Source organism: Leuciscus leuciscus (genome assembly GCF_965113295.1).
Source record: "Leuciscus leuciscus genome assembly, chromosome: 3".
NCBI classification, from domain to species: domain Eukaryota; kingdom Metazoa; phylum Chordata; class Actinopteri; order Cypriniformes; family Leuciscidae; genus Leuciscus; species Leuciscus leuciscus.
In genome coordinates, this window is record NC_138727.1 from 7,997,230 (window position 1) to 8,141,408 (window position 144,179).

The window sequence follows — 144,179 nt, forward strand, 5'->3', positions numbered from 1 at the left end:
AGTAAAGTGATCAGTTATGACCAAGACATCCACGCTGCGACCACTAGAATTCTCCGCAGACCAAAAATCTATGCAGACCAATTCCAGGGGACTCGATGTTTTGATGCTTTCCAGAGGAGCTCTCCCTTCAGGTTCTGGAGTTTTGCTAACCACACAGCGTTTGCAACATTTAATGTGTTCACGCACATCCCGTTCCAAACTGACCCAAAAGAACCTCTGTCTCGCAAGGGATAAAGTCCTACCCTGACCTTGATGCCCAGCTTCATCATGAATGCCCTCAAGAACCTGCTTCACCAGCGAACTCGGAACAACAAACTGCAGTCTCCTTTTTCGCGTCAGTACATCCTTGGACACTCTGTAGAGTATTCCATCAAGCATTTTGAACTTCTCCCACTGTTTAAGTGTTTTGATTACCTTGTGAGTTTCTCCAGTTCTCTCACGTCTAGATGGTTTCCATCCTCTGCACACATAGAACAAGACCCTTGACAGCGTTGAGTCATCCTGCTGCTTCTCCTGTAACTCCCTCAATGAGAAAACAGGCAGAGGACTAAGACCTGGAGACGACAACTGGTTGGTATCCTGAGTGAGCCACTGGACCGCTCGATCTCTTGTGCCTACTTCCCACTCTGTGTGAACATCAAGGATTGCCGACACCTCAACACTGGTAAGTGAACATGATTCCGAGACTGCAGAGGGATAATGTTCAACATTACAGGTGTGTGCACTCAACCTGAAAACTTCTTGTATTGTGTTTTCACGGACTTGCTCCGCCTCTTCAAACAGTGCACCATACGGTTCTGACATTAGCCTCTGACTGACACAGCCACGGATGAAGGGTCGCCTACTCAAAGCATCTGCGACCACATTTCTACTGCCGGGTATGTATTGAATGCTAAAACTATAGGGGGCCAGCTTAGACACCCACCTCTGCTCGCATGCATCAAGCTTTGGCTTTGTCATGATGTATGTCAAGGGATTGTTGTCCGTCCAGACAGTGAAGTCATGTCCCTTCAGCCAGTGACTGAACTTGTCGCAGACGGACCACTTCAGAGCCAAAAACTCAAGGCGATGAGCAGGGTACTTAGCTTGCGCACGAGTGAGAGCTTTACTGGCAAAGGCGATAGGACGCGCCTTAATTTCTCCTTCTGGGACTTGTGACAGTACAGCTCCTAATCCATCCATAGACGCATCAGTACATAGAATGAATGGTCGGCTGAAATCAGGGTGAGCTAGCACAACAGATTCTAACAGAGCCATCTTTAGCTTTTGGAACGCGACACTGTGCTCATGTTTCCAATCACTGGGATTCAGTCTCCTAAATGACGCAGCGCCTCTCACAGTGGTCTTTTTTCCTCTGGGTGCAGCTGTCAAGGTGAACAAAGGCTTCGCTATACTGGAGCAGTTTTGAATGAAGTTTTGATAGTATAACACCATTCCTAAAAATGACTTTATCTTTTTCTGCGAAGGTGTTACTCCATCTGGCATCATCAGATCAGATTCGGATATGGCAGAAATGGCACTAACTTTGTCTGGATCTGTTGCCACTCCAGTTTCGTCAATGACATGCCCCAGAAATTTCACACTTCTCCTCAGAAAATGACACTTCTTCGGGGCTAACTTCAATCCGTGTGCTCTCAGCCTAGTAAACACCAGCTCAAGCCGCTCAATGGCTGCTTCTTCATTTGGAGCGTACACAAGAAGATCGTCGAGATAGCATAACAACGTGAGGAAATTCTGATCCCCGAAGATGTTGGTCATGAGTCTCATAAAGCTGGCTGGACTGTTACAGAGCCCTTGCGGCAGACGGTTGAATTCATACAGACCCATAGGAGTCGTGAAGGCAGTGAACTTCTTGTCCTCTTCAGACATTATGATGTTATAAAAACCAGAGGTTAAGTCCATTGCACTAAAGAAGACATTCCCTCCCAAAGCTGCTAAACAGTCTGCCTGATGAGGCAAGGGGTGGGCGTCCTTAACAGTTCGAGCGTTCAGCCAGCGGTAGTCCACACACACTCTAAGGTCTCCATTCTTCTTCCATACCAACACAAGTGGAGAGGCCCACTCACTATTGGACTTACGTATGATTTCCTGCTCCTCCATGTCAGAGAGAACACTCCTCAGCTTCTGGTACTGTGCAGATGGAACACGGCGGTATGGAAGTCTGAAGGGACGATCGTCTGATAAACGAATATGGTGGACAAACCCATTGGCCTTTCCGCAATCCAGTTTGTGTTTGGAAAATACGTCCTCATGCCTCCTAATGAGCTGTACTAGCTGACTCTTCCAATAGTGGGATACTTCACATGACTCGATATCTAAATCACCAAGACCAAGTTTCTGCAGGCTTTCACTTAGCCCGAAGTCAGGGCAACCTCCCTCATCAATGTCTCCGATGCCCTGGCTCTGCACACTCACCATCTCAATACTGTTGCGATCAGGATGCACACTGAGGTCCTCAACAGCCACAAAAGGGAAGACATCAGCTATTTTTGAGTTTCTTCTCAGTGTAATAGCCTTATCAAAGGGATTCATGATCCTGACTGGGACCCACCCATCACCAGACATAGAGGCTATGACTCTTCCCACCATGATGCCTTTCTTGTGGGTCTGCGCTTTGGGTGGCTCAATCACAATAGTACTTCCTATGGAAATAGGCGTGTTTGACGGGAGTTTACCCCACACGAGGTGTTCTTGCCGGGGCAACAAAGTGACGGCCTGAGCCAGTTTTGCAGTGCCCACAATATCAGGGATTACACTACCCCTCCACCTGTTAATGCCTGACAACATGTTTAGAAACTGCTCAACTTCAGGTTCTCCAGATGACTCAGGACGATTCATGACGTTCCAATAGCCAGAGGTTTGCTTGAGTTGGGTGAGGACGAATTTAATGACATTAGTTCCCAGAATTAACTGATCCCTCTGTCCCGGGACAACAAACGTAGGCACACTCACTAATGTTCCACACACATCCATCTTCAGCTGATAGGCTCCCTTCGGTCTGACCCTAACACCTCCACAACCAACAAGAAGAACGTCCATGTGCAACTGGTCAACCTGTGCAGACATCCCCGTACCCAACAGTTCATGCTCTGTTTCCTCATTGATTGTACACGCCATAGATCCACTATCTAATAGCGCTTGAACTGTGACTTTGTTGTTCAATAGCACTGGAGTATAGAACAGACTGTCTGCCTTTCCCAACTTCGTGACATTCTGGAACAAGACGATACTGTTACTGGAGACAGACTTGCAACATTCATCATAAACAAATAATACTCATACTCAAGACACGCTCCAAAGTGCCTGCTTCCGAAGTTGCGGGATCAGCAGCCTTCAAAGAATTTACAGGGACATTAATGGGTGCATCTGATTTCAAACTCTCTCCCTTGGTAACAGCATGAGGGTAGGTTGACAATTCAGCTGCAGCGACTTGGACCGCGCTAACATTATGTGCGACAGCAGACAGTTTTTTAGACTGGACTTCCCTCTGGTGCTCGTCAATGGCCTCTTGGATTTCTGTGACTGACCATTTACTGATAGGTTTACACCGAAACATACTAGAGAGGTTTGGCTCCGAACAGTTTCTGATGAACATCATCGCAATTTCAGAACTCATGTTTTTCATCTTTTCGCCTTGTTTCTGCAGATGACTGTCTGCTAACTCAGCAGCTGCGTTCAATCTTACCCAGTAATCAACAGGGCACTCATTTACTTTGGGTTGTGTCGCGTAAAAGTCAGCTAGTGGTTGACATGATCCAGGACTTTCACTGAAGTAACGCCTTAACACATCATAGATGGTTACAGGGGAGATGGTTTCGTCAGGGCTGCTTTTGAGTCTGACCTTGACAATGCTCTTAGCCCTGCCTAGCAGGTGGCTCAATATCTCGTCTACCTGATCTGTGTCAGAGCAATCTGCTTTGTGGAGATACAATTCCATCAACTCAATCCATTCCTGAACCGTGTATTTGTCTGTTCCATCTCCTCTAAACATTGGGGGTTCTTTGACATCCGGCTTGACTATCAGGCTGACATTAGTGAGATTTCGGCCTGCGATAGAGGGTTCTGGCGCAACAGCACCGAATGGGACTGAATTGGAGGGGGTGACTGGGCTTTGGCTAGCTAATAGCCGTGTGGCGATAGAATCCCCTATTTGACTGCCTAATTCACCGATAAGATCACGTACAGATGGTGGACAACCAGAATGCCTATTACCGCCGCGCCAGCTGCCGCGGCGAAATCACCGCGGCAAAAATAAACCAGCCGCATTTCAAAGTCGTTCCCAAAATGACCGCCAGGTGGCGCAAAGGGACATTGTGCAAAAGAGCGGCAATTGCCGTATTTTTAAATGTTAGTGGGTTAAATAGAAAACCCTAAGCCTAATAGGCATATTTTTCATATATATAAATAGGCCTATTAGGCTACAACAGAATAGAACCAAAGATAGAATCAATTTTAGAACTGAAAAAATAGAATCAAAAGTTAAAAATAGAGACGATATTAGGAGCAATGACGCTGAATATTTTTACTATTCTATTGAGGAATTAGATAAATGAAGAGCTCTCGTGAGCGATACAATTGCATAGTAATTTATAGTGATTTCAAAAGCAGTCCTTAAAAAAAAAAAATACATGGAGTAGTTAGGCATAATTTTTGAGAGATTACGCGGAACGCGTTTTAGTTAAGATCCTGGTTTCAATGCCCTTAATGTATATAGGCTATACTGCTTTAAAAAAAATGTCACAACGCGTTTTGAGATTGTTTTGAATTAAACATTGAAGTTTAAAATGTAGTGTTTTGGCACACCAGGCCGAGTGGCGTTACGCATTGTTCAAAAATAAGGTTTTATTCTGGCATGTTGAATTGGCGTTAGAATTTTGTTTTAGATTTATTAGATTTAGATTTTAGATTTCGTTAGATTTATTTTTCTCATAACAGCTAAAATAACTTAATATATGCCTTGTCTTAATATGACCTACTTAATATAGGCAATAGGCATATAATAGCCTATATAATAAATTAGCAAAACTTGGCCACTAAATATTTAATTTTCAATTATTTTAATTATCACAATTAAAGTTTTCATTTTATTCAATTGAACAAGCCGCAACAATCAGCATTTAATCAAATATTCTAAAAGATGTAGGCTATTATTAATAATAATGTTATTTCAACATAATATTTCGTTTTTTCGACAGAATATGTGTGCGTGCAACAAGCAAGATGTGTATTTGTAAATCCGGTGATGCGTGCAAAATTTTTATCAATAAACAAGTGTTTTCTGACAGTGTCGACTGCAAAGATGAAGTTGACGATCGCCATATTTGTAGTGAACGCACCTAGAGAGAAATGCACATAAAGACATAATCAGAGAGTAGCTTTTTTCTTTTCGTTTTGAATTATTTCGTTTGAAGACATTTCAAGCTTTGTGTATTTGATGTATTTATCATGTCTGTGTGAGGCATACGCTGAGTTTCGTTAAGTTAGGAGGATGAGATGCGCTCCAGCTGACGTGCAATGCAAGTGACCGCGCGGGCGCCTCCATGATTAGTGTCTGTTATATTTGCTTCTCTTACTTATTAAATCCAGCAATTGGTTGATGAAAAATGTATTAAAATTAAGATACAATTTATAGAAAACGAAATTCACTTTAAAGAAAGGTTTTCTACTAAACAAAACTTAATGAAGTGGTCAAAATCATGTCTGACCCACTCCATATCCATCTCTCGATATAATGCATCCTATCTTACTCGTGCTGTTCACTTTTCATATTCAACATAGATGGAAAAAAAAAACATTATAATATTTTAACAAATATGATACTAAATGAGATTATTTAATGGCTACAACAGTATAGTAGGCCTATAGACTCTATTTGTACAAATTGCTGCACATTAATTTAATTAAATGCAACCTTGTAACGAATTCACACTGTAGGGTAGACTGTGTACAGTTGAGACACCTTAAATAACTTGCGTTCGCAGCAAGCACAAGTTGTGATTTTTGCTGTGCACTTGCATATTAGTGTCAGCTGGGAAGGAAATATAGAGACCAGACCTCTTGGAACTTTAATTGAATACATAGCGTTGGTAAAGCATACTGAAATTACATCCCTACAAATTTATTAGGCCCTACTGAAAATAAATGTATCGAATTTAAGCAAAGTAGCCTAAATGTTAAGACTGTAAGCCCTTTGCTTTTTTACGTAGCCTATAAAGGATTCTTATAGCCAACTTTGTGTTAATATAATTTGTAGAGAATTTTTTTTAACTCAAACATTAACACTGAAATAAATGAAACTAAATTATTGTAAATTTTTTGGCACACCACGACGAGTGGCGCTATGCATTGTTCTAAAGCCAGGTTTTATTCTGGCATGTTGAATTAGTGTTCGACAAACGCGGCGGCGCGTTCATTTGAATGAAGAGCGCTTCTCGCTCGTGTGAGCGAACACACACTGGAACGTTAGGCCATGTCGCAACGAGTGAATCGTGGCCGAGTGGTTGAACTTACGTTACGATCATTTAGATGACACGGGTTCGAATCCCGAACTAACTTGGACTACTGATATTTTTATATTAGCCTATTAATGCATTTTATAGTCTATTGTTGATGCAGAGAGATTTGTCTAGTTCTAAAACATAGTTTTTTGCTTATAGCCAATTTACAAAATAAAATCACCATGCATTTCCATTTTACACTAAGGAACAAATATTATACAATGACTTTACTTCTGTAGCCTATAATAATTCCAATCGTAATTTCAAAAGCAGTTCTGTTAAAAAAAAATGTATATATAGGCCTATAATTATGTATATAATATATATATATATATATATATATATATATATATATATATATATATATATATATATGACGTTTAAACGACAAACAATAAAATCAGAACCAGTAGGCTATTCTGTTGCGTTCATGGTTCCAGTGGCAGTAATGCATCCACGGCTTTTCAAAATGTCACAAAGCGTTTTGAGATTGTTTTGAATGAAATATTGAAGTTAATAATTAAGTGTTTTGGCACACCACGACGAGTGGCAAACTCTTTGTTTTGTTTTGCAAACTCAGCTAGCCTGTTGGGGGTTTGGAGAAGGCAATAGTTGCTTTATCATGGGGGTGCAGGACAGAGGTGTTAATGTTCCGTCTTTCATATGGAGAGTGTCGGAGCCAGCCTGATGAGCAGGCAAAGGCAAAATTCTTTTAAGGATTAATCTCAAAATCTCAAAAAGTCCATATGTAGGCCCTATATCTTATTAAATTATAAATATTGTAGTTTTATTGATTGTATTTAAAGGTTTTCCACACACAATTTCAATTTAGCAGATACAGAGCTCTTTAATTCGCGACCCACCTCGTTTTATTGTAAGGTGAATTCAGCAAGGCATGCTTTATCTTTGAAGCAACACAGGCTATTTGTTACAGTTTTTTTCTTTCGTGATTTGTGTGGATGACACACAGCGGCATACAGTAGCCTATTATCAGCTGTATGGTGTTTTTTTACGCTGAAATGCTTAATTTCGAGAAAGACCCGCCGCGCGCAGTGAGGGAGACCAAACTTACTAAAAAAATATCCAGCGCGAGAGAGGCAAAGAAAAACGCCGGTTCTTAATTTATGTTGCTTTGAACTTTTTTCGTTTTGTACCGTTTTAATTTTTTAATTTAGCTGCAATTTCTTTGACAATAGAAATTTTAAATGTTGCAAGAATAAGATTCTGTGTTTCTTATTTTGCATCACAAAGGGAATAAACTCTATCGATGCAACCCTGTTTAAATAAATAAACTGTCCCGACACTTTATTCGTACCTTGAAATGTGCGATGGATTTTCAAACTTAATTAATTTTATTTTTCTTTTACATTTTCATTGTTTATTTTTTCATTGAAAGCAATACTGTATTGAAAGTATTTTTCTGATTTGTTCGATCTGTTTTGAAAAATGTCTTCCGTTGCTATGGCCGGGTATAACTGTCAGTCATCTCAATCTCGTGAATGATTCACACACACAACAAAAATAATTTAGCAGATTAAAGACGAGCTTCATCATCTTCATTTTCTGGTGCAATCGGCTGACAGTCTTCCTTCATCAGATCATATGTGTCGTCTTTGCAGCGGCTCAACTGGAATGTAGCAAATTTATGTTGTAATGTACAATTGATAATTAAACAAGATGATTGACTTTAATAAACAGATGCATATTTAAGCATCAAGAACGGAAAAACATAAACACTGTTAGCTACATTGAGATTCGATCTCAGATCGTTCGAAGCTCCGAGAGGCTATTGTTAATGCATTGACCATCGCCTGAATAGCCTAGGTCTACCATTTTCTCTGTTTTAAAAGTTTGTTATATTCTTTTCATTTTTTTAACATTGGCAATTTACTGTCTCGAAATTATGTGTCGAAAAAAAAAAGTGTTTTTACAAGACCTTGTGCTGTTTATTATTATTATTATTATTATTATGTAGATGTTAATTCAGCCATTCTGTTGGATAAAAATTGTCCCTAATGTAAAATGGAAATTAATGGTAATTTTATTTTATAAATATAAAATATTTAATATAGGCTATAGGAGAAAAAAAACTATATAGTGTAGCAATATTTTAGAACTATCAAATCTCTCTGCATTAATAATAAAAAAGTAGCCCATGTTTGTTCGGGATTTGAACCCCTTGTCATCTGAATTAATCGAAACGTAAGTTATAGCCTACCACTCGGCCACAAATTTGTTTTGTTTTATTTTGTTTGAAATGTATGTTTACATATTTTGCTTTCGTTAATGTTAACCAATTCTGTTGTAGCATAATAGGCCTATATTTTTTCCCTAAAAGTTTGTTTTATTCTCTGCTTTGTCTGTTTATATTTTTACATATTCAATCAGTCTCATTTTTGTTCAAATAATGAAAAAAGTTTTTTTTTTTTTTTTTTTAAATAAACAGATAGGAAACTTACTTGCGCTACCCGGTATAGTCATTTCGCGAACGACTTTGAAATTCGACTGGTTTATTTTTGCTGCGGCAGTAATAGGCATTGTGGTTGATTATTTATTAAAGAATTCAATTGATAATCATAACAACATGTAAGCCTATTTAATTCTGAATATAACAAAGTAAGTGAATATAAGACCTAGTAAGAACATCGGTTAGTAACTGCGAGTCCTGAAAATGTTTTAATTTTACGGTAAATTATTTTAATTTATTTCACTGTTATGTTTCAGTTAATAAATCTACAAACACATTAAAATAACACGAGGTAAATGACAAGTAACCTATTGACATAGCCTTTCTAAATTATAGAAAAACTGGGCACACAATGTTAACGTGTGTCTACTTTGTTTAAATTTAATGAATTTGAATTCGTTTAACCACAATATTTATCTTGAATTTATCTGTGACCTCAGCTCAGATTACTGCCGCGGAAGATTACGTCATAAAGAGAATAAACTGACACTTTTCAAAGTCTGTGATTACAGCGCCACTCAGCGGTAAAAGGCAGCAAATACACATCCCAATTTTGCCGCCGCGGGAACGGCGGCGGTAAAAGTCTCATTCTGGTTGTCCACCATCTGTAACTGCTGTGCAACGTTATCATTAATATCACTAGGAGTAGAGGCAGTCGGCCCAACAGGATGTTCTGGTACGGTATCAGATGATTGGGGACCGTAGACTAATACTCTAGGTTTACCAATGGCAGGTTCGTCCACCCCCAACAACCCTCTACCCCTCCCAAGATATGGAGTTATCATATCGGAGTCTTTTCTTACTCCAGCCATAGCATAAATTTACAACAATGACAGAATAAACAAAAGAAAACTGACCCCAGAGGATGTCCAATAAGTATGATGAGGAAAAACAACAGTTCAATAAGTCAGTCCACAAAAAAAAAAAGAAAAAAAAAAGAAAGTGGATTCTCTTATTCTTTTACAGTTACCAGTTCAATGGCGAAGTAGATTCCACAGCCTCCGCATGCAGCATCCAGACATCACAAATTCGTTGCACAACTCCGGCGATCGGCTGCGGCCAAACCAGTAGATCCAGTAAGTCACGGCACCATTTTTATGTAACAGTTTTACTCTGGTTGTGTTTGTTCTCTATACAGTGAAGACGACGCTGATGAAAGAGGTCTCAGGATCTTTATTCCCTTTCTGCAGAAATACAGAGCACAATTAATTGGGATACACGTCTCTCCCCTTCAGTCTGCTCATACAGCACAGAGAAAGCAGCACGCTCGTCAGATGAGCGAGAGAGAGCACATCCGACCTTGTCAGCAGCAAATGTGCTTCTCAAGATCTTAATTGAAGCAATTAACAGTTACAAAACATAGGGCAAATAATAAAATAAATTAAATAAAACATAGTAAGCCACAAAACACAGGTCACCCTTATGGCATACAAAATAATATACAAGGGAAAATATAATTTCTTCACCACTTTCTTGTATCAGTAAATACATTAGATGGGGGAAAAAAGTCAAAAGTTACAGGTTAATTGCAAATAAACTGTCACTTTCAATATGACATCACTTTTGCCAACAGACCTCATTCTTTTTTGTATGCATCAAACTCATATAAACTTGATATTAAACACATTTTAAACATTTCTCAACATGTAACACAAACAATTGAACATACCTGCAGAAATACAGAGCACAATTAATTGGGATAAACGTCTCTCCCCTTCAGTCTGCTCATACAGCACAGAGAAAGCTAGTAAGCAAAACCAGTCTCAATAAAACACTCAAAAAGCAATTAAATGCATTCAATTTCATGACATCAAAGCTTTTCATTTCACTTAACCATCGTTTATCTCATGAAATAAATCGATTACATTGTTTAATACACATCAAAACGTCCTTACCAGCACGCTCGTCAGATGAGCGAGAGAGAGCACATCCGACCTTGTCAGCAGCAAATGTGCTTCTAAAGATGGCGCTGTTCGCACATCGCACGAGGTATCATTTGCGTCACCAATATGTGCCCCATATACAACAATATTCTGCATGAATGGTTCCCACTAGAATTATGTACATTGTACTGGATTACAACTCAGCACACAAATATAAAAACTAAATTTTTAAAACTAAAACTAAAAAACTTAAAAAAATTATTAAGTTTTGATGAAGTTCACTAACAACCTTCATTACATTTTACAATTTTTTTTAAACCAGCTACACATAGATACACTAGATGTCAACTTAAAGACATTCGTTCCAATGAACTGCCGTAGACAAGGCGACATCTAGTGTGTATATATCTATGCACCAGTCTGCGTACACGTCAGATCAGATCACTCGGACATGTCTGTGTATAAGAGGTAAAAACTACGGTGGCCGAGAGAGCTCAACGCGCTGCAACTGAAGAAAACACATGCAAATAGAAAAACACCTGCAAATTAAGAAAACATCTTCATCAGTTTCACAACACATGTGTGCTCCAAATACTCACAACACAACCAAATACAGAAACGCGCTGCAAAAGTTAACAACACAAACAAATACAGAAACGCGCTGCAAATAGAACAGAACACAACGGAAATGTTTCCGGGGAACCCAATAAGTGACGGACCCGGCTAGGACGCGCTTACAGCTGTCTAATTTCTTTTTTTTTTTTTTTTTTTTTTTTGCAAAACATACAGAGATGTACGGAAGCCCTGAACCGCAACGTAAAAAAAAAAATATATCCGTTAAAAAAAAAAAAATTACAAAAAAAAAAAAAAAATTTATGTAAAAAAAAAAAAAATGCTATCATTTCGAGATTAAAGTCGAAATGTTTCGAGATTAAAGTCGAAATGTTTCGAGATTAAAGTCGAAATGTTTCGAGATTAAAGTCGAAATGTTTCGAGATTAAAGTCGAAATGTTTCGAGATTAAAGTCGAAATGTTTCGAGATTAAAGTCGAAATGTTTCGAGATTAAAGTCGAAATCTTTCGAGAATAAAGTCGAAATGTTTCGAGAATAAAGTCGAAATGTTTCGAGAATAAAGTCGAAACTTTTCGAGATTAAAGTCGAAACATTTCGAGATTAAAGTCGAAACATTTCGAGATTAAAGTCAAAATTACAAACGCAGCCTCGTTGACGTAACGTGAAACACACTACACAGTCCTGCGCCAGCCGCCAGTGTTGAACAGCTGGAGAGCCGAAAACTTTCACGATCCATCAGGTATGCTTACTATTCTATAACTTTTTTAATCAACCTTTACACATTTGTGTAAATGTAGTTTGATGGCGTTGCACAAGGTAGCCTACACGGTGGCGTTGCGGGTAAACTGTATTGCACTAACGTTAATGCTGCAATCGTGTGGCTACCTTGCCCTTTATGTACAGTAAAAATCACTAAACAAGAGATACAATTTAAATATAAAACGTAGTTATCAGATTATCTTAAAGTTAATGAAACAAAGGCCTACAGGAGTTTTCAAACTGCGGGCGCCTGTTAGTGATGGCTCAAGAAGAATGATTAGGCCTACGGAACTGCTTTGATTGTGAATATAATTAAATAAGCCCCTTTATCAATATTATCATATACATTAATACCTGCTCAGTTCTACCACTTTAGCAAAATCGAATTAAAAATCCCCGCACTTTTTTCGGATGTGTTCACATAAACATTTGGGGCAATGTGAAATAAGAGATTTAAATTAAAAAAGACCAGATAAACGTGACCTGACGGATTTGGATTATTCTTATCCAAAATGAGATGATCATGTGAGCCTTATGTAGCTCAAACACTCTCATACTACTAGTGTAACTTCAATAGTTGAAGCCGTAGGGCGCTCTCAAACAGAACGACAAAAACGGTCTCGTAGAGGTAATGATTTATGACGTTCCAGTAAATCCCTTAAATGGAAAAAATCACCCAGCTAAACTGAATAAAAAGCAGAAACCTTTTGACTGATGAAACATGAGGACAATGAACACATGATGTGATAATATATGGTTTATGTGTGTTTTTCAAGCCATCATGGGGTATTTCCATATTTATATGAATAATGCAGTGTTAATTGGCATATCCTTTATTACAGTATAGAAACCATTATTCTGTGATATTTTTTTTAATTGTATAAAATCCATGATGACTTAATGCACAAGGGTTTGCAGAACATAAGCCAATCATAACATTTTCATGGAGCTCTTTGCCTGTTCGCCTTTTTTCAACCTACACCACCGTGACACTATTAATCATATAGACTCTTTATTAGTTGCTGATGCAGTAATAATTCATTAATGGTTTAGTTCTTCATGAGTCATACATTAACTCATGATTATCTGTGCATTAGTTAAGTATGAATTAATGCATATTAGTGCACCCGTATTGTAAAGTGTTACCAATCAATGAAATAAAATTACATGTATTTATTCAGTTTATGAGGCTTTTTTGACATGCAACAGGTCAACATTTTTTAATACCTCTATTTTCCCTCTATTTTCCCCACTAGCCTTATCAATTATTTTCAATCTATCCTATTCTAAAACAACTCTTTTGTACTCTACTTTCCAGACCCATGATGGAGGAAAATACAGATGTTTTCAATTTCCTGAGAAATCGAGGCATTTCTGAGGAAGCAATTACAGTTATGGAACAGCAAAAGGTATGGTGTTTTGGGTGTTTGTATAAATCACTAGGCACACTGAATATGCTCTAACTAGCTAATAGAAAGGTTAACAAGGTTAACACAAAGCACTCACATCGCTTCATACAATTTCAAGTTTAAACCACTGGGGTCACATGGATTACTTTAATGATGTCTTTACTACCATTCTGGGGCTTAAAAGTGGTTGTTGCATAGCTGTCAATGGAGGGACACAACGATTTTTCTCAGATTTCATTAAAAACTATTTTCATTTTTGGGTGAACTAATTCTTTAATATAAAAAAAATAATAAGAACACAAATATTTATTAAAATGTATTTTATTTTTCGCATTATGTTAAAAGACCAGTCCATGTCAAGTAAATAATAACATAACATTCTGAATTTTTGTAATATCCATTTAAACATGCCCATTACTGTATCTAATATGAGTGACCAGATTTTACATTTGGTTCTCTTCTTTAATTACATGTCCTTTTAGCTGTTATGAATCAGTATGATTTTCTTGTGTCCAAAGCTAACATCCTTGTCCCTTTGCTTTCACAGATTGACAGAGAAGTCATCCTGCTTATGGAAGATGCGGAACTTGCAAAGTACCTTCCCTCATATGGTGACAGGATTGCCTTGATACATTTTTGCAGGCATCAGACACCATCTGTGAAGCGAAAGCAAGGTCTCTTAGAGAAATTAAGAGAGAAAATGAATCTTAGAAGGGAGGGAAATAAGGATGAGGAGGTACCACAAACCTCAAACAAAAAAGCAAGAAGCAAAGTAAAATCATGCATACGAAATATTGAAATTGGATGGCTTCACAAAGAAAATAAAGGGATAAAACAGGTCAGAGCAAGGCAAGGTGGGGGGACTAGAAAACTACAGATAAATGTTCAGGCAGGATATGATGACATACTAAAAGAGGGAAAGGCATTATTCTTTCACAATGGAGTTTCCACCAAAGGTCAAGAGTCTGATTTTGAATTCGAAGTTTGGGACTTCAAGCAAAATCTTCTCCCCAAGGATCTCTCAGTCGGAAGAATTTACAATACTGTCAAACTCCCAATATTGCGTTTCTATATAGCAACTCATCCAAAAATTAACCTGACTGAAGAGTCTAGTGAATCTAGTGATGAATCTGACCATGCTAGTGATATCTCCAATTCAGATCCGACAAAAGGTGATGACTTGTATACTCACGACTATGAGCAACTAGAGGTAAATGAGCCTCAAGACACCCTTCCTGATGTGTTCTTGGTTTCTGATGAAGAGACGAGCATACATTCCTCACAAGACCACCTTGCAAGCATTGCGCTCAATGTCAGCAGTGACCCCGAGATTACATTTGGTCCACAACACCATATTGATGGAGATTCTCTTAGTGACACAGTGATCCATGAGCCTTTTGACTCACCACAGAGTGCTCCTAATGCATTGCTCAACAGAAATGTAACCATACACTACTCAAATAGCTTCAGTGACATGATAGAGGCATTTTCTGACCACAAGATTGTCAACCAGTCCTTGACAGTGAGACGTATACTTCCTAACAACTCAGAGGAAGCAGGCAGTGGTCCGGGTGTCCTTCGCGATGTGTACAGTAGCTTCTGGTCTGATTTCTATGAACACTGCACTGTCGGGACATCTGTAAAAGTGCCTTTCCTCAGGCATGACTTCAGCTCTGACAAATGGAAAGCTGTGGGGCGAATCCTTCTTAAAGGGTTTAAAGATTGCAAATACCTGCCCATTAAGCTTGCTCCACCATTTCTTGAGGAAATGATGTTTGGGGCTGTATATACAGACCTAAAGGCAGCCTTCCTTCATTTTGTGAGCTGCCAGGAACGAGATGTTCTCAATCAAGCGCTCAATGACTTTTCCTCTGTTGACATGGATGACCTTCTGGACATCATGAACACTTATGAATGCAGGAGGAGGGTCACGGTTTCCTCTCTACCAGGAATTGTTGACGAAATTGCACACAAGGAACTCATACAGAAACCAATGTTCGTTATTGACTGTTGGAGGGAGGTCACAAAAGGCCAGATCTCTCTTAGTCAAGAAGAAATTCAACAGCTATACAAAGACCTGAAGCCTACACCAAAAAAGGTGACTGGGCTGTTGAAGTTCCCAGCACAAATGTCAGAAAATCAAGCAGAGGTTGCCAACCACCTGAAAAGGTACATCAGGGAAACTGACGAAGACAAACTCTGCAAATTTCTGAGATTCTGTACTGGTTCCGATTTGGTGGTTGCTGAGGCTATTCATGTACAGTTCACCGTCCAGACAGACTTCACCAGAAGGCCGATTGGACATACCTGTGGGATGGTCCTAGAACTCTCTGACTCATATGACAATTTCCCACAGTTCCGTGCTGAATTTAATTGTGTTCTGGATAGTAACATCTGGGTCATGGACATTGTATAGCTGGACATTTTATAAACTCAGAACATCAAAACTTCAATCCACACTCACAACCTCAATGCCCAAAAATGCAGAAAAAAGAAAGAAAAAAAAAGCATGCTCATACCTGAAAACATATCAAAGCGCAGAACACTCTTTTCACACTATTTGAGACTTTGCATGTGGTACCTGTGCAAATATCTATTGTTTACATTTTATGTTTACATTGTAGTTTTGTAACATTTTATGTTAACATTCCTAATTTATGTTGATTCAAATTAATGTACACATTGAATGTGGAATCCTGAAGAAAAATAGGTTCATACTCCAGTTGAGCAGTGTTAGAGCATGTTCTGCATAAAACTCTTGTGCTGTTGAGACTTTGCACGTTAACACTGTACATGTTGTTTACATAATGATTCATATTCGTATTGAATGTTGTAGAATGTTTAAGTAGTAACAGAGTTAAACAACATTTCAAAAAGGTACATCAAGATTTCTTGGAAGCTTTTTTAAATGCTTCCTGCAGTCACTGTGAGATTTGCATATGCTTACTGTCCATAAACTGTTAAAAAATAATTGTTATGAAATGTTAAATCTGAATTGGGCATGTAAAGTATTTTGCATGTATTGCCTCTACTAGTGCACTACTAGTTTATTTTGATAAATGTTGGTTACTGCTGTACTGTAATTTCCTGTTTGTTCAAGCATACATCACAACTGTTTTATGAAAAAAAAGTTTATTACATTTACAGCTCAAAAATAATACAATATATTAGCATAACAGTTTTTTTTTTATATATACAATCTGATTTGAGCTCAAATTTTATTATCGGATTCATTTCATTGTAAAACAAACATTAAAAGTTGTTCTTTCTACATATTCTCTAGTATCTCAATTCTTAACTGTTCTTAAATTAAATTCTTAAATGTGTGTACAGTTCATCTGCATGGTATGGGATGGGTCCAGATGAGCAGTTAATCCCTTTTCTTTCATAAGAAGTGCACAGAACACAAAAACAGGCTTGTCACAGGGATGTGTGTGTGTGTGTGTGTATTACATCAAATTTCTTATCTCCTGTCTAAGTATAATGTACAGGTTTCTGCCTTCCTCAGCATCCTCTGGAGGAAGAAGATGAAGCTCCTCCATCAACAGGCAACAAAGTTCAAACACTGTCTCATCACATGGGTACGTCAACATGTGACACTCCTCCTGGCAGTTCTGAACATCCAAAGAATTGCACTGGAAAAGATAGTCGTCTGATCCATAAAGATGAGGAGCCATATACATTATGGAGGGACGCCCATGAGGTGCCGTAATGTTCCGTTGCGCTCGGATTCTGTGTGCGTTCCACATCTGTACAAATCTGTCAAGTTCATCCTTAAATGACAAAAGCACATAAAATCCTCCATTAATATATATATATATATATATATATATATATATAGGCCTATTACAGTCTTGCTATTTTAGCAAATAAATATGTGGACAGACAGACAGACAGATAAATAGATAGATATATAGATAGACAGACAGACAGACAGACAGACAGATAGATAGATAGATAGATAGATAGATAGATAGATAGATAGATAGATAGATAGATAGATAGATAGATAGATAGATAATGTCTTACCTGTACAAGTGTTGTAAAGCAAAACTGCACGATTGATTTGTCAAGGAAATCCCCATTGAAATGGTCTTCTTCTTTTAAAGCCTGAAAAAAGTTCATCCAAAACTGAATATTCTCTTTCCGAAGTATGCTCCAAAAGCTTTCGATTCTTTGATTATGATTGCTTGAACCGTATAAGAAACTCAGGTGAAAAGCAAATTCATCAGTAGCATTTCTTCGAAGAAAGATCTGCATCTGCTCCATAGCAACGTTTTCAGTCCCCCGATCGGCACGGATTCTTCTAGGACAACCATCTCTATTCTTTACTGTCTCAATAAAATATGTTGCAATGACTTTCGGGTCATTATTGGTGAAATACACTTTCAACCACATCACATTACGTGAGAATCCATCAACACATCCATTAATGCAGAGGCCGTACGGTTTAAGCTTATCGTACGAGTCAACGTGCCACATAAAGTTTGGACCAGGATTGTGGTACCTCCTTCGGCGGAGTCTTCGTGCTCGTCTATACGCAACGCCATCTGGGTCGAGCACACTCAACAGTAACCGCACTGTTTCCCTCTTCACCGTAAATCCTTTCTGGATACATTTTAAGTGCATCATTCTGTATCCAATCATTTGGCCGGATCCCGTTATTTCCTCAGATATAAAGCTGGCTACCTCCATCCAGTCTGAAAAGTGTTTTCGCCTGTAAAGTCTATTCCGGCGCAGTATATTTTGTAACGTCCTAAGACAAATGGTAATACCATGTTGGTAGATTAGCACCTGTAGAATTTCTTTTTGCTGAAAACCCAGATAAAAGTAAAAAGCTACTATTATGTTTAGATCCATGTCAGAAGCAGTTCGACTTCACGAGCGCAGGTCTTTACTGAACAAAATATTACGACTTTATTCTCGTAATGTTTCGACTTTAATCTCGAAACATTTCGACTTTAATCTCGAAACATTTCGACTTTATTCTCGTAATGTTTCGACTTTAATCTCGAAACATTTCGACTTTAATCTCGAAACATTTCGACTTTAATCTCGAAACATTTCGACTTTAATCTCGAAATATTTCGACTTTAATCTCGAAATATTTCGACTTTAATCTCGAAACATTTCGACTTTAATCTCGAAACATTTCGACTTTAATCTCGAAACATTTCGACTTTAATCTCGAAATGATAGCATTTTTTTTTTTTTTTTTTTTTTTTTTTTTAAGTAATTTTTTTTTTTTTTTTAAGTAATTTTTTTTTTTTTTACGTTGCGGTTCAGGGCTTCCGTAGAGATGACACGTTTATGGCATACAACTTTGTATACAATATACAAAATGTATTTACAATATGTTCAATGTCATAAGAATACTAAAAAGAACAATGAGCTGAAGACTAAAATAAATAAATAAAGATAGAGAAAAAGAACGTGAGGGAAAGACATTAATCTATACATCAGTTACATTGTACACATTTTGTCATGTTATGTTAAAATAAGTTTCATAAGAAATGTTAGAATGCAGCTAGGGTCCAAATATGAGACGGCAAGTTTTAAAGTTGAGACACTCACACACAGATAAAAACTTTGTTGTATAAAATGTATATTTATTTGCAACAGTTATGTTAACAGCAATAATATTATATTTCTGGTAAGAACGGCTATTCAGCTGATGGACACGCGCTGCGTTGGCATGGGAACATCCCAGGTGAAAATAATGAGGAAATTACGTTGTCTTTCGTTGCTCCCTTCATCAACATAATGGCACACAAGTGCCCCGCTCCCTCCAAAGTGCCCAATTCAAGGGCTTTGCCGTCTGCCCTTTTAAGAGAGTAGGGCATAGGTAAAGCTCACGAGCAATAAGCACGTCCCAGCCGTCCGTCCGTCCGTCCGTCCGTCACTTATTGGGTTCCCCGGAAACATTTCCGTTGTGTTCTGTCCTATTTGCAGCGCGTTTCTGTATTTGGTTGTGTTGTGATCTTTTGCAGCGCGTTTCTGTATTTGGTTGTGTTGTGAGTATTTGGAGCACACATGTGTTGTGAAACTGATGAAGATGTTTTCTTAATTTGCGGGTGTTTTTTCTATTTGCATGTGTTTTCTTCAGTTGCAGCGCGTTGAGCTCTCTCGGCCACCATAAAAAACGATATAAATACTGTTCGTTTTCTCACACAAACCGCTCGTTTCGTGTCTTAGGCCATTGTACTTACGATGGGGAATTGTTTAATTTGGACGACGGGGAATTGTTTTAATTTGGACTCTGTGCATGCTCTTTGAGACAGTGACCATAGACCTGCATTATATGACTGACAGACAAGAACGGTTTGACCTAAAAATATCAAAATTGAAACTACTGCGGAAAAAAAGACACCTACATCTTGGATGCCCTTGAGGTAAGCTAAAACATACCAAAAATTAATTTCAAAGTGAACTATCCCTTTAATTTGGGAAGTAATTGCACATAAAAAATAAGTAGGCCTATTCTTTACACAAATTATATTGGTACTGTACACGGCTTTTGCATTATATTTGCTTACTGAATTTGGTGGCATTATAACAGTGTGAAGTTATTTAATTTTTGTTTTCTAAAAAGGGTGAAGTTATTGATTTTATTTCATAATAAATAATCATAAAAAGTATGCTTTTTTTTATTTTATCAAACTAAGTAATGTAGTATAACTAGCAGGAGAGCATGTGTGAACTGAATTTGGTGACAGTACAGTGGGTCACAGTGAAGCTATTGAATATGTTTAATAATATAAATTGTGCAGAAGGGTTTTGGGATTTGCACTTTGCAGACGGCCCCTTATTTGGCAGGTGGGAATTTTTTTGACTCAAAGTTGACCTGAGGGCAGGAACGTTTGTGATTGGTTCAATCTGACAACCAATCGCAAGAGAGGAGAGAATTGAAGAGGCGCGGCCACCATTTTGAAAATTCCCGCAAATATTCCCACCGGTGCGCAGCCAAAGCCAAGAGGAACTGATTATCATTTAACGGTGCGCAGCCAAGAGGAACTGCAACTGGAACTGGTTATCATTTCAAAGTAAGTTTGTAAAAACAAAAACGTAATTTTCTTGAAAATGGAGCATTGTATGTACAGCTATGCGTGAATTTCTTTCTACCCTCGAAATCATAGTATAATGGTGCAGCTTGTAGCTTAAGGGTAGGCTAGCCTACTGTTTCAGAAGCAAGCTAGTGTTGTAGCTTGCATTAAAATGTTGCAGTGGCTGTTGCCTGCGGTTCTTATCACAAAAATGTAGAAGAACAAAATAGTTCAGAAAAACGTCACCTTTTCAGTGTGTGCACATACATGTAAACCATAAGCGCTAGCTAGTCAAGCTAATCAGCTGAGCTAGAAAGCTTGTTTAAGTAAGTTACATTGCAATAAGCTTTACTGTACTCATATTCAAAAAACAAATGACTATTTAGGGCGTTGTAGTCTAATTTATAAATTTGGCTTTTCTTCATGACTGTTAGTATCATCTGGTCCCAGGGCAGAGACTATTGTTTCCCACAATTGTGTCCCAGGGCAGGTGAATCCCTCCTGGTCTCAGGGCAGAAGTCATATTTTTCTCTTCTCAGGGCAACAGTTGGACAAAAGGGAGTCAACTGTCTTCTCTGGTCTCAGGGCAGAAGTCATATTTTTTATGTATTATTTAGTATATTAGTAGTTTGTATAATTTGCAGCGCTGCCTGGAAGACTCTATTGAGGGCTCAAATTTCCATCAAGCGAAAAAGAAGTCAGGGGAGAGATAAATGCAGCCAAGACTTGTAAAATAGAAAAGCGCAAGATGAAAAGACATGTTCCTTTTCTTTTTATTATTATTAGACTATGTTAGTTAAATATTCAAAATATTTATCAGGACCGATCAGTTTGATGCTTAGCCTGTGTTTCTCCAAAAATCTATATGTTCAAGTATAGTGTTTTTTTTTCTAATTTCAGAATATGGCGACACATTGGGTGAATGGTGTTAAAAAATGGTTGAAGAAGCTACATGACTCCAGGGTCCACCAAGATGTTGTTATTATTAGGGGGGATGCCAAGGAGTTCATGGAGGGTTACATCAACGAAGTGCAGGAGAAGGAGCATTGTTACTTCAGACCCCCAGTCTGCCCCCGGCAGGACTTTTTTATTACTATGGCTGTGACCGTGGGAATCATGCTGCAGGCAAAAGTAATGGAGAAGCCACACAAACTCGGGCCAATTCTTGCAAGGCATACATCTCTTTCAAAGTCATCACGGATGCCGGAATATCAGGTGCCATAATCCAAAAGATGCTACAGCACACTGGCCATGACGAGGCTAATTCTAAAGAGAAAAACCGCATCCACCCAGACCTGCATTCCCTCATCGAAATATGGCTTCAACAGGGTGGTTCCACTTCTGAGATCTTAATAAAAAGCTATGATTGGGCTCAACAAAATGGGCATGTGGACAAAAAAGGCCGCCGGTTTTACTTGACCCCTAATGACATTCGGCTTTTAAAGAAAAACCTCAGAGGTGTGGGTGACAGTGATTCTGTCAGTGTGGACCATTTGGTTTCCATGGAACTCAGAGACAACATCTGTTTTTATCAGCCACTTCACAATGAACAACCATTCATTTTAGTTGTACAAACACCATTTCAAAAACAACTTTTGGAAGAGAACCCCCATCCAATGGTTTTCATGGATGCTTCATACAAAGGCATAACAGCCTACGGGTATGCATTTTATGCTCTGAAACTACTGCAACAGTAACCCAATTGAGTAACCCAAGCTTCTATCCAAGGTCAGTCAAATGTTAGCATAATTTATGTTATGCTGTATTTATTCTTTTCTTTGTAATTGGAACTACAGGAAATATGCATGTTTGACTCTGAAAATACTACTGCACTGAGCTACAGCTTTTGAATCTCACTAGGTTCTTAACTCTCTATTCTAAATTTTCTTGATACAATGTTTACACTGTATACAATACACTCTGTCTAATGTATGTTTTTGGGTGTGGTGCAACTTTTTCCTCTCTTTTCTTTTCTTTCTTTTTCAATGTTACAGGTCAGTGATGATGGACCCTGATGAGGAAATGCTTAATGCTATTAAAAGCGTTTTCCCAAATGCAAAGCTTCTCCTTTGTTGGTTCCATGTGCTTCAGGTAAGTCGATGAATATACAATGTACTGTATATTTAAGGGCAATCAACTAGTGGTCTGCAATGTAATTGCAGGTGGTTGTGACATAAATACTTACAGTTTACACAGTAGGGATGCACCAATGCATCGGCTAAACATCGGTAAAGGGCGATATTTGCCTCGTTATCTGCCATCGGCCATCGGGAAATAAAAATGACATTCGCCGATGTCACATGGGCGTTTGGTTTGAAATGTGCTGGGGACAGAGACGCATTCGGAAGTGCATTTTCAGAAGTGCTGGGTACAATGACGCATTATTTTTTTTTCTCTCTTTCGCGCAGGTTATGTTTTGAAAGATGATGTCCTGTAGCTCAGGCACGGCCCCACTTTTCAACAGGCCCACCCAAAACTTTCAAAAAAACAAACAAAAAAAAACAAACACTTTTACTATATTCTAATTTTGCCAATAATCATTAAAAAAATCGCCAATAAGCTCATAATTTGTGCTAAAATAGTGTAGTTTTAAAAAACTGGTTATATTTTGATGTTTCTGCGCAAGTTCAGCAGACAGTGAGGTTCGGGTTTGTTCCGATCAGAGCTCGTGAGCGGAGAGCGCATTTCTGAATATTCCGCTCCGCTCGTTCATTCCGCAGGGTCGCTCGCTCAACCCAGATGTCCTGTTGCCTGGTTCGAAAATATGTGGAATAAGGGCTGCTTCCGACTAAAAGTTTTTTTCTAGTCGACTAGTAGGCTAGTTGTTCATTTAAGTCATTCGTGGACAAATCGCCCCTTTATATTAATTTAATTACTTATATAGCCTACAGGATAATGAGCGTTTACGTAATATAGCCGCACTCAAGCGCACGACCACACGCATAAAGCTTGCCACAAAGAACCGGTAAAAGTAATGATTATGAATGCGTCTAAATGTGTCTAAATACGCTGTGAATGTGACTGTGCATTATACGCTGAGTTTCGGTTCATTTATGAGACGAACTCCAGTTCACTCGCCGCCGCCTCCATATCGTGATTCTGCTATATGTACTTCTTATTTATTAAATCCAGGCAATTGGTTCATGAAACATTAATTAAAATTAAGATATAATTAATTCAAAACGAAATTCAATTTAAAGAAAGGCAGCTGTTCTGTTTGAGGTCTCTGTGAAAGTTTTAAAGCAGTCTTTTAGTGCCGCTTTCAGAGCGCTCACGTCCGTAACAGAGAACTGGCACGTTGTTTTTTCCCTCATAAATGCGAACACGAAAAATGAAATGAATATTATAATGTTTTTTTGTTGGGTCAGACAATGATTACCAAATTTCTCTCTCATATTGCTCCTCATAACCACTGAAAAAGAACTTGTCATAAATAAGGTTATAACTAATGTCAACCAGAAAGTGACATTAAAGGTTGTTTTTGTTTCATAAATTGGTCTGATTGAATTTGTGCTCATTCTAGGATAGTGTGATCAAGAGCCGAAAGACTTGTATGTTTCCGTGGCACAAAAGAAGGAATAAATAACGAAAAGAAAAAACATCGGCATCGGCCATTGGCCAAGTTGTTATGTTAAACATTGGTATCGGTATCGGCCCAGAATTTCCCAATCGGTGCATCCCTAGTTTACAGTATATGCCTATTTAAAATCCTGAATTCTACTTACATGAAACATACCTGAGCTTTCTGGTGAAAATTTGGGATATATACAGAGTTACATTGCAGTACAATAACATAAACTCCCTTTTGGCCAAGCAATGGAAACTAACTGCCACGTGACGGTGAAATAACATACCCTAATGTGCATCTGAAGCAATTTATGCTGTTATAGGCTGTTAACCGGTGGCTTGTGAAGACAGATGGAGGTCACCTGACACCTGAACAAAGAAATGTGGTCATTCATGCCATGGCATCAATGAAAGCATGCCTGACGGTACTATATTTATATTTTTTAACATTCATAACCCCAGTGCAACTAAGTGGTCCTGACCAAATTATGCATTCTGTAGTCTACATAATAGTGAGTTTACAATTATTTATGCTTTTTCTTTTTAATGTTTGTATATAAGCATCTCAGATTAAATATGTTTTCCCCTAAGGAGGAAGAGTTTCTCAATGTATCTGCCAAGAAATGCAGTGAGATCAACACCTTTTTGGATAGTCCCCATGTAACAACTTATCTGAAGACAAATTGGTTTACTTATGCGGAGCTGTGGGTAAACTTTGGAAGAACGTTCTATCACTGTAGCAGTGAGACAAACAACAAGGCTGAAAGGTATTTTACTTACATTTGCCAATAATATTTCAAATAATTTATTTTCATATTGGGAGTCAGAGGATTTGCTTAAAACATCAAGGTGTTGCTTACATCATGTTCCTAAAATTATGCATGCATATACAGTTCCAGTCTCTAGCTGTTCTCAAAATGGCATGGGCCTACTAAATACCACATACTGAACACTGACTTACTATGCACTGAACGTTACGTCTTACCACAACGTCGGCTCACCTCGTGGCCTGACTATTGGGAGGCAAAGTTTACCACGAGCTGAAAAACCCATATTCCCCAAATCAGCAGTTAATGCAGCTCTTCAGGTTGAATGAGCGAGGTTTCACTAAAGTCAGACAAAACATGTAGGAATCAGTGTTTTACACTGATAGTTTATTTTTTATTGCTATTCAATTATTTTCTCCCAATTTAATTGGAAGCCGATGGTATGGTGGGTGTCAGATTTGTGAGTGTCAACCTTTTCACATTTTTCACGCCTTTCTGTCTTAAAGATTCTTCCTTATGTTGAAATACCAGTTTCTGCGAGGCCAGGCAAACTGAAGAGTCGACCAACTTCTGCTCTTGCTATGTGGAGATGTAGAAAAGTATTACAGGTTAGTAATCTCTCTAACAGGGAATGTGGATGTTGGCAAATGGCTATTCCAGCCTGTTATAGAATAAAATAAAATGTGAGACAGCTACTTTCATGAAGCTTGCCACTCTCTCACAGTCTTAACAGTGAATTTAATTTTTTTATGGAGCTGTTGCATTAAAAAACAATCACCATGGCAATGACTACACAATGAAACTTGCATTTAGCTCAAATCTATCTAACAATAAGGGCCAATATACAGTATGGTTATGAGTTTATGGTATTGCATGACAAGTTATTGGCCATCCAATCAGAATATGCAAAATGTGTGCTATTAAAAAGTTTATGATGGTGCCCTTACCTGTGTTGCAGCTAGCTAGGGCACACTCTCACACACTGGTGTCCTGTCGCTCCCCACTGTCCTATCTGAGGCAAAGGCTACAATTTTACTGTAATTCCAAATTTGTGTCCTGTTTTTCATTACTGCAGCTACATGGATGGCCTCAGCGAAGCAGGACGACTGACATTATCCAGCTCTGCTGCTCACCAGGCTGCTGTGCTGCTATTTAAAAATGGCGTGGGCAAAGATTTGGACATAGAAGCGGGGCAGTGCTCTGTGCCGTCACAATCAACCAACACAGCCTACAAAGTTAACTTGTTACACTTCACGTGTGAATGCACCAATTTCCGGATGGGAAACATATGCAAACATCTTCTCTTGGTGAAGATGGAGGTAGGCAGGAGAGGTATTGACATTGAAAAAATAATAAAGTGCTAGAAATCATCAGCCTCCGTCTCTATCAGCAGACTGAAGATGAAATAACCATCTTCAATAGTGATGGGACTATGAGTATTGTGAATAGGAAAACTCTGACTTTGTGCACATGCATTGCTAATAGTTTTGGAGAAAGATGTGTTTGCATACATGTCACACATGTCCTCAAGCCTCAAGACATTCTCACAGACCCCAAAGAAAATGCACAAGTGTCTGAAGCCTCCCATGGGAATCCTCCCATACCATCCATGTTATTAGACCTACTAGAGTGGAGCAAGTCCGAAGCATTTGAACATACCCGTGAACTGTACAATACCATCCAAAGAGCACACAAGCTGGCTTTTGGAAAATTCACTGCTGTGTCCAGAAAAAGGAAAATTACCCCTTTACATGGTTACCGTAAAAAAATTAAAAAAAGCTAGACTGCAGAGAGCAGTAGTTGAGAACTTTAAAAACAAAAGAAGAGCAAGAAGAACTTAATTTTGTTCTTCTGGAGGTGCCATTGTTTGCATGTGAAAGCGCCCGTCTTGATTGGTTGATGAATTTTCTTGGTAGTTGATAAGGTAAATAAAATACTGATAATTAAATCAAAGTTTCATGAAGTTTTGGGAAATATATAGACTACTTAAATTAATGGCACAAGCAATAGTAGTGTTTTACCAATATGAAATGTAAATTATACCAGCAGTGGTGAAGTACACAGGTCCCGTAATTCAGTAAAAGTATTGATCCCCAAGAAAAATGTACTCCCAATTACAAATAAAGAAAATTGCTTTATAACTTTGATGCTTTGATACATTCTTAGTCCAAAACCAAGGCTTTCCATACATTCTTATGGTTTAACTTAACATGTATTTGGCAAATTATGTTTTCACCCTTGTGTTGTCTTCCCGTCAATCTTTAAAAAAAAAAAAAAACTTTCTTCGACGTTTGACGCCATTTTTTCAGTTTGTTTTTGCTTTTTCCAACGTTTTAAATTGTTAATTTTTGCTTTTACACATTTTCAGCGCTTATTTCTACGTCCCATATTTTCTGATATAAAACAAAAATTGAAAACGGGTCACTTTTACCCGAAGTCAACACAAGGGTTAAATCACATCTATATTGTGCAAAGTGGTTTATTCAGTAAACAATCTAAGACTATTCCTTTGTCAAGGCTACCCATAAATGCTGATACCACTTTAAAATTTACATGCTTTATTTACTTCTGGAGGCAGTGGAGGTTCTCTGCCTCGACCAGGCACGCATCAATTAAAGAAAACGCACCCTTCAAAATTTCTGGCCCAAGGCCATGCGTAGCGAGGTTGTAATAGGACCAGTTGGCCTCCATCGCTGTCTTTATCCTTGTTAGTGTCTGCCTGCAAAAGTGTTGAAAACAGATGTTATTGACATAAAGAACAGTGGTAGAGGTATTGTAATACAATACTGCATATGTAGATCTAAGCCTTTTTAATCTTGCATACTGGCATTGGTAACAACAGATCAATGAACCTGCAGTGTTGGGCCTTGACGATGGCCTCAAGATGTTGGTCCTCCTCCAGGCAAGCCTGGCCAATTTTTTGAATTGGTAGGTATTTAAAACCCATGTAATTTACATCCTCTGCAAGGGCCAGACATTCTTCTACAAATACACAATGCAAGAGAATACATTTTTTTTTTTTTTTTTGTCAAATTAAGAATGGAGTATAGACTGTTAAGGACAGAAACGAGATTCAGTCATTCCAAAAAAGTTCTGATCAACATGTGAAAGTGCCTTGATGATGCCATTTGATGAGTCCGCCCAGTTGATAATATCTATGAAAATTTCATAATTACAGCCTAATGTTACTTGGAGAAGAGAAAAGTCCTGTTAATTCAAGACCTCTCAGTAAGACAAAGGCAAGGTGGATTCTTCCTGAGCCTACCCATCCCAGAATCTTCATCTTCATTTAAGTGGGCTAATATCTTACAGAGGCATAAGACACGATAACGAGATAGAATCTATAAACAAAAGATGTTTACCCAACCTCATATCTCACTGTTTTCTGCAACCAAAAACATAGATCAGAGTTAATAATCTATGTGCATCCGTGTTGGTGGCAAATTCTAAGTGAATAGGTCAATGATGCAATAATCACAATAAATAATAAAACTTGTAAAACAAGATTTGAAAATTTAAAATTATTTTTGCTATTTGTCTTATTCATTCTTATGATTTGACATCACAGTGAGGTTGCAATTTCACCCCGATTGCATGCCACACTGCTGTAAAGTGTAAGATGGTGGTATTGGAAAAGCCTAATATTTTCTGAGGTGGTACTCAAGGTAAAAAAAAAAAAAAAAATCACTGCCCAATGTCATGCAGAATAGTTATTTCTGGCAATGTGTTTGTATTGTGCGTAACAAGAACCAATTTCAATGCCTTCACATCCTGCCGCAATAGTGCAAAATTACCAAAATTTTAATGGTAACAAAGATTTCCGCCTAGCCAGACTATTTAGAAAAGATTCTTATATCAGCTGTGTGAAGTGATGGGTGGTTCACTGCCCTTCAACTCTCGCACATCATGTTCTTAACCTCTAGACCTCAGTTACCTTCACAGAACTTGCTGACACTTGTTGACAGCCTGATTCGTGGTCCTGGCTCCACCTGTGAGTCGTGCAACTTGGCCATGAGCGCCTCTTTTTGGCTCTTGCCTTTCCTTAAGTAGGCCACCAGAGCATTGGGTGAATAGCCCTCTGGTGGCCCACACCTTCTAACCAGTTCCTCCCTAGTCACTTTATATCTGCAATATCAGTGGAGATTTTAAGCAGGCATATAGAGTTAAAACAATCTTCTACCTTGTAGAAATGTTGGTAGGTAACACTTTAGGTACAGGAGAACACATAAATGACACCTTAAAAAGGGTTTTAAATAACTTATTTAACAGCTTCTTAAGACATGACTCAGTATTACTGACTTTGGCCCAGTATATCTAGGTGGAAGCTGGGGACTTTTAAAGATTTATTCCACAGCAAAGGTGCTGCAAGTAGGAATTTTGTGCCATGTTAGCATGATGAGCCATGTAAGAGGCTGTTATGAGCTTTTGTAAAGGCTTAGGAATATGATATGCACCTGTCCTTACAGCAAAAGTTTACCTAAATTTATGGAAAAATATGTCTTAAATCATAATTTGGGAAATCAGTAATTGTCTGTAGAGAAACAGATTTCTGCTTAAAAATTCCTTCTGTGTACTTCTGATAGCCTGGTTACCAGCCCCACCTACTTCATTTCATACAGTGAGTGTGACCCCGCGCAATCACAGTTCCGGACTTTGAAAACATACCGAGCCAATCGCGTTCCTCCCTTGTACACAGAAACATTTTTCGATTGTCTACGTCCGTTGGTACCTCCCAAGAAGGTAATTTCTCAGGGCCAGACATAACTGCAGAGCAAATTTAAATTTAAATATAATAGCGCGCAAGACCGAGGGTTATACCCAGTCTAATATAATCGTGCAATGTGTAGACCTGTGCACAGTTATTGTTTGGAACTATTAATTCCTTAGGAAGAATTATGTAAATGTATGAAATATTGATGGTAATGACATACAAAGTTACCTTTTGGCCTTGGTCCCGTCAGGTAACCGGAGAACACTCTCCACTTCGAATAATACTATAGAAAAAATATTGTTTTATTTTAATGTCAACTCATTTCATGCCCAAAACTATGCTGACCATAACTACAGTATCTTCCTACCTTGTTCACCATCTACTATATTTAAGACCAATCAGAGAACAGCATTCAGGGAACAAACTGTTTCAAAAGAAAGATCTCTGTACTTTCCTAACAGATATGTGCTGTTGGTGGCAGAGGAAAGGTGCGTATGTGCGTGTGTGTGTGTGTGTGTGTGTGTGTTCTCTATATTTTTTTACCTGCACATGGGTGCTCTCCAACAGGTTGATCTGTCCAAACATAAAAGAAAACAAATGCCTACATGAAAGATCTTCGGGTGGGCTGTGTGTTTGTACATTTCTTACCTAAAAAGCAGTGCTATGTGGATCAGTTAATACATCAAAGACACAATTGCTTACTGAAAAGATCCCTATATGTATGTTGTGAGTGAGTGACTCGAATGCTGATCACCATCTACTGTATTTAAGACTGTGTGTGTGTGTGTTGTGAGTGAGTGACTCGAATGCTGATCACCATCTACTGTATTTAAGACTGTGTGTGTGTGTGTGTGTGTGTGTGTGTGTGTGTGTGTGTGTGTGTGTGTGTGTGTGTGTGTGTGTGTGTGTGTGTGTGTGTGTGTGTGTGTGTGTGCGTGTGTGCGTGTGTGCGCGTGTGCGTGCCTAAGCTAATCAAGAGCAGAACCAGTCTTGGAACAACATTGGTACAAATTTACTTCCATTCCTCCCTCTGTATGTATGTAAACAATTATACTAGGTTTGGTTGTAGCTTGTCTACATACATCAGCCCTACTTACCAAACAGACTTGCCTAGAATCTCAATACACCTAAAATTAGTCCCAGTCTGTGGCTGTTCTTACCTGTATCTTTAGACTTGGCGATTTTTCCCTAGAAAAGAGAAAAAAACATTGAGTTAAGTATACAATGTGTTGAGAAACAGTATGTATATTTTGATCATTAACCCTTGCCTTTTTTCTTCTTAGAGTCTTCGTATCTAAAAGAAATGAACATGTTTCTTAATGTCATTTTAATGTTATTATAATGTTTCAAAAACCAAATAATAATCATGAAAATAATGATTCATTCTGCATGCTTATTTCAATGTGCGTAGAACCAAGACAGTGTATTCACCTCATCCTTCTAAGAAAGATCGTAAATAAATAGCATCTGATTTTGAACATAAACTTAATGTCGTATTTTATGCTTGAAATGATGTAGTAACAATGTACTCCAAAGTATGACATCCTCCGAATTTACAAGTTAAAGCTACCAATCCAAATCATCAGTAAGTTAAACTTAATGCAGGCAGCTACAGGTAGCCAGCAGAGCTCAATAAGGAGCACCCATACCGTACAAATGTCTACTACTTACTAAGGGAGTTAAACAACAAAGTCCCAAGTCTCTCCCACTCTTGAGCGATGGGGAGGCATTGGAGGTGCCCTTGTTGTCCCTGGAGGACCATTTCTGCAAACTAAAAGAGCAACAGAAAGTCTATTTTAATTAAATAATGTAACTTATAATAAATGTGAACAACAAATTGTGGTAAAAAAAAATTGGACTATATTACAAGAGAAGATTATGGTGCTTATTTAATAATTATACGATCATGACCCCTGTATCGTGTGCTGAAGGTAGTACTGTGTCCATGTCCAAAATCCATTATTATTTGATCTGAAACTTTCATTCAAAATTTCTCTAAAGTGAAAACTAAAAATATTTATATTTTCAAAAGAAACAGAAACATTATGCAGAAAACGACCAAACTGTACCATTATTGAGAACACCCCACATGACAAAGAGTCGTTTTGTAAGTCATGGTCCCTCTTTTCATCATCTTCCAGGGCCCTTGGCAGCTTCTGTTAGCAGCAAATAAGCTGAAAGATTAGAGAAAATAATTGTGAAGGAGATCTCTGCTGAATTTTCATTATCTCATTTTATAGAGCAATACAAAAACCTTGTACCTCCAATTTTCAATTATTTGGAAGCAATGCTGTGGTTGCTCCCCCAAGGAGTCAATATAGGTAATAGTTCCCTCTTTCAAGTTGCAATGCTATACAAAAGATGGGAAAACATATGAGAAAGGTTTGAAGGAGAATGTCAACCCATCTGGGTTGAAAATGATTGAAATTCTTTTAAAATGTGAAGCACTAACAGCTCAAACAACACAAATGAGAATGACACAACAGCAACAATAATGACTAGTGTGATGCTATTTAGCGAATAATAGTCTCTGCATAACCTAACAGCAACCTACAAAGAGGGTCCAGTGGCACTCTCCCAGCAAGTAGGGCCCGAAGACGGCACTGGCTCCTTTAAGAATGTTTTTCTGACAGGAAAAGAAGAAAACATTCATGAACAAACATAAATAAACTTGACACCTAATGTGTTCAGCAGCACTGAACAATAACCTTAAACATTTACATAACTCTTACTTTTAAGAAATAAGTACTCCTGGCCCTGGAGATGCCCTCCAAAATCAGGCGCATAGCCTGACTATTAATTGCCTCTGTCCCAGGCTGGCTCTATGCGAGGGAGAGAAATGGTTTAAGTCATTAAATCATGTTAAATCTACATTTGATTTGTATGCATGTATGTATGTGAGTGAGTGAGTGAGTGAGTGAGTGAGTGAGTGAGTGAGTTTTATAAAAAGGTATGAGTTACCCTGCTCATGATGTAAAATAAGGCATCCATTACCTGGGAAAGTAATACATAAAAAAAATATTTTATATTATATTATATTATATTATATTATATTATATTATATTATATTATATTATATTATATTATATTATATTATATTATATTATATATAAACTGCAATAAATCACAATAGAGTCAAGGTGAAGGGGAAGAGGATAATTTTTTTAAAGAAATAGAAAATTACCTCATCTGGAAGTTCAAATGGGCCTAAAAGGGCCTCCAAACTGCCCAGAAAGATTTTGAAGGGCCCAATTGTCCCAAGGACATCTTCAAGTCCTTGGGACTTCAGTGTTTCTAAGTCTGCATGGGTGAAGAAAATAAAAGTCCCAAAATAGGTCACCTTACTTAGGCTAACAGGCACAAATGTAATCCAATCAACTATTACATGTAGCATACAAAACTACTTTAAAGTAGTGTTGGCAATTCAGCGAATTAGTTTTTTTCCCCGATTTTTATAATCTCTGGCGACTAAAATTCACATTTAGCGACTAGCGACTTTTTTGCCGACTTCTGAATGTGTTGGTTTCACGCGTTGTTTTGGTGATGACCATCAAAATAAAGTCTAACAGCACTCTGTTTCAAGTGCTTGTCTGTGAGTAAGTGATGTCACACTAGGCTGGAACGGGCAGCTAGAGCATGGGCAAAAGTTTTAGACACATGTACTATGTTGAGGCAAGTCGGGGCCACATATTATACAATTTATAAATAGCCCAGTTGTGTTGAATGCCATGCCAATGATGTTTTATGTTACAGTAGCGCCTCATCATGGGCCTATTACATAAAAACAATCTTGCAAGTGCCCGGACCTTGTGTTGCCCATGTGTATAATTGTCCTAAAAACACCAACTAAAAAAAGTACCGGAATGTGCTCTACCTGGTCGGATGTAAATATGCAAATTATATCATTATGTCAAGTCAAGTCAAGTCAAGTTTATTTGTATAGCGCTTTTCACAATACAGATTGTATCAAAGCAGCTTCACAGTATTAAATTAAAATAATACAACAAAGTTTGTTTCAAGAGGAATTTATTGATTGATAAAATTAAATTAAATATCCCCAAAATATCCCCAACTGAGCAAGCCAAAGGCAACAGTGGCAAGGAACCGAAAAACTCCATCAAGTGACCTAATGGTGTCCTAAAACTCCATCAGGTGACCTAATGGAGAAAAAAAACCTTGGGAGAACCCAGGCTCAGTCGGGGGCCAGTTCTCCTCTGGCATTTATGAGCTAGAGGCCGGATTGTAGTTTGAACTGTAGGATTATATGAATCCCTGGCTGAAGAGATGCGACTTTAATCTAGTTTTAAACTGGGAGAGCGAGTCTGAGCAACGAACAGTATCAGGAAGACTATTCCAGAGTTTTGGAGCCAAATGTGAAAATGCTCTCCCTCCTTTGGTGGTTCTGGATATCCTAGGTATGACCAAAAGCCTTGAATTTAGTGATCATAGTATTATGTATGCAGATGACGCAAATGAGTAACATAGATTAGGAAAAAAATAGTATTGAATAACTTACTGTTCATTTGGCTTGGTTAAGTTTCCCTTTACAGGCAAAGACAAAAGACAAAAATTAAAAACATGTATTTCTCCTGAAGCATTAAATTGGATACTTTTGACAACCTATGACTATGATACTTACATACCTGAGGCGAAACTTAAATGGAGGAAAAGACACTGGCCTCAAACTAATTCTAAGCCAGGGCAGGGTAGCCTGGGATCGGTGCAGACCTGAGACCAGGAGGGATTCACCTGCCCTCAGACAACTCCTGCCCTGAGACCAGAGAAGACAGCTGACTCCCTTTTTTCCAACTATGTTGCCCTGAGAACAGAAAAATACGACTTCTGCCCTGAGATCAGGAGAGATTCACCTGCCCTCAGACAACTTCTGCCCTGAGACCAGAGAAGACAGTTGACTCCCTTTTGTCCAACTGTTGCCCTGAGAAGAGAAAAATATGACTTCTGCCCTGAGACCAGGAGGGATTCACCTGCCCTGGTACAACTTCTGCCCTGAGACCAGAGAAGACAGCTGACTCCCTTTTGTCCAACTATGTTGCCCTGAGAAGAGAAAAATATGACTTCTGCCCTGAGACCAGGAGGGATTCACCTGCCCTGGGACAAAATTGTGGGAAACAGTCTCTGCCCTGGGACCAGAGGAGACTAAACAGTCATAAAGAAAAGCCAAACGTTTTCGTTTTCGATACAGCAAAAAGAAAGAAATGCCAGAGAAATTTCCTTGATTTAATTTATTTTTATTAAAACTAACATCATAAAAGTATGATTTTTTTTTACTTTGAGCAATTCTAGAGCTATAATTGACTCTTCTTAGGAGCATATAAAACAAAAAAGCTCATTGGAAAAAATGAAATGTAATATTGTAGTAGTTAACAAAGGTTTATTTTTAGTTCAGATTAACATTTGAGGGCAGCAATTGTATTCATAATGTCAAAATAAAACCGGCGTAATGTTACTTGAAGGCATTATAGCCTACTATTCCTGCCAAACTTCCATGGTTGCAGTTAGTGTTACTACAGTAAATCCATGGTGAATGTTGCTGATCTGTGGACACTGTGGACATAGTTCATTCATGGCACAATGTTTCTTCCTGGTTTCCACGTCCACGCTGTTTGATCCATTAATAACGGAGAAATGTGAATGTTTCTCACTAGATCTCGCAGCGATGTTATTACTTCTGTGGCGAAATCAAATGCTTTCTTTACTGGATCTCTTATTAGCGCTGTGTAGTAACAGTGTCGCTTGATCAGGTAACAGGCTCGCGCTGCACTGGTCCAAACTGATAAACGGTCCTTCAACCACACAATAACGAGCAGTTTCGTTCCGCTTGCATTACGTTTGCCATTTGGTGTTGGGCAATGTTGTGGTCGCGCCGGCGTCTCTTACATTATGAGCGCGTGCTTGCCACGTGCAACGCGCCTACATCTGAAATAACGAAATATTGGTCGGCAGGAAAAATGGTCCAATGAACCGTTCGGTTTGAAAATGCGTAGCAGCTACCGAAAACCGAACCGAAAGCCTCGTACCCAACAGTTCAATACGAATACGCGTATCGTTACACCCCTACTCATTAATACTGAAAAGGTGATGTTTTTCTGATCTTGTTCTTCTACATTTTTGTGATAAGAACCGCTGGCAACAGCCACTGCAACATTTTAATGCAAGCTACAACACTAACGTTAGCTTGCTTCTGAAACAGTAGGCTAGCCTAACCTTAAGCTACAAGCTGCACCATTATACTATGATATACTATGATGAAAGCGGGGGGTTATTACTTTGAAATATTATGAAATATTACGTTTTTGTTTTTAAAAAACTTACTTTGAAATGATAACCAGTTCCTCTTGCCTGCGCACCGGTGGGATTTTGACGGTTGAGATTGGAAATGGTGGGTCGAGACAAGATGGCGACCAAGACAGACATATGTTGAAACGCTCTGAAGGGTTTGATTTTATCCTCTTTCTGTGAAGACTCTTCATGTGTTAAATCTTTCAAAAAACGAACTTGAAACTATAGTCTATAATACTGTAATAGCAAACTTTATTTTTTCGCTTGAAAAAAGTACTAAGAAGTTGCTGATCTAGATCCGTCACCGCGTGACTCACGACAAGCGATTAAAATGAGCGCCAGAGACAAACGAAAGAAAGTGATCTCAGACCATTTCTACGCAGCTGATCACACATCTTCAGCTGATTTAGCTAAAGGAGACCTGCCAGTAATTCTTCCTCCCGCTCCTGACACTCCACTGAGCAGCCCTATGCCGAAGAAAAACCGAGGTGAGCCTTCCCTATCTGAGTTGCAGGAAAATATCATCACGGCCCTCACCCTGAAAATTAATCAAAGGGCAGACTCACTCGAGAAAACGATAATTACCAACTCCAACACGATCGAGGAACTCAAAACATCCTTAAATCATCTTTATGCGGAGATTCAAGATCTTAAGGAGGACAAAACCAAGCTGGGTGAGAAATTCACGCAACAACAAAAATCTCTCGTCAGTCTGGAAGAAAGAGTCGCCGATGCCGAACGTTACAAAAGACGTTGGTGCCTACGTCTACATGGCCTCTCTGAGCAACCAAACGAAGATGTAAAGGCAAAAGTTGTAGAAATTTGTAACGTTGTTGCCCCTGAGTCTTGCAAAAAAGGTTTTGAAGTCATTGACATTGCTCACGATCTTGACATTGCTCACGTTAGACTTCCTGCTCAGCTACTGTTCGGACGCTCTTGCTTACTGCTCCGCGCTTTGCTCTATCGCTTTTATATTTTATCTTCTATATTTTTATATTTTAGCTCCTTTTATCACCTAATTTTAACTTCAGCAAATCAGCACAGTGCTCAAACGACAAAGTTTGGATTACTACAAAAACGGAGAATTCTTCTACCCGACCAGCTTACATTCCGGGGAAAGGAAAACACAACTGCCTACAAGGATAAGAGAGAAAATGCCTCTTCTGGAATCTACTTGCTGCACTAACTGCCACAGACTTTTACAAAGGATTGCCGTTCTTGAAACAAAGTTATTTACAGGACCACCAAACCAGACGGAACACACAACAGAGCTTCGTCATGGACGCCCTCAGCATATAGCCGGTGAGTCCCATGAAACTAGTGCTCCTCGACAGGTAGAGAAACAAGCCGATCGACTTACAAATCGATGGCACAAACAGGGAGCGAGACCCAAAGGCACTCGAGACATCAGATTGTCACGAGGAAATATGAACATATCACACCAGTCCTCAGGTCTTTACACTGGCTCCCAGTTAAAGGTGAACTAAGTAACTTTTTTTACCTTAACTGAACAGCTTCGGAGTCATTGGAATGGTTATATTACTTATTTCGGGTTGAATGGTGGTCGTTTCGCACCCCCCTGGTGCCCGTGAGCGGAAAATACGCACTTGCAACTTTGAGCCGGCGGGCCGCCGGCCGCCGCGTCAGGAAGTCTCGCGTGATATCAGGTCTCGCGATGTAAACAATTGCTTTACGGCCAAAAGAAATCTGCTAAAATGCTGTCATTATTGCGCTCCCTCACGCTGTTCGAACCCGAATGAAGAAGACGTTTGAAAGAATGTCCCATCTGCTTTGATGTCGTTAATCTATAGCCTCTGGTGTCTGAGAATCACCAACGAGTTTTTACAACAGTGTTGTCAAATATCTATTCCGAAGCTGTGGGGGGAGCTCTAGAGAGAAACCTGCGAGCAAAAAGCGAGAATACAGCGAAGAAATCCCAAAGCTACTGAGTGCTGCTTTAAATTTAGGATTGATTTTAAAGTATTATTACTGGTATATAAATCACTCAATGGCCTAGGACCTAAATATATTGCAGATATGCTCACTGAATATAAACCCAACAGATCACTCAGATCCTTAGGATCATATCAGCTAGAAATACCAAGGGTTCACTCTAAGCATGGAGAGTCTGCTTTAAGCTATTATGCCAGCCGCAGCTGGAACCAGCTTCCAGGAGAGATCAGATGTGCTCCTACTGTACTCACTTTCAAATCGAGACTCAAAACACATCTGTTTAGCTATGCATTTACTGAATAAGCACTGTGCCACTGTTCGTCCGACTGTACTGTACTGTATTTTATTTTTCTAAGCTGTTTTAATTATTATTATTTCTTTTAATTATTTTAATTTCTTCTATGTAAAGCACTTTGAATTGCCATTGTGTATGAAATGCGCTATATAAATAAACTTGCCTTGCCTTGCCTTGCCTAGTTTATTTAGCCACTTCCGTTCAACCTGCCAAGTCAGTGATAGGCAGAAATCAAAAGGTCTTCAGATGACGTGCCTACTGCTCCGTTCATATACGCCGTTAGTTTGACCAATCCTGGACACAGAGCTGCGGTGGCACCAGCCTCCTCGTAATCTACTAAAATAATGATTTCAGAATACTTCAGAATAAATCAAGATGTAACATTTATTTGTCAGGTAAAAATGTGTCATGCCAATTACACAAGTAAATGATTAAAAGCCAATTCAGAAATAATAAATACATGACATCAATTACTCAAAGATGATTCTAAAAGTAAGCAATGCACTCCTGATAGAGACATGCAGTGGTGTGTGAGTGTTTTCCAATGGGAAAACACTGAAACAGCACTGTATGGGGGTTGTCCCTGGTTACAGGCTCCCCCAGACTGCTCTGTCACCTACCCTTAAAAACCCATACCAGAACAAAAGGGTTGTACCAATATATTTTAGGGGTGTTTTGGGTCAATTCATGTACCCCAGGGGGTAGCACCTGGTTTCGGGGGAGAGGGGAGATATCTTGAAGAGACATCACACAAAGAGGAGAACAGGTCTCCTAAGTTCTCAGTCTTTTTCATAATACCAATGACTGCTATGAAATTAAGATCATTTTACCAATCGCACTGAGACATTTAAAATGATACCAAACATGAAAAGAAAAATAATAGATTCACAAGATAGATTCTATGTGATATATAAATATTCTTAGTGAACTTTTGGTGACTTGACTCAGCGGGAGAGGAAGGTAGGAGGGAGAGGGGGATGCAGAGATAAGGAAGGAGAAAATTTTGGACAGGACAATGTCCTGTGCGATCTGTTTTATTGCTTTATTGCAGGGTGTGTTTTGTCTTAGCAGGAAAATCAGTTTTTACAAAATCATACAGTTCAACGACCGAACTCACCCTTGATCAGTGTCAGCTTCACCTCGGTCAAATGATGTCACTTCCTCTGAGTCACACCCTTAAAGGTTTATTGCATATATTTTACGTAGAGTTTTATGTAAACGCGACAGGACTGACTGAAAACATGGGGACAGTTGTAAAATAGTATTTATTTGTAGAATTTATGTATAATTTCATGTTTTTAATCAATTGATGTGAATGATAAGAACTTAAACTTGTTATTGATGGAGGTTTTTTTTTTGCTGTAGCTCCAATTTGGCTGAGGACAAGGACTCAATTTTCAAAAGTGGTTTTAATAAAGAAAAAATTATTTGAGAACCTAATGAATGACATATTCCTTTACAGAACAACTCACAGAAATCAATCAGTCAGTTTTAGACATTTTTGGATAAAAATACTTTTTTATTCACTGTAACAATTCAAGGACAGATAATGTACGTTTCTGGTAGAATATATCCCTTAATGTCTCACAGCAAACAAACTAAATATTACAAAATGGTTTAAGGATTAAGAAATGTTATTTGTTTTAAGGTTTTAAAGTGTAGTCATGTTTAGCATCATGTAATAATCCTCCGAAACGAATTTGCAGCAGAAGTCACAAACAGAAATGTTATTAGTTCTTATTAAGTAAATGAGTAAACTGCATTTAATAAAAGCGACCGAAAAGGTAATTGATAAGACAATTAAATACAATGGAGTCAAAACATTAATGCCACGATTTTAATATGCATAAACAGGAATACGTACAAATTAGTACATCGGTAAAGGGGTTCATACGTACATAATTAAAGTTTTAGTGCTGTCAATATGTAAATATTTTACGTTTTAGTGCTGTAAATATGCCAATATTATACGTTTCTGTGTGTATAAAAACGTAAGTAAATGTATGTGTGGTAGAACTACACTTTAGGTAAAATATACACATATTCTGATGAGATCATGTTATAGAAAATGTATCACATTCAAAGAATCCAAATGCATCAATAACTGTATGTGATTTTTGTCAGAAACTTTAATTTTCCTCCAATCTATCATTGGCAACTTGAACAATCTGTTCAATTGCCTTTAGTATCAGGGCATCAATGTCATCCTCTGTGTCAATCTCATCATGGTAGTTCTTCACTGGGAAGATGTTTGACAATGGCAAACCAATTTTGTGACTGCACATCTCCATCTGGACAGGAACAGAATGTTAGGTCAGAACATTTGATGTGGCTATTAGACACAATCAGATCAACATGGGCAATATGTACTTGCGATATGTAAAATTGAAACGATATCACATACCTTCTCTTTGATCTTCTTGCTGATGTAGATCTTCCTTAGATCCTTTTTAACCAGCGGACATGCTTCATCCACTTTGGTCAGGACAATCACTTGAGGAATCCCTACAGCAAATGCAGAGGCAATGTAAAGGTTCTAAAACAAGTTTTTTCCCTCAATAAAATTGAGCACAATTGTGGCGGTTTGTTGTACATATCTACATAACTGGCCCACATACATTACCTGGGTCTATAAATAATTAAGCTAAGTTAAGCCTTGCAACATGCACTGTTTGCAGTTGGCATTAAAATGCAGCCTGTGTCTGGATTGTGTCTATCTACGCATTGAAAAAACAGACAAACCCAACCCACTTTATGCCCACTTCACTCTCATGTAATGTAATGTATGTAAACTCATGAATTGAGAAATCGTAATCAAACATTCAGAGGTCAGATTTACTGCACTGATTATCTTGCGGATGATCTTCAACTTGTCAAAAAGTTTATCATCTGTTAATTGGACTGTATTTGCGTCTATGACGTACACCAGGCAGAAAGTCTGATCGGAGAGGTTAGGGTCACTGACGTAATGTTGATCCTTATGAGTGAGTGCCTTCTCCTCATTGAACTAAGATTGGAAATTCAGCAAAATATGTTAAACGTCAAACCTATTTCACACACACAAACTGTATGTCGAAATGTTATTATCACAATATAGGGGTTTATTACTTTATAGCCATCCTTCACGTGTCCAAACACAGCATTGATGATGTCCTCTGTTTGTAACCCAGCCAATGCTCGAGCTTCTAAGCCCATTATGTCCTTGAAGACGAAGGGCAAAGATTTTTTCCCACTTTTGATGGAGAATCCTTTGAGCTATGAATACCAAATATATAGAAGCACAAAATATGTGTGAGCAATTTCCAAGAAATCCTCATACAATTAGCTCAAATAAAAATAAAATAAACATGCAACTACTGTATAGTTGACAAATACCTACATTTTATGTGAAAGTATGACTGCCACCACCAGATGAATTCATTAGCGCTCTAGCGGAGATCCGTCCTTGAAAGGCATTATTGATGGAGTTAATAAAGCTGGACTTTCCTGCTCCAACTTGTCCAGCTACCAGAATCTTGATGTCCTTTACATCTGGATTATCCAGAGTGAAGTTTTCTAGCTTCTCTTTCAGGGCTTCTTTCTGACTATCAAAACAAAATACAATTTTTGCACAATGGAAACTGGGCATAATAGGCCCTGATTTGTGTTTCTGCCGGTGGGTGCCCAGTGCCCACACTCCATACCCCTACCACAGAAGCGGCCTCAAATAAATTATAAAAAAAGGTGAAGATAATCGTGTCTGAAAGCTACAATTGATTTTTTATTGGTTAAAATCAATGGAGAATATCTCATATTTTTCCGTGGGTGTTCGGGGGCAAAATATTACTATAGTAGGTATAGCCTATCGCATTTGGTGCTTTATAAAACATTTAAAAAAAACTTTTACAAATATTTTCTGTTGGAATATTATTTACATCATGTTTGCCTTTTTATTTGAATGAGTCAATATTTTTTTGCTGAAAATAAGTACTATCCATGATGTAATATTCTTAGAAAATAATCAACATCATGAATGACAGTCTAGGATACTAAACAACCAACTTACTCCCAATCAAATTTTCTCCATGGTTTGTCAAGTTCTAGGAGAAAAAACATAGATCATATCAGTTACTGTGGTGTATGTTAAGCTCCCCATCAAATATCAATACAGGCAGCTCATGTAAATGTTGTACTGTATATCTGTAATTAAATTATCCTCTTACCTGGGTTTGACACTGGTGCTGGAAAGTTTTGCACAGCTGGTGCAGACCTTGATCCTGTTGATTCTGATGATCCCATCTTTGTTTTGTTTTTTTATGTTGTTTTCCTCCTAAAGCATGAATATCTATATCAGCACCTTGAAATTAAGGGCAAAGACAAAGCAACTTGTTTCTCACTCACCACAGCTCTGAAGACCAGTGTTGAGGCTCCTACCAAAATTCCAGTTTTATACTTTTTTTTTTCTTCTTCTTTTTTCAGTCTGAAGTTCATCTTTGTCACACATGCATATGCAAATGAGGTATCACACACACCACAATGTACACCTACAGTACACAAATTTGGCATTTTTGGATGACATTTTAACCCTCACCAGTGCGTCGGCGCACTGAAGCGTTTTTTTATTTATTTAGTTCAAAGTTACTATCAGATTAAATGTTTTACCTTGACAAACTATACATCATTAAAAAGATATAAGACTCAAGTTTCAGTATTTGACAACTATTGTATTCTGAGAAACTTATAGTGACAGTTATGTCTTATTTTGTGTCAGGAGTTATGAAATGGAAAAATGCGTTGATACCTTTAATATGATTTATGAGCGTCAGCTGGTCCATTCAGAAAAAAAAACTCCGTGCTGTCGTCATGACAGCGATTCACAAAACAACGTCCCTCAGGGCTTTTAGCTCAAAAATGTGCAGACTTGGAGAAATATTGATATATTCTCATAGATTCACATCATATTTCTATAGACAGGAATAATATTTATTGAATTTATACCCAAATGCGTCGATGTAATCATTATGAGCGCTTCTTACTGAGATGTGCTGTGTTTTCAATTCATACCTATAGGCGGATCTTTTGTGACGTCATTGTTTATGTTTGTCGCGTTGCATCATGGGAATCGTGTGGCAGGAAACACCGCTAGATACCTGTAATTTGATTGTTTTGCACGTTTGGAGGAGGATTTAGAGAAGAGGATGGTTCACTCTTGCTGTGTGGTCGAGTACGGCTCGTTGGGGGCCTGATAAAAAGTTTTTTCGAATTCCCTCCGAAAAGGATCGCGAAAAACGAAAGAAATGGTTGCGTGCAATTAGGCGATTGAACCTGGACGCTCCGAAGAAAGCCTGGATTCCTGCAGCTAACGTTACTGATCGAGTTTGTGAGGCTCATTTTGTTCATGGTAGGCCTAAGTCTTAGTGACTATGTATTTATAGAAGATTGAATAAAAAAAATAATAAAACTGAGTCAAATCAACCGAGTCATATGTTTTCGCGTTCTGATTCAGGTGTCCCAAACCGCGATCCACAGCACCCAGACTATGTTCCTCACATCAAAATGGGCTATTCTGGATCGCAAAACTTAAAAGCAAAAGAAAAGGCTGTTCTAACCTCTGCTTTTAGCACGATCACTGCTTTCTGTTTGGCAGAAAAGATCGGCCCAACTTTTTGAAAAGACAAAATAATCATTGGCCTCCAGACTTTTGAAAGCCTTTAATCTTTCATGAGTGAAGGGTCCAGGGGTTTCTATTAAATAAGAATAAATGTCTCCCCAGCAGATTGGTGGCCAAGACACGGGCAAGTCGGACCAACGTTTTTTGTCATCCCAGATCTCATATGGGCATTGAATAACTTCGATTTTGTCACCAATACAAATTTTGAGCTTCTCTCCAAACCTCCTCCGGTCTTCAGATGTTAAAGTGCTTATATATTGTGGATTTCGCCCGCTAACTCTCTTGAAAGTGCTCGTCGCGTCTTTACTGCCCGCCATACTGTTTGTTTTGTTGCCACACAACCACTCGCGCATGCGTACAAAGATGTCAACAAAGATCCTCCTATAGCCTGAGGGCGCTATATGCACAAAAATACTCCATATATGGAACATGAAGAAGAGCCATAATCATGTGACCTTCAAGGACGTCACTGATAGCAGCTACACACAAAGCTAACACAGAGATCGCTGTAATATGCAGATACAGACGTTTTGAAGACAATAAACATGATTGCAAATGATATTTGATATTTGAGTGTTCTTCAAGCAATGCCAGGTATTTTTATAATAATAGATTATATTTATAATGTAATGCTAATCGATATAGACTTTATCATCGTGCATACTATAAATAATATATTTTCTTTCTGATTTTTCTTTTTATCTGAAGCCAAATTAGATCACAGAAGATTATTTAAAACAATCGACTTGCGTTATAAAATAAGTTTGAAGCACAAACATAGTTTTAATCTCATAAATGGTCGTGTATTGATGGTGTGCTAAGCTAACATGCTAGCTAGCTCAGGTGCACCTGTCACCTAGAAGTTATTCTTTTATGGGGTTTTTTTCTAAATAGTAATGCTTTTCTGAAATGTTTTAGTGCATTTGATACAGTTTCAAATATAAGTGAGAACTTTGATAAAATAAATTAGGGATTGAAACCCTATGAATAGCCTGTGAATAGCCAGTCGTTAGTAACTATAATGCAGACAAAAGATATGCATATTTAGATCCATAACCAGGCTGGAGAGGTGTGTGAATGTGTACTGGGGAGACTGAGACTGAATGGGGCTCGTTTGCACCACAAAACAATAGAGACAATAGACTGAATAGATGACTTAGATGATGACTAAACATCAGTAGCATTTTTAGAGTCTAATCAAAATAAAGTAATTTGACATGATCTTGAAAAACATTTAACCAAATACAGAGTTTTAGACTTATCATTTTCAGATTTTAAATATAACATGGTCACACATATGGCTTTAGCTGCAGTGCATTTCTAGATTGCTCCAGGGCCCACTTCAATTTTATTTTCATGAATATGTTTAATAAAAATAAATTTCTAATAACTTTACAAAACTTTGAAGCTATTTAAAAAATGTTTTTTTCATTATGACAATAATTAATTCTACATTTACAATAAACTACCAGGTGTCAGCTTTCAAATGAGATCATACTTGTGCTTTTAGTGCAAAGGGTTCATGAACTGTATCTGTTTCAGTTTGGGTATGTCATTTCTGGGGATTTTTCAAAAGTGGCGTTGCAGCTTAACAGGTTAAGAACATTAGCAAACTGTATTGCATTTTATTATGCATAGATATCATTAGCAATAGTGCATTCAAATTCATGGAAATGTAAGGCCTATATATATATGGAGAAACCATTGAGAAAATATATATAGAAACTCAAACTCAGTACAATAAAGACAGTAATAAAAGTACAGGAACTTTGTATGGCATAAATGTTTGATTTGTTTGAGTGTAGCCATTTCTGCATCACTTTGAATAAATACTTTGATAACTAATTTGAATGTATTATTCTTTGGTATTTTGAGAGATAATCTTATGAACTGCAGGAAAGTGTAAAATCAAGTTAGATTAAGCAACAATAGGAACCATTTGTAACATTTAAACCGGTAGAAATTTATTTTTGTTTTTCTAAGGTATATTTGTTGAATTTTGCAATTCCATTGACTGTGTACTTCTATTTGCATAAAGGTGGTAGAACCCCAAAAAATATTCAATTCAGTTTTACACTTATACTTAACCTAATTTCATCTATGAAATAATAGCCTTTACTTCCAAATGACTTTCAGTTTCTATTTCTAGGAAATGCAGCCTGTTATATGAACATGCTATGAACAGTTTCTGTTTCTATTTCTGAAGTATCTAATGTTTGAAAAAATATGCATGTCAATAAGTGACTGATGGACTAAAAGGGTGTGTGTGGTTCACATGAAGAACCTTTAACCTCCATGCAACCATTCCACTGCATAAAAGTTTCTGAAAATTTCTATTTTCATAGTATTTTGCAATAATATGCATGTCAATAAGGGCTTGTATGTGTGTGGTCTCATTTTTCATTATGCATGTGAGTATCTGACAAATATAGCTTGCAAAACTGCAAATTAATGTATTATTACTGTTGTGGTGCGGACTTGATTTAATTTGCTTTAAGCGAGATACAAGTCAACTGTGTTCCATGATAGAGCTGATATAAATTGTATTTTATTTAAATATAAATATTTAAAAATATTTAAAATGGGAGGAGCAAACACAAAACCAGAGCTAAAACAACCAAATCCAGGTAAGAGGGTCCTTGTATATATGATTTCCCCCATGTATTTATACAGATACAACAGAGAGATACAACGAGTTTATTGTTAGACTGAATTGTTTATATGATCTATATATGTTTTCCATATAATTCGATAGGCATTGGAGGCAATTTGACTGGGTGTAAGCTATACAAATATGCAGACTTTCATTTGTATTCTATGTATTATCTTTGTTAGTTGATCTGTAGTTAATAGTAGTAGTTGTTGAACCCTGTTCTGTTCAGATAAGAGTGCAAATATAAGCTAAAATAATATTTCCCTTAAAAATGTATCTCTCCACATGCATTGTTACTCTTAACTAATGGTTTTTGTTTGTTTTTTTTCTTAAGAAGGACCACAATCACGTGGATTATATTTAATGCAATATATCTGAAGGAGCAATTTTCCTCAAGTTGCATAGCAAGTCCACTTTGTTGGATTGTCTCAGAAATAATGATAATAATATTATACTTTTAAGACCTTTTCATGCCATTGATAATAATTTAAAAGTATAATAATACAAGTAAACCCTTTCAAGTAACAATTAATTTTTAATGTGTTAACAAATCCCTCGTTGTAAGGCCCGGCTTGATCGACCCAATGGCGGCATTCGATCAGCGGGGAAGGTCTCTGCGTGTTACTGTCTCTCCTCATCGCAAAGTAATTTGATTAAATGAAATACATTTTCTCATGTATTATCTCGTTATTTAATCTGACTCCATAAATGAAAGGGTTTTAAATTATATCTGTGCATCATTAAATGTGAGCGAATGTTTGACTATTCTTTTTTACTCTTCTTACTCTTTATTCTACGCCAGTTAGAATAAAATCAAATGTTTACAATTTATTATGTCAGGTAAATGTATCATGCCAATTTCATAATCAATTCAGAGATAATCAATACAATAACATCAAATGAGTAAAAGATGTACTGTAGGTTAAACCCGACATTCCGACATCCACTGCATCACGGGCTAATTTTGAGTTTCGCTCCGAGCCTCTTTCAGCATCTCCCTAAATACTCAGACCAAGGCAGAAACCTCTTTTCAAATGTAAACCTGAGTTCACAGTGGGAATGATTTACATGGAAGCATTTGCTAACAATGGGAATTTACATTCAGAGTTTATCACAGAGTTTACACCTTTTGGGAGCAGGAGGCCATTTGCCTGAAAGACACACCCTCCTGTGTGCAAGATATTTCTAAACTCTTAAGAACTTTATAACCTTTTGGTTTTACTTCTTTGGGAATGAGACCTGTGTATCAGTCACACTGAGACATTTTAAATTTTATCAAACTTGTATAAAACTGTATGATAATTGTTCACATTTAAACCATATAGATTTTGGGTAAATTTCAGGTGATCTCAGCATGAGGGAGAAGGGATGGGGGAAGTGAGAAAGACATGTAGATTAGAATGATTCTGAGGTGAGACTTGCGTCTCGAACGGTGCACAAGAGTGAGTTCAAATGTTAATTTCCTTTGTTCTCTCAGAGAGTAGCCCTCTCTTCCAGTTTTTCCAGTCTTACAACACACACACAAAAAAAGCTTGGTATTCAACTAAATAAAGTGTCACAGATCACTATTACAGCTATTATTAACACACGTTTGCATAATCTTTGCCCAGAATCTCAAAACTGTAAACACAAAACCACAAACACAAAGTGCAAAACTCTACAAATCTCTAGCAAAAGCAAACACTGCATTTAAAATTGTTTTATCGTTCTCCAAAAAGTTTTTAGCCTGAAAATGGCAAACACATCATATGAATGAGATCTGTCAACCAACCAGTGGCGGCTCGTCAGAGGAGAAAAGGGAGGCACAGCCTACCCAATATTTTGAAAATGGGAGAAGTTTCTTTGAAATTTCACCGCTGTAACACCATAACATGTTAATGAAATCGAAAGCACCGCTTTTCTTTTGCGGACATGGCGAATCTGCCGATGTAATTACAACTGCTAAGGGATAGAGAATACCGCTCCGAAGCGGTATTCGAGATAGTGTGGGTTTAGTGTGCCTTACGGGCACTGCACTTTGGCATTTTTAAGACATGGGACAGTCTTTTGCACTTACTTCCTGTCGCATGCACACGCTCTCAAGTGGCCAAGACCACAAGTGTGGGTATTTGGACAAGGAAGGGGAAGGGGAGAGGGAGGCAAATCCATAGTAGGTGTTCTGAAATATTCAGTGTCTGAGATTTTCAGTGACCCCCAGCTGCACCCGAAAACATAGGCAGCTGACTTGTTGCCTCGCTGCCCTATCAGGCAATGACTTTGCAGGCAGCGTTTGCGCACAAAGGCTCCTCACGAAACTGATTTCAGACAGACTTCTAAGGCAGCGTAACAGTTTAATGATAGATAGAGCTTTGGTGAAAACTATCAGTGAATATTTAATGACTACAATAGTAATTTCTCGCTAGAAATTACATCGTAAGTGGAAAACACTGATCAAAAATGTACATTTACACACAAACTGATGACCAGGCCAGCCGCAACTTTCAGACGCCATCTTTATTTTTATAGCTCAACTGTCACAGAATGGAAAGCAAAGGATACAAATGCTGTCTTTAAAAATGTATCAGATGGAGGTATCTCAGGAGACAGGAAGTGAAACTAACATTGCATTTGGACGTTCCCTTAGGCATGCACTGTGGTAGTGGGTCAAAGCATTCTCGAATACGCAGCTAACCCTTACGAAAAAGAAGTATACTTCAAGTTAATTTTATGAAGTATACTTATGTAATGTTCAAGTATATTTTTAAGTATACATTATGTAGCAAGTATACTAATGTCAATATGTACTAGTAGTAAACTTGTAAGTGTACTATTTTAATACCGCTTGCGACTAAATTGGCCCACTTTTAGTATATAAAAGTATATGTTTAAGTGTAACAGTAGTAAACTTTAAGTGCACAACTAGTTCATAATTACGTTTCTCATTTGTACTGCAAGTGAACTTATGGGTATACTAGTAGTTTACTATTTTAATACTTGTAGCAACTTTGAAGTATACTCTCAGTAAACTACTAGTTTAGTAGGCTTATATAAGTTTCCTTTAAGTAAACTTAACATTATACTTATAGTTTACTATTTATATATAATTTTTGCACTTGCAGTAGGCCTATACTACTATGTTCAAATGTTATTTTTTATACTTGAAAAAAAACTTTAACTGTACTTTAATTTTAAAAACATTTTATTAGCTTCATGCATCCTTTTTTATCAACACTTGAATGTCGGTAAGTTTAATAAATAAAGGCAACATTTTAAACAAAAAAGATGAGAAAATCAAATTTTTGTCAAAGACTGCGCCTTGATCAGATTCAGAAACGTGATCAAAACAGATAGCGTAGATCGAGTCCAACACCCCCAAAGCTTCACAGTCGTTTTCTCTTCATGGGTTACGCTTCATTTCATTTGGAAACATTAAGCAGTTTTGATTTACAAGCTGTTTAATGTTTGATGATCACATTATTTTACATTTTTGAGTAAGCAATCTTCTATCACTTGTTTCAGCTTCTTCTTCTCAAGTGTTTTGATCCGGAGATTCTGTACTAGAAGATGTGTCATAGCGCCCCCTACCGTATAACACTGAAAACATGGATAGCTGGAAAATTCAGTCAATGGTGGGGAAAGAGTAAAGTAGAATTAAAGTAAATTCCTATGTGCACTACCAGTGCACTAGCCTACCCAAAAATTATGATATGCAGAATTAGAAACATAACTGTTTTATATCAATATTTTAATCAATATTTTCAAACAATGTAAGTTTCATAAGACTGTATATGAAAAACTATGTAAAAAAAGTATATTTAATAGGCTACTCGATGAAAAGAGTTAACACAACTACAAGCCAAGTATACTTTGAATAATTAAACTTTTAAGTATATCTTGATCAAAAGATTGAGTACAAGTATAGGCCAAATATACTTAGACTTTTCTCTCATTATAAGTCAAGTACTTATATATATTAAGTATTTAATAAGCTACTCAATCAAAATGGTAAACACAAGTACAAGCCAAGAATACTTAGAATACTTAATTATACTTTTAAGTATATCTCGATCAACAAGTACAGGCCAAATATACTTAGACTTTGCTTTCAGTATAAGTCAAGTACACTTAAGTGGAATTTGAAATATATTTCTGAGAAGTACATAAAGTATATTTCTGAGAAGTACATAAAAAGTAGACTGAAGGTATACTTTCTTATTTTTAGTTTAAAAGAAGTATACTAATAGTACACTTGAATAAACTTATTTTTCGTAAGGGAATGCATCTAGGTGATTTTGAAGTAATACTCATGTCGATATATACAATGGTTACATACTGTTAAAACTAATTGTGGTATTGATATCTTTGTAAGACTGCTGACTCTATAGAAGAGTGGCAAGGAAAACTAACTTCCGATAGCCCTCTAGTGGTCGGGAGCATTTCTGTTGTGGTGTGGCTTTATTTTGTTGTGTTGTGGCTTGTTTCTTTTCTGGTGTGGCTTGATTTCATTGTGTTGTGGCTTGATTTCGTTTTGTTGTGAACTTATGTTTGCTTTTTAAATTTCGTTGTGTTGTGCACTACTCTGCCACCGTAGTTTAATGGCCTGCAACCATAAACGTCTGCATTTAGCTTCGAAGGGCGTCCTCGAAGATGGAATTCTATAAAAAGGAAGACCATCTTTTTTGCATTCTGATTCTGACATCCAAAGGCACAAGACAATTTTAGTTTCTTATTCTGCGGATCTCCGTTTCCACCACTGTTTTTCTGTCACCATAATGAACGCAGCTGCAAGTGACGTAACTGTGACGCCTGCTTCAAAATGATCTGTATATGCTGTGCACCTGATCTGCCATAGGAGAGTTTTTTTTTATATAATAATGAATAATAAAGTAAATCAGGTAGGCCTAAATAGAAACTGAAACAAGAATTGATGTTTATGTGCTGTCCTAATGTTTCTGAGTTCATTTGACAGTTTACTTATGCACCCTGTAATAATTAATAATTGAATCCTGTAAAGTTTAATAATCAGTAAATTTTACTAACTATAAGTAACTATGTCAACTAACTGTCATTAGAGTTTTAGTAAACTGTAGACTGTCAGTAGACTGTTAGGTTATGGTTAGGTGTTATGGTTTGGGTTGGTTTAGTAGAAAAAGATGACTTGTAGTTGCCAAGTTACTTATTGTCAGTAGAATATCTGTTGGGGAGCATCAAAATAAAGAGTCAACAGATATTAAGCAGACAGTCTACTAATACTCTAATGGCAGTTAGATGACACGTAGTTGCAAATCTACTTAAAGTTAGTAGAATATCTAAAGTGGACTATCGAAATAAAGTGTTACCTATAGCTGTTTGTGACATGTGTAGCTGATAAGGGAAATACAGACAGAGTTCCTAGACACAGAATGCATTTATAGTGTTACCTGTTGCACAGTTGTTAATAAAATGAACAGAAACTGAGCAACACTTGTATCGCCTCATCTATACACGCCATAACATTAGTAATTAACAAATGAAAAAGAGATAAGCTGTATTCACTAAGCCTATTTGAAAGAAAAGGAAAGTGAAGGTTCGAAGGAAGGAAGAGATCGAGGAGGGATAAGAAGGAGGCGGAAGGGCAAGGGCAAGAAGACAAGCAGTCTCAGATGAAATTCAAGTCACTCTTGCCCATATCTTTTTCAATGGTATGACTATGAGGGAGGCTGGGCAAAGGCAACATTGTGTATCTTTTTACATCAAAATTAATCGCAACAAACCCAGATTTTTTATAATTTCACACAATATTTGTGTGTTCGATGTTCCAGCTCATAAAACCCACAAAAACAGGATTTCAAAAAATTTGAAAATTACATGAAATCACACAGTAATTACACAGTGATACCATGGTCATTGAACCAGGTTTTGATTCTTTTGGCAGTGTGGTCAGGTGCAAATCCTGCTGGAAAATGAAGGAAGCATGAAGTGCTCTGAAAATGTCCTGGTAGGATGAATCAAAGAATGACCCACTCCAAATGCATTATATGTGATTTCTATCAGTAGCTTTGAATGTCCATCAATCTATCATCAGCAATCTGAACAATCTTTTCAAGTGCCTTTAGTATCAGAGCATCAATCTCATCCTTTGTGTCAGTCTCATCATGGTAGTTCTTCACTGGGAAGATGTTTGACAATGGCACACCCGTTTTGGCACTGCACATCTCCATCTGGATAGGAACACAATGTTAGGTCAGAAAATTAGATGTGATTGATAAATTGAAACACGTGTATGTCTTTGGATTATATCACATACCTTCTCTTTGATCTTCTTGCTGGTGTAGATCTTCCTTAGATCTTTGTTGACCAGCGAACATGCTCCATCCACTTTGGTCATGACAACTACTTGAGGAATCCCTAGAGCAAATGCAGAGGCAATGTAAAGGTTCTTTACATTGTTTTTCCACAATTTCTTCCCACATTTAAGGCAGTTTGTTGTACATATCTACATAACTGACTTACATACATTGTCTGGGTCATATAATTAATTAAGAAGAAAAGTTGAGCCTTGTAACATGCCCTGTTTGCACTTGGCATTATTGTGTCTGGATTTTTTTTCCATCTACACACTGAAAAACACACACAAACTCAACCCACTTTATGCCCACTTCTCTCTCATGTAATGTAATGTATGTGAACTCATGAATGGAAATTATAATTAAACATTCAGATTTACCCTCATCACTGATTCTCTTGCGGATGTACTTCAACTTGTCAATAAGTTTATCATCTGTGTATTGGATTAGATCTGCGGCTATAACAAACACCAGGCAGAAAGCCTGATCGGAGAGGGTAGGGTCACTGATGTAATGTTGATCCTTATGAGTGAGTGCCTGCTTCTCATTGAACTAAGATTGGGAATAAGCAATATATGATAAACGTCAAACCTGTTGCACACACAGAAACTTTATGTCGAAATGTTATTATCACAATATAGGGGTTTATTACTTTATAGCCGTCTTTCACATGGCCAAACACAGCATTTATGATGTCATCTGGTTGTGACCCAGCCATTGCTTGAGCTTCTAAGCCCATTATGTCCTTGAAGACGAAGGGCAAAGATTTTTTCCCACTTCTGATGGTATATGCTTTGAGCTGAAGACCAAAAATATAGAGGCATAAATATTTGTAAACAATTTCCAAGAAATTATCATATGATAAACTAAAATGCTCAATGCTCAAGAGTAGGTCAACTGGACATCTCTAGGTCTCCATCTCTAGCTTTTAGAAAACATGCAACTGTATAGTTGACAAATACCTACATTTTGTGTAAAATGACTGCCACCAACAGATGAATCAGCTAGCGCTCTAGAGGTGATCCGTCCTTGAAAGGCACTATCGACAGAGTTAATAAAGCTGGACATTCCTGCTCCAATTTCTCCAGCAACCAGAATCTTGATGTCCTTTACATCTGGAGAACTCGGAGAGAAGTTTTTCAGCTTTTCTTTTAGGGTTTCTTTTTGTCTGTCAAATCAAAACAACATTTTACAGAACTTCACATAAAGCTTCTGTCACCCCACGTGATTTTGCCATAGTTATGGACGCCATTCCCAGTGGAGCTATTGCAGTTTATTTCCTTGACTAATTCCTGTAAAACAGCAATAGGAATAATGTGCTTTGCATTCAGACCTTCTCACAGGAATAGAAAGATTCGACACTTCTCCACATATGCATCTGTCATCTGGATGCTTTACAGCCAATGCCAGCCCATAATTCAATGTGCAGTGCCCCAATCTTAGTCTAGTAATAACCACAATATCCCTCCTTCCTAAACCTATATTTATTGAATTTTTCACTATTGGCTGAAGAAAAAAAATAATGTCTGCCTTTATTTCCCTCTTCCCATTCTTTTTGCCATCATTTTATTAATCTGAATAATTTACACTCAACTCTTCCATACATTACTTCCAATACTCAAAATCTTTATACAGGTTTGTTTAATTTTTTTTTTTTTTGTGCCATTTTATCGGCCTATTCGTTTCCCTGCACTCCTGTGTGAGCTGTAACCCAAAGGAATCCCACTGTATTCCATGTATTCCCCATATTAATTATTCGATTCAATGTTACTAGCATTTCTACTAATTTCTTAAATCTGATCCGGCCCTACTCTTCCTTCCTTTTATTGCCGTTAAAGCTGCAGTTGAGTCTGAGCATATTACTCTTTTACCAGTACCATTTTCCTCCACCCATCCAAGGGCCCATTAAATAGCCACAAGCTCTGTAGTAATGACACATTATCTGTTGTGAGGAGGCAGAGACAGTGGGATCCATTTGCAGCTTTATTATAGAGTAGTCTAGACAGGCAGGGTCAAACACAGCAGACAGGGCAAAGCAGGCTAGGCAGAGACAAACCAGGTGAACAGGCAAGGGTCGAGGCAGGCAGCAAGAATCAGGAATCAATAGACAATCCAGGTCAGGGCAGGCAGCAGAGAATCAGAAACGATAAACAGTCCAAGGTCAGTAACAGGAATCAAACACAGGAATAAACGCTCAGAAATGATGGCCAGGGCAGAATCAAGACTTCGCATTGAATGTGTGTGTGGAAGTGGTTTATATGAGTGTGTGTAAATGAGGTGCAGGTGTGTAACGTAATCAGTCCCAGGTAAGCGGTATTATGGGAAATGAAGTTCAATGGGTAAAGTTAATATTCCGGGGAAGGTTCCCTCCGGTGGTGAAGAGGAGGCGGTGCGGGAGCCTGCTCTGTAACATTATCTGAAACTCGTTTTCCATTCTTTATATTTAAGATTTTAAGTTGTTCTATTAATTGAGTTCATTGATCCATCTATATATTTGCATACTAGATGGATATAGATGGATATATCATAATGTATTAAGTGGAGTTCTTCAAGTGGTCTGTAGCAATACGTCTTAGATGTGTGTAGTCTGCCGCAAATAGCCTAACAAAAGAAACTATAATAAAAGAATAAAAGAAAATAATAAAAGAAACTATGAATAACTCCACCCACCTCTATCATGAATGAAGTGTTACAAGCAGTTCGGAGCATCTCTGCTGATTTACGATGCAAGGGTAAATAAAGAACTTCTTTCTATAAGTAACGTTACAGAGTTTTCTTTACTTAGTTCAAGTTCAAGCACATTTACAACAGCCACTAGGCTGACCAAAGTGCTTTACAGAATAACAGGATTAAAAGAAGATATAACATGCATAAAAAAAAAAAAATAAAAAAAAAAACGAGAGCAACATAGAGTAGCTAACCATAAAACAGGAATAGCAGTATCAGACTCAAATATAAATTAGTAAAACCAACCGAAGAAAATAATCAATATAGCTTACTAAAGAAAACAGGTAGGTTTTTAACAGAAACTTGAAAGCAGACAGAGAAGGGGCCGTTCTAATCTCTAGAGGCAGGGTGTTCCAGAGTCGTGTTTTGTATAAGCTGAAGACGAGCAATTTGAGACTTGGATATACCGCAATAAAGAATGGCAGTAATCTAGTCGAGAGGTGACAATTAACGCACAAACAGCCATTTCTAGAGTTTTCGGAATGAGAAAGCCTTTGATTTTAGACAATAAACGAAGTTGATATAAGCTGGATACGATCACGGAGGACATATGTTTGTCAACAATAAGTCTGGTCAACAAGAACACCTAAGTTTAAGTCTATATATATATATGTGGTAAAGCAGGGCCGGCCCGAGGCATAAGCGAACTAAGCGGCTGCTTGGGGCCCCCTCGCCACCAGGGGGCCCCCAATCGAGTTTTTTTTTTTTTTTTTTTTTTACATATTAATTAACTTAAACAAGTGACATAAATGAATGAAAGGATTAATAATTCAAGACAAGAAAATTCTGATTTCATGATCAATATACCGGCCTACAACTGCTGCTGTGTCTGCCAGTGTTTGAGTCATGCGCATAACCTCGCGTGCATAGACAATTTGTGCGCAAAGTCACGATAATGTTAAGCCATGTCACAAAAATTTGATTTGATCAATGATTTATCCTTTAAATGTAATGATATTCAGAACAGAACAAGAATAAAAAAATCTATAAACTATAGAAATAACTATAAACAAGCCAAAACGAAATTATTTAGAGCGAAAGCGAAAGTAAGCGGCGTTGGGCTCACGTATCTCTCTCATTAGAATCAAAATGTTTCAACATTCGCGATGGATTTGGATGGTAAACTATTCTTTATCATAGGCTTTGTACTTCACTCACGATCCAATATCGACGGGAAAAAATCATCCTCTTCACACGCGCAAAAATGTGCTTGGAAACATCACAGTGGAAGATTACAAAGCTGGAATATGTTGTGTGTGTGTGTGTGTGTGTGTGTGTGTGTTTGTGTGTGTGTGTGTGTGTGTGTGTGTGTGTGTGTGTGTGTGTGTGTGTGTGTGTGTATGTGTGTGTGAGTCGCGGGCGCGATCGAACAGTGGAAACATAAAAACATACTCCGTCATGTTCATACAAGACATCATTCAAACTGCAAAGTGTTGCAAAACGTTGGAGGATATTTAGCAAATAATTGTTTTAATATGTTTTGTGACAGTTTGTTTTCAGAAGTTTCCAAGAGTTAGTAAAAGAGTAAAGAAAAAGTTAAAACTTTTTTAAGTAGCTATTTTTTTATTAAGTATTTATTTTGTATTAATACATAACCTCATTGTATTGATTGATTGATTGAAAACTTTATTGAACAACAACAATCAACACGAAGTGTTGAAAAGGATAAAAACACAAAAAAAGCCCAAAGGCTTGTTTCCATTGTGGTCCTTAAGATGGAAGATGAGTAACAGTATATGGACTAACAACATTGAGGACAATGAAGAAAGGGGGCATACAAAAAAATACAAATAAAATAAAACAGATAAAAACACAAATAAAAAGAACGAAACAAGGACTAAATTCCCAGATAGACAAGGTATTAATTTATAATGTAACATTATAGCGTGACATTGTGTCAATAATCGTCAAGCACAGGTGACTCTGCGTGGTGGGAGGGGGCCCCCAAATCAAATTCTGCTTAGGGCCCCCAAAAGGCTCGGGCCGGCACTGTGGTAAAGTGTGCTTTACCAAAATTATTTGGTAAAGTGTTAATAATATAATAAGTATAATCACGTAGACCTATAAGGCCACAATATCAAATTTGATGCTCTGCATTAACTTTTTAATTTGTATGTGGTCGGTCAACTTTGACTGCGAACATCCAAGAAGTGACTGTTTTTTATGACCACTTAGACTCATCAAATGAAATCCAGTTTTTCTTTCTTTTTTTCTTTCTTCTTTTTTTTCAGATTGCATATCTACAAAATTATTGAATCACTCAAAATGAGGAAACCATTTTATAAGCATATTCATCATTCATTAGTATATTCGAGTATTACCCTGTAGATTTGAAAAAAAACATTTTCAAAAAAATAATCAATATTGCCATTAATGATATCAACTTCTGAGGATAAAATGGATAATTTTCTACTTTTTGTCGTTTTCACAAGTAAAATGTTGAATAGAATTAGACTACTTCAGATATGTTATGCACAAGATTGTGGTTCTTCTTAATACAACACAATTCTAGTTGGTAAAATGTTTGGGGAGAAATACCAATAAAATTTTACATGGAAATAAATTGTCACCTCACACAGAGTATTTGCAGTTTTATCTGAACAGATCAGTGTTTTTACTGCTGTGCGACATGCCTGCACATAAAAAACGAAATAAAGTACTGGTCTGCATACATAATAGATTATGTCCATGAAGGGCTTACCCCCAGTCAAATTCCCTCCATGGTTTATCCAGTTCTATGGAAACACATTTAGCAATTAAGTTTATCAATAATTTGGTAGTATCTCTCTGAGAATGTATCTTGAAGAAAGACCCTCTCACCTGGATTTTGCACTGAGTCTGATGATCTCATATTTTTTTACCCCCTTCAATATATTTATATCAGCTCTCTCCTGGAGTACAGTTGACTCGTATAAAGCAAGCGAAATCAGAGCAGTTATACTGTAGCCTATGCTATATTTCAATTTCACTTTCATTTTTGCAAGCATACATGCATTGTCCACACCCATTCTTGTTATTTTTAGTTATCTATGCTGTTGATCACACATTGACATGCAGGGCCGTTTCTAGGCATAGGCAAACAGCTGGGGAGCGCCAGTGAGAGCCCCCACCACACCAAGAGATTTTCTTTCTCGCCCAATCGAGTGGAAGTTTTTTATATATATATATATATATATATATATATATATATAACGGAGCATATAGGCTATTTGCACTAAGTGACTGGCCCACCGCTAAATATCTACAGTGGCATATGTCGATGGGCGTGAGGTGCTTAAAAGTAGCTTTTGACGAGTTCGAATCCGCCTTTTGCCGAACTTGCTCTTCTCCCTTTTCCCAACACATGAGATGTAAAATGTATAGTCTAACATAAAGGTCTCTAGGGTTATATTTTGCCAACGAACTAAAATCGAAACTGTGATATCCCACATGGAAATAACCTATATTAACATGTTTTAGTATAGGTTTTTAATATATATGACATATATAAAATTGTTCGTTTTCCTATATTATAGGTACATATATGCACGTATATATGTGTGCATATGCACCTATATGTTCACCTATATATTAGTAACATTATTAAAATCCATAGCTACTACTACACTGTAAAAAAAAAAAAAAAAAAAAAAAAAAAAAAAAAATCCCGTTTACAAACGGTAAATCTCTGGCAGCAAAGTTTCCAGACGGATTCCGTTAAATTACGGCAAATAACCATTTCACAAAATTACAGGCAAAAACCGTAAAAATACAGAATTGACTTTAATGTCAAAATTAATTAAATTACAGTACATTACTGTTGATAATGGCTTATTAAACCGTGGAAAAAGGATAAATGATGTCAAATTACATAAAAAAAACAAAACAAAAAACCATTTAACTTTCAGGTTAAACTGTAAATTTAGGGTTTTATAAAGTTATCTACAGTAATTATATTTTAATATATAGTTTTTCTGTGTATAATAACTATGAAGTTATGTATAAAAATGCATTAAGTACATACATTCAAATACAAAGTTTGTATATTTACAGTTTTAATTTTCGCATTTCAAATCTCACAACTTTGACCAATCTCTAATTAAGTACTTAATAATAGCAAATGTACAGTCAATTTCTGTTAAATTAACTAAACGTATAAGTACAGAATACCTGCACATTTACAGTATTACTCATTAAACATAAACACTGAACATCAAGATGACAGGTGAATGATATAGGAAATACAATCTTAGTATATAATTTAGAACATGTAAAAATATCCACATTACAGTAAAAGGCAATTGCTGTATGCCTTTATACTCTAATGGCGCTTTTCCACTGCATGGTACGGCTCGGTACGGTTCGACTCGGCGCGGAACGGTTCGGCTCGCTTCGCTTTTCCACTGCGTGGTACGACTCGACTCGGTGGACTCGGTACGGCACGGTTCGGTTCGCTTTAGCTCGGTTGCTTTTCCACTGCAGTTAGTACCGCTTCAAAGTGGGTGGGACTGATCGTCTCTACTGCCATTACATCATCATATTAAATGCGAATTTTTCATTCCGTGTTTCCCCATCCACTCCTCGGCAACCAACGAGAGGAACGTCTGCACCTCGTCCACTGACCACGATTCAGCCATTTATTTTTTTAAAGTTTATACTCTTTTTTTTATTTTTATTTTATTTTATTTTTTTAAGCAAATACTTTTAAAACAGGTGCTACAGCGTTGGCTGTTGTCTACTGGCTATTTAAAGGGTAACTAAACCCCAAAACAACTTTTTTTAGTTAACGATCTGTAAGACTGGAGCTTTATTAATGCTGTTCATTGATTCAAGTAATTTTTTTGACATTTGTGTTTAAAGTGTTTTAATTCTACAATATATGGTGTAAAAACGTCTGAGTGCTGCCCTCTTCAGGTTAAACGGTGGCTACTGCAGTTGAATTTTCCTATTGGAAGTTGTGGTACCCTCTGACGTCAGAGGGCACCAGCTAACCACGCCCTTGCCTACAGAGAGACGCGTTTCAGATGCAGTTAGTGTAGCACAGTACACATAGCAATTTTATTTTATTTTTTTAAACAAAGATTTAGTATTATTGGGTCAAGTGTTTATGAAAAGATGGATCTTTAGCGGTTTCTTGAAAATGTGTTGAGTTGGGCAGGTCATTCCACCAGCAGGGAACAGTCCAGGGAAAGGTCAGTGAAAGTGATTTTGTGTCTCTTTGGGATGATGGCACCACAAGGCGCCGTTCACTTGCAGAACACAAGCTTCTGGAGACACATAGATCTGAAGCAGTGAGTTTAGGTCTTGCTACATCATCTGGATCAGTTGCAGAGGTTTGATTGATGCTGGAAGAGCTGCCAGGAGAGTATTACAATAGTCCAGTCTGGATAGAACAAGAGCTTAGACAATGAGTTGTGTGGCTCCGATAGGAAGGGCCGGATCTTTATGGTGTTGTATAAGGCAAATCAGCAGGATCGCATGGTTTGGCTGAAAGTGAAACCAATTTATTTTTTACTCAACATACACAAGGAATACTGATCAACAAGGCACATGTATTTGAACTTATTGCCTTCTCAGACATTAAACTAATTTTACTGATAAACAAGGCACATGTATTTTAACTTATTGCCTTCTCAGCCATTAAAATCATTTTACTGATAAACAAGTGTTGTGGCAGTTTAATTCACTAAACAATCATCTTTGGCGTAAGAGACAGTCTGGAATCAAATGATCATTAAAAAGTAATTTATTCTTGCAAGAGGCCCAATTGCCACACAGAGGTAGACAGTACAGTCTGTGAAACAAGTGCGACCAGGAGGGAGGGGCAGGCCCGTCTTTATACTCTGTTATTGTTATCTTCCAAGGTTCTTTAAACTCCAGAGATGGATAAGACACCACCAGTGATCCTATTATACTGAACTTTAGTTTAGCTTAACTTACAGCCTGCAAGTCCTAAATTGGACAGCCCTTTGACCTTAGGGGTCAGGGCTTCAGCCTTCAAAGCTCTCCCCCTCTTTCTCCTGCCTCACAGAAGTTCCACATCAATCATTATATCACATAGTCAGCAACACACATAGTAGTCAATCTAGTGTATGTTAATGAAAATCAAAGTAAGTAATGAAAATCAAAAATCTCCCATTACACTCCTCCCTTTTTATCATTCATTGATAATTGTTTCATCAAAAACCCTCACACAGTACTAATAATCATAATGAAACGTACCAAGTTCAAGTCTTACATCACACTTATACTTCTCATTTCTCAATTTCATATAACTGATCATACTCTTAAACTTAGTAGACAAAAAGATTAAAATTAAAACTATTGAAATTAAAATATTAAAATGAAATAAGCTCAGGCTATTTTCCCAAGGATAGGCCCTTAATTCTACAGCAAGCAGATAAAGGTTTATTCTGAAACCGGGCTAGACGAACGAGCTCTGTCATTGCATCCCCAACACTATAGGTCGGACCCTCAGTCATTACAGTATAAACAAGAAAAAGTTGGATTAATATTTAGTAGGAAAACAAAACATGCTATAAAAACACAGATAAAGTAGATAGGAAAACTCCTCATATTCAAACCCTGTCCTTGTATGCCATCTCGTAACACGGATGGCTACTGCTTTTAACCCTCTTTACATATCATCATCGTTCCAAAAAATAAAAACATCAGAAAAATTCAACAAAAATGACATAAGAAAAATAAAAACATAAACAGAAAACATAAAGAAAACATTCATTTACCACATGTTACTATAGCTTCCGCTATCAGTATCAAAGTCACATTTTGTTCACCAGTTTCATCATCAGAATCGACTGTCATTTTCGCCAACTGAACATTCATTCCCGCACTCATATTCACCCATGAATAACAAAATTGATCAGAATAACACAATCAATCATAACATTTGCACCAATCAAATTATTAGATCCATATCAATACTAAGCCCTAGTTTGATTTAATCAAATAAAATGATCAAAATCGTCACAAAACAAATTATTCTGCTAAACTTAAACCATTAGTTCGTCCACATCCTCCTCCAGGTGTGTTGATCATCTCGTTCGCCCCATGGACATTCCGTCTTCACCAATATGACACTTTGCGTGCCGTTGCAATGGGCTTTCCCTCGCTGGCAAGGGAGGTACGTTACTAGCACGTCCTTGATCCCTCACTGCCCTCCGCGTCGGCACGTGGGGTTGCTGAGGTTGGTTGGTGTAGTCTAAGGTGAGAGGCGTGGACCCAGGTGTCACCCTCTCCAACCACTTTCTGATCATTAGAGATTTTTCCCTCAGATCCCGACCGCACCTCCACTGGAATGAACCATTTCCTGCCTGCTGTCACCTGTGAATGCAGACCCTAGCTATTTTGTTATTGACCGCTTGTCTAGCCGGTCGTCCCTTTTGGTGTGACCTGTTGAATCAACAGCCTGAAACATATTGTCACCCGATAATTTTGCTCACTGAATAGCACTGACAAACCTAAGAAAACACTCAACCCATTTTGCTCATGTCAACAAAACAATATTTCTACATTTGGAACAGAATCAGTTCTGTTCGACACAATCCATCCTGACATTCTGCCCTGTATCAAAAGTCTGCATGCTCTGTAAAGAAAAACAAATGTCGAGGTTACTGTCAGATAGTAAAGTACGTAGTTTCTTTTGTCTGCGGTGCTGCCGCGGCCTTCTCAGGGTCCTTGTTGAAACAGTCCCTGTTATTAGCACACACATACAACACTTTTGTTAGGGAGAAGAATGACTTCTTGCAGGGTTTTTTCCCCCAGACATCTTTCTCCGCCTCTGAAACAAAACATTACATTCTTCACTCCAAGCCACAATCTCATCTTCTTATCGAAGTATTTGAAGGACAGCAGCCCTCAGTTTCACCGCATATCCTGCCTTTCAGGCCTGTTGTTTGGTCTCTTAAGTCAGTCATCAACAAACATTTTCCAATGTCAAAGTCATCAATTGTTTCTATCAGGTCAGGTCGTGGTGTACAGACTTGGTCAGTATCAGTCAAACAACATTCTCCTTCTTTGTTCAATTCACAATATTCATAAATGTGAAGGGCTCTCTGGATAAGTTGATATTTCCTTCACCAATGTGTCACTTTTGTTGTTGCCATCAAATCTGTACCATTTTCTCAACTCATAATGGATGACGATCTACAACTTCACAATTCATATTTACATAAATACTTAAACTGATCCAGAAAGTAATTCAAATCAACACCATAAATGTCAAAAATAATTACTGCCAGACAGAGCTTGATGACTAATCACCTTAAAGATTGCCCCGTGTTCTGTATTGTCTTTTCATCAGATTTTTGGCTTCTTTAAAATGTGTCATTTGCCTTAACCCATCTGTCATGATAAAACTCATTCCAGATGTTAATGACACAATATACACACTATTCAGACGGAATAGCTCCCCTAAACAAACACATACCAAACATGAACCGCTCATATTCTCATATTCATATCTTTTGGTGTTTACTCTAAACATATTTAAATTTTAAATAAGATTTTAAACTTCTCATTTTCCTGTAGCTTTGATCTAATTTTACATTGTCTCTTAACCAGTTTCAAAGCACGTCTGTTCATTATTCATTTTCTCTTAGAAAAGTCAGCTGGGTTGTTCTTGTTCATTATCATTATTTTGCTTCAGCTTGCTTTATCAGGCCGATAACAGAAAGACAGACAGAGTACCCTTCCTCCACTCAGCAGTCTCTCTCACTATAAACAAATAATCTTTTCAACAGCCCCCTAAGACTGTAACTAAATAAATCATAGTCTAGAACCCTTAATAGTTCACAAATTTTAAAATACAAATGTTTAACTCAAATTAGTACCATTACAACAATCTAAAATACATTATGCTATGAGCATTTCTAAGGTTATCTTTAGTTTAAATACTCAATTCGCCAAACCTTTGTTATCCAGAAATTTCTCTTAACTCATCACAAGCTGTCTTCATCTTTAGCCACCAACATGTCTAATGACCTTCAGGAGTTAAAACTATCTTACAGACATATTATTTCAATATCAACACTTCTATAATTTTCCCTTGCCCATAAGGCCACCAGCATCATGTTCCTGACATAAATTAAGTTTTGTTACTGTCTCCACAACAAATAATGACAGTCCCCTCATGGTCTCAGCTGGCTCTTGAAAGCCCATTCCCATTAGCTCTTAATCTATAATTTTCTTCTCTTCAGGGTGTTGTCCCCTGGCATAGTTGCAGACACTTGTCATAATGAAAAACAAGTCATACAATAAATGCGTTTTTCTGGTGAGTGGTATATAGAGGAACTCACATTTTCTGGGTCAGGCGTGCCGTAACTCCTCACAGCCCATCCGTCCTCTCAGTGATCTGCTGATGCTGCTGGCCACTCACAGTCACCTGCTCAACTCTAATACCTTTCTCACATAAAAACACCTCCCCATTATGGAGATGCCCAGTGTTTGTGGCGTGACTTCCCCTGTCTTAGGTTGACCTTTGGCCAAAAGATCTTACCCGTCTTTGGGGTAAGCACTTCGTACACACTTGGTTACCGCTCTTTCCCATCACAAAATCAGTTTTCCCCAACAGACTCAGTTGTTTTCTGGAGCTTAGGAAAGGCACATTCAAGAGTCACCAGAGCACTCTGGACTGCCTAATAGTGTTAACACAGGGAGACAGGTTAATAACAACAGTATTTAATCACAAAAATCTGTTAAATCTGTCCGAATCAGCAAAATCTCAGTGAATTTTAATCACATCCATCTATTCAGTGTACTGTTACATCTGTAGCCGGAACCATTAGCCCTGTTTCATGGTGGAGGCTAAAATCAGACAAAGAAGTTACTGGTCCTGAATTAAACTAGTCAAAAACGTCCCTTCTATCGTTTAAGACTTCTTTAAAGTCATTCAGTTTTACTTTTAAAACATTTACAAATTTCCCATTGAATGTATGAAATCTGAACTGCCTTGTAGCATGATTTCTTTTAACATCCATGTCTATGGTTTTCAACTAAAACACTGTGCCTTACTATATTATCTTATTATCATTTATGACACAGGCTCAGATAACAGCTTTTAGCTGACATTGAATGAGAGAGAGAGACCCTGAAGCATTTAGGACTGGTACACTGCACTCTCATAAACTTCTAAAATCAAACTTTATCTACCATCTTTTAACTCTAGCCCATCGTTAGGCATCTTTGCCAGAATTTACATGTATTTTCCAACAACCATATTTCATATTTGTCTTTTGCCCACATCAGGGAATTTAGACATTACAAATTTTCACTCAGATCGTGTCTCTGTCGCACTGGCCGTTTCAGCCACAGCACACACCAGATTCAGATAAGCAAACTGTTTCAGCCAATCACAAGCTTATCTTTATAAAGCAAAACATCAGCTCCTAGTTCTTTCATGGTCAACACTATTCCATCCACGTTCAAAACACTAACAATCTGTTTGTTTAATCAGATGCCTTTCTACACATTTTACATTTAGCAACTCATATTTTGTCATTATCTGTAATTTTACATCAACCTGTATTCCTCAATTCAGCAGCTCTTTCCTTCAAAAGGATTCCCGACTTAAATCTTTCAACCTTCTTTTAACCTTCAATCTTCTTACGACTTCCATCTATCCACTTTCCTTTAACTTTCTTTTCTACCTCACTTACTCGTACGTTCTTTTCACTTTCTTTAACACTGCGTTCACATTCTTAGTTCTTTCTCAGACTACTTTCAAACACACATTAATACACGTCACTTTCACATTATCACTTTCTTTTCTGAGTGTCCATTTACAATTACGGGCTAAATGGCCCTGCTGACCACAATTAAAACACTCTTTTTGCCTATAGTTTGATCATTGAGCTTTCAAACGGCTCCAACTTACTGCACACCCTTGAAGCAGTGTGTCCCAATCAGGAATGTAAACAGAGCCACTGATAAGCAGTTCTCTGTATTCTTTTACAGTCCACCAGTGGCAGATTCAATCACATAGCCGAATCATAATCTTCATCATTATCATTGGCAGCATTAATTTTCTCTTCATAAAGTATAAAATTTGTACTATATGCCATCAATTTAATTAAAACAAATCCAAATTAATGTTATCATTATTTTCTCATTGTTTTAATTAAATTGATGGCATATAGTACAAATTTTATACTTTATGAAGAGAAAATTAATGCTGCCAATGATAATGATGAAGATTATGATTCGGCTATGTGATTTGATTATGATTCGGCACATGTATTTTAACTTATTGCCTTCTCAGACATTAAACTCATTTTACTGATAAACAAGGCACATGTATTTTAACTTATTGCCTTCTCAGACATTAAACTCATTTTACTGATAAACAAGGCACATGTATTTTAACTTATTGCCTTCTCAGACATTAAACTCATTTTACTGATAAACAAGGCACATGTATTTTAACTTATTGCCTTCTCAGACATTAAACTCATTTTACTGATAAACAAGGCACATGTATTTTAACTTATTGCCTTCTCAGCCATTACACAAATTTTTGCTTAATTTCTCTTTTTTTACCCAACAAGCATTAGGAATACTGATAAACAAGGCACATGTATTTTTACTTATTGCATTCACAATCTATGGCAGATTTGTGTGAAGGAAGACAAGCATATTAAGTTTGTCTGGTTTCAAACTGGAGCGAAACACTGTCTGAATGTTACCTGAAGAACTGAAAAGTCTTTCTGATGCAACACTGGTGGCGGGAATGCAAAGGATCTTCTGTGCCAGTTTTGCCAACCTTGGAAACTCCTCCTCATTATCCTTCCACCACTGAAGTGGGTCTTTATCGACAGCAATAGTGGGCAAGGATGTGTAAACAGAAACTTCTTGAAATGCTAGTGTAGATTTCACCATGTCTGCTGATTGGTTTTTCTCCTGTTTTTTCATTGTTATCATTTTGAGAATACCAGCCAAGCCTTTTGGGGCATCAGGGACAGAGACACTGGTCCCCTCATCTTCACATTCTCCTCTGGCAGAAGACTCCTGTGAGAGAGTAGAAGTGCTACCTTCATTTGCAGAAGACTCCTGCGTGACCTGTTGCTCTAGCTGTCCTTTGATCGATTCTGCCTCTTCCACGAAGTTCAACTTGAAGCGAGGGTCAAGTACACAGGCCATGTTAATCACTGTAAAATAACCAAAGAGAATATTAATTATTAAAGGAGCTCATAAAACACAATCAGTCACGATGAGTAATAATGATATAAGAATAAGGTGAGGTTGGAGAAATGTGTGGCACCGGCCTACTCACCATTAGCCATATCAGAATCCTCATACCGCTCTTTTAAGTTCTTGCAGATAGCATGTTTCATGCTCCTCACCAGGCTGCTGTCATCATCCTTTTCTGCCAGGATGGATTCAGTCAGATGCTGAAGGACAGGCCTCAGGGATGAGATTGTGATGCATTTCTCTGAAGCCAGGGAATCGGTAAAGGTTCTGAGTGGCTTCAGCACCCTACATGTGTCCTCAAGTGTAGAGATGTATGACCCCCTTAGCACAAGATGCCTGGTATTTCTGTCAGCCATGAGAGTTGCTGTCACCGCAGCATGTTGTTCAACAAATCTGCAAACATTATATTATATTAAGTTATAAACAAATTCCTAATCTACACAACAGGCTTGCTGAGAAACATCCAGCAGATGTATTTGTGCACACGTGTCTGTGAGTGAGAAAAGTACTAACTAACTGTTACTACAAGTGAGTTAGTAAAAGGAATGCATTTCTTTAATGTTGTTTTCATTAACATTTGTTTTGTTTTCATGCAAACTGTGCCTTTTAAGCTTATGCTGAGTTGACACTGACAGAATAATTAACTGAACAGGGTATTGCCATGCACAAGAAATTCATACATACCTAGAAATCATGTCATATGTAGACCCCCATCTGGTGACAACATCTTGTATCAAGGTATGTTGAGGAAGATTAAGTTCTGCTTGCTTTTTTACCAGCTCTCTCCTTCTCTTCCATGAGTGGTTAAATCCTTGGACGACACTCCTGCAAGCCCTCACCGCAGCATCCACTTGGTCAATCTTCAGGGCCTTTCCAAGTGCAAGATTTAAATTATGTCCAAAGCAGCTGAGCCAGTTTGATGGGAGGAGGGATTTAAATGCAGCCTTCATATTTGTGCCATTGTCAGTGGTGACACACACCACTGCTGACTGCTGAATTCCCCACTCTTGAATTAGGTTTTCGAAAGTCTCTTTAATGTTTACACTGGTGTGGTCATCAGGTAAAAATGCAGTCTCTAGACATGCAGCTTTCATTTCCCATGCTGGTGTGATAAAATGAACTGTTAAGCTCATATAGGGGTGTCCAGTATTACTGGTCCAGAGATCAGTTGTAAATGCAAATTGGTCTGCTTCAGCCAAAGAGTTGGCAATGTCATCTTTTAATTGTACGTACATGTTAGGGAACCCATGTTTCTAAATGACAGAGCCTAGTTACAATACAAAAAAATATATATAATAATTTGATGGGTGGAATCTAACACAATCGTGGTCTTACTGAAGCAAAACCAAACCTTGTGCAGCTCCAGTGGCCTCACAAGGATCAAATGAATATTCACATGGGAAAATATAGTATAAAACAAATTAAATTTTCTGCCACTTTTAGTGCAATCATATGGAATCAGAAGACTCGGCCATTACAATATTTTAAATTACTTCTTCCCATACCTTGTTTGCCATGTTTTGCCATGTGCTTGTTTTTTTTACAACTCAGTATTACATTTACACATGTCAGAATATGTTCCACTGGGACAATGCAAAACCTCAACTTACTTTATAAGCCTAGTATATGCACATATATGCATTCTATAGCTACGTGTTGGCAAGCAGATGCAGCCAGAATATGCAATTTATCATGTGGTGTTCATATTCTAGTCTCGTGCTTTCCTGTATCATCAAGTACAGTATTTACTGAATTCGTTTTCTTAACGGTCTTGATAGCCACGTTAACCCTTACGAAAATTAACTATGGTTTAACCAAAAAAAAAAAAAAAAAAAAAAAATTGACGTTAGGCCTATTTGTAGTATAACTGTGGTTATTAAAAATGGTAATAAAAATTATTAAAAATTAAAAATTATAAAAATTATCCCACCATTTAAGAGATTGATTTACTGACAGATACCGCGTATTATCGCGTATTAACAAAGATTTTATACACAATTAAACGGACTTACAAAGTCCGTTTAATTGTGTATAAAATCTTTGTTAATACGCGATAATACGCGGTGCATGCATGTGTAACCCTCATTTTCTGCTTTGTGTACTCCAGTCTCTTCAGCGTGGATGACATAAATAAAACCCGGGTTACAATGGTGGTGATTCACATTTCTTTGTTTAATCAGAAGTATCGGCATAACATGACGCCTAACTCACTTTCTACAACTCTCGTCTCTCACAGTGTGTTCGCTACTGCGTTCTCTTCTCTTCCTGAGCACTTCTCTTTCGGACACACCCCCTTAAAGGGACCGAGACACACAATAACTTTCTAACTAACATAAGACTCATGAAAATGCATGAAAACATTCTAAATAGCTTATTAGTGGCTTCACATCCACTTCACAATTTCTTCATTCTTCCTCTTCTCTTTTTAACACAACATGAATTAAACTAAACCCAATATAATGAATTAAACAATGAATTTCAAGGTTACACATGCTACATTTTCAGTGTTTTGCCTCCACTCCAGCTCTCGCCAGTTAACTGAACATCATTTAAAATGCTAACGTTAGCTTGAAAACTGTAACGTAACCTTAACACAAATGTAATATAAAATATCGTTCACATGTAGCTTAAAGCAGCGCTCAGTAAGACTGGCTGTTTTCTCGCAGGTTTCTCTCTCGAGCTCCCCCTACAGTTTCGGAGTATATATGTATTATGAGAAAACTGTCGTAAACTCGTTGTCAACACTCACCCCTCCCATCTCGCTCAGGCCATGTGCATTTGTTTTCAGAGAAGCCGGCGAACAAACGGAGCCATGTCAACTGAAGTATGTATGATTCTCAGAAGAATATCATATAAATGTTGAGATAGTGTATATTTGTATAGTGTTGCCAAACGTAATCAGTAACATTATGGCGAAAAACAATACTATAAGAAATATTCCGCTATTTATTTCTATTTAAGTTTGAGCTATAGACACTTAGATTATACATTATCAAAATAAATGTTACGTTACATTCTTTTATAATTTTGACGGTGATCCGAGTTGTCCATCATAACGATTGACCAAACAAAGTCAAACACGTAGCCTAGTTTGTTTATTTATTTTGCAAGAATACGTGTATGGTATAAGGCTATAATTTATTCGTTCATACCGTTTGGTTTGAAATTTCATAATAAGTTGTATTGCTAGCTAGCATCCTAATATGCTAGATCTGTGAACATGCAACATATAACGTTACTAATTCTGAGGCAGGCGGCAAGCTAAACTAAAGCATAATTTGAAGAATTTCATATCGATTTATAGGCGATCTCAGTAACACAAATAAAACCTGATAGAGGAACGGACAAAACACTACAGAAAACAAACACGTTTGTTTACTACTGAAAATGCTAACATCTAAGTTACAGTAGCGTACTAGTAAGCCCGTAACAGACAGCGACCATAATAAAAACCTAAACAGACAATAACAAACATCCTGAGGTCACAATTACAAGAAATACAAACATTAAACACAGTTTATTCTAAAGATACAAGTGCAACAGCAAGAAGGCCAGGTCAGCATCGGTTTTGCAGGCTTCGGTTTCTTTCAGTTCTCTCCATTCTGAAAAAGCCGGTCCAATATTAACTCTAGTCTGACTTCACGCTCGGTCAGTCTCCCGTTTCCTCTTTCTTTGGTCCTCTGACAAAGATTTCCTAGCTTTCTGCTTCTTTTTTACATGTTCAGCCATTATGAAAACTTGAAGAACTCAATATCTAGCGTTACCTTGTTCTTATAGCTAGCCGGATACTGGATGGATGAGGGCGTGTACGTGTGCAGTGCCGTAAAGCAATTCGTTACCTCGCGAGACCTGATATCACACGATACTTCCTAACACTGAGGCCGGCGGCCCGCCGGCCCAAAGTTGCAAGGGTGGTTTTGCGGCTCACAGGCACCAGGGGGGTGCGAGACGACCACCATTCAACCCGAAATCAGTAATATAACCATTACAATGACTCCAAAGCTGTTCGGTTAAGGTAAAAAAGTTACTTAGTTCACCTTTAAAATAGTGAGTAAACCAGCGGTGTTCACTCAGAAATGCTGAGGCACACAAACATAAAAATACATATTTGTTCATAGACATTAATAGTTTAAAGGTGGATTAACTCAGCAAGAGATTTTAACTGTAGTGACCTCGGTCTTCAATTCAGTGGAGTAGAAAAGCTCAGGTTCCATCTACCTTTTTAATAAATATCAAGTCACCTTTATTTATACAACGCTTTTTACAATACAGATTGTTTCAAAGTAGCTTTACAGAGATAACAGGAAAATAATGCAAGAAAGTTTGTTTCCAGAAGAAAATAGCTTCACAGTCCAGCTTAAGTCAGTTCAGTGGTGATTCATTTTGTTGTATAAATAAATAAATAAATTTAAATGTGTATATATATAGCCACTTTGGAGAAAACCGTGATGTCATTGTCCAGCTCAGTTCAGATCTCATATAATAGTGTCAACGCAGGCAGATCAATAATATTGTTGAATATTAAATTAAATGTCCCCAACTAAGCAAGCTAAAAGCCAATTGTGAAAAAGGTGACAAATGTTGTTGTCTGCAATTTGTAAAACTTCACAATAAAATTTGAGATATTCTGAAATGTTTGGTTCATTTTTCTTTATTTGTTCCATTAAATTTATTGCTGGGAAAAAATTAATCGTGATTAATAGCATCCAAAATAAAAGTTTGTGTTTGCATAATATATGTGCGTGTACTGTGTATAATTATTTTGTATATATAAATACACACATATGCATGTATATATTTAAGATTTTTATTTATTTATATATAAATTATTTATATTTAGATATAATATAAATTATGTATAAATGTATATACAGTATATACATGCAAATATTTCTTAAATAAATACATGCATATGTGTGTATTTATACATACAAAATAATTATACACAGTACACACACATATATTATGCAAACACAAACTTTTATTTTGGATGCGATTCATTTTTTTCCAGCACTAATTAAATTCCTTTGTTTATTTCATTAAATATTCAGATGTTTTTGTGAACGTATATGTTCAGACTGGGTGTTTATTTTGTCCTGTTTTTATAAAAAAATATTTGATTAAGAGACTTTTTTTCATGCAGTGGTTTTAAGGCCCTGACACAGGCGACGTGAGTCAACCCTAGAGTCGGCTTTAGTCATTGCTAGTTCTTTGACGTTGGTTTTGTGTTTCAGGGCCTTAAGAATTGATTTATTTTTCTGTACAAAAAGCTTGTTTGCTGTAGCCTAACCTAGTAGTCCAGAGATAATTCAATCCTGAAGTCCTCCCTGGCCACCCCTCCCTCTGAGAACAGCCAGCACTGTCAGTCATTAACATATGAAAGGTCTTCACACCTAACAGTTGTCAGTCCTCTCACACCCAGCAGTGTTTCAGCTGAAATTTCACGGATTCCTGTATATGTCCGTATATGTGAGGTTTCCGGGTTTATCTGGAAATATACTGTTCCATGTTACTCTGATCCGCTTTTTCCCACATACATCCGGCAAACATCAAATTACACAGGAGTTTACCATGCCCGTATTTTGCCGGATTTGAGTCTTTTCATGCAGTGAAATGGCTGCAATATAACAAAGAGTGAAACATTTAAGGGGGTCTGAATACTTTCCGTACCCACTGTAACTGACAAAAAAACAAACAAAAAAACAAAGAGAATATTTCCAATGTTTTCACTGACCAACTTAATTGCATTTTGTAAATATAAACAAATTTGAATTTTGATGGCACACTTGATGGACAGAGGCATCACTGTCACATTACCTTTCCCTTTTTAATTACACTCAGACAGGGCTGAATGTTAACCTTTCAACAGGACAAAGCTTTCCATAGAGTTTAATTTGATATTAATGTAGGCTACAGTTGACTGATTGGTTGCATTGCAGAATGAAAGCCAATGATTGATTGGTTGGTTTGTTGAAAGCGCTTGGGACTTGTTTTGTGTTTCTCAGTATTTGATTATTAACTTACTGTCCTTACCTTTACACCATTTAAGAACCTTCACTTTCAAATAGGCTTAATGGATTCTGCTCACTCTTACTAACTAATGTTAGGATAGTGTGTATAGATGAGGCTATTCAAGGGTTTCTCCGTTTCTGTTCATTTTATTACAGTTTTTCTCAATTGCTAAAACACAATTTCGAAACCTTGCTCCATTCTCTGAAAACATTAAACACAAAACCTCATCTTCAAGCACTATTTACAAAACCTCTGACTCTTGCAAAATGAAACTTTCGCCTCAAAACAGTTTTACCTGTTTTCAAAATCAAACACTGCTCTCAAATCATAGACAAAGTGATCAAAATGATATACACTATCAAGCAGTCAGTAAACAATACACCAAAAAATTGAAAACGCATTGTTCGAAACATATAGTTCTCAGAGAGAAGTAAATTTTTAATCTCAAAACAAATTTCATATATTTCCGTCTTTTGATGAACGAAAACATGTTCTATCATAGTAGCTCAAAATTGATCAGAAATTACTACTCTGCTTTGCTCTTTGCAATTTTTTTTTGTTCTTCCTCCTCCTTGTACCCCTATTTTTACAGAACTGTACCCTGCATCTCACAAACTTGTCCTTTGTCTCTGTGATACTGTAATTCTTGTTCTTTGTTGATATGAACCTGCAACCAGTCAAAATCTATTGAGCAGTCAGTACTGTTAACAAATGGAAAGCACAATGTTCAGGGCCATACAATTTGTTCATTGTACAGTATACAGCCTACAATGCACTGTACTACTTTAGTATACAATACTAAAAGGGACAAAAATCATAGGAGTAAACGTGTGATCAATGTTCTTGTCTTTGGGCTGGGTCAGGCCAGGCCAGAGCACTTCGTCGACATCACAAGCAATATTGTCCCTCCTCTTTTCTTGCCCTCATCCCCCTCTTCCTCTTTCTTCCCCTCCTCCCCCTCCTCCCCCTCCTCCCCCTCTTCCCCCTCTTCCCTCTCCTCCCCCTCCTCCCCCTCCTCCCCCTCTTTCCCTATGTAATGCAAGTCTATGCAAGTATATTAGTATTCAGCTAAATCAAGCATATAGCGTTAGTTCTGACAGGTCATGCCAATAATGCTCACATTAGCTGACTCTCAGCTGATCCATGTATATCTATAGGAATATGATGCCTATCACAGCATCCAAGGTGCATTCAGTATTATCAGCAGCTTCGCATTGCTTAGGAGCTAATTACCCTAAGATTATGTATCTGATGTTTGAAATGATATGCATTTCAATAAGTGGTCAACAGCACAGACAACTAAAAAAAAAACAAGAATGGGTGTGGGCATTTTTTATTAGGCATGCAAGCTTGCAAAAATGTGGAACTGAAATATACAGTATATAACTGTTCTGATTTCACTTACTCAATACAAGTCAACTGTACGCCAGGAGAGAGCTGATATAAATATATTGAAGGGGGTGAAAACCAAAAAACAAAATGGGATCATCAGACTCAAAACCAGCGGAAGAAGTGCATCAAGCAACACCACCACCACCAAATCCAGGTGAGAGGGTCTTTCTTCCATATTTTATATATATATACACTACCGCTCAAAAGTTTGGGGTCAGTAAGATTCTTTAATGTTTTTAAAAGAAGTCTCTTCTGCTCACCAAGGCTGCATTTATTTGATTAAAAATACAAACAAAAACAGTAATATTGTGAAATATTATTCCAATTTAAAACAGCTGTTTTCTATGTGAATATACAGTAAAGTGTAATTTATTCCTGTGATCAAAGCTGAATTTTCAGCATCATTGCTCCAGTCTTCAGTGTCACATGATCCTTCAGAAATCATTCTAATATGATGATTTGATGCTCAAGAAACATTTATGATTATTATCAATGTTGAAAACAGTTATTTACATTTTTATTTCATGATGCTATGATGAATAGAAAGTTCAAAAGAACAGCATTTATCTGAAATCTAAAGCTTTTGTAACATTAAACACTACCCTTCAAAAGTTTGGGGTCAGTAAGAATTTTAATTTTATTTTTGGGGGAAATAAATAAAATAAATCAATACTTTTATTCATCAAGGATGAGTTAAACTGATCAAAAGTTACAGTAAAGACATGTATAATGTTAGAAAATATTCTATTTTAAATAAATGCTGTTCTTTTGAACTTTATATTCATCAAAGAATTTTGAAATAAAAAAAATTGTACACAACTGTTTTCAACATTGATAATAATAATGAATGTTTCTTGAGCATCAAATCATCATATTAGAATGATTTCTGAAGGATCATGTGACACTGAAGACTGGAGTAATGATGCTGAAAATTCAGCTTTGATCACAGGAATAAATTACAGTTTAAAATATATTATATAATCAATAGAAAACAGTCATTTTAAATTGTCATAATATTTCACAATATTACAGTTTTTTTTATTGTTTTTTTTATCAAATAAATGCAGACTTGGTGAGCAGAAGATACTTCTTTTAAAAACATTAAACAAATCTTACTGACCCCAAACTTTTGAACGGTAGTGTATATATACAGTACAGGCCAAAAGTTTGGAAACATTACTATTTTTAATGTTTTTGAAAGAAGTTTCTTCTGCTCATCAAGCCTGCATTTATTTGATCAATTTTTTTTTAATATTGTGATATATTATTATAATTTAAAATAATTGGTTTTCAATTTATTATACTTCAAATTATCATTTATTTCTGTGATGCAAAGCTGAGTTTTCAGGATCATTACTCCAGTCTATCACATGATCCTTTAGAAATCATTCTAATATGATGATTCATTATCAAAGTTGGAAACAGTTCTGCTGCTTAATATTTTTTCACAACCTGTGATACTTTTTTAGGATACTTTGATAAAAAAAATAAAAAAAGAGAGAAGCAAATGTTTTAAAAATAGAAATCTTTTGTAACAACAATATACACTATACTGGTCAGTAATTTGGGGTCAGTAATTTTTTTCTTTCTTTTTTTTAAAATAAACCAATACTTTTATTCAGCAAGGATGTGTTAAATTTATAAAAAGTGATAGTAAAGAAGATTAATATTATTAGAAAATATATTTTTTATTTTTAATAAATGCAGTTCTTTTGAACCTTTTATTCATCAAATATGGCAGCAGAACTGTTCCCAACACTCATAATAAATCAGAATATTAAATATATATTAAATTATATATTTTACAGAACACATACCATATGCATTCTCAGAGACAGATACTACCAAATTATTGTTAAACTTAATTGCTATATGTTTTTCCATAGAACTGCTAAAACCATGGAGGAAATTTGACTGGGGGTAAGCCTTACATGTAGGCTATTCTGTATGCAGACCAGTACTTTATTTCGTTTTTATTTGCAGGCTATGTCTTTGTGCACAGCAGTAAAAACACTGATCTGTTTAGATAAAACTGTAAATACTGTGTAAGGTATGAATTTATTTCCCTGTAAAATATTATTGGTATCTCTCCCCAAACATTTTACCAACTATAATTATTTGTTGTCTTAAGAAGGATCACAATCTTGTGCATAACATATCTGAAATAATTCTGCTCAAGTTCACTTTTATTAATATGGGACTGTTGATTATTGGAAAATTATGATTGACCATGATACATTTGTAACATATTATAACATTAATAATTGTATTCATTATTTTAGCATGAAAATGTATCCAACATTTACTTGATAAAATGACAAAAAGTAGAAAAATTCAATTCAATTCAATTCAATTCAATTCAATTCAAATGTATTTGTATAGCGCTTTTCACAATACATATTGTTTCAAAGCAGCTTTACAGAAAGTGCATTTCAGAAATGTACATAGAAAAATACAGTTAGTTAATCATGTATTAATTTAGGGCATAAACATATCGCCAGCGTCGAGTCGTCTCTTCACAGGCGTCGAGTCGTCTCTTCACAGGCTTCGAGTCGTCTCTGCACGGGTGTTGGGGCATCTGTAGTTTCCATGGGAGGCTGGATACAAACTGGAGCTGACAATCTGTATTTACCTCGGGACTGGCGTCCCGAGATAACAACAGAAAAGCAGATGGGAAATAATTAGCGTAGCTGCTGTTCATAATATTAATGCATTCAATCTGATTCAACTGTAGTAAGTATTATGTGAATGCTTGGCTAAAGAGATGCGTCTTTAATCTAGTTTTAAACTGGGACAGCGAGTCTGAGCCTCGAACAATATCAGGAAGGCCATTCCAGTGTTAAGGAGCAAAATGTGAAAACGCCCTCCCTCCTTTAGTGGACTTAGATATCCGAGGAATGACCAGAAGTCTCGAATTTAGTGATCTTAAAGAGCGCGATGGATTGTAGGGCGATAGAAGTTCCGTTAAATACCCAGGAGCTAAACCATTTAGGGCTTTATAGGTCATTAGTAATACTTTGTAATTGATACGGAACTTTATAGGTAACCAATGTAGAGATGATAGAATTGGTGTTATATGATCATATTTTCTTGACCTAGTAAGAACTCTAGCAGCTGCATTTTGGACTGATGCAGGACAACCAGCTAATAAAGCATTACAGTAATCCAGTCTCGAGGTCATGAATGCATGAACTAATTTTTCTGCATCAGAAACAGATAGCATGTTACGTAGCTTAGCAATGTTTCTAAGGTGGAAAAAGGCTGTTCTTGTAACATATGAAATATGATTTGTTGCGGTCTAGTTGCGGTCTAATATAACACCCAGGTCTTTTACTGTAGTGGATAAAGTAACAGGACATCCTTCTAAATTAAAGTTGTATTGTAAGAGGTTTTGTGGGCAGTTTTTTTGACCAATAAGTAATACCTCCGTTTTATCTGAATTTAATAGCAGAAAATTACACGTCATCCAGTATTTTATATCTTTAACACACTCTGTCAATTTAGATAATTGATTGTTTTCATCGTGGTCGTGATGAAATATATAATTGAGTGTCATCAGCATGCAACACATTCTCACCCCAAATCGTCACTTTTTCGTCACTTTCAACCATGCTTCAATATCCGACGCACAAAGCACCCTTTAGCGTCCATATGTGACGCTTCGGTTATGGGTAGGTTTAGGCGTCATGTAACTGACGCTTTCGAAAGTTCGTCAATATCCGACGCACAAAGCACCCTTTAGCGTCCATATGTGACGCTTCGGTTATGGGTAGGTTTAGGTATGTGGTAGGGTTATGCGTCTCATATGGACGCTAAAGGGTGCTTTGTGCGTCGGATATTGAAGCATGGTTGAAAGTGACGAAAAAGTGACGATTTGGGTATGAGAACGGGCTGCAGCATAACAGTGGAAATTAATTCCATGTTTTCTTATAATATTACCAAGTGGCAGTATATATATTGAGAATAGCAGAGGGCCTAACACAGATCCCTGCGGCACTCCATAGTTTACTGACGTTATCTTCGATTTTTCCCCATTTAAACAGACAAAATGGTAGCGGTCTGATAAGTACGATCTAAACCAGCTTAATGCCTGTCCATGAACACCAGTGTAGTTTTGTAGTCGATCTTAGAGTATTTTGTGATCTATAGTGTCGAACGCAGCGCTAAGATCGAGTAAAACTAGTATTGAGATACAGCCTTGGTCAGAAGCTAGAAGTATATCATTTGTAATTTGAAAAAATTACCTATTTTATCCTCAGAAGTTGATATCATTAATGGCAATATTGGCATTGAAACTGTCAGATAAGTGATTTGGTAACAATACCTGATATCAATCCCTTCATTCAGTTTGGCCATGCCTAACGTTGATTTAACAGTTGATTTTTTTTTTAACAGAGTAGGCCCTAATACTCAAATACTTGGCTAATAAAGGATGAATATGCTTATAAAAATGGTTTCCTCAATTTGAATGATTCAATAATATTTTATATGCAATCTGCAAAATAAAAACGTACTTGGTTACTTACAGTATGTAACCTCGGTTCCCTCAGAGATAAGGGAACGAGTACTGTGTTGCAAACGCTATGGGAAAACTTTTTTCGAGAATATTGAAGCCTTTATTTTAAAACGCATTGCAGCTGCACAGCAAGAGCATCATAGCTTGTCTGAGCGAGCTGATTGGCTGTGCTGTGGCAACTGCACGAACCTATGGTGAGTCAGCAGAGGCGTGCGGTCCAATCGGAGTGCTTGGCGCCTTGCCAGCCTCGAGCGCGCCAATATGGGCGTGGCTGAAGGGTATAAATTCAGAGAAAACTCGCCATATGACAGGTTTAAATCGACTGAAGCGAAGTACCTGATATGAGCGAAATAGCACAGCAAGGCAACGCAGTACTCGTTCCCTTATCTCTAAGGGAACCAAGGTTACGTAAGTAACCAAGTACGTTCCCTTACGAGAACGCTCTCGTACTGCGTTGCAAACGCTATGGGAACCCGTTTTAAAACGCCGTGCTATTCGCCGGTGACTACTCTGAAGGTGTCCGGGTAGCCCCGGGACTTATAACAGAGTAGTCTAAATCATCATAGACCAGAAATGTCGGGCCTTAGAATGATATACACTGCACATAGTGAAGCACAAAGGGCCACTAAGTCATACATACAGTAGGTCTGGGTCGAAAGAGCCAGGGACCTAGAATATATTACACATAGAGAGTGCAAGGCCACCGCAGGATGGGTCTGGGTCATACATGGGCCTGGGTCAGAAGAGCCTGACAGTCGCCCAGCCAATCATTTCATTCGTTCCGAATGGAAATAAGTAGACATAAGTAGACCTTTATGTTAGACTATACATTTTGCATCTCATATGTGTTGAGAAAAGGGAGAAGAGCGAGTTCGGCAAAAGGCGGATTCGAACTCGGGTCGAACGCGGAAAAAGCTACTTTCAAGCACCTCACGCCCTACGACCACTGTAGATATTTAGTGTGGCAGGTGTCTTTTTGCCAAAAAGACAGGCACTTAGTGAAAATATAATAGAATAGAAATAACAACAACAACAACAACAACAATAATAATAATAATAATAATAATAAAATATAGCATATAAATAAATAAAAAATCTCTTTTGGTGGGGTGGGGGCTCTCACTGGCGTTTGCGCCCTAGGCGACCGCCTAGGTTGCCTATGTCTAGAAACGGCCCTGAATCACAGATTATGAACAAATGTTTTACACAACAAGGATATATTCCCATTGGGTTGTTGAGTTTTCATGTTCTATGGGAACTTTAGACTAGGTAATAGTGATTTTTATACCGTAGCCTATAAACTGTGTGATCCCTTAACTCTAATCTAACAGTTATGGGTAGGTCATCTACGGACATCTAATGTTACGGACATATTATCATGGTAGCCTACAGTTCAGCCTATTATTGATTTTTATTTCCACTTCCCTTTTATCCAAAGAGACGGAACTATTTGCTCTTTTTTTACCAATGGGAAATAGCTACATCATGCTAAAATATTCTGTCATATACTGTGGCTCACATTAATGGGGTCGCTTGCAACGAATTAGGTGACCAGCAACATATTTCTGCTTCAAATATTGTGCGTAGTTAACAGTGAGTGGTGGTTTCAGACATTATTTTATTAAAGTGCATTTGTCAGTGCCTCACTCGTACTGACTCTTATTCTGTCTGACAGAAAGAAAAGCTTGTAGCTTACTGAAGGCGGAGCATTTCGACCAATCAGATGAAAGGGGCGTTTCAGCGCCACCCACGTGTACAAATGAAATATCGAACCCATAAACAAATTTGTAAACCACAAACGAAAAATTTTAAATCGAGCCAAAATCACATTTTTCGTTTTTTTAAACTAAACTAAAAAACAAGTAAACGAGCTGGTTTTCATTTCTCGTTATTCCATTCCAAACAGGAAATCAAATGACCAAAAGATACACGGACCCAAATCCTTGTGGGAATTTCAGTAGTACAAACGTATCATGTAATGAAAGTATGCTTGTTTTTAGCATATTTCTTAAAAGTATAATTAAGCATATATTTAGTACCAATGTACTTATAGTGCACTTGTTAGAAATATGTTAAAAGTATGATTGTTTTTAGCATATTTCTTAAAAGTATAATTAAGCATATATTTATTACCTATGTACTATAGAAATATATTAAAATGCAATTCAATGCATTTTTAATGCACTTCAAATAAGCATGTTGGGAATACAAATGTATTATAAACATACTACTTGAATTTCAAGTATGTTTTAAATACATTTAATACCACATATTTTTCACATGCTTGATTAGTGATATTAAAGTGTACTTTATTTGTGTTACAAGTACATCACAAATTCATTATGAGTGTCTTTGAAACATACAAGCAATATACCATAAGTGTATTTATATTTTGATTTTTCTAAATATTTGTTTTTGCCGTTTTGCCTTTTATTAGGATATAGTAGCTAGACAGGAAGTGAGGTGGGAGAGAGACAGGATGGGGAAAGGACCAAAAGTATATTATATTTGAGTAAAAAGTATATGTTCAGTAATACCTTTGGTTCCAAATACTACAAATTGCACACTTTTTCTTCAATAACAAATGCATATTAATAAACAAATAATACTTAGCTATACTTTGTACAAAACACTATTGTATAGCCTAATGTATTTTGAAAGTACTTTTAACGCAATGTTACAATGATCATTTCCAGCACACAGTTAAAATATGCCCAAAATATATTTTTAATAAAGTGCAAATAAATAAACTTTTAAAAAATAAACTGAATTTTTACTTCAAGTATTTTTTTCTAAAATATATTTTTTGAAAATATACTAAAGTACAATTATTATAAAGTTGTATTGTGAAAATAGGTAAAAGCATGATGCTAATATACTTTTAATATATTTAAAGATAGTAAAAAAAAAAAAAAAAATGTGTTAGTATATTTGCAATGTACCATTGAAAGAGGGAATATATTTCAAATATAATACTTTGTTTTATTTTTTACTAAGGAAGACTCAACTGAGTTAATTAGAACAGCAATAACTCCACTGGGAATGGCGTCCATAACTATGGCAAAATCACGTGGGGTGACAGAAGCTTTAAGTAAAGTTCTGTACATTTTTGTTTTGATTTGACAGACATAAAGAAGCCCTAAAAGAAAAGCTGCAAAACTTCTCACCGAGTTCTCCAGATGTAAAGCACATCAAGATTCTGGTTGCTGGACAAGTTGGAGCAGGAAAGTCCAGCTTTATTAACTCTGTTGATAGTGTCTTTCAAGGACGGATCTCCTCTAGAGCGCTAGCTGATTCAGTTGCTGGTGGTGACAGTTACAGTTTCACAAGAAAAGTAGGTATTTGTCACCTATACCGTTTTCTAAAAGATCTAGAAATGTCATTTGAGCTACTCTTGAGCATTGAACATTTTAGTAAATCAAATGAGGATTTCTTGGAAATTGTTTACAAATGTTTATGCCTCTATATGTTTGGTCTTCACTAGCTCAAAGCATATACCATCAGAAGTGGGAAAAAATCTTTGCCCTTCGTCTTCAAGGACATAATGGGCTTAGAAGCTCAAGCAATGGCTGGGTCACAACCAGATGACATCATCAACTCTGTGTTTGGCCATGTGAAGAATGGCTATGAAGTAATAAACCACTACATTAACATTTTAACCCTTTCACGCATAGTGGTCACTACAGTGGACAGCTATTAAAAAAGCATTTTCTTGAATTTGCACGGGTTTTTATGGCAAAGTTGCACATCAAACTCTTCATTGGACCCTGGTGCATCATCCTATAAATTGCAAACAAGTGGCAAGCCTTTGTGTTTCGATTTTTTTCCCCCTCCAAACCAAGATGGCAAAGGGTCAGTCAGACATGCCAAGTTGCTCCGGAATATCCACCCATTCCTTCTATCCTAGGAGACTCTTGTAGGTAAAAAAAAAAATATTGCAGCATCAAGCAATATCTAATGAGTCATATCACAGTAAAATTTTCCAAGTTTTGATTTTAGATTAAGAGAAAACTCTGATTAATCACATGTCCACTGTAGTGGACGTCATGCATCTACTGCTATATTTCAGCTACAATTCATAATTATAATGTGAATATTGTTTTTGAAATTTAAAACTTAAAAACTTAATCTGCAGTGACTTTTTTACTGTAAATAAATGTACTTGTATTATTAGAACGTAATTTTCATTGACATCGAAAAAAGTAATGTGATTATATAATGTATGACACTTGTAATGCATTACTTTACTTGTTAGATCAAAAAGTAATCTGATTTCGTAATGCACGTTATTGTAATGTGTTTTTTTACTCATAACATCAAAAAGTAATCTGATTACGTAATGCATGTTACTTGTAATGTGTTTCTTTACTCATAACATCAAAAAGTAATCTGATTATGTAATGTGCATTATTGTAATGCGTTTCCTTACTCATAACATCAAAAAGTAATCTGATTACGTAATGCATGTTACTTGTAATGCGTTTCTTTACTCGTTACATCAAAAAGTAATCTGATTATGTAATGCACATTACTTGTAGTTAATTACTTGTTAAATCAAAAAGTAATCTGATTAGGTAATGCATGTTACTTGAAACACATTACTTTACTTGTAACATCAAAAAAGTAATCTGAATGCGTTATGCATGTTACTTGTAATGCGTTACCCCCAACACTGATCATTTCAGATGAGATTGAAAGAACATATCGCTAGGTTTTCTCAGAGGAGGGCTATGATAGAAATGTGCATGTCCATCTTGAACATAATCAGAATTATCAGCTAATAAGGGTAAATCTCCATACACTGCAGGGAGCATCTGAGTGGTTTCCACAGTTGTACCTTGACAGACTGTAGAAAATTCTGATGGAATCACGTCCTCATGTTCTGATATCAAAGATACGCGAAGTGCAACTTGTATGAAGTTGTATGAAGCCTTTGCAATATTTTGCATTTATATTTTTTGTATATATTTTATAGTTTTCACATGATTTGATATATAATTGTATTGATTAGTTTGTTAAATTCACATACTTATCTGTTTGATTATTGTCTTATATTTAATATAGTATATCTTAAGTTTAAACCATAACCGCATGCTGTCCACTCAAGTGGACATCTGAAGATCTCTTTGAAAAATTTGTAAAAACAAATAAAATAAAATGCCATTCTTGTTTTTCATGCCCTGACTGAGGTTATCATAATTCATGCATGAAAGGGTTAACATGGTTTGTGTGTGTGCAAAAGGTTTGATGTTTAACATATATTGCTTATTTCCAATCTTAGTTCGATGAGGAGCAGGCACTCACTCAAGAGGATCAACATTACGTCAGTGACCCTAACCTCTCCGATAAGGCTTTCTGCCTGGTGTACGTCGTAGCCGCAGATAAAGTCCAATTCACAAATGATGACCTTAATGAGAAGCTGAAAATCGTCCGCAAGAGAATCAGTGATGAGGGTAAATTTGACCCCTGAATGTTTGATTATGATTTTCATTCATGAGTTCACATACATTACATAACATGAGAGTGAAGTGGGCATAAAATGGGTTGGGTTTGTGTGTGTTTTTTTAATTCGTAGATGGACAAAATCCAGACACAGGCTGCATTTTAATGCCAAGTGCAAACAGGGCATGTTACAAGGCTCAAATTTGCTGCTTAATTATTGATATGACCCAGACAATGTATGTGGGTCAGTTATGTAGATATGTACAACAAACTGCCATGTGCTAAATTTTTGAGGAAAAAAACTTGTTTTAGAACCTTTATTGCCTCTGCATTTGCTGTAGGGATTCCTCAAGTGGTTGTCATGACTAAAGTGGATGAAGCATGTCCGCTGGTCAACAATGATCTAAGGAAGATCTACAATAGCAAGAAGATCAAAGAGAAGGTATGTGATATAATCTAAAGACATACACGTTTCAATTTTACATATTGCAACTATATTTTGCCCATGGTGATCTGATTCTGTCTAACAGCCACATCTAATTTTCTGACCTAACATTGTGTTCCTAACCAGATTCAGATGTGCAGTGACAAAATTGGTGTGCCAAGGTCAAACACCTATATGAATAACTAAAATGCTCAATGCTCTAGAGTAGGTCAACTGGATATCTCGTCTTTTAGAGAATATGCAACTGTTTAGGTGACAAATACCTACAATTTGTGTGAAACTATGACTGTAACCACCAGATGAATCAGCTAGCGCTCTAGAGGTGATGCGTCCTTGAAAGGCACTATCGACAGAGTTAATAAAGCTGGACTTTCCTGCTCCAATTTCTCCAGCAACCAGAATCTTGATATCCTTTACATCTGGAGAACTCAGTGAGAAGTTTTCCAGCTTTTTTTTTAGGGTTTCTTTTTGTCTGTCAAATGAAAACAACATTTTACAGAACTTCACTTAAAGCTTCTGTTATCCCACGTGATTTTTCCATGGACGCCATTCCCAGTGGAGCTATTGCACTCAGAGTCCTGCACGGGTCCATTTTTGGAGACCCGCCCCCGCCCGAACCCGCAAAGTTCAGCACCAGATCCGACCCGTCACCCGTGATAATATCAAAATTAAATCCGCACCCGCCCAGACCCGTTAAAATTTGGCCCGTACCCGACCCGTGCCCGCGATAAACCACACAGGTGACGCGTTCATGTAACATAAGGGTGCGCTGCCAATAACGCACCTAAAAGCTGTCACAAAGAACTGGGAAAAGTAATGATTATTAATAGACCTGTCAAATATATCAATGAGACATTTCAATTGTTTATTAATAAGCAAGTGTTTTCTGTGTCAAAGATGACGATGCTGACTCGCGATCTTCACAGTAGGCTAGGCCAGGGGTTCCCAACCTTTTTTGTGCCAGGGACCAGCATATTCATAAAAAAAATTCCAGGGACCAGTTGTCAATTTTAATGCCTCAATTTTAAGATGCATCATTTGGAACATATCACGGTGTAAAACATAACAGATAATTTATTTGCATATAATGAACTAGGTGGCAACAAAGGCTAATTGTCTATATCTTTTTGAACTTTCAGACCGGTTCACAAAATGTTTCCCTTTTCTCCCATACAATTAGGTCTACTTCAAAAGCAACTCAAAAAGCACTCACTCACTAGCAGGTGGCATAATGGCAAATTGTATGAAAATACCAGACCATTTCACCTGACAAATCTCTCCAGAACCACTAAAGACAATCACTTCAACAGCAACTTAGTGTTTTCACACACCAACAGGTGACAACAAAGGCTAATTGTATGAAAATAATAGCCAGTTTCAACAGTCATAAAGTTTCAGAATACAATAGCAAACATTCATTAATCATTTTTAAAAGTATAAAATTAGGCTTTAACCTTTAACAAAAAATACTAGACCAGACCAATGAGAACAAAACTATTTTAATGTGAGCATGAACTGCTTATTGATAGCCTATTACTATTTTTGTAGCTGTGCACAAGACAAGCTGTTCTTCCTGGGCATCCATAAAAACATATCCAAAACAATGTGTAACCGAATGAATGAGATGATTGACATTAGTGAGCACCTATCAGCAGGTAATCCACCCTATTTAAGAGCTGGTTGGCTGTAGCCTGGCATGCGTCACGTCCGACTCCGCCCCCTGATTCGTTGTTGACAGTGGCTGTAGCCTGTCTTTTCTCTCTGCCTTGTCCGTGGCATCGTCTTAGTGGGTGCATTCGTGTGCTTGCTTTACAATCAGTGTCTCTGTGCTCCAGCTGAGTGCACAAATTCAGAGCGTCTGTGCGACGAAAGGATAAACCCCATGGGTGGTTAGATCATCTTCTTTTGGATTTTCCCTCTCGTCCGGGCGATCATTTTCTCTACTGATGCTATAAATAGCCATTATAATCTTGACGATTCCTTGTTGCCATATTACAAGAACATCATATATTTCTGCAAAGAGAAGGGCTTGCCGCTTTCCGGTCACACCTGTGGCGTTTACTCTTGCTGCTGTCTGGTTTGGTTTTATTTATTGAGGGTGTAATATTACCATTTGCTACATGTGGAACTAACATTCATTAGGGTCTGTAACCAGTGCACCAAACCGTCCGTTTCTCTGTGAACCTGTGATGGAAATTGAGTGTGTTGTTGTTTGTTTAGATCTTTGTGTACCAATTGTGAGTGTTTGTTAAATTATTACCATCATTTGTTTGCTTATACTGGGACAATTTCTAATTGTGGTTTGTTGTAATTATTATTATTTTCAAGTTTGTGTATTAATTTTCTTATTTCTTTTCAGGAGCTGGGGTCCCACGGGTAGAGGGTCTCTTTTGGTGGTGGTGTTTCTTCGAGTGTTTGCCGTGTGACACTGTTGAAGTGCTTGATGGTGTGACCTGAGTGCACTATGGTGTGTGAGTGTGCTTTGGTAAATTAAACTTAGTGACTGCGTCTCCCGTGGTGTACCTCAGCCCTGTCAATTTGTGTTTTTTTGTCAACTGTATTAATGTTTTGTGTATATGTCGTTTGTTGACCTTGTGTCAGTATATTCTTCTTAGTTCCAGATGTTGTTTTATGAAATGGTTGTCTTTTAATGTGATTTGTCTTTTTGCTATAAATTAAATTGTAATAAATCTTTTGTATTTTTGATACCCATGTCTCTGCCTACCTTTACTAGAGAAAGTGAACCTGAGTGACCTAATGATGATAATCTGAGTGTTGTCCATATTTCCCGGGGCGAAACTCCCCGGGTGGCGTAGTCGTAAATCTTTCTACCTTTAATACCGCTCTCTCACGCCACAATCGCACACAAATTCCAGGATACAATAAAATGACATTTAAAAAGGTCTGCTTCACAAATATGAACGAAAACCAGCTTATAGTTTTTCACCACAAATAACACACAACGGATTTAGCTCCACGGAATCGCCTGTTGTCGTAAAACCATAATGTATGAGGTATTGTATTTACGATTGAAGCTTGACTTTTTTCTCTCTCGCTCGCTATTTTCGAGCTGGCCATCGCCTTTCCTTTTACTGGAACTGTCCGCAATGAAATTAGCCATTGAAGTTTGCTGAGGCCCGCTCATCTCTCCACTCTGTCACTTCAGGTGCAACGTGCTTTTTTTCAGTCCGTTCAGATACGACGCGTTGCTAAGCAATCGTAAGGCGCTCAAAGAAACACAAAAAAATTTTCACAAAACACATCTATTTATTGTTTATGTTTTTGATTAAATACGATGACATGTCATAGCACTTAAAGTATTTAAAAAAGACTATTATTATTATTAAAAAAAAGAAAAAAGAAAGGGAATAAAAACATTATTCTAGGAATATTTCAAGGCCCGGTACTAACGGGTCCACGGACCGGCACCGGTCCGGGGACCGGGGGTTGGGAATCACTGGGCTAGGCTAGTGAATGCGCCAGAGAGAAATGCACATTTCATACGGATTATAAGCAGGGTTGGGGAGTAACGGAATACATGTAACGGCGTTATGTAATCAGGATACAAAAATCCAGTAACTGTAATCCGTTACAGTTACGTCAAAAAACATGGTAATCAGATTATAGTTACATTTTGAAAAAAGGGGGAATACTTTCAGGATTACAATGGTTTCATTTAAAACTAAATAAATAAGTATTGTGGCATAATAACACTATATTAAGCGCTGCTTGATTATACAGTAGTTCCTGGTTCTGTTGACAGTAATGACTCACATGTGCCACGCGCTGGTGCATGCGCAAATAACAGCTTTCTACAATCTCCTCAGACGCAGATTGAATCACTGCTGCCAGTAGAAACGATGCTGCCTGCGGGTAAAATCGCTTTTAATTCATGGAAATTCCGCTGCTATTTTGTAGAAATTAGGAGAGTAGCTTTTTTAGTACCCAAAATGTCCTTTCTTATCTTTTCTCACGTAACGGGATGTTCGCTGTCTAGGTAACGTAGGGGAACTCACTGCCAACGCCCCACGTCCAGTCAGGCAAATTAAGAAAGATCACGGCTTTAGTCAACATGTAGGCCTATTTTAAAATAAACTAATATGTAGATTGTGTAAAATTTTTAAATGTTGTGTTTTTCTTTTTTAGTTAAAAATTAGTTAAAAATAAAACAAAATAATCTGTAATACCATAGATTAGCCACTAGATGTCTGTATATCCCTTTACATAGATATATATTCAGGCATGTGTGTATATTTTGCAAATATTGTACACTGGACCAAATTTTTTAATAATATTTCTTCTTGCTTGACTTTATTTATATACGTGACCTTGAAGTAATCCCAAAGTAATCAGTTACATTACTTTCATATTATAGTACTTGGATTACGTTACTGAATACTTTTTTTATGAAGTAATTTGTAACTGTAACGGAATACATTTTTAAAGTAACCCTCCCAAGCCTGATTATAAGCAGAGAACAGTCTGTTTTCATTCGTTTTGAATTGTTTTGTTTAAAAGTACACATTTCATGCTTTCTATTTCTCAGGTCTGTGAGGCAAGTAGCTTATACGATGAGTTTCGGTTCATTTAAGAGAAGATCAGTTCACGCGCGGGCGCCTCCGGCCATGTCCTGATTATATTGCCTGCCTGCTATATTTACTTATTTATTAAATCCATGAATTTGGTAGATGAAACATTGATTAAAATGAAGATACAATTAATACAAAACGAAATTCACTTTAAAGAAAGGCTTAACAAACTTAATGAAGTGGTCAAAATCATGTCTGCCCACTCCATTTGTCTCACGATATTCGGGATAATCTTATCTTATTCATGCTTTTCACTTTTCATATAATCAACATGAAATTTCAAAATAAAAAAAGTATATTATTTTATTTAAACATGAATATGAAACTAAATCGTTTTTTAATGACTGGGCTACAACACATAGGCCTATTAGCCTACAGTACAGAGAAATTTAATGTCGCAACTTGGTCGGACTAAAAGGGGAGAAAAAATTTTTTATTGGGTCGGTCCTAAATTGACAGTGTCGGTCGGGTTACGGCAAACAAGAATATTTGTAAGGATGGCCTGACAAAAACACATATTTGCGTATGTGTAATGCTGGTAATTTAGACATACAAAATATTGCACATTTTTTCATCCGCTACCCGCCCGCAAGGAGTTCATTATCCGCCCGCGTCCCCGCCCGTGAATTTTAGGATTGTCACAATCCACCCGTTTTAGCCACTTTTATCCGCGGGTACCCGACCCGTTGCAGGACTCTGATTGCACTTCTAAATAACTCAGTTGAGTCTTTATCCTCCTTTATTTCCTTGACTAATCCCTATGAAACAGCAATAGGAAAAATGTGCTTTGCGTTCAGACCTTCTCACAGGAATAGAAAGATTCGACACTTCTCCACATATGCATCTGTCATTTGGATGCTTTACAACCAATGCCAGCCCATAATTCAATGTGCAGTGCCCCAATCTTAGTCTAGTACACTCAAAAAAAATGCTGGGTTGTTTCTGTAAACAAATTGTTGGGTTGATTGTGCTGGGTCAAAATGTTGGGTTGTTTGGGGTACTGTAAACACATTATTGGGTTGCTCATGCTGGGTCAAATGAGTTGTAAGGGGGTTATTCACAAATAAACAGCTGGTTGGGTTATTTTGACCCAGCAACTGGTTTATTCTTTGCGGAACTTTCTGGATCTTCACTTCAGACTCGAGGAGCACGCCACTTGGAGCAGGCAGTGTTTTATGGTAAGTTAATATTAATGTTTACCTATATTTTAAAAAAGTTGTGGTAACAGCAAGCTAATTTCACTGTTCAACATACAGTCTTTGATATGGAAGTGTGAGGGGTAACGTAATCGGTTACTAACGTAACCTCGGTTCTCTCTAGAAGAGGGAACGAGTATTGTGTAAGTTAGCTTACGCTACGAGGTAAAGTCATCTTTTCTCGAGATATGAAGCCAAAAAATTATCCTTAATTTTTATTCATTGTCAACGCAGTGCAGCAGCTAGCAGACCTAGAGCAGGCTATCTAGCGCTCTCATTGGCTGCTCCGCGGCAACTGCAGAAGCCTACCAGTGAGCCTGGCGTGACTTCACGCCCAATGAGGGCACACGCGCCCTCACGCGTCACAGCCCGCCAGAATGGGAGTGGCTTAGCGTATAAAAGGAAGGCTCGGAGGCTGATACCCTGGTTTTCGTCGACTGAAGCGACAAGAGCTTGTGGCGCGAGCACGGCGGGTTACGCAATACTCGTTCCCTCTTCTAGAGAGAACCGAGGTTATGTTAGTAACCGATTACGTTCTCTTACGAGAGGTTCTCTCGTATTGCGTAAGTTAGCTTACGCTACGGGAACCCCTTGTCAACGCCGTGCGCGCCCAGCATCCACTACATGAGTCCCAGGGGAAACCCGGGGAACACTGATAAGTGGGAAACAGGAGGCCGACAGTTTATTAGTGGGCCAGCACATGTTCATAAGCACACATTAGGGGGTGTAGAGCGGCTCGGCCGGTCTATACTGACATAACCCTTTCTAGTGCAGCTCAACCAGGAGAGCTAAACCGAGTAAGTAGCCCGCGCACAAAAGTGTGGGCAGGACATACACACGACTCAGACTGATAGAAGTTTAGCCTGCAGGGCGGGAACTTCCAGGTTATAAAACCTAACAAATGTAGAGGGGGAGGCCCAGCCTGCCGCTGTACAAATGTCATGAATGGAAATCCCGCTGAACCAAGCCCACGATGAGGCCATGCCTCTGGTGGAATGAGCCCGGATGCCCAAGGGGCACCGCAGGTTTCTGGATGCATAAGCTGCCGCAATAGCGTCCACTATCCATCTGGACAGACTGTGTTTTGAGGCGGCGAGACCCTTGGTGCGCCCTCCAACGAAACGAAAAGCTGCTCCGAGCGCCTGAAAGCGGCGGAGCGCGTGACGTAATTCCTCAGAGCCCTGACAGGACAGAGGAGGTTACTATCAACCTTGCTGCCGGATGCCGGTAGGGCTGAGAGGGAAATGACCTGCGCTCTGAAAGGAGTGCCCATCACCTTGGGGACGTAACCATGTCTCGGTTTGAGAATGACTATTGAGTCATTAGGTCTGAACTCAAGACACGCCGCGTTAACTGATAACGCGTGTAAGTCACCCACGCGTTTAACTGAAGACAGAGCTATCAGAAAAGCGGTTTTGAAAGTGAGGTATTTCAGATCCACAGTGTCCAAAGGTTCGAAGGGATAAGCTTTCAGGGCCTCTAGGACCAAAGACAAATCCCAGATCGAAACCGAGGGGGGCCGCGGGGGATTCATCCTCCTGGCTCCTTTAAGGAAGCGGATGATGAATTCATTCCTTCCTAATACGCGGCAGCGCGCCGAGTCGGCGAACGCTGCAATAGCCGCAACATAGACTTTGAGCGTGGAGGGGGACCTGCCCGCGTCCAGCAGCTCCTGAAGGAAGCACAAAACACACGAAATCCCACACGCTTGTGGGTTTAAATTTTTCCCCGTGCACCACTTGTTAAACACAGACCATTTTGACGCGTAGAGCCGTCTCGTAGAGGGGGCTCTAGACTGCGTGATCGTGTTCACGACCCCTTTTGGCAAATCAACGAGTATCCGTTGATTCTCCAAGCATGCAGAGACCAGCGCTCTGGATGGGGATGCCAGATCGAACCGCGGGCTTGAGAGAAGGTCTCTCCTCACCGGGATCGGCCATGGGGCTGAGTCTGCCATCCGCATTAATTCCGGGAACCATGTCTGGTTCTCCCAGTGCGGGACTACGAGGAGCACTGAGTGGTGCGTTTCTCTGATCCTCCCGATCACCTGGGGTAACAGCGAGATCGGGGGAAAAGCGTACAGCGGGAGGCTGGGCCAGGCTTGGGCCAGCGCGTCCTCGCTCTTCGAGAAGAATATCGGGCAGTGGGCTTTGTCGTCTGCTGCAAAGAGGTCGACTTTCGCTCTGCCGAACAGGCGCCATAGAAGCTGGACTGTCTGGTGGTGCAGAGACCATTCCCCGGGGGGAACGTTGTCTCTGGACAGTCTGTCTGGGCCGACGTTCAGGTGACCGGGCACATGCGCGGCTCTCAGCGAGCGCAGTGAGCCCTGAGCCCAAACGAGGAGGCATTCTGCCAGCGCGCAGAGGATTTTGGATCTGATCCCGCCCTGACGGTTCACGTAGGACACCACTGACATGTTGTCTGTGCGAACTAGTACATGGTGTCCTTGCAGGTATGGGAGAAAATGTTTCAGTGCATTCTCGACCGCTAGCATCTCCAGACAGTTTATGTGAAGGCATTTCTCCCGGTCTGACCAGAGGCCATAGACAGGTCTGCCCTCGAGAAGCGCTCCCCAACCTAGGTTGGAGGCGTCTGTCGAGATCGTTTTCCGGTGCGAGATAACTCCCATTGTAACTCCCCGTTGGTACCATTCGGCCGCCAGCCAGGGCTGCAGGGCTGAGACGCAGCCCTGATTCACACTGACTCGCGATCCGCCGGCAATCCACGCTCTGCGGGGCGCTCTCGCTTTCAGCCAGCGCTGAAGCGGGCGCATGCGCAGTAGGCCCAGCTGAAGCACCGCTGCAGCTGAAGCCATGTGGCCCAACATCCTCTGAAATGCTTTCAGGGGGAAACACCTGCCTTTCTGAAAAGACGCGGCGTGATGTCGAATACGGCGCGCGCGCGCTGTGTCGACAGTCTGGCCGTCATAGCCACCGAGTCCAGCTCTATTCCCAAAAAAGAGATCGACTGACTGGGTATTAATGAGCTCTTGGTCCAGTTGACCGAGAGACCCAAGCTTTTCAGATGGCTGAGTAGCGCTAGTCTGTGGGATATGAGTTCTTCCTCTGACTGCGCTAGAATCAACCAGTCGTCCAAATAGTTCAGAATTCGCATGCCCTGTGTTCTCAGGGGAGCGAGGGCCGAGTCCATGCACTTCGTGAACGTACGGGTGCTAAGGACAGGCCGAACGGGAGGACGGTGTATTGATATACCTGACCGTCGAAGGCGAATCTCAAGAATGGCCTGTGACGGGGTATAATCTGAATCTGAAAGTATGCGTCTTTCAGATCAAGAGAAATAAACCAGTCCCTCGGGCGGATTTGCGCGAGGATTTGTCTGGTTGTGAGCATTTTGAACGGCCGTCTCATGAGAGCTTTGTTCAAATATCTCAGATCTAATATGGGTCTGAGAGCTCCGTCCTTCTTGGGAACGAGGAAATAGCGGCTGTAAAAGCCCGTCTCGGTCAGAGAAGGATGCACTCGTTCTATCGCCCCCTTGCGCAATAGTTTCGCTATGTCTGTATGAAGCAGATGGGCTGCTTCTGTATTCACTCTCGTCTCGGTCCGTGCTCGAAAGCGCGGGGGACGGCGAGCGAACTGCAGCGAATAGCCCCGTTTCACAATGTTCAGCACCCATTCTGACACGCCCGGGATAGCTTCCCATGCTTCTGCATGCATAGCTAGGGGTCGAATGGCCGCTGGGTCCCGGCCGCTGCACAGCGCGGGATAGGGAACTCGTAGCAGAGGAATTTGCGCGGTGCGCGCGCTGTCGATGCTGGGGAACGGGAGCTCGCTGATAGCGATAACTGGCTGGACTGCACTCAATGACTCGGTCACTTGGGACGGAGAACGTTTTGCAGTGAGAAACCCGTGACGCGAGAGCGGCGTGGGTGTTAATGTGTTTATCAGTAAGTGTGAGCGCTCGTGGGCGGGCACAGGGCTTACATTCATAACATGGCCAGTGTTGGGGAGCTTTATGTGATCTAACCCCCGGGGCAGCTGTGTGACAGAGCGGGCAGTGGGTAGGTGTGAGCACTGACTCGTGGGCACAATTCCTACGCTTAACACTCGAGCGGCGCGTGCCCGCTTTGTGAGAGTGAGCTCTGTGAGAGACACAGGGGAGATCGTGCTTGTGTGTAGGGGTGAGCACTAGGGCTGTGGGCACATTTCCTACACCCAAAACACCGTCGGCGTGAGCCGAATAACCAGAATTAATACTCTTTTTCAGATTTCTCTGGGTCGCTGTGCGAACGGCGTTTGTGTGCAGGCGAGCGAGTTGTGTAACTGACTCGTTGGCTGCAAAATACACATCTGCAGTCGCCTTTTTAGGTGACTGACAGCGCAAAATGCTTTGAAGGCTCAAATGTTTAGACCCTCATAGTTACTCAAACACCATCATGTGAGCGGGAGGGTGCGAGGGGCGGGTTCACTTCTGCATGTGAGAAGCTGGCCGCGAGCTCGGCATAAAACACTTTTGCCGCCAGAGCCGGACTCGAACACGGGTCTCTGGTGCGAAAGTCTAAGATTCTGCCACTGAGCCACAGGGGGAGAATACATAGGCTGCCGGTTCGCGCGAGGATATTATAGAGCGTCGTCATGTTTTCATGTTGCAGGCGTGCGTGCATTGTGACAGGCTCGTTTACTGCAATATTAATATTTCCAGCCGCCTGAACTCAGAGGGGACTGAGAAATGTGTGAGGATTGGAGATTGGCCCGGCCTCAGCGGGGCTACAATTACTCTCTCCTACTTTCGCCGGTGAGTGAGGCACACGGGGTGCTGAACATTGCTCGTGACCGTCCGCTCTAACATCCCTTGAGAACGGCGCAGTTTGCACGGCACAAGCAAACGGAGAGAGCGCGGGAAGCGGGGGCGAGTAGTCAGAGAGCGTCATCATGTTTTGCAGGCGTGCGTGTACTATAAACAGGCTCGTTTACTGCAGTATTGATATTACCTGTCGCCTGAACTTGGGAGGGGACTGAGAACTATGTGAGACATGGCGGTCAGTCAAGCCTCGGCGGGACTCACACACTCTCGTTTCTCCTTTCGCCGGTGAGTGACGGGCGCGGGGGCGGTAGCTTTCTTGTAACGTAAAGAAAAACTAGCCCCGTGATCGTCCGCTTCTGCGATCCCTTGTGAGCGGCACGGTGTGCGCGGCTCGAGCAGAGGGAGAGAGCGCGGGAAGAGGGGCGAGTAGCCAGAGAGCGTCATCATGTTTTGCAGGCGTGCGTGTACTGTGTAACAGGCTCGTTTACTGCAGTATTGATATTTCCAGTAGCCTGAACTTAGGGGACTGAGAAATATGTGTGAATGGATATGAAACACTCTTTTCTCCTTTCGCCGGGAGACGGGCGCGGGGTAGCTTTCTTGTAACGTAAAGAAAAACTAGCCCCGTGATCGTCCGCTTCTGCGATCCCTTGTGAGCGGCACGGTCTGTGCGGCTCGAGCAGAGGGAGAGAGCGCGGGAAGAGGGGCGAGTAGCCAGAGAGCGTCATCATGTTTTGCAGGCGTGCGTGTACTGTGTAACAGGCTCGTTTACTGCAGTATTGATATTTCCAGTAGCCTGAACTTAGGGGACTGAGAAATATGTGTGAATGAATGTGTAACACTCTTTTCTCCTTTCGCCGGGAGACGGGCGCGGGGGGCGGGGTAGCTTTCTTGTAACGTAAAGAAAAACTAGCCCAGTGACCGTACGCTTCTGCAATCCCTTGTGAGCGGCGCATTTTGCGCGACTCGAACAGAGGGAGAGAGCGAGCCCCGTAATCGTCCGCATCTCTGACATCCCTTGTGAACGGCGCAGTTGCGCGGCTCGAACAGAGGGAGAGAGAGAGCGGGGAGTGGTGCGAGGCATTTGAAACAACGCCTCGTAGGAAATTTCTCTTTTAGAAGCGAGAGTATGTGTCGCAGCGGCGAACACACACAGCAGTAAAAGGATATGACGCCGGATAGCGTAGCAGGCACGGATGGCTGAAGGCGGCGAAGAATCGTCCGGCTTCCTCAGACGCTGTCCTCTGCTTGCTCTGTCGCTTGCTTCGACGGCGGCGGCTTCTCTCAGAGATCCAGCGATGCAAAGAGCTTCGCTGAAGAGACGAAAATCAGGGTATCAGCCTCCGAGCCTTCCTTTTATACGCTAAGCCACTCCCATTCTGGCGGGCTGTGACGCGTGAGGGTGCGTGCGCCCTCATTGGGCGTGACGTCACGCCAGGCTCACTGGTAGGCTGCTGCAGTTGCCGCAGAGCAGCCAATGAGCGCCCTAGATAGCCTGCTCTAGGTCTGCTAGCTGCTGCACTGCGTTGACAATGAATAAAAATTAAGGATAATTTTTTGGCTTCATATCTCGAGAAAAGATGACTTTACCCCGTAGCGTAAGCTAACTTACGCAATACGAGAGAACCTCTCGTAAGAGAACGGATTTATTCTGTGAAACGTAAATAGCCACAGCTAGCCGGTTAGATTTTTTCACAAAATGCTGCATCGTTAAATCCTTAATTGTAAACCAGCTATGCCTATATCAGCAGCCTTTTTTGAAATATGCAGTTTAAATAGTAAATTCATCACGTAAATATCGTATTCATGGTGGACGTTGAGTATTTAAAAGTGAGGAAAGCGTTTTGAATGAAATCCGTAATCGCAGTAGGCTAGCCTATGTTTTTAGTCCCTCACAGCAAGGGCTCGCACGCAAAATCTGCGGGAAATTAGTCTCGAGGCTAATGTAACGTTTGTGTGTGGAATGTTTGAGTCTGCTTGTATATTGTAGAAATACTCGCAAGAAGAAGCGACTGGGGAAAGTTCCAGCATAGTCTCCTCCTGCGTGTGTCTTCTGTAATGTCTCTGTCGGAACCAGGAATGTTCCGAAAAAAAATAACTGAGGAATAACATCACAATACGCGCCGTCACATTCTGGTTAGTAGTGTAACGGAATTACCGCCTGGAATATTGTCAAATTGACAGGCGCCAGTTTTGAGAAGAAAATTATTAAGAATGATCGTCAATAGGCCTATTTAAAACTTTAAAAATGTAGACTTACATGATACCCTACCATGCATGTCATCTTTCATTTTATTGTGTAACATTATCTAAGCGTGGCGATCATCAGCGCTGCCAGAGCAGCTTTGCTGGTTTGTGAGTTTTAATGTTAAAGACACTATCAACATTACAGAAATATTTTGACTTTTATTGCCTAAATGTTGACAATATTAGTCCAAAGTACTCTTTTATTACTATAATTCAGTTTGCAAATACTGAATTTAAATAGACATTTTGTTTGTTTGCCACATTTAGTCATATTTTGTAATGTTTGCAATAAAAAAAAAAATGTATACTTCCAAAAAAAAAACTTTACTTGCATGTTAGTTATATTGCAACACTCTAATTGATTGTGTGTAATCAACAGGTGGAGACCAACATGGTTGAACATTCACAAAATGGGATGACTGGAGCATTGCTGCATATTCTGTGCCTCAAGGATGAGACGAGGGGGACGTCTGCCGCAAATAACAAAAGGAGAAGAATAACTTGTTTGTGAACAACAGTCTATGTTCGGATCATCTCTGCTGATGACGATGCAAGGGTAAATAAAGAACTGCTTCTTTCAGTTCTAACGTTACAGAGTTTTCTTTACTTAGTTCAAGTTCAAGCACATTTACAACAGCTACTAGGCTGACCAAAGTGCTTTACAGAATAACATGATTAAAATATGTTAAACAAATAAAATAAAAAACGAGAGCGACACAGAGTAACCATAATATATGAGTATTTTACCATAAAACAGGAATAGCAGTATCAGACTCAAATATAAATTAGTAAAACCTGTTGTGTTCTTTTATAAATAAAGACTGTCGCCTTGAGTGTTCACCGAGCCGCTTTATTAACAGCTTTATTAACAGGCTGCAACAACATTGTGTTTCCCACTCGCCCCTGTATTGTCTGCCCATGCAGTACTCAGACATCATACATGCCAGTGTTGCCCTCTAGTGGTAACATGTAATATAGATTACACCACAAAACCAACCGAAGAAAAGAATCCTAAAGAAATCCTGAAGAAATAGCCTACTAAAGAAAACATGTAGGTTTTTAACAAAGACTTGAAAGCAGACAGAGAAGGGGCCTTTCTAATCTCTAGAGCAGGGCGTTCCAGAGTCATGTTTTGTACAAGCTGAAGATGATAGAGGTGTGCAAATGAAGCCAGGGTTTCCGCTGAATGTTTCTGGAAAAGATTCGAAGCATCAAGAGTGTCGAAAACGGCGCCATCTTGTGGCAGGTCAAATTTATAGCAGCCATGTTTATGAGCCGCTGAGTGTTTTATCCAAAGCCTGACGACGCTAAATGTTCAGTTTTCTGATAATATAATTCACATATTAAAGTGTGGCAATAAAATAAATGTAACAATTATATTAATACTAATTATAAAAATACCAATAGAGTTTCTTGATGCAAGTAAATGTTGGTCTATTTATTTTATGGTTACTAATAACAATAATGATATTACCATGAGTCATGGTAATAATCATTATTGTTATTATTATTATTTGTATTCTTTTTTTTTTTTGCCTCTGTCACAGTGTATTCTTAACCTGAATTAGCACTGTTCATACGGTATAGGCAACACCAATAGCTATCATGTAACACAAAATAAACATATGTTTTCTTCATGATACAGGGCATAATCTTAGTTTGGTTTTTATTTTGTTACCATTAGACATATCACTGGGTTTTAATTTGAGGTATGAAAACCTGATGATACCACATATTGAAACCTAAATTCATATAACATAAATTGTCAATTTAAAATGATACTGTACACTGGTGTACAGTAAGCATTTCTTGGACTATTTAAATGTATAATAAATAAAATAAGATAAAAAGATCGTCTTGATCCATGTGGCAATCAATGGGCAGGTACAGTCCTCTTCGCACTCAACAATAATAGTTAAGAGCGCGCGGGGGCTATTTATACCGCAGAGTCGACCTGTCTTTCTGTATGACGGTAACTGGAAATTCAAGCTTCGATTTTTCACGATGGATATACTCGCGACATCAAGTATAGATTGTGTTAAACACAATAAGAACACTACAAATTCTACGTTTATTGGTTAAAACAGTCGGTATTTCCCACAAATGCTTCTGATTTGCAGCTGCTATTGGCGTACGTCACGATTACTAAGCGCTGCTATTGGCCTACGTAAGGTTTAGGTCACGCTTATTAAGGATGTAAGGCGAACGGAACGAAACAGTTAAATTAACAATAAATGAACATGGTGAGTTACATTTTATAAACAATATTGTCAATATTGTTTGTTTTCCCTCTATTTTGCTGACGACAATTTCAAAATAAAGCCATATTACCAATGCAACAGACAGCGATTGAACCGAACCGTGAATTTTGTGAACGTTACATAATCCTATATAATTATAAATTCAATTGTTATAATACTTTACAATATTACTGTTTGTTGTTGTATTTTTCAAAACTTGAAACTTGTGTGTGTGTGTGTGTCAGTTGTATTTTTAAATGTTTTTGAAATAAGTCCTTATCCTCACCCAGCCTGCGTTTATTTGATTAAAATATAGTAGCCTATATGAACAACAGTATTGTGATATATTATTACAATTTGAAATAACAGTTTCTATTTGGACATATAGGCTATTACAAGTATTTTATTTATTTTTTCCTGATTTCTAATTTTAACGATCTCATAGCTTTATTTATGCAATTGTAAATGTAGTGAAAATATATTAATGCCAGATCTGATGCCACTTCTGTGTATGCACTGCAAAGATGGATTTTCCTTTAATGATTTAATTTGACTGGTAACAGTGTATATTGTGTAATTATTCTAATATAATTTAGTCTTTTCTCTCTGTTTTGCATCAAGCAGGGGCGTTGCTAGACACCTTTTACTGGGGCACGTGCCCCAGTATAAATCTGCTGTGCCCCAGTAAATCTGAAGTTTGAATTTAACAATTTATTTTATTTGTCAATGTATTTAATAGAAATTATATTATAGGGTAATATAAATTATCTATTTGCAACGCTAATAAAACAATCAACGCTTGTAAAAGCAACGCAGTTTAACCGAAAACAGAAACTGACCCGCGCAACAGAAATCCATGTCCGCGCGCGTCTGTTTCCTCCTAGCAACTGCAGCGCGCGCACATTTGAGCACACCGAAGTTCAGAAGTTTGTAAATAATACAAATAATCTTATTTTTATTCATTATTGGCTTCTGTAGATGGACATCAGAATTCTTTTTGTACGAAGCAGGGACAGGGAAGCAGAAAGGAGAGATGATGAGTTTGAGGGAGGTAAGACTTGATAAACAATTTACATCATCAGACATCAGATGCAAAAGCATCAAGCCTCAGAAAAACCAATATGAAAAACCTCTGCCAAGAAATGGAATTGCACTTTACTAATAGGCAAAGACTTTTTATACAGAAAAACTATGACATTAGACTACTATAGACTACTATGACTGGGAGAAAGTGCAACGTGCAATATGGCAGAATAAGTCCCGTATTTTGTTCCGATCAGACTGTAAAAGGAGATGGACGACGCCCCTTCACTCTCTTCCACAAGAAAAGTGAAGCCGCCAAAGTCTCCAAGTCCAACGCTATCTCACGACCAATTCGTACGAATTCGTACGAATGATAAAAAGTTGGCTAATTCGTACTAATTCGTACGACCTCACTCGTACGAATTTGTACGATTTGTCTAAACCCACGTGATGGGTAGGTTTAGGGGCGGGGTCAGGGGTAGGTCATTCGTATGAATTCATACGAATTGGCCAATTCGTCAAATATGTACGATTTTGCAAAAATCGTACTAATTCGTACGAGTCAGGTCGTATGAATTCGTACGAATAAGCCACTTTGTAGAATTTGTACGTTTTCCCGTGAGATCGGGCTCCCAAGTCTGCGCAGTAGCCTAGTGAGCGTGAAGTGAGAAACTCAGTTTTGAGAAAGAAAGAAATAATTTTTACTCCCTTGAATTTCTGTTTATAGTGCAAATATCCATCCATCCATCCATCCATATATATATATATGTATATATATATATATATATATATATATATATATATATATATATATATATATATATATATATGTGTGTGTGTGTATGTGTGTGTACCGTGTGTACATACATACACACTCACACAGCGCTTTAGAAATAGAGTTGAGTTTCTGACTTGCCATTTTTGCATATTCAGTGTGTGTGTGTAGATCCGTGTATATTTAGATATACATATATGAGCTACAATATATTGTTGCACAGCAGCTTCACAATAGTAAAAAAAAAAAAAAAAAAAACGCCTGAGAAGCAGCTTGGCCAACAAGCATCAATATTCAGTTACTTCACTTTTACTTAGTCACTTCAGTGTTGATTCAGTTTAGTTCAATAACTGTAACATTCATCAAACATACTGTATAATATATACAGTGTATTTGGGCACATACAAGTACGTGTGACAAACTCGTGTGAAAAAACAAAACAGACACACTGAACAAGCAAAAGACACAAGATAGTGTTTTACATAATTCATATCTGTGTGTAGTTTGAGGTGTATGTGAGTGAGCTTACTAGTTACTACGCAAAAACTAAATTTTTGGAAGTGTTAAAATAGTTTTGAATGTTGACAATACACATTAACATTTTGTAGTGTGGATCATTCATTGCAACATTTATCCTCATTCATGTTTAAGAATCTGTTATCTGCTTGATAAATCATTTATGCCCACTGACATGCTTTTAAAGCTTTTGACCTTCAAACACCTTAAAATACACATTCGTAGGTCCGAGAAATCCAAATTTTCACGGGGGAGTATGCCCCCGCGAACCCCCCTAAGTTACCCAACTACCCAGCCTGGTGTTTTTGAAACAAACGCCCCTGCCTGCAGCACTGTACAGCACAGAAAATAAACACATTGTTGTGTTCTGTACTACTGTCTTTGATTGTTTGTGATAACAATGAATCAATCTTTCGGATATTAAATTTATATTTAATTGACCTATCGGTAAGCCACGGCCTCCTTAGTTACTGTTTCTATCTCAGACAAACAATGGGGGACCTGTGCTTTATGTCTAGCAACGCCCCTGGTTACTATGCTGTTTATGTGTCAGAAATTCAGAATATATGATCATGTAACGGAGCTTCATGAGAAATTGCGCTGGTAGGCTACTCGATACGCGCTTTGAAGCTTCAGTGTCAAATGTAACATCACTAGAAGACGAGCAATTTGAGACTTGGATATACCGAGACGTAACAAACGCACGAACAGCCATTTCTAGAGTTTTCGGAATGAGAAAGCCTTTGATTTTAGACAATAAACTAAGTTGATAGAAGCTGGATCTGATTACGGTGGACATATGTTTGTCAAATTTTAAAGTCTGGTCAATAAGATGATTAGGATAATATTTTGGTTCTTCTTAAGACAACACAATTCTAGTTGGTCAAATGTTTGGGGAGAGATACTAATAATATTTTACAGGGAAATAAATTCTCACCTCACGCAGTATTTTCAGTTTTATCTGAACAGATCAGTGTTTTGACTGCTGTGCATAAAGACATGCCTGTACATAAAAACTAAATAAAGTATGTCTGCATACAGAATAGCTTATGTCCATGAATGGCTTACCCCCAGTCAAATTCCCTCCATGGTGTATCCAGTTCTATGGAAACACATTTAGCAATTAAGTTTAACAATAATTTGGTAGTATCTCTCTGAGAATGTAAAGCCCCTAAAGCCCCAGACAATAACATTTAATTTTGTAACAGAATAATAGTTTTTTTTAATAATTTTTTTTTATTTACATATGTAATTTATCACTGTTTATTAATGTTTTTACTCAACATTTGTGCAGTTTTTGGAAGATTTATGATATATTTAAAATTTCTTTAAATAAATAAATATTTATTGAAATAGGCTTTTTACAAAAAACTGCATTTTATGTAAAATTCACTTTATAAAAGACACATATTTCTAACTTTCATTCATGGGGATAACATGGATAATTTTACATGGTTTAGTGTAAACTTTTTGCCCATATTTTGTAAAATGTAGTTTTAAAAGTAAAAAATTATCATTTTAGCTACTAGATGGCTATAGAGCTCCACTATATGTGTGATGAAGCAGACGTGAGAGACGGATCCATGTGCAACAATTTAATGAACAGTCTTTTCCAAACAAACGTTTCAATAATAATGCAAACACAAAAGGCAGTAAAGCTTGAAAAGGGTGCAGGCTGGCACTCAGGGCAGTAGGTGGAAACTCAGGGTCAGAGACAGGCTTGGTTCAGGGCTGGCAGCTGGTAACGGAATCCGGGGACAGGCTTAAGGTCAGGGCAGGCGGCGAGAATCAGAATCCAGGTACGGTCAATGGTCACGGGGCAGGCTGCAGACAATCAGAGAAGTTAGTAACAGGCAAGGTTCAAAGGCAAGGTCTGACAGGAATACCAGAAAACGCTCGGACATGAATCACAGTGAGACAATACTTCGCAAAGGACGCCGAGATAACAAGGCGTATATATAGCTTTGGGACCAGAGTTCATTCAGATCAGGTGCGGGGATAATCAGGGAGAAACAATCCATACTAATCTGAAGTATGCATGGCACTAGAGTTCAGAGGAGAGCGCACGGGGCAGAGTTCACAGAGAATCATCAGGGCAGGACGCCGTAACAGAGCCCCCCCCCTGCGAGCGCCTCCTGGCGCGAGGGAATTGACGACGGCGGGGTCTGCCCCGGAGTCGAGGTGCAGGTTTCTCGGGGTGATTACGATGGAACTCCTGAGTGAGCAATGGATCCAGAATGTCAGTGGCATTGACCCAGGAACGTTCCTCTGGACCAAAACCCTCCCAATCTACTAGATACTGTAGTTGACCGGCTCGACGTCTGGAGTCCAGCAGATGGCGCACGCGGTACGCCTCCTCTCCTTCCACCAGGATGGGCTGGGGAGCAGGGTCCTCAGTATCCACAGTATCCACACACCTCTCTTCAGTAGGAGCAGCAGCTGGTTTGAGCAGAGAGACGTGGAATGTAGGGGAAATGCGCATATGTCTGGGCAGAGCAAGGCGGAATGACACAGGGGTAATTCGACTGATGATTTTGAATGGTCCTAGGTATTTCGGGCTGAGCTTCCTACACGGGAGTCTGAGGCGAAGGTCCCGTGTGGACAACCACACCCATTGCCCTGGCTGGTACTCAGGACTAGGTCTACGGTGACGGTCAGCTTGTTCCTTGCTGCGTCTTACAGCACGTTGGAGGTGAGTATGGGCCAGATTCCAGGTTTCCTCACTGTGTTTCAGCCAATCATCTACGGCAGGGACATTGGAGGGTTCCCCAGACCAGGGAAACAGGGGCGGCTGAAATCCCAGGATGCACTGAAATGGGGTCATACCTGTAGAGTGTTTGTGTAAGGAATTTTGTGCATATTCCGCCCACATGAGGTAACGACTCCAATCCTCCTGATGACTGTGGCAGTAAGAACGAAGAAAGCGAGTGACTTCCTGGTTCAGGCGTTCAACTTGCCCGTTGGCCTGGGGGTGGTACCCCGAAGTGAGGCTCACGTTGACCTGAAGCTTCTCAAAGAAGGCTGACCAGACACGGGAAGTGAATTGGGGACCTCTGTCGGATACAATATCCTCGGGTAATCCGTAAAACCGGAACACAAGATTGCACAGATGTTCAGCCGTCTGCAGAGCTGTGGGCATCTTGGTGAGCGGAATGAGACGGCATGCTTTTGAGAAGCGATCAATCACTGTGAGAATGGTGGTGTAACCCTCTGAGGGTGGCAGGTCTGTGATAAAATCTATGGCAATATGAGACCATGGGCGCTGCGGAATGGGCAGGGGCTGGAGTAGACCCGCAGGCAACAGACGAGAAGATTTCTGGGTATTACAATTCTGACAGTGCTGAATAAACTCGTTGGTGTCCTGGGAGAGCGTGGACCACCAGTAGCGGTTCTGTAAGAGTTGGATGGTGGCAGTGATTCCAGGATGGCCGGAGCTGGGAAAGGCATGCACATGGTTTAGCAACCTGTCACGAAGAGTTTCAGGAACGTAGGTTTTCCCAGGCGGGCATTCAGACGGGATCACCATGTTGGCATTGGCCAGGGCAAGTTCGGTTTCGATATCCCACTGAACGGGACCAAGGACTAGGTCAGGGCTGATGATAGACTCGGGGGCATGGATTTCTAAATCGGTGTCAAACTGGCGAGACAGGGAATCAGCTTTGGTATTTCTAGACCCAGGCCTGTAAGTCACAGTAAACTGGAACCGGGAAAAGAACAGTGACCATCTTGCTTGGCGTGCGTTCAGTCTCTTGGCTGTGCGTAGGTACTCCAGGTTCTTGTGGTCAGTGTAAACAGTGAATGGGTGAGTGGATCCCTCGAGCCAGTGACACCACTCCTCAAAGGCCGACTTCATGGCCAACAACTCGCGGTCTCCGACGTCATAGTTCCTCTCCGCTGAGTTCAACTTCCTGGAGTAGAAGGCACAGGGGTACAGTTTAGCAGGAACTCCCTGACGTTGAGAGAGGACAGCTCCCAGACCAGTATTCGAGGCATCCACTTCCACTACAAAGGGCAATTCAGGATTAGGGTGATGCAAGATAGGAGCAGTAGTGAACCTGTCTTTGAGCTGGTTGAAAGCCTGAGCAGCACTTTCGTTCCAGGGAAGGCGTCTCGTGCCCTTACGAACCAAGGCTGTCAATGGTGCTGCCACGGAGCTGAATCCCCTGATGAAACGTCTGTAAAAGTTTGCGAAGCCCAGAAAGCGCTGCAACTCCTTTAACGTAGAGGGCTGGGGCCAATTCACCACCGCTTTGACTTTGCTCTCATCCATAGCCACGCCCTCTGGACTGATCACATAACCCAGAAATGTTGTGGACGTCTGATGGAAGTCGCATTTCTCTAACTTGGCGTAAAGTTGAAACTGGATGAGTCTTTGCAGAACGGCTCGGACGTGCTGGATGTGGGCTTCAAGGGTGTCTGAATAAATCAGGATGTCATCTATGTAGACTATGACACAGCGGTGGAGCATATCCCGGAATACATCGTTGACAAAGGACTGGAAAACAGCAGGACTGATAGAGAGACCGAACGGCATCACGAGATATTCGTAGTGCCCAGTACTTGTGGAAAATGCCGTCTTCCACTCATCTCCCTCGCGGATCCGAACCAGGTTATAGGCTGAGCGTAGGTCCAGTTTAGTGTAATAGTTGGCCGTGCGGAGGAGCTCAAGAGCGGCGGGTACTAAGGGCAGCGGATAACGGAACTTGACTGTGCACTCGTTGAGTGTTCTGTAATCGATACAGGGTCGTAGACTTCCATCCTTCTTTTTGACGAAGAAGAAACCAGCCGACACGGGAGACGTGGAAGGTCGAATGAACCCCTTAGCGAGCTCCTCTTCAATGTACTTTTGCATAGCTTCAGTTTCAGGCTGAGAAAGAGGGAAGATGCGGCCCCTGGGTGGCAAGGAACCTGGAATGAGCTCGATGGCACAGTCGTTCTCTCGATGCGGGGGTAACCTGGTAGCTTTGACTTTACAGAAGGCTTCGGCAAGGTCGTGGTACATGACTGGCAGGTTTGATGACACGGGTTCCTCCCGGGGCTGAGTGATACTTCGGACCGGTAGGGGTTGGACTGTCGTAAGACACTTGGAGAAACAGTTCTCGCTCCAGCTGATTATCTGACCTGTAGTCCACTGAAGATGAGGGTCGTGAGTTCTTAGCCAGGGTAAGCCCAGGATGACAGGAGTATGAGGAGCATGGAGTACATAGAAGTGTATAGTCTCGCAGTGAAGTGCCCCCGTGCGCATATGAAGCTTCTGAGTTACGTGAGTAATGCGGCCAGTGCCTAGGGGGCGTCCATCGACAGCCTCGACAGAAAGAGGAGAAGTGCAGGGAATTAGAGCTATCTTGTGCAACAGAGCAAAATTTCTTGACATGAAATTTCCGGCTGCCCCAGAATCAACTAAAGCTGTAGCAGTAAAAGATCTTCCATTATTAGTGAATTCTAATGGCACTGAGATACAGGATAGAGGATTTAAACAGTCAAGGTTCAGACTCACCGAGGGTTTATCCTTGAGTGTGGGTCGTTGAGGACAGTGCAGACGGAAGTGACCGGCGCCACCGCAATACATGCATAATCTCAAGGTCCTGCGGCGTTCTCTCTCCTCCACAGACAGCTGCGAAGTATTAATCTGCATGGGCTCGTTGGTTTCGGTGGGCGTGACCCACGTGGCGCGAGGCGCAGAGAGGCTGCGTGAGGTGTTCGCAGCGCGGCTGCCGCCGCGGCGAGAATGCATCAAGTTGTCGATTTGGATGGAGAGAAGAACGAACTGATCCAGATCCTTTCCCTCGTCGCGACAGGCTAGCTCGGCTTGCAATTCGTGATTTAGACCCCGACGATAAACCACCTTGAGAGCATTTTCTGTCCAGTCGGTTTGAGCTGCTAGAGTACGGAACTTCAGTGCATACTCCGAGGCGGGAGTTCGTCGCTGCGCGAGCTCCAGAAGAAGATCCTCCGCTCCCTTCCCCTCCTTGGCATGTTCGAAGACGGCTTGAAAACGTTCCAGGAATTCTCCGTATGACGCAAAGGCGGTGCCATCATTCCTCCAGACCGCGGTGATCCACTCCAGCGCGCGCCCGGTGAGTAGAGAGCATACAAATGCGATCTTGCTGGCGTTTGTGGTATGTAGAGAAGTCTGTTGGGCGAGATACAGAGAGCACTGTAAGATGAAGCCCTTGCATTTACCTGGGTCTCCGTCGTATTTCTCGGGTAACGCGAGGCGTGGGCTAGCGCTTGCGGTCGTTAGCGAGTCCGGTGAGAGGACAGGTGCAGCGGGTGCTGATGCGGAAGCCGTTTCCGCGGTAGGTTTTTGCAGGGCTTGAACCGCTGTTATCAATTCCTCCGTTAGCGTGGTCAGTCGAGACAGCTGGTGGTGATGAGTGGCTAGCTGAGAGGCTTGGGCGGTGTAAGCAGCCGACAGGGCGGTCATAGTCGCTGGATCCTCGTTTGGCGAAGTATTCTGTGATGAAGCAGACGTGAGAGACGGATCCATGTGCAACAATTTAATGAACAGTCTTTTCCAAACAAACGTTTCAATAATAATGCAAACACAAAAGGCAGTAAAGCTTGAAAAGGGTGCAGGCTGGCACTCAGGGCAGTAGGCGGAAACTCAGGGTCAGAGACAGGCTTGGTTCAGGGCTGGCAGCTGGTAACGGAATCCGGGGACAGGCTTAAGGTCAGGGCAGGCGGCGAGAATCAGAATCCAGGTACGGTCAATGGTCACGGGGCAGGCTGCAGACAATCAGAGAAGTTAGTAACAGGCAAGGTTCAAAGGCAAGGTCTGACAGGAATACCAGAAAACGCTCGGACATGAATCACAGTGAGACAATACTTCGCAAAGGACGCCGAGATAACAAGGCGTATATATAGCTTTGGGACCAGAGTTCATTCAGATCAGGTGCGGGGATAATCAGGGAGAAACAATCCATACTAATCTGAAGTATGCATGGCACTAGAGTTCAGAGGAGAGCGCACGGGGCAGAGTTCACAGAGAATCATCAGGGCAGGACGCCGTAACAATATGCTATTTGACTAACTGAAAGATATATTTTCACAAGATTTTCCAGTTGGATTCATATCTAAATATTATGAAATCACAATTCTAACAATAAAAATGTTTTTTTTTTTTTTTTTTACTGAAATTTAGTTTTTTCAAATATGTTACATTATGATTAGAATCAAACCTGAAAAGGATAAAAGTTTAAATTTTAGAGTTTATCATTTATTACAATCATCATTTTTTGCATATAATTGTACAAATGTGATCTACACTTCAGTTACTAACTGTAAAAGAACAGATATGTACAGTTAGATTATATATTGAGTACAAATACATGACATGAACATTAAAATGCAATGAATTGAACAGCATAAGTTAACAAATAAGCAAATAAAGCCAGCCACCTCCGTTTCTCATAACAAGCGCGGGTGAAGCTCCGGGTGTAGCGTTAGCTTCGTCCTCTGTCACTGGCCTGTAAATCGGGTTGGTCCGGTCGGAGATCCTTTATTTCTTAAAGGACTTGTGAAAGGTTTTTATTTGTAAATCAATGACAGAATTTGGTTTAACTTCTGCCATTCTCTCTACGAAAATGATCAGCCTAGCAATGTTTTGACGTAGTTCCACAGAAATGTTCCTTACTTGAAATCTGGCTCACGTCTCTACACAGACAAAAAAAAAAAAAGTCCTGAGTTAATATTGTGCCATAATTAAACAAACAAATCCAGCATTTTGCAAAACAAACTCGATCTGCTTTGCAAAGGAAAACTCGACTCGCAAACAAACAGAAAGCAATGTGCAGATACAAAGGTCAATTTGAGCAAAAATGCAGTGGAGTCACAAATATGTATTGTGTAGTTCATAACACATTTCACTATACCACAATGTGTTTTACAAATATAAATAAATGAGCCTAGATAATATTTCACAAACAAATACAAACCATCCTACTAATTGCATCCTGCAAATTGCACCTTTGAACAAATACCAGATCTAATGCATACAAATGCATATCTGTCCGTTATGATTGTGAGACACTTGTTTTTTTATAAGATCTCTCGGCTGGTTTCTCTCACAAATGTGTCCAGGCAGATTTTCTTTCAAAAAAAACAAAACAAAAAAAAAAAACCCAAAGAAGAATACACTGATATATAATATTCATAGTAGACAATGCCAGATTTATTCAAGTTAGACATGCTAGATCAGCAGTGCAGGCAGAGAATACATTTCAACATGAATTTAACGAAAGCCATGCTTTCTCTCAGTCTGATTGCTCCAGATCCCCAAATTCACTGTTTTGGGACAGGTTGAATGCATTTATTGTCAAGAAAAATGAACAATTCAAGATTAAATAGGATTTATTCAACAGATCTCAATAAGCAACAGTTAGTTCAGTTTGTTCATGCATTTTTTTCATGCATTATTCCCACATTACTTATTTGTGTCATTTAATAGTTTTAATGTTTTTAGATGTAGAACGATTTTACATTGTAACTTTTCTTTTCTTAAAATAAAAATAAAATTTTGAATCTTTCTATTATTTTTCAGATTTACATTAGATTTAGAGTCCCAGATTTTCATTGACTGTGAACCCTGCTGTACATATATTTGTAAAACTAAACACAAAACACAGTCCTCTCAATGCTAGTTTTAAACCACAATCTTCTTAAAATTATGTTCTTTTGAAAATGTATCACAATCAAAAGAATGACCCACTCCAAATGCATTATATGTGATTTAACTTTGAATGTCCATCAATCTATCATCAGAAATCTGAACAATCTTTTCAAGTGCCTTTAGTATCAGAGCATCAATGTCACCCTTCGGTTCACCCTCATTATGGTAGTTCTTCACTGGGTAGATGTTTGTCAATGGCACACCCGTTTTGGCACTGCACAACTCCATCTGGACAGGAACAGAATGTTAGGTCAGAAAATTTGACTGATGTGATTGATAAATTGAAACACGTGTATGTCTTTGGATTATATCACATACCTTCTCTTTGATCTTCTTGCTCTTGTAGATCTTCCTTAGATCCTTGTTGACCAGCGGACATGCTTCATCCACTTTGGTCATGACAACCACTTGAGGAATCCCTACAGAAAATGCACAGGCAATGTAAAGGTTCTTTACATTGTTTTTACACAAGTCGTTTTTCTTCCACATTTAAGGCAGTTTGTTGTACATATCTACATAACTGACCCACATACATTTTCCGGGTCATGTAAATAATTAAGCAGAAAAGTTGAGCCTTGTAACAAGCCCTGTTTGCACTTGGCATTACTGTATCTGGATTTTTTTTTTTTTACCCACACATTGAAAAACACACAAACTCAACCCACTTTTATGCCCACTTCTCTCTCGTGTAATGCAATGTATGTGAACTCATGAATGAAAATCATAATTAAACATTCAGATTTACCCTTATCACTGATTCTCTGGCGGATGATCCTCAGCTTATCAATAAGTTTATCATCTGTGTATTGGATTAGATCTGCGGGTATGACGTACACCAGGCAGAAAGCCTGATCGGAGAGGTTAGGGTCACTGGTGTAATGTTGATCCGTATGAGTGAGTGCCTGTTCCACATTGAACTAAGATTGGAAATAAGCAATATATGTTAAACGTCAAACCTGTTGCACACTCACAAACTTTATGTCAAAATGCTATTATCACAATATAGGGGTTTATTACTTTATAGCCGTCTTTCACATGGCCAAACACAGTGTTGATGATGTCCTCTGGTTGTGACCCAGCCATTGCTTGAGCTTCTAAGCCCATTATGTCCTTGAAGACGAAGGGCAAAGATTTTTTCCCACTTCTGATGGTATATGCTTTGAGCTAGTGAAGACCAAAAATATAGAGGCATAAATATTTGTAAACAATTTCCAAGAAATCATCATATGAATAACTAAAATGCTCAATGCTTTAGGTCAACTGGACATTTTAGAGAACAACTGTATAGGTGACAAATACCTACATTTTGTGTGAAACTATGACTGCCACCACCAGCTGAATCAACTAGCGCTCTAGAAGTGATCCGTCCTTGAAAGGCACTATCGACAGAGTTAATAAAGCTGGACTTTCCTGCTCCAATTTCTCCAGCAACCAGAATCTTGATGTCCGTTACATCTGGAGAACTCAGTTTGAAGTTTTCCAGCTTTTTTTTTAGGGTTTCTTTTTGTCTGTCAAATGAAAACAACATTTAACAGAACTTCACATAAAGCTTCTGTCACTCCATGTGATTTTGCCATAGTTATGGACCCATTCCCAGTGGAGCTATTGCTGTTCTAAATAACTCAGCTGATTCTTTATCCTCCTTTATTTCCTTGACTAATCCCTGTGAAACAGCAACAGGAAAAATGTGCTTTGCGTTCAGACCTTCTCACAGGAATAGAAAGATTCGTCACTTCTCCACATATGCATCTGTCATCTGGATGCTTTACAACCAATGCCAGCCCATAATTCAATGTGCAGTGCCCCAATCTTAGTCTAGTAATAACCACACTATCCCTCCTTCCTAAACCTATATTTATTGAATTTTTCACTATTGGCTGAAGAAAAAAATTATTATGTCTGCCTTTTTTTTACCTCTTCCCATTCTTTTTGCCATTATTTTATTAATCCTTGCTGAATAATTTACACTCAACTCTTCTATACATTACTTCCATACTCAAAATGAATAGGTTTGTTTAATTTAAAAAAAAAAAATTTTTATCGGCCTATTCGTTTCCTCGCACTCCTATGTGAGCTGTAACCCAAAGAAATCCCACTGTATTCCCCATATTAATTATTAGATTCAATGTTACTTGTATTTCTACTATTAAATCTGATCCGGCCCTACTCTTCCTTCCTTTTATTGCCGTTAAAGCTGCAGTTGAGTCTGAGCATATTACTCTTTTACCAGTACCATTTTCCTCCACCCATCCAAGGGCCCATTAAATAGCCACAAACTCTGTAGTAATGACACATTATCTGAAACTCGATTTCCATTCTTTATATTTAAGTTTTTCTATTAATTGTGTTCATTGATTCATCTACATATATTTGCATACTCTGTCCAATTACTTTTTAAATAATTGTTAATTGTTAAGGACTATGAGACAACAAAAGTTGTTGTCAAATGTTTGCATCGGAATGGACTATATAGGTAGCCTACATAATTTATTAAGTGGAGTTCTTCAAGTGGTCTGTGGAGGGCAGCAATACGCCTTAGATGCGTGTAGTCTGCCGCAAATAACAAAAGAAGAAGGAGAAGAATAACTTCACCCCACCTCTATCTGGAAAGAAGTGGCACAAGCAGTTCGGAGCATCTCTGCTGATGACGATGCAAGGGTAAATAAAGAACTGCTTCTTTCTATAAGTAACGTTACAGAGTTTTCTTTACTTAGTTCAAGTTCAAGTTAATTTATATAGCACATTTACAACAACCACTAGGCTGACCAAAGGCTTTACAGAACAACAGGATTAAAAGAAGATAACATGCATAACAACAAATAAATAAATAAAAACGAGAGCAACATAGAGTAACCATAAAACAGGAATAGCAGTATCAGACTCAAATATAAATTAGTAAAACCAACCGAAGAAAATAGTCAATATACTAAAGAAAACAGGTTTTAATCTCTAGAGGCAGGGCGTTCCAGAGTCGTGTTTTGTACTAGCTGAAGACGAGCAATTTGAGACTTGGAGAACAGGTGTTGTGCCGAATTTCGACCCCCTGCCAAATTATTACCCCCCTCGTTGAAGTCAGTACCTGATTGCCTAATCCTAACCGCACCCCTAATCCTAACCCCTCCCCCATAGCTAATCCTAAACCTACAAATACTAGGGGGGGTAATAATTTGGCGGGGGTCGAAATTCGGCACAACACCTGCAATATAAAGAATGGCAGTAATCTACTGTAGCCGAGACGTAACAAAAACATGAACAGCCATTGTCTAGTTTTCGGAATGAGAAAGCCTTTGATTTTAGAACAATAAACGAAGTTTATACAAGCTGGAAGCTGGAAGCAAAGCAAGTCACAATATCAAATTTGATGCTCTGCATTAACTTTTTAGTTTTATGTGGTCAGTCAATTTTGACTGTGGACTTTTTTTTTTAATGACCACTTATACTCATCAAATGAAATACAGTTTTTATTTTATTATTTTCAGATTGCATATCTAAAAAATGATTGAATCACTCAAAATGAGGAAACCATTTTTATAAGCATTTTCATCATTAATTAGTGTGTTCGAGTATTATCCTGTAAAAAAAAAAAAAAAAAAAAAAAAAAAAAATCAATATTGCCATTAATGATATCAACATCTGAGGATAAAATGGATAATTTTCTACTTTTTGGCATTTTCACAAGTAAAATGTTGGATACAAATCCATGCTAAAATAATTTTCCACTAAACATATTTTACAGGGAAATAAATTCTCACCCCACACAGTATTTTCATTTTTATCTGAACAGATCAGTGTTTTTACTGCTGTGCACAAAGACATGCCTGCACATAAAAAATAAATAAAGTACTGGTCTGCATATAGAATAGATTATGCACATGTAAGGCTTACCCCCAGTCAAATTCCCTCCATGGTTTATCCAGTTCTATGGAAACACATTTAGCAATTAAGTTTAACAATAATTTAGTAGTATCTCTCTGAGAATGTGTCTATATGGAAGAAAGACCCTCTCACCTGGATTTGGTTGCTCTGGTTGTGAGTCTGATGATCCCATTTTGTTTTTGCTTTTTTTCACCCCCTCCAATATAATTATATCAGCTCTCTCCGGGAGTACAGTTGACTTGTATTAAGCAAGCGAAATCAGAGCGGTTATATACTGTAGGCTACATTTCAGTTTCACTTTCATTTTTGCAAGCATAGGCTACGCATAATTAAAAAAGCCCACACCCTTGTTCTTTTTAGTTGTCTATGCTGTTGATCACACATTGACATGTATATTATTTCAAAGATACCACGCATAAATATGAGTCTAATGATGCACTGTGCACATTATGTTGTTGCAGCCTTATGCTTAATTTTTTTTTTCACATCAGTCTACACTCTACATAATGACAAAGCAGAAAACTGATTTGTTGATGACTTTGCAAATTGATTAAAAAGAAAGAAATAGAACAGAGCCAACATATTTGTATTATACATTGATCTTGCAGACATGTCTCTTTGTAACCTTTTTAAATAAAACAGTTCTAAATATAATTTCATATGTATTTTTCTATAAGGAAAAAAAAACACTAAAACACTATTGTCTTAGAACAAACACTAAATAAAAAAATACAGATGAAAGCTGTTGAAAAAAAATCATATACAAGCAGAGGGAACTATGGAGTGCTGTGTTATCGTGAGTTGGTGATAGTGAAGAGCAACGGCAGTGTAGGAGTAATTAGTGGATTCATTGTAATGGGCCTGGTTTGAAAATCTTGCACTTGGAAACTGGAGAGGACAACACTTAAAACCAGATGATCACTGGTGAACGGTTCTGTGTGGAACCTGCTTATCTCAAACAAGCCTAATAAGTGCCATCATGCACGATCTGGATAAATCATACATTAACTGGAGCCATTTTACCCTCAGAAATCCCCCAAAACACTACACTTAGTGTTATATTACCTTGGCATTAAATTACTTGCATGTCTTACAGATTAAACAAACCAAGACACTATTTGGCTAATAATAAGTGAATAAGTTTGTAATAAGAATATGACTTAAGAGTTCCACAGAAATGTTCCTTACTTGAAATCTGGCTCATGTCTCGACACAGACAAAAATAAGTCCTGAGTTAATATTGTGCCATAATTAAACAAACAAATCCTTTGCAAAGGAAAACTCGACTCGCAAACAAACAGAAAGCAATGTGCACCTGGTCAATTTGAGCGAAAATGCAGTGGAGTAACAAATGTGTTTTACAAATATAGGCTATATAAATGAGCCAAGATAATATTTCACAAATAAATACAAACCGTCCTACAAATTGCATGTAACCTTTGAAACAAATACCAAATCTAGTGCATACAAATGCATATCTGTCTGTTATGATTGTGAGACACTTGGCTTTTTATAAGATCTCTCGGCTCGATTCTCTCACAAATGTGTCCAGGCAGATTTTCTCACAAATGCTGTTGACCAACTTCCTCTTCTAAAACAGTAGATGGCGCTAAACTAGATGATTAATTTAGCACTGGTCTCCGGGAGAAGCACTGATTTGAAACTTGCCTTTGCCTACAGCTGAGGAAAATGACCGGTGAACTGGCGTGTTTCTGTCTTTATCTATATCCATCCATCCATCTTCTTCCGCTTATCCGGGGGCCCGGGTCGCGGGGGCAGCAGTCTAAGCAGAGATGCCCAGATTTCCCTCTCCCTAGACACTTCCTCCAGCTCTTCTGGGGGGACACCGAGGCGTTCCCAGGCCAGCCGGGAGACATAGTCTCTCCAGCGTGTCCTAGGTCTTCCCCGGGGTCTCCTCCCAGTGGGACATGCCCGGAACACCTTCCCAGGAAGGCGTCCAGGAGGCATCCGGAACAGATGCCCGAGCCACCTCAGCTGACCCCTCTTGATGTGGAGGAGCAGCGGCTCTACTCTGAGTTCCTCCCGAGTGACCAAGCTTCTCACCCTATCTCTAAGGGATCGCCCAGCCACCCTGCGGAGAAAGCTCATTTCGGCCGCCTGTATCCGGGATCTTGTCCTTTCGGTCATGACCCAAAGCTCATGACAATAGGTGAGAGTAGGAACGTAGATTGACCGGTAAATCGAGAGCTTCGTCTTACGGCTCAGCTCTTTCTTTACCACGACAGACCGGTACATTGACCGCATTACTGCAGAAGCTGCACCGATCCGTCTGTCAATCTCCCGTTCCATCCTTCCCTCACTCGTGAACAAAACCCCAAGAAACTTAAACTCCTCCACTTGAGGCAGGAACTCTCCACCAACCTGAAGTGGGCAAGCCACCCTTTTCCGACTGAGGACCATGGCCTCGGATTTGGAGGTGCTGATTCTCATCCCAGCCGCTTCACACTCGGCTGCAAACCGTCCCAGTGCATGCTGAAGGTCCTGGTTTGATGTGGCCAACACGACAACATCATCTGCAAAGAGCAGAGACGAAATCGTGTTGTCACCAAACCGGACACCCTCCGGCCCCTGGCTGCGCCTAGAAATTCTGTCCATAAAAATTATGAACAGAACCGGCGACAAAGGGCAACCCTGCCGGAGTCCAACACGCACCGGGAACAAGTCTGACTTACTACCGGCAATGCGAACCAAGCTCCTGCTTCGGTCGTACAGGGACCGGACAGCCCTTAGTAAAGGACCCCGGACCCCATACTCCCGGAGCACCCTCCACAGGCCGCCGCAAGGGACACAGTCGAATGCCTTCTCCAAATCCACAAAGCACATGTGGACTGGTTGGGCAAACTCCCATGAACCCTCCAGCACCCTGTAGAGGGTATAGAGCTGGTCCAGTGTTCCACGGCCTGGACGAAAACCACACTGTTCCTCCTGAATCCGAGGTTCTACTATCGGCCGTATTCTCCTCTCCAGTACCCTGGCATAGACTTTCCCAGGGAGGCTGAGAAGTGTGATCCCCTGTAGTTGGAACACACCCTCCGGTCCCCCTTCTTAAAAAGAGCGACCACCACCCCGGTCTGCCATCCCAGAGGCACTGTCCCCGACCGCCACGCGATGCTGCAGAGGCGTGTCAGCCAAGACAGCCCCACAACATCCAGAGACTTGAGGTACTCAGGGCGGATCTCATCCACCCCCGGTGCCTTGCCACCGAGGAGTTTCTTGACTACCTCGGTGACTTCAGCTTGGGTGATGGACGAGTCCACCTCTGAGCCCTCAGCCTCTGCTTCCTCAATGGAAGACGTGACGGCGGGATTGAGGAGATCCTCGAAGTATTCCTTCCACCGTCCAATGACATCCCCAGTTGAGGTCAACAGCTCCCCACCTCTACTGTAGACAGCGTTGGTAGGGCACTGCTTCCCCCTCCTGAGGCGCCGGACGGTTTGCCAGAATCTCTTCGAGGCCAGCCGATAGTCCTTCTCCATGGCCTCCCCGAACTCCTCCCAGGCCCGAGTTTTTGCCTCCACAACCACCCGGGCTGCAGTTCGCTTGGCCTGCCAGTACCCGTCAGCTGCCTCAGGAGTCCCGCTAGCCAACCAGGCCCGATAGGACTCTTTCTTCAGCTTGACGGCATCCCTTACTTCCGGTGTCTACCACCGGGTTCGGGGATTACCGCCTCGACAGGCACCGGAGACCTTACGGCCACAGCTCCGAGCGGCCTCGATTGGAGGTGGAGAACATGGTCCACTCGGAATCAATATCTCCAGCCTCCCTCTGGATCCGGTCGAAGCTCCGCCGGAGGTGGGAGTTGAAGATCTCTCTGACAGGAGACTCGGCCAAACGTTCCCAGCAGACCCTCACAGTACGCTTGGGTCTGCCGAGTCTGTCCAGCTTCCTCCCCCGCCATCGGATCCAACTCACCACCAGGTGGTGATCAGTTGACAGCTCCGCCCCTCTCTTTACCCGAGTGTCCAAGACATAGGGCCGCAGGTCAGATGAAACGACCACAAAGTCGATCATCGACCCACGGCCTAGGGTGTCCTGGTGCCACGTGTACTGATGGACACCCTTATGCTTGAACATGGTGTTCGTTATGGACAAACTGTAACTAGCACAGAAGTCCAATAACTGAACACCGCTCGGGTTCAGATCAGGGGGGCCGTTCCTCCCAATCACGCCCCTCCAGGTGTCACTGTCGCTGCCCACGTGGGCATTGAAGTCCCCCAGTAGAACGACGGAGTCCCCAGTTGGAGCACTTTCCAGCACCCCTCCCAGAGACTCCAAGAAGGTCGGGTACTCTACACTGCCGTTTGGCCCATAGGCACACATGACAGTGAGAGACCTATCCCCGACCCGTAGGCGCAGGGAAACGACCCTCTCGTTCACCGGGGTGAACTCCAACACATGGCGGCTGAGCTGGGGGGCTATAAGCAAACCCACACCAGCCCTCTGCCTCTCACCATGGGCATGGAATTTGGAATTGAATTTTAACACGAATTTCACCTGTATTTGACACGTTAAATACGTGTTGTTTACGCGTGACAAATTTGCGCGTTAAATACACGTAAAATACACGTGAAATACGCATTAAAAATCAGTTTGAACGGGTCAGTATCATTGGCTGCTAAAGACTTGGGTCTAACCATTTATGTGAGCTTAGGGGGGTGTGTACCATTCTACCACCATTTATCATGCTATAGATCAGCTTATTCAGCGGCCTATTTATTTTGTCCTTTTTTTGTATAACCTATAGAAATAATAAATTTAAATTGCAGTTTTATGAAAATTTTTATAAAAATAAAAGTGCCTTGTTTTTCTCCACTCATGCCTTTTTGTAAATAAACACATTAGTGGACATTCTAGCTTTAACATCAAAGCATTAGCATTTGTGTGGGGAAATCAGTTACAGTGGAAGTTAGCAATCAATGCAGGTATAAAATACAGACAATTGTAATCAATATCTGTCTTTGGAAAACAACATGAGCTTGTGTTGTGCTCACATTTACAGCTATCACAAGCAGGTGGCGCTTATTGAAACCTTTTTTTTTCAGAGATTGGGCACTCATCAGACAAACCGTAATTGAGTACACAGGTGATATTAACAATTTAAATTAATTTAAAGACTTAAATATGGTATTTAAGACTTTATATATAAAGTATTTAAGACTTTCAGGATTAGAATGAGAGCTTGTCAGGACAGGTATAAGAACCTGATTTGGCTTTCCTGACTGCAGAAGTATTCTACTGTACTAAAGTAGGCCATGCACCCTGATAATGGGTATTAAAGCAATTTATCTGTAAAAATTATGAGGCAGTTTGTTAAAGCACTTTTATAACATTTAAGTAAACATAAAAATACTAAGTAGCTGATTATGTTTTTGTTTTGTTTTTTAGAACCACACAGTTTATTTCTGCAAGTAATCTGGATTGTTACTGAGAAGCCTACACTTCATAACAGCTAGAATTAATTTTACGGCTGCTTTTGTGACAGTTTATATGCTTGTTTAGCAATGTGACAGACTTGATTGGCTTACTGAAAGTATTAAAAGGCTAGGAGAAGACTAATTGTACTGCACACTGCTCAAGGACCTATACCACAGGGTGTCCGGTAAGAGACTTGGTGAAAATATGTTGGAAATTTGAGAGTAACCCGTTTATTTGTCACACAACAACTCAGTTAACAAGGATTAAATAGTTGTCCTTAGTTGTGGGTGTATTTAGTGTGTGGTTTTCTATTGAAACAGAAAATGCAGAGTAAATATAATAACATTAAATATTACAGATATACACGATGAATATTCAGCAAAATACACAACTGATTTGCTATGTCATATACATTAAGTTAAACAGTAAACAGCTTGATTTGTTCTATATTGTATCAGCTCTGTCTGGACATGTTCTTAAGAATATCTAAAAAAAAATAGCACTTAGACAGTGAACTATGGCCTTAGCAGGGTCACTGTATACAGTAGTGTAACATAGAACATTCAGGTGACTTTCCCCAAAATGAATTAAAAAAAGGCTGTAACATATACTTATAACTTTGAATTATAATTTCTCTTGATCTGGTGCCAATAACACTGAGTTGTTGCAGGGGTTTGGTTCAGCTTCAAGATCAAAGTTGACAGAGAAAGTTCATGAGCTGCTTCATGGCATCAACAAAGCCTGATTTCTTTGGTTTTCTTTGGTTTGGTTATGTCAGCTCAAAACTAATCCTTTAACCCTGAGTTTGTTCAGTTACCTTCATGGTTTCAAACCTAACCAGCAGTTTACTGAAATGAGACTGCTATTAAAGCTAACTAAGTTTCAGTCCTCCACTTACTTTACGTTCCTCAAGCACTGACAGAACACATACTCTGACTGAGCCAGGCCAGTTGACATCCAAGCTTACATTCATACAAATCATCTTCATGATAAAATGTACAGCAGGTCAGTTTGTTAACATATACATTACTAACATATACATTACTATTTTAAATCAGAATTGATGTCACTGAAAATGTATTTAAAAAAAAATAAAAAAATAATAATAATTAAGCTGAACTCTGTAGGGCAGAGGGCACTGGCCCTCCAGGACCATGTTTGCCCAGGCCTGCATTAGGAGCATTCCAAGTGAAACCTGCTGATGTAAAAAAAAAATAGAATAAAAATTGTAAAGGGTTAAATTCAGGCATTGCAGTGTCACCTGTCAATGTATCTTTCTTAGCTATTTTATTAAAGTCTTCTTTGATGGACAAAGTAGATAAATGTCCATGTAATGAAACGTACTCGGTTACTAACGTAACCTCGGTTCTCTCTAGAAGAGGGAACGAGTACTGCGTAAGTATCTTATGCTAGGGGAAAATCCCTTTTCCGCGAGATATTGAAGCCAAAAAATTATCCTTAATTTTGTATTATTGTAAAACGCGTTGCGGCAGCATACAGACATAGGCAAGACGGCTCGTGTGCCTATTGGCTGTTCTGCGGCAACTGCAGCAGCCTATTGAGCGAGGCCTAGCGTGACGTCAGACCCAATGAGGGTGCTTCGCGCCCACTGCGTCACGTCCCGCCGAAACGGGCGTGGCTTAGGCCTATAAATACAGCTCGCAGGCAGCTGATATCTGGTTTTTCATCGCCGAAGCTAACCAGAGCGTGTGCATGCACGGCAAGATACGCAGTACTCGTTCCCTCTTCTAGAGAGAAACGAGGTTACGTTAGTAACCGAGTACGTTCTCTTACGAGAGGTCTCTCGTACTGCGTAAGTATCTTACGCTAGGGGACCCAATGTAAAACGCCGTGCGTGGTGGGATCTGACACCAAAGACCCAAGGGCAAAAGCCTGGGGTTCATATAGTGCATAATCACCAGGGGAACTCACAGGGAGTCCGGGAAGAGGGAGGGGCGGAGCCGCGCTCTTCCACATATAGCAGCGTCCCTTAGACGCAAATTACATCATACAGACAGGGCGGAGTACGGCCTGAGCTGATGGGAAATTGTGGGTCTTATTTATTTGCCCATAAGCATTTTGCGGTCGATTAGCGGGCAGTGCTCATCGAGCAGTGCTCAGCAGACACAGTATTCTGAACCGATAGCATCAGAACAGACAGTACTGGTATATTTAGACCGACAACAGCCTGGCCTGTAAGGCGGGAACCTCTAGGTTATAAAACCTTATAAATGTAGACGGGGAGGCCCAGCCTGCCGCCATACATATATCTTGCAAGGCAATCCCACTTGACCAGGCCCACGACGAAGCCATGCTTCTCGTGGAGTGCGCTCTGACACCCAACGGGCACTGCATACCCTTGGAAGTGTCAGCAGCAATGGCGTCAACTATCCATCTGGATAGGCTCTGTTTCGACGCGGCTAGTCCCTTGGAACGTCCGCTGAACGAAACGAAGAGCTGCTCCGTCTGTCTGAAGACAGATGAGCGAGACACATAAGCTCTTAATGCCCTGACTGGACAAAGGAAGCTCGCATCTCCTTCCTCGTCAGAGACCGGTAGGGCTGACAGGGAAATGACCTGCGCCCTAAACGGTGTGTTGAGGGATTTTGGAACATAACCGTGCTTAGGTTTGAGTATAACTCTTGAGTCATCAGGCCCAAACTCCATGCACGTCGCGCTGACTGAGAGCGCGTGTAAGTCCCCTATGCGCTTCACCGAAGCGAGAGCCAGAAGAAACACTGTCTTGAAAGACAGGTGTTTAAGATCAATCGTCTGTAAAGGCTCGAATGGGTCACCTTTCATGGCCTCCAGTACCACAGAAAGGTCCCATACAGGGACTGAGGGAGGTCTGGGAGGATTCAGTCTCTTAGCTCCTCTAAGGAAGCGGATGACTAAATCGTTCCTTCCTATTGACTGACCAAGCGTTGTTTTTGAGAACGCTGCTATGGCCGCCACATAAACTTTGAGCGTGGAAGGGGACCTGCCCTTGTCCAACAGCTCTTGTAGGAAGGAGAGAACCTCCGTCACCCCACAGTCTGGGGGCGACACGCCACGAGCTGTGCACCAGCTGGAGAACACTGACCATTTCGAGGAATAGAGACGTCGCGTAGACGGAGCTCTGACCTGCGTGATCGTGTTTAACACTCCGCTTGGGAGGTCAGCGGGTACCCGTTGATGGCCCAAACATGAAGGGACCACAGCTCTGGGCGCGGATGCCAAATCGAGCCCTTGGCCTGAGAGAGGAGGTCCCTCCTCACTGGCACTGGCCATGGGGCAGTGCTCACTAGCTGCATCAGAACTGGGAACCAGGGTTGGTTTTTCCAGAACGGCGCTACGAGTAGCACTGAGCATCCTTCTTCCCTGATCCGCTCTATCACCTGAGGCAGGAGAGAGACGGGAGGAAAGGCATAGAGCGGGCGGCGGGGCCATACATGAGCCAGCGCGTCCCTGCTCTTGGAGAAAAATTCCAGACAGTGAGCGTTTTCTTGAGACGCGAACAGGTCTACTTCCGCTCTGCCGAATTTCTTCCACAGCAGCTGGACTGTCTGTGGGTGTAGAGACCACTCGCCTGTCGGAACATTGTTCCTGGACAGTCTGTCCGGTCCTACGTTTAGGAGCCCTGGCACATGCGCTGCTCTCAGCGAGAGCAGGTTGCGCTGAGCCCACACCAGGAGGCGTTCTGTCAGCCTGTGCAGGTTTCAGGACCTGAGGCCGCCCTGGCGATTTATGTAGGACACCACTGACATGATGTCCGAACGGACCAGGACGTGGTGTCCTCGTATTTGGGGACAAAAACGCGTCAGCGCTGTCTACTGCCAGCATTTCGAGGGCAGTTTATGTGCAGAAGCTTCTCCCGTTCTGACCATTGGCCGAAGAACGGTCTGCCCTCGAGCAGCGCTCCCCATCCCGAGGTGGATGCGTCCGTAGACACCACCTTCACACTCGAGGAAGTCCCCAGGCTTACACCTGATTGGTACCAGTCGTTTGCTTTCCAAGGTTTCAGAGCTGCTATGCATTTCCGATTGACCTTGAGACGAAGCAGACCGGAAGCCCACGCTCGGCGCGGCACTCGCGCTTTCAGCCAGAACTGTAGCGGGCGCATGCGAAGCAAGCCCAGCTGAAGAACTGATGATGCTGAGGCCATGAGACCCAGCATCCTCTGAAATTTCTTGAGCGGGACAGATGCGTCGCAGCGGAAAGAGCTCGCTGCGCGCTGAACTTCTAGCACGCGCTGTGGTGACAGTCGCGCTATCATAGACAGCGAGTTCAGTTCTGTGCCCAGAAAAGATATTATCTGTCTGGGGGACAGAGAACTCTTCGCCCAATTGACTCTGAGACCCAGATTCTCGAGGTGATCGAGTAAAATGGTCCTGTGCTCTATGAGCATCGAGTGAGATTGAGCTAGAATCAGCCAATCGTCCAAGTAGTTCAATACTCGCATGCCCGTCTTTTTTCGGTACCAGGAAGTATCTGCTGTATAGCCCTCCTTCGCTCTGAGCTAGAGATAACGGCTCTATGGCCCCTTTGCTCAATAGTTTCGAAATTCCGGCTCGAAGTAGGTGTGCTACTTCTGTTTTTACCATGGTCTCGCTTAGCGACGAGGGCGCCGGCGAAACTGTAGCGAATAGCCTCTTTTTATAATGTCTAGCACCCACTTCGAAACCCCGGGTAGCCTCGCCCATGCATCTGCATGAATGGCTAGGGGTTGAATGCGAAGCGCGCTCTGGTCGCTCAGTTACAGAGGGGCTTCGGTGTGCTGTAACACAAGCGTCACGCTTATGACATTCGAGGCAGAGGGCGCGCTGATAACAGCGGGCAGATTGCGGTGGTTAACCGAGAGGGGAGGGCTGGGCAAGTCCCGTAGGACTTGTCATGTCTGTGTGTGGATGTGGGCGCGGGATAGCGGGCACATTTACCACACCGAGAGCATTGTCCGCCTGAGCAGAGCGAATGCACGTTGGTTTCGTTTTTACAGAAACCTCGAGACATGCAGGACATAGTGATTGTGGGCACTGGGCAGTGGGCACATCTGCTACGTTTAATGCGCAATCGAACTGGGTCGATTTTATGTGCGTGAGCCCTGTGTGACGGGCTGTGCTTGTGTGTAGGAATGGGCACTGGGCAGTGGGCATTTTGTCTACACTCATAACACCATCGGCCGTGGCCGGGACACCAGAAAATACACTCTTTATGGGATTTATCTGGGTAGCCGTAAAAACGGCATTTGTGTGCAGGCAAGCAGGCAGTGGAACCGGCTTGTTGACTGCAAAATACACTGGAACAGTCACATTTCTTGGAACTGAACGAGCGATGAGTTTTGATGGAAGTCCGGCCTCAGCGGGACTTGGACACCGTCGTTTCCCTAGGCGTGCTAGGACGACTTCGGGGCCTCGGGCTTTACCGCAATCCTGGGCCGCGGCCCACGCGGGGCGGGGGCCAGATGAGCGAGAGCGCGGCCTCGCGCTTCGGGCCTGTCGGCGCTGCGAAGTGGCGGCGGTGGGCGGAGGCTGAGGCTGTGAGCTCTGAGCAGACGGTTTTGTACGGCCTGCTGCAGAACTGGAGCGCTTCGGCAGGAAGTGCTTCATAGCCTGTGACGCTTTCTGTACCTCGGCGAATCTTTCCGCAAAATCTTTGACGGAAGTTCCGAAGAGGCCAGCGGGAGAAAGCGGAGCGTCGAGGAACGCGGCGCGCTCAGACTCAGACATCTCAGATAGCGTTAGCCATAGGTGTCTCTAAGTCACAGTGAGAGAGGCCATGCTCCGTCCTATGGCCTGTGCAGCAGACTTAGTAGCGCGGAGAGCGAGGTCCATAGCACTTCTCAAGTCTGGCACGCAAATTGCATCTGGTCCATTCTCGTCCAGCTTTCGGAGGAGATCGGCCTGGAAAATTTGCAGTGTGGCCATAGTATGCAGCGCTGACGCAGCCTGCCCAGCGGCGGAGAAAGCGCGACCGAGCAGGGTTGACGTCATGCGGCAAGCTTTTGAAGGTAGAGCCAGCTTAGTGCGCCGTCCAGCGGAGGGCGGGCAAAGGTGGGCTGCTATCGCTTCTTCGACCGGCGGCAGCGAATGGTAACCTCTGTTTTTAGCATCGTCAACAGCGGAGAATGCTAGCGAAACAGAAGAGCGCATTCTAGCTGAGAAGGGGGCGTTCCAAGACTTAGCGACTTCTTCGTGTAACTCAGGAAGAAAGGGCGCTGGTCTGGACGCAGGCGAAGCGCGCTCCCCGGGAAGAAAATATCCATCCAGCCGGTTGTGAGCAGGCTGTTCAGGCGTAGACCACTCGAGGCCGAGGCTCGCCGCGGCCTGTGCGAGTATGCGCATCAGCTCTGACTCGATGCTAGCTCTTTTGCCTGACAATGCGTGGACAGAGGGCGGGTTTGACGGGTGGGGGAAGGTTCCGGGACCCGCTGAGCACGGCGCTTTTTACGGCGCGACACTACAGCGGGCGGAGGTGCATTCTCAGTGAAATATGCCAGGCGAGTCCTCAGAGTCGCCATAGGCAGTAGCTCGCAGTGATGGCAGCCGCCGTCAGCGAGCGCGAGAGCTGCATGATCCTCACCCAGGCAGGAAACGCAGATAACGTGCCGGTCCCCGTCGCTGAGTGTGGCTCTGCACGAGCCGCAGGAAGGCATCTTTAAAAAGACGCAAGCTCTTTTAGACAGTGTGTGTCGCGGCGGCGAACACACACACAACAGAGAGTGTAAAGGATATAGGCGCCGGATAGCGCAGCAGGAAGGCGATTGAAGGCGGCGCGGCCAGCGACTTCAGTGACGACAAGTGACGCTGCAAGTGCTTCTTCAGATGGTGCGGCTTCTCTCCGGATCCAGCGATGCGTGTGCTTCGCTGAAGAGATGAAAAATCAGATATCAGCTGCCTGCGAGCTGTATTTATAGGCCTAAGCCACGCCCGTTTCGGCGGGACGTGACGCAGTGGGCGCGAAGCACCCTTATTGGGTCTGACGTAACGCTAGGCCTCGCTCGATAGGCTGCTGCAGTTGCCGCAGAACAGCCAATAGGCACACGAGCCGTCTTGCCTATGTCTGTATGCTGCCGCAACGCATTTTACAATAATACAAAATTAAGGATAATTTTTTGGCTTCAATATCTCGCGGAAAAGGGATTTTCCCCTAGCGTAAGATCTCGTAAGAGAACTGTGAATGTACCCCTGCAGTGTGAGGCCCAGCTTGATATATGGCTGCATACATGACCACACACAAGTATATACTGAAAATAAATAAATAAACTAAATAAAATAACTTTTATATTAAGTGTGCTTAACTACTATGGGCCCTATCTTGCACCCAGCGCAAGTGACTGTACACCGACGCATGTATCATTCCTATTTTGCACCCGCGCAAAGCGGACTTTTCCCTCCACAGAAGCACTTCGGTAAGTTAGGAAATACACTTGCGCTCCCGGGGGCGGTTCAGCGCAAAAAGGAGGCGTGTTTCGGCGCAATCGTTCCCTCATGGTATTTTGCAGGTTTAGAAAACAATTGCGCCACTAACCAGGAAAAAATAGTTTAAAGTCAGTGGCGCGTTGCGCATGTTATTCATATGCTATTTTAAGGGCGCATGCTTGGCCATAATCAATGTAGCCTGTGCACAACGCGCATACACTTTGATTCTCTCATCTACAGAGAAAGCAGCAGTTTTCATTTTTGCAAATCATACATTATTACGATAGATAGATAGATAGATAGATAATTTATTATAAAAGCATACATCTAGCTTACACATTTACCCAAATTATCATACGCCTGTTTAACCGAAGTTAATTTGGGTGGGTTTCTCCATTTCAATGTAACTTCTCTCTTTTACGGCCGTGACGAGAGCGTTGCTCTCCTTGGCTGTGAACCGCTCCTGGCGCGCGCCTGGCAAATCCGCCGTTACAATAGCAATCCGCTATGGAAAAAGCGCCTCTGCTCTTAAAGGGAATGTGAGATGACGCTCTGATTGGTTTATTTCACGTTACGCCCAAACCACACCTATGAATAATGAAGCTACTTCAGACCAACCCATTTTAGATTTGCGCCTGGCGCAAGAGTCATTTATCCCGCCGGGAAAATAGCAACAGCGCCGAGACCCGCCCACAAAGTTACTTGCGCTTTGCGCTTTGACACTTGCGTTTCAGATCGTTAAAATAGGGCCCATTGTGTACTAACATTGAAATAATGAAATAATTTGATGCAATGCACTTATTGTGTACATACATGTTTTTACATTGTACTTTTTATTTAAAAAATTCAAGTTGAAGGTCAAGTTTTTATCAACTTCGTCTGCTGTCTAAAGTCAAATCTTTCCTTAATCCTAAAACTCTAGTGATGGCTGTTCATGCTTTTAGCACCTCATGTTTAGACTACTGCAATTCACTTTACTGCTGGATTTCAAAGTCTTAAATTGCTCGTTTTTAAATTTTGGGTGAACCATCCCTTTAAGATAGGACGTTTCTGTAATTTGGGCCCTGTGAAGCATCTTGGTGGCATCTTGGAGGTTTAAGAATCTGTTATCTGCTTGACAAATAATTTATGCTACTGCCCACTGACATGCTTTTAAAGCTATTGTTATCAAAAAATGTTGGCCTTCAAACACCTTAAAATTAGAGGTCGACCGATATGGTTTTTTTCAGGCCGATGCCGATCTTTTGAAAACCCGGGTCGGCCGATGGCCGATTAATGCTGCCGATTTATTTTGCCCGATATTTGGCCGATTATGTGCTTGTTTTTAACCTCTATTTGAAAGATAAAATATAACACAAATAATTACTTAAGATCGACAAGATTTCTCAACAAAAACATTTATTGAACACTTGACCAATCTGTACTTGTTGTGACCTTGAGATATGTTTGGTAATTGTACCTGAATGAATTGAAAATTAATTTGCTACATTTCAGATTAATATATTTGTTTTCCTTAAAATTCCTTAACAAAATGACGGAGTATGTTTTTATGTTTCCACTGTTCGATCGCATCCGCGCCACACACACACACACACACACACACACACAAATATAAGTAAACACTTTGCGACTTTAAACACACTTTAAAAGCACTTTTCGATCGCGCCCACGCCCCTCTCTCCCTCTCCCGAGTCTCCCTCTCCTTCTCTCTCTCTCCCACACACACACACACCATATTCCAGCATTGCAATCTTTACATCGCAGCCTGCTTCAGCGCTAAAGCGGGGCTACAGATTAGGTGTCCCCAAAGAACCCGCGTATCTAACAGTAGTTCCGCATTACATGAATTAATTTGCACGCGAGTTTTATTTATTTTTATACTAGTGTTGTCAAAAGACCCGGTACTTCGGTACCAAGTCGGTACTAATTTTTTTTTAAACGTCACGGTACCAGGTTTTCTCAAACCCGGTACTTGATGCGCGTGCATGCCCGAAGCGCGTGCAGTTGCGTCCTCTTCATAAAAGTGCTGATGGCGATCGGCGGTGCTGCTGCTGATGTGGTGCTGATGTTTTTGCGCGTGCAGATACGTTATTTCAAATGGCGCGCGGCAAGCGCGCTCATAATAGAAGCGGCGCGCTCGCTTTTCCATGTGCGTTCACGGATGCATAGCAACGACAGACGCCACGGGAGTACAAACGCTTGTGCGAACTGCGCTCTCCATGACGACGAGGAAGTGTGACATAGGCCTATTAATTGATTTCTAGCCCTTGCATTAGCTTTACTACTAGATATATTTATGGAGATGAGAAATAAAAAGCCGTCATTAATATCAGTCCGTCAGAAAAGCAGTTCTAGTCTTATTCTTGGCTGGATAACTCTTAGCAGGTTTAAAAAGCCCTTTTAAAGTTAAATATGAATACAGTTTTGGATTAAATAAAAGTATAGTCAAGTCAAATAAAATATATTTTATCTCCTGTATAGTTTGGTAATGCTACAATAAGATACCATTCATTAACATCACTTAATGCGTTATCTAACATAACACATTGAGTGAACAATATATTTTTACAACATTAATTAATGTTTGTGAATGTTATTTAATACAAAACACTTGATTGGTCATGTTTGTTCACTTCATTCATTGTGCATTAAATAATGTTAACAGAAATAATGTTAACTTTTGATTTTAAAAATGTATTTTTAAATTAACCCCTAAAGGAGAATAATTGCGACAGTATATAACTATTGTAATTAACTATTTGTTAGGTCATTTTATCTAATGTTATCTAACAAATGGAATCTTATTGTAAAGTGTTTTTAATACTACAGTTTCCATCTTTGTGATATACACTTTAATATAATTATGTAAATTTAATCTAAATTAAGCTTTGGTACCGAAATTGGTACCGAGAACCGTGGATTTTCACTGGTATCGGTACCGAATACTGAAATTTTGGTACCGTGACAACACTATTTTATACCATGTATTCTCCGTATAAATTTATACACCAAACCGTGACGCCGTACCGTTTCGGTTCAATACGAATACATGTACCGTTCCCCTAGTCTATAGTGAAATACAGTCACTCACACATTACACTGTTTGGCCAGCATTTTAACCGTGTTTAATCCAGCTACTAGCTAACAGTATGCTAAAGTTAACTGCTGACTAGCGTCACGTTTCTAACGTCCGTTTTCAGAGCATCCAAGAGAAGCACAGGCATAACAGTAGCACCGAAATGAAGCACAGAAATCCGCATTGATATTCGGTCCGGTAAATAACGGTTGTTAAGGCACCAGTGCCGTATTAGCACCGGGTCTGTCTGTAGCTACCCAACCCTAGCGACGACGCTAGCAAAGCAAAGCCAGCCCTTCACTAACATATGGTCACTTTTTTATTACTTATTTCTCTGCATTGAGTGACAACCCTCTCAAATATAAGACACACAAAACAGAACAAATAAAAGTATCAGATTCTCTGTCTGTAATTGCAAAATTCTTGCTTACTTATTGTGACATGATAGCAACCCTTCTGCTGTGCTAATGCAACCTCAACTACGTTATCAATATCCAAAGTAGCCGAACGTCATGTCGCCTATTCATATTTTTTCTCGAAGTTGGCAGTAACATATCAAAAGGTTTTAATTAAATATAAAGGAGTTTTCTCCAAGGAACTTAGCTCCTTCCTTAGGCACTGGATGAAGTCTGCTCACTCTGCTGGAGAATGACTCTAGGCGCAGCGTGCGTCGAATACGTGTTCCACAACAACAACAACACTAGGCTGCCCACAGATGCGCCCGCCTAATCGGCTTGATATACTGGATATTGGCCGATGCCGATTATGTTAAAAAATGCAAAAAATCGGCCGATTAATCGGTCGACCCCTACTTAAAATGCACTTTTGTAGGTCTGAGAAATCAACATTTTCTCGGGGGAGCATGCCCCCGAACCCCCCTAACTACCTCACATTTGAATGTGTGTGTCTGTGTGGTAGTATGGCCTGGTGTGGCTACAGTGCCAGGACTGCATTTTTTAACCAGTCTGCCCCCCTGCATATAGGCCTAAAATATACATTATTCTCTGTATCGAATCATGTTATCTTGTTACCCAGCCCCTGATGTTTTGGGCTCAGCCCCTGGTGTTTTTAAAACCTAGAAACGCCCCTGATTGGAATCACTTCGAAAACGAAGATTTAAGTGCAACATGTGCAGCACAAACCTGTCATATAGGCTTCATAACATTATAATAAGAACACGCCTGTAAAATAATGTTGTGAATTCGTGTTCGCCAGTGTTTCAGCGCGACGAGCGCATTGTGGCGGAAAGAGCGCGTATGGAGTTAAGCCTTCATGACAAACACAGCCAAGTTCGCTTGAGCATTCACAGCATTTTGTGCCATTGTAAGTTGTAATATGTTAATTATGTGTGTATATGTCTGATTAATCTAATATAGGATGCGTTTGGTTGAGTTAATGAACGATGTTTAGTTGCCGTGTTTCAGCGCGTTGTTGTGGGAATAGCGCGTCCAGAACAGGGATTACACGTTCTGACCAGCACAGTTAAGTTCGCTTGTGCATTCATGTCATTTTGTGCAGATATATGATAAGTTGTGATATTTAGTTTATGTAACATAAATATCTGATTAATCTCACATAGGGTGCGTTTCGGTGATTTAAACAAACCTGCTAGAAAAGTTATTCAGTTTCCAGGTGCTCGTTCTCTTCAGCTTCATCGCGCGCATGATCAAACGGCAATGCAACACATTAAAAGATATGATTGGGACTGTCATATTATTATAATTGTATACACTATTGTAATAAAAAGTTGTACATTCTTTGGTTTAGTTGCATTCTTCAGCAACCGTTGAGTTGATTAACCTTCTGGCAAAGCGATTCAGATTAATGTTCGTTGCTTCAGTGCGCGCAGCTCAAACCGCAATGATGTCATTTGAAACAGTAAGCCTAATTTTAAAGATGTTTACTATTACTGTAATAGTAAAAAAATTTTTTATATATTTTCAAAAACATTGATGCATTATTAATAACTAGCATTTTTTGTTCTCGTATTATTTTCATCAACAATGGTTTGATTAAAATAATTTCCTTATTGTCCGTGCAGAGGCGATTCCATTGTATTTATCCATGGCACATGCATTTTGTTTCTTTATATGCAGCCCAATGTTATCCAATGACTTGTTTGCTTTATTTTGTTTTTTTGTTTTTTTGTTAGGCAATACTTTTTATTGTAAATTTTATTTTTATTTATTTTACTCCTAAAAACTGAAGTTTGAAGTCTGAACTTAAAAATAAAATGTGGCACTGGCATATCATTTATTCTCCAAGTGAAATAATTTACCTATTTTTCAGGGGTGAATGTCTGTCTACATTTGTAAAATGATACATTTATGGTAGAATCAAATGTTGTTTTGTTTGTCTTGTGTATTGCCTTATCTACAACACATGAGTGTAATACGGCAAAGGCAGTACAGGAGACTGATTTGGATTTCTCTTCAGTAAAATTAAAGTGTAAATATATCAGGCGAAAAATGTGTGTATATATGTATCGGCATCGGACAAAATTAGTTTGAAAATATCGGCATATCGAATATCGGCCAAAATCCAATATCGTGCATCCCTAGAATAAGCTGATCTATAGCATGATAAATGGTGGTAGAACGGTACACCCCCCTAAGCTCACAGAAATGGTTAGACCCAAGTCTTCAGCAGCCAATGATACTGACCTGTTCAAACTGATTTTTAACACGTATTTCACGCGTATTTTACGTGTATTTCACGCGTATTTAACGCGTGAAGTACGCATTAAAATTCACGTGTTTTTGGCCCTAAAGGCTTTCCATATGTGTGTCGGCACGCTGCGCTCTCTGCTCAATGTTCCGCTCCGTGTTTGCGCTGCGCGTTCTGCTCCTTAACGGCCCAAACGCTCCAATCATGTAGGCTACCGATCATGCACTGGAAAAGCAAAGTCCGCTCAAATAACGTGAAATTTCTCAGTAGTAGTAGACTTATGTTTGCTGAGCTGGTATAGCCATGCTGGGCAACAATGGTAAAATGACCTGCTCTGATCACATGCTCTGGTAATAATAGCTTTGTATGACTATACTTTATTTTGATAATTAGTCAAAAATAAATCTGTTAAATCCGAGTATGTTGCAATATATAACTGAATGAAGAATAATATATTGATGTTTTATATTTTAACATAGGGGCTATTTTCTGTCCAATTTGTGTGGACATTTTTTCTTTGTTTCCCCTTTTTTGTGTGTTGTTTAATTTAATTAGTGATTCTACATTTAAATATTGATGATTACAAGTTTTGGGGAAATGCGATTAATCACAGCAAATTGTGTAATTAATTAGTTAATTTTTTTTAATCGATTCCCAGCTGTAATTTTTTATTTTTTTATTTTTTTAACATATTGCCCCTTTCTTACATTTGAGCCCCTGCCCCTGATGAACTCTTTGCATGTCCCTGGAGGTTAGTGAAGTAAAATAGGCTATGCAAGCTAGTCACCTTTTAAACTAATGAAAAGTTTCATTTGGATTGTAATGTTCAAAATGTCTACAGGATAAAATAAATGAAAGTACTGGTTACATGATGATGTATCTAAGTGCTAAAGTGTGTTACAGAAAAAAAGATCAGTAGTGCAGGTGAGGGAGGAAAGAGTTTCTACCTTACAGCTGAAAATTAACACAAAAGAAAAACATGAATAATCCTGTCCTAATCCTATTTGTGACCAGTTCAAGGTACGTGCTGCAATAATCATGACTTCTGTTGATGGTATGTCAAATTTGTATGTCTCAAAATGTCCATTTCTATCCACAAAACTTGCCAGAAGTCATGGTTTAAGGGGTTATTCAAAAAAAAAAAATAAAACCCCACGAGCGGCTTGGTAACAACACCGCTGCTGGAAAAATTTATAGGAGAAACACTGTAATTATTACATGGTAATAATGGAAATTGCATGTCATTTCCTAGGTAATAATGTAGATATTACCATGGTATCACCCTGTTATTACCAAGCTGTAATATGAAGTGAAACTGTGATGGTAGCCCTTTCTAACCCTGAAGAACTGCGGCCTTTCTCTTAAGCCTAGATGTTTTCTGTTGCTCTCTCCATAATTTGAGCCGATGTCTTTGGTTTTGCTCATTCAACTTGTGAATTCTTTTCCTTCTTTCCTTTTTCTGCCTCCATCTCTCCCTTTCTTTCTGAAGATGTTTCTCCTTTCTCTCATGGTCTGCATTTAGTTGTGCCCGACATTTCCTTTGTCTCTCAGCTGCACTAACTGGAGCCATCTAGCTGCAATCTGTATGAATTGGAACAGTCATCATTACTCAAAGCTTACATAAATGATAATTATATCTGTATATTAATGATATTTCGATATATAAAGTGCAAAGTCAAAAGCAGTGCTACATTAGCCTAGGTAAAAGAGGGAACACATTTTGTATAAAAAGCTTCAAAAAGCATAAAAAGCTTCAGAATTACAGAGTAATGTCTATTTATTCAAATAATGTTTTACTATGGCATGCATTAAATACATATGCTGTTAGTGTTAAATACTGTGTCACCGGACTGTCAGACCCTGTCACACAGGGATGTGATAGGGCCTGACGGTCGGCCATTTAAAACTGCCATTACATTTACATTTACATTTATTCATTTAGCTGACGCTTTTATACAAAGCGACTTACAATTGCTATATATGTCAGAGGTCGCACGCCTCTGGAGCAACTAGGGGTTAAGTGTCTTGCTCAGGGACACATTGGTGTCTCACAGTGGATTCGAACCCGGGTCTCTCACACCAAAGGCATGTGTCTTATCCATTGCGCTACCACCACCCCCATTACTCAGCATGCTAGCATAAAAACTGTTAACATGCAAGCAAGGAATGTCAGTAACCTTTTTAGACATGTTTTGTTTTGGATTTAAAACATTTTCATTATTTTCTGGGATGTTTTACCGTGACAGGGCCTGACCCTTTAGCTCGTCCTCCTCCTCCTCAAAAAACAAACAAACATACAAACACAAGCTTAAAATCATACAATTCAATGAACTCACCCTTGATCAGTGTCAGCTTCACCTCAGTCGAATGATGTCACTTCCTCTGAGTCACACCCTTAAAGGTGTATTGCACACATTTTAGAGTTTTATGTAACGCGACAGGACTGACCGAAAACATGGGGACAGTTGTAAAATAGTATTTAATTGTAGAATTTATGTAGAATTTCAGGTTTTTAAGACAATTAAATGAATAATTAAATTCAAAGTTTTGTTTCTTCTTTTTAAATGTGTTTGTCATTTACTCCCCCTAATTTCATCTTTGAAACACAAAAGTAGACATTAAGGGGTAGAACCATCATCCCTGCATCATATTGAATACTCGTTTGCTACTACTGCTCATTTGAACTGTTATTTTGTATTTTGTGAGCCCAATACTTTTTGTGAACTGCAGGAGACAGGAATATGTCAAGTCATGCTTTACTTCCAAATCACTTTCAGTTTCCATTTACGGTAAATGCTGCCTGATCTTGTAAATAGATAATGCCTCCCTATGATCTTATTTCCAGTAAAGTTGGGACATTTTGCCATGTCACTCCCGAATGTATTTATTTTTACAGATACTATGATTTGGACTACTTGTTGACTAGCCTTGCTGGACTTTGCAGACTCCCTGGAATATGTTTTATTTATGTATGTATTATGTAGTTGTGTGTATGTGTACTTGTATATGTTGTTTGTAACTGCAAATACTGTCAATAATTTTTTTTTTTTTTTAAATCAAGTCAAAATCAAAAATTCAGACAATGAGCTGAGGTAACGTGACGGCTAACAAACAGCAGACAAACGGCTCATGATGACTAATGACCACAGCATCGGGAATCCACCTGTCACTCAAAAGTGGACACCCTTAATTAGGCAGAAATTTAAGGCTTAATATAATTTAAACGGATGAGTTATAAAAAAAATTCAACCCCCTCACAGTTGTCACGAAGGGCAAAATTAGCTGTATAGACCAAAGACACTTTTTGCACCAGGATGTAAACGTGTTTTTTTCTGCTGTAAAGTTGGGTATTTTAACATGGGGGAGATACAGATTTGACTCACTTCTGCACCCAGCCTCAAGCGGCCAGTCGATGAATTGCCGTTGAATTCACTTCCGTGTTGGTTTCAAGAGAGAGACAGGGAGGTTGCCGCTTGGCTGCAACACAGACTAAAAAAGTTGGGACAGAGGTATGATTATCACAGTGTCACATCACCTTTTCTTTTTTAATTATTCTCAGAAATGGCTGAATGTTCACCTTTCAACAGGACAAAGATCTCTTTAGTGTTTCATTTGACAGTTGACTGATTGGTTGAATTGCAGAATGAAATCCAGTGATGGTTGGTTGGTTAAACTTAGGTAAAGTTGGTTTTATATTCGATATTCGCACATTCGCGGACTTCCGCGTTCAATAACTCGTGAACTAAACGTTGTTGCTACAGAAAACACCTATCACATATAACTACAGATAAAACACCAGAAGCTACAACATAATTTTCCTCAAACCGATCTTTCCTTCGCACTGGACAAAATACATTATCTCTATGCGCAGGCTGCTAAGAAGGGACCATCTGCAAAGTGCAAACCCGAAGGAAAGCTCGTTATGAGGAAGATTTAAATATTAAAACAATGTTATTTGTGTAGTAACAATATTCAGCTCACGAGATATTGAACGCGGAACCATGGAACCAACTTTACCCAAGTTGCAGACTTGATCATGTAGGACCTCAGTGCCACATACGTGGACAGCACCATGAACATAGTCAAGTAAAAAAAAAAAAAATTATTGCCAACCAGGGTAAAAATAGTTTCAGGTTTGATATTTGCTGCGTATTCACCTAGACTGCTTTAGTGTACTTTTGTGTAGGCTACTGTACATACAGTACGCAAATATGTTTTATGTAAAAGTTACAGTAATTCACCAAAGGGATTTCTTTCATGTTCCAAAGGTAGTGCTTTCATATTGACCAGACTGACTTACTACAGGTGAAATATTGACAATACCTCCTTTACTGTACGTACAATAAACAAATAAGTTTAAGAAAAAATTACTGTAATTCACCTAAAGTATTTTTTCATGTTCCAAAGGGTGTAGTGCTTTCCTAGTGAGCACACTGACTTACTACAGGTGAAATTTTGACAATACCTCCCTTACTGTAAGTATAGTACAAACATTATTATTTAAAAAAATACTGTAATTTCTCCTTTTTTCATGTTCCAATGGTTATACTATGTTCCTAGTGATCACTCAATTAACTTTGATAAATGTATTAGGTAAAAGTATGTATTAGAACTGCTGTTCCTTGTACAACACAATTCGTTCATTGATTAAAAAAATGCAGATATTTTAGGTTAATCATATTTTCAACGTTATAAATAAGCAACACCCTTATTGTAATGATTCAAGTTAAGTTTTTGTTATGAAGTCCTGAAGAAGTGGATTCTGGAACACACTGCTGCTTCAATGTATATCTAATGAGTGATTATAATCAAGGTATTAATCAATAGTTTTCCTTCTATATATCAAATGAGTTGAATGACTTCTCTAGGCTTATGAGATTTTACTTTGTTATAGAAATTATCAGTGTGATTATCGAAAATGTTATTTCATGTATCCTTTAAATGTCTGTATTTGATATCTGAGGTGTAACGTAAGGGTCTGGCCCATGCCAGGAATGCAGTAACAGTGCTTGCTCATTTAGCCTGGCTTCCAGAGATGAAATTATGAAGATGACTTCTTTAACAGGTGTCACTACATCTATCTGCTTTTCTAGGCTACCCTGATAGCAATGGTCTCAGGAGTCATTGAAACCTATAGTTGAGAGACCATTTCTTAGTTAAAGTCTTTACTTTACAGTTAGATTTAAAGTATCCTCTCCTTGAGAAAAAAGAACATGTTGACTTAATGTTTTGAGAAGACTCTCCTCCTCACCAAATCCAATCTTGAAGAAACTGTGTCTGTGTGTGTTAGTATTATTGGTTACAGGTTAAGGAACAAGTGGAAATATAGCTGCAAGCAGCGATACGGGGCCAAGTCCCTGAAGCAGCAGCAAGAGCAGGAATAGTAAAAACAGCAGAAATTGAAGAAAAAAGAGCTGGTTTAGAAGTATAGGTGAAAATGAACTCAAAATGAACAGAAGTTCAGATGAGAATGTACATAGAATGAACAAGACATACATTAATCCAAGAGGAAGAAAGATTAGTACAACGTTGAATAATAAAGGAATCGACATGACACAACATTACACACAATTTTTTAAAATCATGCCACGTGGGGCTCGAACCCATTATCTCTGGGTCAGATACCTGTCACTCATATCATTGCGCCACTGGGAACTTGTGTTTTTGGCAAGATGAAGAAGGTCCAATAGTTCAAGTGAGAAGCAATTCAAAATGAATAATTTTTGTATAAATTTGCTGCATGTTGTATTTATCGAGTTCGTTCACATATAGGCACCATGTCTGGAACAGAAGCAACTTTTCCACCACTTAAGGCGATCTGGGAATGTGCCACACAGCATTCAAACCCACAACCGGAATGGTTCATGGTTCATGCTAACCAATTAGCATGCTAAGCTAACTACCATAAGGCAACAAATACAGGTCAAATTTGGAGAAAAATATCGGGAACGGTAGCAAAAATCAAAAATCTGTTCAGTCACTTCTGTGTGGCTCGGCCCAAAGATCAACTGAGCCAATTTACAGAAAAATTTAACAAAATTTGAATGAGGAGTAGCACAAAAAATTGAACACTGTACTTTTCAAAATGGCCACTAATGTAATGGGCAGAGTCTTATTGTAAGATATTGATTGTGATTACCATAATGAGTGGAATCAGATGTACTAAGTTTCATTTGACATCTATTTACATTCACATATACATCAAAGGGTTCAAAAGCTATAACCCTTTTAATGTTGCATTTTTGAACTGGTGGTGGCGCTACAGAGTTGGTCCTACAGACTCAAAAATTGGTCCAATTACTATTCATTACAATCACTACAAGTGTGGAAGGTCACGACGTGCCTAAATTCAGGGTCCGAATGTCAGAACAACTTAAACCAAGAGAGGATCAACAACAGCAACATTTTGAAGAGGTGAAATTGAAATATTACTCTAACCACGAGGAATTAATTACAACTTTTATGTATAATCCCAGTGGTATTCCATGAACAATTAGAAAGATAATAGAAATAAAAAGTGCACTGTACAGTATCTTGAATGCCTCCATGATCTTGCTGTTCATTATCTGTCAGATTTGCTGCACCAATGCGTACAGGTTCAGTCACTACTGTTAATAATATTATATTATTATGTAAAACAGTATTATTAGGTATTGTCAAAATTTCACCTGTAGTAAGTCAGTTTGGTCACTAGGAAAGCACTACAGCCTTTGGAACATGACAAAATACTTTAGGTGAATTACAGTAATTTTTTCATAAACTTATTTGATAATTGTACGCAAGGGTGTAGATTTGGTTTGAACATTTGGGGGGTTGAAAAATTATTCTGCATATTTTTCATGTGATCATGGTATAAATATTGGGGGGGTTGTAATGCAAAGATTTAAATATTGGGGGAGTTATCTCCCCCCCAACCCCCCCACAAATTACGCCCCTGATTGTACGTACAGTAAGGGAGTTATAGTCAAAATTTCACCTGTAGTAAGTCAGTCTGGTCATTAGGAAAGTACTACAACCTTTGGGAAATATATAAAAAAAACACTATAGGTGATTTACAGTTTATTTCATAAACATATGTAATAAACATATGTAATAATATGCTCATTACATAAACATATTTGATAATTGTACAGTAAGGGAGGTATTGTCAAAATTTCACCTGTAGTAAGTCAGTTTGGTCATTAGGAAAGCACTACAGCCTTTGGAACATGACAAAATACTTTAGGTGAATTACAGTAATTTTTTCATAAACTTATTTGATAATTGTACGTACAGTAAGGGAGTTATAGTCAAAATTTCACCTGTAGTAAGTCAGTCTGGTCATTAGGAAAGTACTACAACCTTTGGGATATATATAAAAAAAACACTATAGGTGATTTACAGTTTATTTCATAAACATATGTAATAAACATATGTAATAATATGCTCAGTACATAAACATGTTTGATAATTGTACAGTAAGGAAGGTATTGTCAAAATTTCACCTGTAGTAAGTCAGTCTGGTCACTAGGAAAGCACTACACCCTTTGGAACACGAAAAAATACTTAGGGTGAATTACAGTAATAAAAAAAAAACATATTTGTCAACTGTACGTACAGTAAGGGACTTTTTGTCAAAATTTCACCTGTAGTAAGTCAGTCTGGTCCGTAGGAAAACACTACAGCCTTTGGAACACGAAAAAATACTTAGGGTGAATTACAGTAATTAAAAAAAAAAAATATTTGTCAACTGTACGTACAGTAAAGGAGTTTTAGTCAAAATTGCACCTGTAGTAAGTCAGTGTGGTCACTAGGAACATGCTACAACCTTCGGCTAGTAAAAAAATCCCTTTGGTGAATTAATGTAATTTTATTCTAAAAATATTTATGTACATTATGTACAGTGAGACAGGTTTCCTAAATACAATCATTATAATGCACTTTTTATTGTTGCTAAAGTACAATCAATAGCATTAGAACACATAATGTGAGAGAGATTTGCTGGTACATCTGTACTTTGCAAAAATGTAGTTGTCTGTTTGCACACAATGGAAAAAAAATAGAACTTTTTAGACGGTCCCTATCTTCTTTACCACACACATTGAATGTTCAACTGAATTTGTATGCCATTAAAACAATATTTGCCCATTTTGATAGATTGTGGAGAGTGTTGTAGTTCACCATCTTTGTCCTAAAGATCATGTAGCTGCTTTTATTTTGCAAAAATGTGCTTTATTGCGCTTGTTATTGAGACCGTTTTTAAGCAAAAAAGTGCAAATGTGCGAATATAAAACCAACTTTACCTAAGTGTTGGTTAAAAGTGTTTGAGACTTTGGACTTGCTTTGTGTTTCTCAGCAGTGTTGGGCAGTAGCGTCACTGCAAGTAGTGACGTTACTAGCTTAACTACATTTCTCAATAGCGTGGTGGTAGCGTCGCTGTTTTCTGAATCAAATAGCTTTTCAGTAGCGAAGCTCTTTTGTTGATCAAGTAGTGCGGTAGCGTCCACACAAACTGAAGCTACATTTTCTGAAGCACAAGCTCAAATCGGATGCTAATACAACTGCTAAGGATCACTGATCCTGGATCATTAAGTGACACCACCCCAAAGAGTATAGAAGCCCAAGAGGCGAAACTCAATAGAACGCTCCATAGCAACAGTTGCCCCCATGACGTGACGGCGTGGCCGCCATTATGTAATTAAAGTATTTATGTTCTATTATGCATTTTCCTTGTTATATGAATAACAGAAATTCATGAAATAATATAAAGGCAGACACACAGTAATAAGATATTTATTCAAATGTTGATTTTGAAATTAGTGAACATCACTAAAATCTTTACTAAAAGGATAGTAACCACAAAACTTAACATGCTTTTACCTCAGTTTTGGTAGTTTAAAAGTGATATTTGTTGTAAATGCATAGTAACCACAACACTTACCAGGCTTTTAATGCCTAATAATGTAACATCCAATATTTGTCAGGTAAATCAGTACTTTTTCCTTTAAATAATCTTATAGGGGCCTATATTAAACATAATGATATTTTCTTTTCTCTTTTTTTTTCAGCTGAAAATACCAAAAGGGCCTTTCGGACTCAGTCAGCCCATTATTGTTTGAGGAGATGTAAATGGAGGAGATGGAAAGCTACAGAGGCAAATATTCGCAATGGTATGTATGTGTTGGTTTTAACCATTTTATCAAGCAATTGTTGTTTCTTAAACCTTTTTTTTACAAAACCCATAGCACAATCAGTACGAACATAGACTCAAAGTCTTAATAATTCACAAGATTTAATACGTTTTCAAATTCGTACGATACTAGTACATAATTGTATTGAGGCTTAATTGCCTCAATTACTGAACATATTTATCACAATATTTGTAAATCAGTTGTGCCCCTTCTTGGAAAGTAGTCGGATGTCCCACACACTGTCAGAAAGTTTATATTAATTGCATTGTATTCTTTAAAATTATTACAAATTGGACCCTGTCTGTTCATGTTCATGTTCCAATGATACATGGTGTCTCTCCACACCTCATAACCTTCCTCTGTTTGCAAGAGTGGAAAAGCTAATTTGACTTGTCACATAACATCAGTTATTCGATAATTTTGTCATAATCAGAACAGTTACACTGCTGATAACTGTCCTGTATGCATGTAAATTGTGTTATTTTTAAACAAATTCATATGAATATTGCTTGCTATTAAAGACATTTATTCATAGAAATGCCCACATATCAGTGAACTTATTACATAAAAAAGCATTTTGCATTTAATTAAGTTGATTATCGGATTCAGATATTGCGTCAGATTAGTGACAAATAATATCTGGTATCAAAGTCAAGTGTACTTGGATGCAGAGACGAGTTATTTTCCGTCTAGAATCAGCAAATGCTGTAGATTTGGGTGCGTCTAATGACCTCTATTCTATCAAAGTCAAGTGTACTTGGATGCAGAGACGAGTTATTGTCCGTCTAGAATCAGCAAATGCTGTAGATTTGGGTGCATCTAATTAATTTAATGTTACTTTAGATAAGTGTATGTGGAATGCCAAGATCTTGGCCAAGCCAAAGCCATTTTAAGGGAAGTGAAGTTGATCAACTAATGTCTTTTAATGGTGGTCAAGACCTCTACTAAAGTAAAACGATTGAATTAAGTTCAAGAGGGGTACTC

At 39.4% G+C, this 144,179-nt stretch overlaps 4 protein-coding genes, 3 long non-coding RNA genes and 1 pseudogene across 8 annotated transcripts; 2 read left to right on the forward strand and 6 right to left on the reverse strand.

Moving 5' to 3' along the window:
- The first annotated feature begins 22,656 nt into the window (after positions 1-22,656).
- LOC309495317 lies at positions 22,657-26,306 on the forward strand. The gene is made up of 5 exons (XR_014204617.1): positions 22,657-22,722; positions 24,522-24,623; positions 24,790-24,965; positions 25,472-25,573; positions 26,041-26,306. It is a non-coding gene; the product is annotated as an uncharacterized lncRNA (long non-coding RNA).
- A 40-nt stretch (positions 26,307-26,346) lies between these two features.
- On the reverse strand, positions 26,347-29,958 carry LOC309495982. Its single transcript, XR_014204918.1, has 3 exons — positions 29,905-29,958; positions 27,818-27,947; positions 26,347-27,684 (listed from the first exon to the last, which is right to left on the reverse strand). It is a non-coding gene; the product is annotated as an uncharacterized lncRNA (long non-coding RNA).
- A 1,979-nt stretch (positions 29,959-31,937) lies between these two features.
- LOC309495928 lies at positions 31,938-32,481 on the reverse strand. The gene is made up of 3 exons (XR_014204889.1): positions 32,409-32,481; positions 32,231-32,302; positions 31,938-32,026 (listed from the first exon to the last, which is right to left on the reverse strand). It is a non-coding gene; the product is annotated as an uncharacterized lncRNA (long non-coding RNA).
- A 7,872-nt stretch (positions 32,482-40,353) lies between these two features.
- Positions 40,354-42,502, reverse strand: LOC309494666 (interferon-induced protein 44-like; annotated as a pseudogene). Its single transcript, XR_014211760.1, has 7 exons — positions 42,427-42,502; positions 42,270-42,303; positions 41,604-41,808; positions 41,333-41,479; positions 41,045-41,231; positions 40,629-40,729; positions 40,354-40,515 (listed from the first exon to the last, which is right to left on the reverse strand). The product of XR_014211760.1 is annotated as an interferon-induced protein 44-like (transcript).
- A 9,970-nt stretch (positions 42,503-52,472) lies between these two features.
- On the reverse strand, positions 52,473-115,673 carry LOC309494509 (interferon-induced protein 44-like). Its single transcript, XM_082163931.1, has 7 exons — positions 115,582-115,673; positions 115,459-115,492; positions 112,877-113,081; positions 112,591-112,737; positions 112,319-112,490; positions 111,892-111,992; positions 52,473-52,706 (listed from the first exon to the last, which is right to left on the reverse strand). The coding sequence occupies exons 1-7, from the start codon at positions 115,619-115,621 to the stop codon at positions 52,536-52,538; spliced, it is 870 nt and encodes a 289-aa protein (XP_082020057.1). The 5' UTR covers positions 115,622-115,673; the 3' UTR covers positions 52,473-52,535.
- Positions 67,158-68,569, reverse strand: LOC309494667 (E3 SUMO-protein ligase ZBED1-like; the record flags this gene model as incomplete). Its single annotated transcript, XM_082164083.1, has 3 exons — positions 68,430-68,569; positions 67,828-68,138; positions 67,158-67,702 (listed from the first exon to the last, which is right to left on the reverse strand). Exons 1-3 carry the CDS (start codon positions 68,438-68,440, stop codon positions 67,158-67,160), a joined length of 867 nt encoding a protein of 288 aa, XP_082020209.1. The 5' UTR covers positions 68,441-68,569.
- On the forward strand, positions 75,156-85,738 carry LOC309494668 (interferon-induced protein 44-like; the record flags this gene model as incomplete). Its single annotated transcript, XM_082164084.1, has 7 exons — positions 75,156-75,303; positions 77,036-77,069; positions 82,792-82,999; positions 83,150-83,296; positions 84,947-85,118; positions 85,449-85,549; positions 85,679-85,738. Exons 1-7 carry the CDS (start codon positions 75,237-75,239, stop codon positions 85,736-85,738), a joined length of 789 nt encoding a protein of 262 aa, XP_082020210.1. The 5' UTR covers positions 75,156-75,236.
- LOC309495934 (uncharacterized protein) lies at positions 91,582-94,164 on the reverse strand (the record flags this gene model as incomplete). Its single annotated transcript, XM_082165872.1, has 2 exons — positions 91,582-91,691; positions 93,340-94,164. The coding sequence occupies 2 exons, from the start codon at positions 94,162-94,164 to the stop codon at positions 91,599-91,601; spliced, it is 918 nt and encodes a 305-aa protein (XP_082021998.1). The 3' UTR covers positions 91,582-91,598.
- Positions 115,674-144,179: the final 28,506 nt, after the last annotated feature.

What these genes read in the sequence shown, in the direction of transcription:
- LOC309494509 (XM_082163931.1), bottom strand. Translation starts at nt 115,621, where the DNA reads ATGGGATCATCAGACTCACAACCAGAGCAACCAAATCCAG. An exon ending in ACCAGAGCAACCAAATCCAG is followed by an intron (nt 115,493 to 115,581) that starts GTGAGAGGGTCT and finishes GTGTTTCCATAG; the next exon opens with AACTGGATAAACCATGGAGG. An exon ending in CCAGAGAATCAGTGATAAGG is followed by an intron (nt 111,993 to 112,318) that starts GTAAATCTGAAT and finishes CATTTTCTGTAG; the next exon opens with GGATTCCTCAAGTGGTTGTC.